The 117,500-nt window shown below is 46.5% G+C and overlaps 6 protein-coding genes across 6 annotated transcripts in view; 4 read left to right on the forward strand and 2 right to left on the reverse strand.

Annotated features, from left to right (window-relative positions):
* Positions 1 to 4,148: 4,148 nt before the first annotated feature.
* Positions 4,149 to 12,801, reverse strand: LOC310788398 (sperm-associated antigen 17-like; the record flags this gene model as incomplete). The annotated part of the gene is made up of 3 exons (XM_083649956.1): positions 4,149 to 4,308; positions 6,058 to 6,178; positions 6,300 to 12,801. 3 exons carry the CDS (start codon positions 12,799 to 12,801, stop codon positions 4,149 to 4,151), a joined length of 6,783 nt encoding a protein of 2,260 aa, XP_083506082.1.
* Positions 12,802 to 47,688: 34,887 nt separating this feature from the next.
* Positions 47,689 to 90,370, forward strand: notch3 (notch receptor 3). The gene is made up of 33 exons (XM_083649719.1): positions 47,689 to 47,827; positions 49,114 to 49,186; positions 67,561 to 67,703; positions 67,810 to 68,145; positions 69,394 to 69,516; positions 69,610 to 69,843; positions 69,935 to 70,090; positions 70,475 to 70,660; positions 72,295 to 72,408; positions 73,769 to 73,882; positions 75,086 to 75,319; positions 75,544 to 75,654; positions 75,773 to 75,965; positions 78,148 to 78,293; positions 78,848 to 79,081; positions 79,991 to 80,143; positions 80,259 to 80,487; positions 81,174 to 81,375; positions 81,569 to 81,725; positions 81,872 to 82,056; positions 82,161 to 82,293; positions 82,408 to 82,665; positions 82,831 to 82,943; positions 83,065 to 83,591; positions 83,735 to 84,061; positions 84,161 to 84,312; positions 84,433 to 84,655; positions 84,821 to 84,911; positions 85,093 to 85,261; positions 85,413 to 85,717; positions 85,859 to 86,006; positions 86,120 to 86,217; positions 86,332 to 90,370. The coding sequence occupies exons 1-33, from the start codon at positions 47,767 to 47,769 to the stop codon at positions 87,802 to 87,804; spliced, it is 7,401 nt and encodes a 2,466-aa protein (XP_083505845.1). The 5' UTR covers positions 47,689 to 47,766; the 3' UTR covers positions 87,805 to 90,370.
* A 661-nt stretch (positions 90,371 to 91,031) lies between these two features.
* LOC310788400 (microfibril-associated glycoprotein 4-like) lies at positions 91,032 to 92,788 on the forward strand (the record flags this gene model as incomplete). The annotated part of the gene is made up of 5 exons (XM_083649958.1): positions 91,032 to 91,037; positions 91,251 to 91,448; positions 91,738 to 91,834; positions 92,091 to 92,258; positions 92,538 to 92,788. The coding sequence occupies 5 exons, from the start codon at positions 91,032 to 91,034 to the stop codon at positions 92,786 to 92,788; spliced, it is 720 nt and encodes a 239-aa protein (XP_083506084.1).
* An 8,361-nt stretch (positions 92,789 to 101,149) lies between these two features.
* Positions 101,150 to 105,627, forward strand: soul5 (heme-binding protein soul5; the record flags this gene model as incomplete). Its single annotated transcript, XM_083649959.1, has 5 exons — positions 101,150 to 101,175; positions 101,963 to 102,044; positions 103,165 to 103,285; positions 103,374 to 103,513; positions 105,607 to 105,627. The coding sequence occupies 5 exons, from the start codon at positions 101,150 to 101,152 to the stop codon at positions 105,625 to 105,627; spliced, it is 390 nt and encodes a 129-aa protein (XP_083506085.1).
* Positions 105,628 to 105,927: 300 nt separating this feature from the next.
* nr5a5 (nuclear receptor subfamily 5, group A, member 5) lies at positions 105,928 to 111,537 on the forward strand (the record flags this gene model as incomplete). The annotated part of the gene is made up of 7 exons (XM_083649905.1): positions 105,928 to 106,027; positions 108,023 to 108,138; positions 108,517 to 108,658; positions 109,674 to 110,419; positions 110,667 to 110,786; positions 110,940 to 111,087; positions 111,290 to 111,537. The coding sequence occupies 7 exons, from the start codon at positions 105,928 to 105,930 to the stop codon at positions 111,535 to 111,537; spliced, it is 1,620 nt and encodes a 539-aa protein (XP_083506031.1).
* Positions 111,538 to 114,466: 2,929 nt separating this feature from the next.
* camsap3 (calmodulin regulated spectrin-associated protein family, member 3) overlaps positions 114,467 to 117,500 on the reverse strand; it is a gene marked incomplete at its 5' end in the record, with an annotated part of 38,650 nt that continues 35,616 nt past the window's right edge. Inside the window, 7 exons of the mRNA XM_083648783.1 lie at positions 114,467 to 114,790; positions 114,898 to 115,016; positions 115,112 to 115,230; positions 115,679 to 115,772; positions 116,071 to 116,363; positions 116,485 to 116,609; positions 116,706 to 117,500. The exon at positions 116,706 to 117,500 is cut by the window's right edge and continues 1,321 nt beyond it. Coding sequence (XP_083504909.1) covers positions 114,491 to 114,790; positions 114,898 to 115,016; positions 115,112 to 115,230; positions 115,679 to 115,772; positions 116,071 to 116,363; positions 116,485 to 116,609; positions 116,706 to 117,500 — 1,845 coding nt within the window. The 3' untranslated portion in view covers positions 114,467 to 114,490. The remainder of the gene's footprint in view (positions 114,791 to 114,897; positions 115,017 to 115,111; positions 115,231 to 115,678; positions 115,773 to 116,070; positions 116,364 to 116,484; positions 116,610 to 116,705) is intronic.

Below are 117,500 nucleotides of genomic sequence, written 5' to 3' on the forward strand. Positions count from 1 at the left end.
ACGCATAACAATAGTACGGTACCAAAATAATCTGTTATTGTTCATTATTGTCACTGTTTGTTCACTGTTTTTGTAATACATTATAAAGCGCTATACTCAGACACTTTACAAGAGCTAAGGGAAAAATAAAATAAATATATAAAACGCGTAGTACAATAATGATGATAATAAATGAAGATAATAAAATAATGACATGAGTAAGCATTTTTGAGAGAAATGGGAGGTTTGAAATGGGTTTTAATAGACTTGTGAAACTGTGATGTGGCCCCAGGTTAACCCCTGACATCTTTAGTGCGGTGAGAACCTTCAGGTTTCAAGCTGATGCGTTCGAGTGTCTGTTTGACTCTGTCCAGCGCCGCCATTATCAGCGTGCGTGGTTGCTCAGGCGTTGGCTCATCAGATTCAGCAATGGTCAGGTCGTGCTATCTGGGCTGCCATGGTCCAGCGGTCCTGCCCATTCTCATGTGCGAGTCCTTCGCGGGGCCGAGAGTTTCCATGCAGTCACAAACTACGAGGGAGAAGTCGCTGTGTGTCACTGTGGGAAAATGCTGCTCCCGCTTCCTCTGCTTATTTGGACCAATCTGGTTATAAATGGACGTTCACACAGGCAGGCAGTGCTGCAGAGCCCTCCAGTCACATCAGCCTCTTTTATAGTCCCTATCTCAAGAGGCCAGAGCTCCGAGGGAGAGGTGCTGGGGGCCATGCATTTTTCCATTCAAGAGAGCGAAAACAACACTGGCATGTTTGGAGTGGACGTTTAACCCCAGACGTTTACAATAGTAGTTTAGACTGATTTGACTGAAACATTTAGTCCCCAGAGACCTCGTCCCATTTCTGACTTATGTGTTTTTCAGAAATTCCTTCTTTTTCTCCCTTTTTCATTCTCAGGCTTATCTTTCTCTCTGTTTATGAGCGAGATAAAGGAAACAAGAAAGGCTATATGCTGATAGAAAGATAAGGAACAAGAGAATCAGATACGGCTTACAATTTGTGAGTGTTTGGTCCACATGTTCTAGCTGTTGTTGGCTACAGGCGCCCGGTCTCAAAGTTCAGCTCCGTAGTTTGTTCTTGCGCAAGCGTTCTTGTGCAGGCCACATTCCTTGACCCACTAGATCACCATAGGCATATTCCATATCATTAGATTACAGGCCTGCTGAAGCCAGGGCACCCACAGTGGAGCTTCATTGTTGTGCCTGGTGTCAGATCCAGGCCCAGGCCTCTGCCGCTGGCCCGGGTTCAGCCTGGACTCACAGCTGCATGGGCAGAGTCCTGCAGAACCCTGGGCCTGAGCTGAGCCCTGACAGGTGGTGCGTTAAAACCGCCCTCAAACCCATCTCCTGGGCTTAGCGCTGATCCCCTCACGCAGACGCCTGTGGGACGGCACTTTCCTTGGCATGCCGTTAAACCCAAGGCCGATGTGTGGCCAAAGCCCGGGCCACGATCACATCAGCCCTCCAGAGGGACGCCGCAGGCAAGAAAAAGAAGATTCCACACGAGGAGATGGACTGAAGGGCAGGATGAAATATGGAGAGGGGAAACTGAAGCTGGAAAGAGGAGGTACGGACAAGCTTTGATCTGAGGATCATCCTCACTCCCCTCTTCCCGTCTCATCTTTTTGGAGGACTGACAGCCACCCTCCCTCAGTAGCCTGCTATGATCTCTTTCATTGAGAAATCCCGATCCTCGCGTGCTCGACTCTTTTTTCTCTGCACTTGTACTTCTTCTACTCTTGTCCGCTGTCAAATTTGTTCCAACTCGGACTTGAAAACAAGACGGCACCAGTAAAGCCTTGGAATGTATTTAGAAAAAGAGGAAAGTACAATGCCCTAGTCTTCCTTTGTAGTTTTTTTTGTGTGTGTTCCTAGAATCCCTCCATTAGACATAGTAGCAGCAGCTGTCACTGGCTCCATCTCCCTGGCCTGGCCCAGAACAGCATTACGCTTTTAATGAGTGATTAGTGTCAGATATCTGGCCGTTGCTGCCTGGACCCCAACTGTGGGAAATAGGCATGCTGGTTGCACCTGATCCAGGGCTCAGTTTAGAGTTACCTCCAATCTGAAGACGAACACAGGGATCTAGCAAAGACTAAACCTGACTAAGAAGAACAACTCGACAAAACATTTTTTTCTTTTCCTTTTTTCATTAAGGTAAGCACAGTTATTCTGCCTCTCAGATGGAGCCTCTCCAACCGTGGCTGGGCCAAGGGGGCACAGAGCACAAGTTTCCCCAGGTCCATTCCAGAACAAAATGTCCACATCCTATAATCAATATGACAGTTTGGCCGGCCCTCTCTGTGAGCCTGAGGAGGCATGCTGACATGCATTGTGTGCATGTGTTAGGGTCAGGTGAGGTCGCTGAGTGCTGAATAGAGCTTGGCTGTCTCTGAGCCAGGTTGAATTCCTTGGCCCAGTTCTACACATTCATAGTTGACGTTCGTGCTGTACAAAAAGTTTGGACTCTTAACGTCACATGGAATGGAACATGCCACACAATAACTTAATATGTTTTGTTTCGTTGTTTGGGGCAAACCAAGTGGGGTAAGCCTCTGACAAGTTCATCAACATTCCTATAATTTGTCTGTAAAGCGTAGATCTCATTCCCCATTAAACAAAGGACTTTTCTGTGAAGGAAAACAGTTCAAAGTTTGGAGATCATTGTCTCAAAGCACAATGGCACAAAAACTCTGGTTCCAGTTATCTACAATATCAAATTTACTGGATTTGGCTCGCTCTCTTTGCATATTTCTCAAGGATTTGTGAACTCAATCTTCCAGCCTCTCCTCAGCAGTAGGCCCAGGCAGCCAGGGCGTGATGAGGACCATGTGAATTGGCTCGGAGGAGGCATCTCCACCTAATCACCTGCAGCTTGGACAGCTTCATTACGGGAATGTTTAGAGAGGAGTGGGCGGGGGTGATGCAAACAAACAGTAAGCCAGCACACTGAGCTATAAACATTAACGTGTACAGTGAAGTTATCTGCATACAATGCTCACTGGGGTGTTTAACGTGTTTCTTCTTTCCCTCTCTCTCTCTCTCTCCTCCTCTCCCATGCCTTGTCTCTGTCTCTCTTTCTCAGTCCACTGGCACCGCAGCATGTGAATGATGCCCCTCGCCGCAGCTAAGAGCAGTGGGTAGGCGGCAGTCTGTGTGACGGCTGTGGTGTCCTCTCTAAGACAAAGGAGAACTTGGCAGGCTGCGGAGCTGCGGCTGGATCAAACGGGCCTTGTTTATTGGACCTCTCCCTCTCTGCTCGGCTCTCATCGCAGGCTGTGTGGTGAGAGAGTGCAGTCTGAAGTGTCTGAGAGATCGGCTCACCCCTCCAAGACGGGAAGCGCTGCAGACCACACACGGGGCGCCTTCAGCCGCCACAAAGGAGCGCCGCAGCGCAGGCCTGCACACACCGCGCATATGTCCCTGTTCTGCCATTGTCTGGCTGCCTTTATGACTTCTTCTACTCTCTCAGTTTGTATCTGTATTGCTTTAAATCAACCGTAACAAAGCATTTCTTTCTCTCACTCTTGACCCTCTCTTTGTTTTTAGTCCACAGTATCTTACAGTCCGATTCTTTCTCTCTTTTTTAGCCTTTCTTGTACTCAGTCCCCTCACCAACCCCTCTCTCCCTCTGTCCCTACTCACTCTGTGAACAATGTCCTGCTCCTACTCCGTTTTCTCCCCATGGTGCTAGCACTGGAATGCGTGCTTGTTAAAGGTGATATATATTTGCTATCGGGCACAGGGAGAAGGCCTTCATTACAGCTTGATACAGATAGAGGCGAATAGCAGAGGTCAAAGGTCAAACACCAATTCCCAGAGGCATTATTCAATCGCCTTCACTGTGGGATGACATGTGAGATGCTTACATGCGTCTTAACTCTGCCAGTGGTACATCTTACAACAACATGACAGCAGCAGGCAGTGTGTGCCTGTAAGAAAGTATGTTGGTGTTTATAGAGAGCGAGAGTGAGATGTGGGAGAGATTGTGATCAGCTCGGTGTTTGATGGGAGGATGGGGTTTGGAGATCAGGTATAGACAGGTCGCTGTCTTATCCTTGTATCTGAAGTTTCGTTCCCAGAGGCCCGCTGGCTCTCGAGGCAGATGCATGTATATATACAGTATGAGATTAGTGATTGCAGTTATGACTACAGGGGTTAATGCGATGGATGCCCCCGAGAGGTGAGGGTGTCTTTCCCATCAAAGCCCCTTCCCTCCGAATGTTCTGTGCCCTTGACTGACAGACCGTTCTTATTCTCCCACATCCTCCTATCTCTGCCCTTGATTCCCACGGTAGCAGCAGGGCCGAATCGGCCGCTGGGAAAATTCCAAAACACAGGGCCATTCTAAGGGTCCAGGGTTCTTGTGGTGTGTACAAATCACACAGTGATTCACACAGTTAAAAACAAGCCGTGGAGTCTAATAACGGCATGGCTTCGATGCCATCGACTACTAGGGGCCGATGGCATCACAATTGCTTGAGTGACATCATCATCACGGATGACATCATCACCAATGACGTCATAATTGCTCTGTGTCATCAGTGTGACATCATCCACGACTTGGCCCCTTTCTTTCGTGGGAACATATGAAATCATCGGCGACCTGGCCACTGGGGAGCTTCTAAGTCTCCCAATGTGAAGTTAATACCCAGAATACCTTCCGCCCCGAAGAAGACGAGCAGCTCCCGTTGGGAACAGAGGAATCGCCATGACCACTCTTCAAACATGTCTCATTGCATTTTTATCTTTGTTGTAAGGATGTTGGTTGTCATGGTTATTAGGCAAGTAAAACAACTTGATTAAGTTTAGGGTTAGGAGTTAGTCATGATTAAATAAGAAAAATGTTCACCCGAAGTTGTGGTTTGGGCTTGTGGCTGATCAGTAAGATGTTTGCCTTCCAATCTGAGCATCGGGGTTTGAAGGCCACATACATTTTTAACTAACCCCCCAGATTTCTGGCAAAACGGCATTCTGCCTCATTTGAAAAAACAAGGAGGCAGAAGCGTGTCTCCTCTTGTCCCACTATACTCTTTGGCTGTATTCAGACCCGAATTATAAACCGGAAACCGGAGTGCGTTATAAATATAGTCACGTTATAAACAAGTAACCAATGCTGGTGGTCCGTATGGAAACAGTGTTGCTCGAAATGGTTAAAAGTTATATCAGTTTGGTCATTCAGTGGCGTTTTACTGCCATGTAAAGTAACTAACGGTAGCCGCTAGCATTAGCCACAGTAGCCGACTACCCATAATGCATTACGTTATCCCAGCACCCGAACGGCTCACGCCACATGCATAAAATGAAGCTGATAAAATATACAATTGATTCACATTGAAGTACACCACGCGCAAATACCATCGTGACGTAACGATGTACCAAATCGTCCATTCATTTGAAAAAAAGTGTTTTGGGGGTTAGTTACACTTTAAGTTAGGTTCAAAAGATTGGTTATTAGGGTTAGGCAATTTGGTTAGGGTTAGGGTTTGGTCATGGTTAAATAAGAAAACCCTAACCCTAACCAAGTTGTTCTTGCATAAAGCATAACCATAACCATAACAACATCCTTAAAACAAAAATAAAAATGCAATGAAACATGTTTGAAGAGTTGTCATGGCGATTCCTCTGTTCCCGATGGGAGCTCCGCCTTCCTCCTGGCACAAGGTATTCCATCACATTGGTAGACTTAGAAGCTCCCCTGGCCACGGTCTTTCGGCGGCCTCGACACGTGGGGACATAGAACTGTACTTTGGAGACCTGGCCACTTGGAGCAGTGAGTGGGGAAGGACAGGGAGGGGACAGGGGGCAGAGAAACACTGATGGTCTTTGGAACCCCACCTTGAGCACCTGGGGACTCACTGTATTGTCCGGTGGGTCTGTCGTCCGCATCAACTGTAAGAGAGCTGGACTCAGTTGTCTAGCTAGCACTGCTGTGAAGGAGCCATGTTTCACTATCTCAGTCTCAAAGGCTTCTCCCCTGTTATCTCTCCAGAGTCTGGGTGGTGCTTGGGGTCTTTCCGTTTTTTAGAATAATTGGCATCTTTAGAATCTTTAACATGTTTTTAACAGCTCAACAGCAACATGGTCGATGTGTGTGTAGAAGTGATGCCCATCTTTCCTCACATCCACTTTCATCAGATTGGAACCTTCTACATAGCTGACATTCTCCACAGTGATGTGACCTCCGTCTGAGGGGCAAAGATACTGGAGCACACCTGACACCTTGATCAGTTTACCGTCCATGCTGTAGCCTATAAAACCATTGAAGCTTTTTGCGGGTTAGCCGGCTGGTCCCCGCAGGTACCTGACCTGGTGCATGACTCTGCGTGGGATTGGGATGTTCTTCTATGTGTGCTGGGGTGGTGAAAAAAGGGGGTTGTCTCTCGGGCTGCACCACTCCCCGTCTCACTGGTGGGGTGGACAGGTGACGCACCCTGGAGCCTTTCCTGTTGTGTGTATTGCTATGGTCCTTCAACCAAATGTCATAGAACTTCTCAGGAACGATGGTAGCAGTGACAGGGAGATAGAGGATGTCAGTCTCAGTGAGGATGATAATGTCCTGGGAGATGCAGTTTGGCTCTAGCGTTCCCTCTTGGACTACAGACATGGTAAACACCTGAACATGCAGCTCAACCTGCAAACCTGCTGGCACAGGCCTGGGGTTGTAGATGACTCGGAGGCCTGAGGCAGGAGGAGGCTGCTTCACACTGAACCTGCAGGTGTCAATGCCCACGTTCTTCATCACCACGGTGATGGCGTATGAGGCACCCTCCCTGAGCGTCCCAAAGTCAATGCTGGACATGAGGAGCTGGAAACCCCTGGCTATGGATTTGGGAGCAATCAGAGAACTTGTTCGACACTTTCTCCTCAACGGCTCCTCCACTGACAGGAACTGTTGATTGGGTTCGCTGCAGGTTTTGGATGTGAGGATGGAGGCTGGTAGAGTGACTTTAGACCTCCTGGGGTTTCCAAGCACATCCAGCAGGACTGACTTACACTGGCCAGATGAGCCTCTCAGACTGCTGTCAACTGCAGTCTGAGGCGTGGGGTTGGTGGGTCTCCCTACAGGCATCATCACATCACTTCCTGCTGAATGACTTGCTGCATGAGAGGGCGTTGGGTTCAGGGGTCTCTGGGTGTTCTCTTGTGGGGTGTCTTCTAGGAAGGCCTCTGCATCAGCTGTCTTGGGGATTGGAGGGAGATCCATGGACAGACTCTGCATGTCTGGTGTTTGGTGCTGGAGCAGACTCTGGTATAACAGTGCGTTTTCTTGATGGAAATAAGGAACAACGATCCTCTTCCTCAGAGCCTCTTTATGAGCCTCCTCCTCACACAGCTCCTCTCTGTGTTGTACAATTCTCTTGGTCCACTGTGACTCTTTTACATTACTAAAAGTGTCATCAGCTCCTCTGGGTGTATCTCCTGAAGCATCTGGCTGCTCAACTGGGGCTCCCACCACTTGGCTGTACAGACTGGCTAAGTCCCCTGAAGCCCTCTTGTCAGTGTGATCTGGGTGCTCTGCCTCTGGAGACAGAGCAAGTTTGAGCTGGTCACTAGCATAGACTCTCTCCTCGTCAGTGCGAGGGTCTTTAACCTTCATCTCTTCTGATAGCTGCTGCCTCTGCAAAAAACTCTCCATGTATTCCTTCAGTCGTGTGTCTAGAGTGTTCCTGCACTGTGTGGTGATGGGTCGGTGCTGCCTCAGTTCTCTGAGTTCCAGGGCCTCAGGACAGCTGTGGACAGGCTGACACTTAGCTGGGGAACCAACAGACCTCTCTCTCAGAGTCAGACCCTGTCCAAAGTCACAGCCAAATGGAGGACCTGCTGTCTTCTTCTCTACTCTAGGGAAGTCGTGCCAACTGCGGTTCCTGAGGTTGATGGGGATGATGTTGGGGTTCTGTTTCCTTAGCAACCATTGGGACCACACACTCAGATGGCTGGGCTTTAGGATGGTAATGCCAAACTCACCTTGTGTGTCTGGCAGCGGCTCCTTCAGCAGTGCTATGGTAGGGTCAGAGGAGGCTTGGTAGAGCAGCTCCTCTACAGTCTGAGAGCTCAGGAGTTCAGTACCTGAACCATCCCCATGCGCCAGAAAGATCCTGGGACAGTGTTGTCTATGTTTTACGTGAACCCTGCCCATTTTTTCATCTTCCTCTTCTAGATCCTCCTCTTGTTCCCAGTTACTCCCAGCAGGACTGGAGATCAATAATGATACCAGCCCATCTTCCATCACCTGGAAGTGGTTCCCGTCAGGGTCGGTAACATCACAGGCCACCTTGTCTGTAGGACTCATGATGTAGCTTCCTGGTTGGCTGCTGGGGCTGCTGCTGTCTGGGCTGGGAATCATCGAGGGGTCAGACGAGTACACACACCTCCCATCAGCTTGGATCTGCAGAACGCCCACACTGGAGGGGAACACCTGATAAGCTCCATGGCCGTTTCCCGTGACAACAGTGCCATCTGCAAGGAAAACATGAGCACTGTGTTGCTCTGGATACATCACCACTGTGGCACAGCCCTCCTTCTCCACCAACAGCACCTGCTCTTTGGCACGCGCACTAGCCTTACCGCTCTCACATGCCCTCCCCTTACCATTCTCACCCACAGTCTCTTCGGCAAACGCACTCTGCTCAGCGTTCTTGCACACACTACTGTAAGCACACTCCCTTTCCTTGCTGTTCTCACATGCACTCAGCTTTGTCCACGTATGTCTGGTGCCCACCTCGCCACATGCATTCCCAGCACTGTCCATGTCATACTCCTCTCCATTTACACACACACTCGTGGTGTGTGGACTGGAAAACACACTCTCACACACACTTGAAGGGATGCACACACTCTCAGGCCACCCCCCTCTGTGTAGAAGTGTATGTGGTGCCATGTGTGGTGGTGTGTCCTGGTAGAGGCTGGTGATCCTGGTTCCATCTGCATGTTCTATGGTCAGAGATCCATCCGTGTTCTGGACAGAAACCACCCGGTCCTCCCGGGTCAGCATCACAGCGTGGGTGAAGGGGTCGGTAGCATGGTAGGCGAGCAGAGGGGCAATAGGAATGTGTTCGTGTGTGTTGCCCACAGTGGAGATGCGAGCTCCAGAGGGTGTTGTGGTTAACCAGCATCCAGGGGTGGGGACACACTCTGGCTCAGCATCCTCCTTGTCGCTCTCCCCGATCTTGTCATCCTCCATATCGCTCTCCCCGTTCTTGCCATCCTCGTTGTTCTCCCCGTTCTCGTCATCCTGAGCTTCTTTATGTTCTGGTGGGGGGGTGTTTTCTTCCTCAACCACCCACACTGGACCAGAATCCTGGCTGAAACTGACTGAGCCATCTGCAAACAGCACCTCTGTGGACCCATCTCTCATGTATCGGACCACAGCTCCCTGGCTCGTGACAATGCGGGACAGCTCTCTGGAGAGGGAGGGCTCTTGGAGCTCCGCTGCAGTCCCCCTACCATGCAGTGGGAAGCTCTGTCTCACCAACATACTCTGCTCCTCTGAGGAGACACCATGTGAATCTTCTGCGAGGAATTGCACCAGTAGGCCATTGGGGACAGACAGGTTGAGGCTGTTGAATGTACAGGTTGGCAACACTGGCTGGACTTCACACACATTGGACTTGGACTTTTGAGGCCTGGTTTGGCTGGCTGGGCTCTGGGTCTTGGATGGAGATGATACCCGAACTGGTCCCTTGGAGCAGTTGGTGGGGGAGGACACAGGGAGCGGGACAGGGGGCTGAGAAACACCGATGGTCTGTGGAACCCCTCCCTCCAACACCTGGGGACTCATTGTATATTGTCCGGTGGGTCCATAGCAACTGTAAGAGAGATGGACTCCATTGTCCAGGACTGCTGTGAAGGAGCCATGTTTCACTATCTCAGTCTCCACAGGGTTCCCCCCTGTTGTCTCTCCAGAGTCTGGGCAATGCCTGGGGTCCTTCAGTTCTTTAGAATTGGCATCTTTAGAATCTTTAACATCTTTAGTTTGGTCTTTGGTTTCTTTGTCTGGAGGCTGAGGAGGACTTTTCAACAGCTCAACAACATGGTTGATGTGTGTGTAGAAGTAATGCCCGTCTTTCCTCACACACACTTTCATCAGACTGGAACCTTCAACATAGTTAACATTCTCCACAGTGATGTGACCTCCGTCTGAGGGGCAAAGATACTGGAGTGCACCTGATACCTGGATCAGTTTACCATCCATGTTGTAGCCTATGAAACCATTGAAGGGCTCCTCTGGCAGCTGCAGTTCCTTGGTGTCTTCCATAGGGGGCGTAATGGGCTCTGGGGGGCTCTTGGACAAGCTGCCTGCCATCTTCCCTCTGCTCTTCTTGCTAGTAGATGAGACTTTACCATCTTTCTTGTTGTCCTTCTTGCCAGCAGTTGAGACTTTACCATCTTTCTTCTTGCCCTTAGTGGAGGCCTTAGTGGAGGCCACTGACCCAACCTGACTCTGCTGCTTGCCTCCTCGTGTGTTGTCTTTCTTAGATTTCTTGGACATCTCTTCTTCCTTCAGCCGGTCCTGCTCCAGCTTCCATGCTTTAAGGGAGTCTTTTCTAATAAATGGCTCTGGAGTGTTTGCTCCAGAATTTGGTGCTCTGTGATCTTTTAGTGACTCAGCAGGACTGGGATTTCTGATCTGCTTTGCCTTTCTCTTTGTTTCCTCCTCTCTTGTCCATTCAGAGATGGCATCTGCCACATGCTCCAGGTACTTCCTGAACGGGACGTTAGTGTGGAGGGTCATATTCCAGCACTCCTTGCTCTGGCGCTGAGGACTCATGGGATTGTGGCAAATGATGTAGAGGATCTTTTCATGGCTTCCTCTGAAAGTGTCCAGGCAGCGGTAGGCCTCTGAGGCTGACTGGAGTACCTGTGGGAAGATGTCAGCACTGTGGTGTTCAGTGTAGTGCCAGTCAGACAGAGATCTCACCCTACAACTCTTGATGGCAGATAAGTCCAGCTGACCACACATCCTCCAATTGGTCTGTGCTTTGCAACAAGGGTCTTCAGTGAGAAATGTCTGACCTTTGGTCTGCTTGCTACATGGCTGTTGTTTGACGTAGGACAGTGGATCGTCCGAGGGGATGAGGAGAGGTGTCTGTTGCTGTGCTAGTAGTTCCAGTGTTCCCAGGTCCAGACCGGTCAGCGGAATGCTCTCCAACACACTCTGACGTAACAGATGCACCACCTCAGGCTGTGACACACCATCGTCTGTGCAGTAGTGGAGCAGCTGATGTTTTTTTGCCATCTCGCTGGGGCCACTGTCTCTCTGCAGAACTGCAGACTGGATCAGATCCCACACTGGAGACAGCTTCATCATGGACAACTCCACTTCTGGTGGGTCAAATCCTTGACGCGCAGTTATCTGCCTCAGTCGTAGTGCCCTCTCATTGTGGTGTCTGAAAACCAGGGTACGATCAGCCTTCTGCTGCGCCTCCTCTGCAAACTCCTCCACCAGCCTCTTCTTGTCTTGTTCATTCTGTACCAGAGTCAGGACACTGCTCAGCATGTGGCTCCTTTCCTGTTCTGTGTGGACAAGAGGCAGGAAGCTCTGGAGCATGTATTTCACCTGCTCATGGTCCATCCACAGACCAGCATTGGTGCTGGGCTCCTCAGCCGCTTGGGACAACGAAGAGAGGGACTGCTCTGTGGATATCACCACCTGCTCCAACATACAGTGCAAGATGAGGGGCACAGAGCAGGCCTCAGGGGGAACCAGGTCCAATAGGTTGCCATAGTAACGCATGTCCACATATGTAGAGAGAGGAGGCAGCTCAGGCTCCTGGCTGGAGTCTGGTGGAGTCTGCTCAACCTCCTCTGCAGGTGCCACCTTAACAACAGTGGGTACATTGGTGAGCTTGGTGTTGTCCTGGTAGTGCTGGTGCTGCCTACGCCAGTCCAGACAGTCATAGATGAGACAGGCCACGCGCTCGAAGATATGGCTTCCCAACAACAGCACAGCCTCAGGGTCCTCCCGTTTGTGGGGGGGAAGAGGGGGATCTGGGACGATGTAGCTGAGTCGAGCCACATCGTGGAGCTTGGAGACAGGTGGCGCGCTGTCCAGCACCAGCCCCAGACCTGACCAGAAGAGTTCCAGCCTCTTGGACTTTTCAGTCAGCTTATGTGATTTGACTGGAGATCCTCTGTGTCTGTGCAATTTGATTACATTGGCAACATGAACACCGACAGCCTCAAGCGCACTGAGCAGCTGGGGCTGAAGGAAGCCCAGCAACAGGATGTAGAGCTGTGGACCATCGTCTGGCTCGTCATCTATTAATATATTTGGCGAAATGTCCCCCCTGCGTTTAAGCTTGCTCTTTTTCTCCGTAGGAGATTCCCCAACTGCAGCGGATTTCTTGGCCTTGTCCGAAGCCTTGGCCCCTCCTTTGTCTTTTGCCTTCCCCTCCTCAGCCTGTTCGACTGTCCTCCTGTTCTGATTATTGGCTTTGATCTCTAGCAGCTCGAACTTTAGTATGTTTGCCATTAGGTCACAGGGAATCTCCTCCCCTGCATCCAGCAGCACTTTGGCAGGTTCCATCACCTCATAGAAGGTGGGTAACTCCTTTGGCTTCTTGTTTTTGGGGTTCCCCATATCATGGATCTTAGCCAGGGTGCTGTCCCAGGTCAGCAGGGCGAAGAGTTTGCGTAGCGGTTGCTCTACAGCCAGACCCAGAGCCTTAGTCAGCTCTTCATCCTCTGGACTGCTCCCAACCACCATTGACACACAGGACCTCCAGGAGTCCTCTTCAAACACTGCTGCGGGGAGACCAGTCTCCCAAGTCTTGTTGGCAGGCGCAGCTGGCACCTTGGCTGCTGGCATGGATGATGTGTGGGGATGCAGAGGCATCTATAAGGGGGTCTGGTGATGTCATCAGTGATGTCACTCGAGTAATTGTGATGTGTCTGTGATGTCATCAGTGAGTGATGTCATGAGTGATCTCACGCACGTGATCTCACTGTGTTCACGCATGACTTCTGTGTTCAAGCATGACAGTGATCCATCGTGACATCACTGATGACATCACTCACTGATGACATCATCACCGATGACATCACAATTGCAATGTTGTTACCAAGCCATCTAGTCTTCTTCTTCTTGTGCTGTTTTACGGTTGGCATCCTTTATGTTGCTTACATGCTCACTGTAATTTCATATGTCAGCCACAAAAAGGAGGGAAAAAAAATCACCTTTTGGGAGACAATTGCTTCATGGCGATCACTATTTAGCAGCTAACGTTAATCACTTGTTTGCAGTTATCACCTTTTGGCAGAACACCGAACATTGTAATCAGTGAAGCAGTATGGATTCTGGACATGTATTGGAAATATCTGAGCCTTCGCTTGTTCCACAACACTATTTGTCTGCTTGACCGAAGCGCCAACCAGTCAATCATGGGAACCCAGAGTTTATTTCGGGACATAAATAGACTCTGGGACAGCCGTACCTTTTTTGAGGCTTCCTGTACAGCGCGAATCTTCCGCCCGGGCCTTCCGCCTCCGCACAGTACCGCTCTGTTGTTGTACTGGTGAATATAAGAGTTCTGGTCCCGAACACTAGTGAATATATATATATATAATATATATATATATATATATATATATATATAGTGAACGCTAGTGAATATATAAGAATTTTGACGTTAAGCATTCAAAATAAAAGCGATGCAATGTATGTTTTTAAAAGGCACCGCTGTGCGGAAGTGGAAGTCCCGGTTGGAAGGTACAGGAACCCTAAAAAAAAGGTACAGCTGTCCCAGAGTCTATTTACGTGCCGAAATAGACTCTGGGTTCCCAGATTGCTAACCAGTCAACCACCTGAGTTACTGAGGTAGGCTAACAGCTGCTAAGCTAATGTCAGATCACCCTATCACAGTCCGTCCATTTACTTCTCACAAAAAGTGCTCCAGGCAGCGCTTTTTCCATGCAGAAACCGTGACGTTATGTGTGAACAGCCCCGACATCACAGTTGCTCGAGTGATATCACTGATGACATCTTTTTTTCTTGGGGACAGACGGACATACATACGGACAGACCCTCTTACAGGCGCCTCGGCCCCTAGTGGCCACGCCGTAAAAAAAGACCCAATACTACACTAATTTAGTGTCACTAAATGTCTTGTATTGGTTTGCAGTGTAAAGAGCAGTTCAGGGCGACCTTGCTGCTGTTCATGTTATGGAGAAATTACAACATGGGGAGGAAGTTCTCACAGAAGAAAACGGTTTTCATGCATGCTTAACCAAGGCCACCGAGCGCTCTTATCTCTCTCTCATCGATCCCAACTGTGGAGTGTAGCTTTTCCCACACAGAGTCCCCTCACTCAGCAGCATAAACAAACACACACACACACACACACACACAGCCTGCCATCTACATGTGGAGCAGCAGGCCTAGATGGGCCGCACTGCCCCCCGAACTGAGAGCTCAGTCCCTGAAACACCAGAGCTACTGGAGCCTGTTTGATGCCATATCCAACGAGCGGACCAAGCTGTGTGGCCAGGAAATAGAAAGTCCCATCAGGGTTATAAAAGGAGCGGGGAGGATTTTCGGGAGGTGGTAGTGAGTGACTGAATTGTGGAACAGAGTGGGGATTGTGGAGGGAAGGTGGTGCAGGCTGCCAGCCGTTGGTCCACACAGAGAGCATGTGTTTGTGTCATCAGGGGGATCGTATGCCCTGGCTGCCTGACTCGACTGAAGTGGCGAGACACTTTAAGAGCTCTTGCTGCTTCAAACAAGCCAGCCTTCAGAGCACAACAGTGCCCATCAGGACAGAGAGGTGAAAAAGGTTTCGCCTTGTTAAAGCCAGAGTATAGATCTCGAACGAGCACCACATGTCTGACTCTGCAGAGAAGACCAAACATCCAAATAATCCAAAATCCAGAGAGTGTAACAACGGAACCCACCACCTGTTCAAATGTTTCTCTCAACCCAGTCAAGGTCACACCAGTCTCCTCCATGTATCCTGTTAATTAAAATCTGACCGCTCTTGGCTCGAGAACTGGTTTTAACCTCAGCTTACACATTTCAGTAGCTACCATTTCCTAAATGTTTCATTGCAATGGAACATTATTCTTTTGTCATACTTTTTATTTGTATCATAGTGTAGAAGGCCTGTTTTCATCCCACACAGCACGTGTCAAACTCAGAAGAATACTATTTGTGCAATACAATTGTATGCCCGCATGACTAAAAATAGCTATTGTTAAATGTTGAATAACTTTTGAACCGCTAATCCTATCAACATGATTTAAAAACTCCCGTACAGTAAATCAGAAATTCTCCGTTTTTGAGTGGTATCTCATTTGGGCATTCAGAAGTTTCATAGTGAATGGTTATTCCATCATGTTGTGCATTGATTCATCAAGGAAACCTGTCATTCTTCGTCTGAACCAAACGGCGGTGGTCGTAGGGGAGACTAGGGGCTATAATTGTAATAATAATAATTTCCCCTCATAACTCACAGATAATCTCAAATACAGCAGTCATCAAGCATCAACATCCCACTTCGTCCACATCATGTCTGAGTAACCTGAAGCTTTTTTCTTTTCTTTTTTTTACCAACCAATATACATTTTGAATTTGAAACGTTGCTTGTAGGCTACACAAACTGAAAATATTATGTTACAATAGTTGTAGGTGTCTGTTTGCCATTATTTTTCCTATAATTCTGCTTTCAAAGCTAGTTATTAATTATTAAGTTATTACTAAATCCAATAACAATCGAATCAGAGGCAATTATGTTTTATGATAACAAGTAGGTTAGATACATTTATATGGTGTTAACTGGCCCTTTGAGGACAACCATAATGCTGATGTGACTGATGTCGCTATCACCCTCTAAATTCAGCTAACCACTCAACGCTCCTTTGTCCAAAACATGACCTGATGGAAAATGTATTTCAAGGGGGCTGTGCTGAAAAGGAAATCCAGGCATTCGTCATTTGGCCCATTCACTGATGTCAGAAAAGGGACTTTTTTTGACTTCAAGTAAATGAGAGGATTCATGGAGACTTGCCACACTTTTCCTTTGATGTCTCCTTCCTCAGTGTCCGATCTGATCACTATTTACACAGTACCCTGCATTCATTCATTTAGCCTTGATTTCAGCAACCACAGGGGTGGCGGTACAGTATATACTTGCGGTGTGAGGAATGTGGTGTGTGTTTTTTCAGGGAATTGTAAAGGATCCAGGGACCCAGCTCGGCGGCGTTGCTACGCAGTGTTCCTTTCGGGCCTGCTGTGTTTGAACAGTGAGTCTGACTGTCTTGTCCAGGTCGCTCTCCTACAGAGGGGAGTATTAAAGTGGAGGCAGAAACCAGCACGCTCTAAGGAATAAGATCTTAACCACAGACTCGGGTTTCAGAGGGACTTCAAACAGTCTGGGACTGGAGGCCAGCTTGCGTAAAAACCACTAAACCAGCGGACCCCATGTGAAGCAGAGAAATTCCCTAATACATTAAGGCGTGGGCTGCCCACTTCCCTTATTTGTGACCCCCTCGCTCCTAGGCCTCAGGCCCCACTGTGATTGCATTGACCCTCTTCCTCCTCGTGCCCCCAGAGGCTGCTCTGAGAGTCGCGGGGCTTCGCCGCTTCCTCCTATGTTTGTCCAACAGGAGCTGGGAGAGGAGCGGGGAATTGGAACAAGCTGTCGAAACAGCACTTCCATGGGAGCGCAGGTCAAGGAGACCCCCAAGATCTTGGTGCCCTTTCTCATACATGTGTTGGGAAATCCAGCTGTGAATCCCAGTGCTAAGCAGGAAGGAGTCTGTGCAACAACAGAAAGATGTGACAACAGCGAGGGGACCAGGGACAGTGTCACGTTACTGACCTGACCACAGGACCTGTCAAAATAAATGGTGAGTTGATGGGGTGATTGGTGGTAGTACAAATTGTATCATACAGTATTTACTGCAGTAGTTAATTCTGACGAGGCATGAAGTCCACACTCGCTACTGTTGTAGTAGTACGGCTATAAATCAAGTATAAATCAATCGCCATCCACTCGCTCGAGTCACCGAGCAATTCCCAGTAATTATGTCCCATAACGGAGCCAATAGTGTAATTAAGGGTTAGTACAGAGCAGAGTGCGGACCACATCTGGGATCCCCCAGGGTCTCCTTGTCTCAACATGCTCACCAGAGTGTGAGAACCTCAGCCCCGAAGCACACCTAAACACACAGGGCCGCTCCGGCTATGGCATTACACCCGGCTCCAATATGAAACGCTTTATATCAAATGATGATATTCAGCTTGAATCCACTTTGCCAAAAGGCATTTCATTGGCACTCCAAATAGGATTTCTCATGCCTGGCTATATCGGGAGTTAGCCATGGCGCTGTGAGAAGCCTCCGTGACTTGGGATCTCATGACACACAGTGCACTCATCACTCTCGTCTTTGAGTAATACAACGCGAATGAATCAAGCAACAGGTGATTGATTCTAGGTCTGTTTTTCTCCTCAAAGCTCAAAGCAACAGGTGCCGTCCCCAGTCTAAACAACCCCGGCAGGGACCTTCAGTTTCCAGTGTGAGAACCGCATTGAAGGGCCCAGCACGCAGGAGCCCTCCACAGCCCGCCCGACACGCTGATGTCACTTTAGGTATCAGTAGAGGGCCACTTCTCCTATAAACGTCCATCAGTAAAACGGCTAGTCTATTTTTACTGCTGTGGCCTGCAGTGACTATCTCTATGTCTATCCTGTAATCTAACCTCCATCCTACCTGCCACAGGTGTTCTGCTATGGGGAGGAACTGCCAGAATCTAGGAAAGTGTGTTAGGGGACATCCTCACAGGTTCTGCATATGACCTACACGTACCCCCCCCCCCCCCCCCTCCATCCTCCTGGTCCAGCTTTGATGGTCGAGGGTTTGAAGGGAAGTGACAGCTGCTCTTAAATTAGAGAGTAGGAGACGACACGACAGGGCTCAGGAATGTCTGGATTGTCTTTCTCTTCCGTAAAGCCTTGGGAAGATGGCTGCAGCTAAGTAGAAGGTTTGTCAGCAAGCTGGATAATCCATAATATGCATCACACATTCCTGACCTAATATTCTTTCTAAACATTCCTTCAGTATTGCCAGCTGGCTTATAGAGACCGGGGGAGGGGGGGGGGGTGCATACTGTGCTTATGCCGCAGACGCCAATTTGAGGATTAATATAACTGACCAGGGCACCACATAGAAGTTCAACAGAGAGGTGAATTGAACATGTCAGTTATTTGAGACAGGCCCGACGGTGTGCGCTACTGTTGTAGCCTCTGCCCTGGGCCCGACGGTCAGGCGAGGTGAGACCTCCTCCGTCCTGCATTATCACACTTCCTTCATTAGTTGCCGGGGAGACAGTGACCAGGTCACTGGGGTCAGCGGGGCCAGAGGACAGGGCTGTAATAAAAATCAACCAGACAATAAAGTCAGCCTCAATAACGGTGTAGTGGCCATTCAGGAGAGATTAGCACTACACAGCCTTCAGGGATCCACCCAGGAACACGAGCTTTACCTAGAGCCACAGGGCAGCACGCAAACCCAGGGCAAAGCAAGCAGAGAGGGGGCGGAGCGGCGCAGCAGTGAGGGGCTCAACTGGAGGAGAAGGAACGCGACACCAAGGCCTTGAGAGAGGAAGCGGGATGGAGAGAGCGGGGGCGAGAGAGGGAGTGGGATAGTGAACGAAGGAAGCGAGATTAAAGGAGTAGTGATGGCTGGACAGCTGTTTGAACAAGATGGAGGGCGAGAGAGGTAGGGAGGGAGCCAGAGAGAGAGAGAGAGAGAGAGAGAGAGAGAGGGCTGAAAGGAAAGACTAAGGTTCATGGCCAGCAGAGACACAAGCGTCCAGATTGCGGAGTGAGAGGGTGGAGCCGTCATGCCGATTTCCTCCTCCCCCTGCCGCAGACCGGTTTGTTGTTTTTCTTCAATATATTTTAATAAAAGTGGAATTACTGCACCCCCCCCCCCCCCCACCCCCCCGCCCCTGGGTGGTGTGGAATGTCTGCTGCTGTCACCCGCCCCTTCCACCCACTACCAATAAAGCTTTCAGAAGAAGGCCGCTTCCAGCTCCAATCGTACACTTGACCCGTGCGACCCTGATATGTGGGGGGAAAAATGATAATTCATCACAGTTAGCTGGACTTACAATTCTCACGATCCGTGTTTCGACTCTTCATCCGAAAAGAAAAGCAATGAGATGAAAATTGCCCCAACATGCAAACATTAATTTGGTGTCTTTTTTCCCACAGTGCGACAGGTTGAGCAGCCCCTACTATCACAACAGGAAATCTAACAGAGCAGTTTGCGCCTGAGTCTGCACTAATGGTGCATTTAGAATGAGTCGAGAAAGAGAGCGCTCAACCTTCCAAAGTTTCCTTTTTTGAAGCAGGTTAGCAGCAGGCCCCTCAGGCACCGGGCACTTGAGCCGTATCAACCCCCTGACCACTTCCCTCCAGTCCCACCACCCCTCCTTATTCCATTACCGCCTTCCTTATCACTCAAGTGTGCCTGCAGGCCAGCCGTAGCCCGAGGCAGGAATGTGATGTGCACCTTTGAATCGGCGTCCGGCGAGCCTTTTCTCCACTCCATGCTTGCTTTCGCTCGCTAAGGCGGCCGCACCGAGCGGCATCGGCCATTTTATAATGAGTTGGGACTGCTGCTGCTGCTGCGGCGTACTTGGTGCGTGATAATATCTTTAACTGGATCTGGTCCTGCTCCTGCCTTCCACAAGCCATCCAGTCTGATGAGGAGGACGGTGGTAATATGCACATGTAATCTCTCAGCGCTTCAGCGGGCTCGGACAAAAGAGCCGGAGGGCCTCCATGACGGATTTTGCGATCAGAGACAGCTTGGCCGACAGAACAAACAGGCCTGTTGATTTTGGCAGAGAGACAGCCTCAGATTGGATTGCCTTGGCAAGAGGCACGCCAGTCACTCATAGATAGCCCCGCCCATTGACAAAGCCATATTATAAAATAGCCATCCTGATCACCAGACCTCACATTCTGTGTCTCTCCATGGATCAGTCTTAACTCCAATCCTTCCGCTTCAATTTCAGTGGGTGGGAGTTTTGCCTTGACAGACAAACTCCTTCAGCCAATCAGCGTCGCCAAATCCAATCTAGTCGGAAAAATATATTTTCCACCAAGAAACTCTGTTGGGGCATACTCTTGTTCTCGTTTAATTGTTATTTTTTATTTTTTTATTAATATTTTCCCCCCTGATTTTTTTATCGCATTTTTATCCCCCATTAGTGCTAATTTAATTTATTTATCCTGGTTGCTACTCCACCCTCTGCCGATCTGGGGAGAGCCAAAACTGGCTCCATGCTTCCTCCGAGACATGGGCAGTTAGCCAGCCGCTTCTTTTTACCTGACAGGGGAAGCTTGTAGGACATAACACGTGGGAGGTTCACGCTATTCCAACCAGTTCCCCTCCCTCCGAACAGGCGCCCTTAATGACCAGAGGAGGAACCATAGTTTAATTGTTGTTATTGAGTCTATTTCTGCAATAACTGAACTTATGGCTATGCTTACTCTACTAACTAATGTTACAGCTCATTGCTTGGGGAGACGCCATACTGTTTTGCCAGCGCAGTCCCTGATTGGACCAGTCACGTCATCAACTACGACGCAGTCTCTGATTGGCCCGGTTGCATTGTAATTTCAAGAAATCGATGTGGGCGATTGGAAGTCCAGACTGATCCTTGGAGCAAAACAGAATGTGAGGTCATGTGATCAGGATGGTTTTAACCAGGCTAATAAAAAACATACCCTCCCGCAAAAAAAAAAAGAAATACGTCGACCTGGCACAAAAAAGCAACATATCAAACAGAGCAAAGCAAACATATCCAGCGCTTGACTTCCTTCACCCAAGGCAGAAGATCTATTCTGTACTATGACATCTGTGTGTGTGTGTGTGTGTGTGTGTGTGTGTGTGTGCGTGCGTGCGTGCGTGCGTGCGTGCACGCGCGTGCGTGTGTGTGTGCGTGCACGTGAAGGAGGGGGCCGGCTGTGGGGTAGGCAGCAGGTATAGGGTATAGGGTAATTATCCTGTTCTTTATCGCTCTATAGTTGTAATTATACCTTAGTGGTGTGCTGGCATTGTTGCTCACTGGCTGTTGTTTTGATTGCACACTGGCAGGTTGAGTGTTTTTTCTTTTCTTAAGGAAGCTCCTGGCTCAGGAGGGCTCTGCTGGGACAGGCAGAGGCACAGGTGGGGCTGTGGGTGCAGCCTCGCTCCCCTCTGTGCGGAGGTGTGGGAACCGCTCAGCCGCCACTAGTGCATGAGCAACAAGACCCCTGAGGGAGTGTGTGTGGCGTAATCTCTCCAGTCTTCTCTTTCTCCCGCTGACAGAAACACACACATTTATTCAGATGACTAAGTGCGCTTACGCACACGTTTTTTTTTTCTTCCTATCAGCACGCATTTGCAAACAGCAATTTTCAATTGAAAGCACACGCTGAAATCACACAGGCATATTTGTATTGTAAATACAGACATGGCCAGGTAATAAACACCTTGGCTCGGTTCAATTGTTGGACCCAAGCGATTGAAATTCGCCAAAGCCACTTGCATAAGGAATCACGTCATTAGCTTAGCATCTGGACAAACTGCCTGACATTAATTATAAGCTGGGTCTGTTTTGTCCATAGATATTCCAACAGGTGATTTAACCTGTTAATGCAATACATTGCTAATTGGCAGTTCACCATGTTTAAGATTTTTCAAAAACAACAAACAAGACACATGATCACACAACTTTTAAGTTGGTGTCACATTGTTCAAGAAAACAATTTTAGCATCATTTTAGGAACTTTTGAGAGGAAAAGTGATAATTATGACAAAACTCCATTGGCCTTTTCTATATTTCAAGCACACACAGAAGGAACGGAGGGAAATGGACCAGAGCACTTGTTGACTATATACAGTATGTATACTGTATACTATACAGTAGGCTACTCTATTTATGACTTACTATGTGTATGCACACACACACACACACACACACACACACACACACACACACACACACACACACACACACACACACACACACACACACACACACACACACACACACACATTATGTATAGATATAGATAGATAGATAGATAGATAGATCGATAGATAGATAGATAGATAGATAGATAGATAGATAGATAAGTATATATGTATATACAACACAAACATGTACCATTGAACTTTGTAATAATTCCCTCAGCGTGTCCTCCTGGATATAACATGATGCTCCAGTTGGAGGAAAGTGAAATATGAAAGAATATCATAATCTATTTAAGTCAGGGGGGTCATTAAGGCTTGTTTTCATCCTATCCGATTACATTGTGATCCTCGGCTGTGGGAAGGGAACTGAAATATGGCATGAAAACAACTAAAACTCAGCCACCCACTGAGAGCAAAATGACATAATTGCTAGTCAAGTGCATGGGCAAAGATGGAATGCTTCCCTAAATGAGTAGCATTTGCAAAACCAAGTGCTGCAGAAAACTACATACAAACCCTTTCACACGTTTTCCACCAGTGCATACTGTACACAATTGCACATAATTGACTGTGATGTGTGACATGGACATCTCTGTGAAGGAATGCAAAGGGATGACAATAGTTTGGCTGTTCTAATACAGATTTGATAGTGCTGCATTGGATCGGTGGGGCTGTTGAGGGCAGTGGGCTGGCAGCTGTTGCTGCTGTGCGGGGGCCCTCAGGTCTCGGCCTACCCCTAATGGCCAGACCAGCTGTCGGAGTTCTGTCTGTAGGGGCGCGGGGACTGCAGGAGGCGGGGAGGGCATGAGAACTTCCACCCCCCTGTCCTGCGGGGCGGGTCCCCGCCTTCCACCCCCCTGTCCTGGGGGGCAGGTCCACACCCCCCTGTCCTGCGGGGCGGGTCCCCGCCTTGTCTGCGCTCCTCTGAAAGGGGGTGATTGATGGCGCAGGGTTGACACCATGCTTCCACAACAATTGACTCAGGAGGGACAGAGGATGAACAGAGAGCTCGGGACCCCTCCACGTCTTTCTCCTCGGGGTTTTCAGAGGCAAATAGGGGATCAATTGCAGTTGTAATTCACAAGTTTTTCTCAAATTGTTTTTTTTGGGGGGACATTTTTAGTGGAGCATATGCACTCGAAAATTCCCCTCACTATATATACCAAACTTTTTTTTGTCTGAGATTATTCGTCAGATTATGCAGATTTGGACATGGTTTTAGCAAATGGCTTAAATGACCCTCCGCCTTCCCTTTAGATAAGCCCTCTTGTCGCGGCAGGCCTCTGGTGCCCTCTTCCTCACTCCAGTTCAATGAGGTCTGACAGCAGAGCGGAGAGGTGTGGAGCTCCACAGTGTCTCTGCGAGGTGGACGGCGCCCCAGCCAAAAGCGTGTCCATGTTGGGTCATCAGTGGGTATCAGCCCAGGGCCTCGGCACCACGGCCTGCTAACACAGACCTGACCTTTTGCACTAAACCCCAGGATCCTCCCCTGGATCCCTTTCAGCAAGTCGCCGGCACCTCCATCCTCCTCTGAGATTTACAGCCCCACGGAGGGAGAGAGGAGGTGGAGGAGGGGGGACGGGGGACAGAGTGAGGGGGGGTGGAGGGGGCACTGTCCGGCAGCTGTTCACAGTGGTCTTAAGTAGCTATTTCACACGGAAACAGAGCCATAGCATTCTGAATTCCTCCAGCTGGCCAGTCTCCAGCTCCGTCTGAAATACATTCCGACACAGAGATGTCCATTGCACTCTCTGCCCTCCAGTCTCACTGTCCTGTTCGATGCTCTGCCCTCCAGTCTCACTGTCCTGTTCCATGCTCTGCCCTCCAGGCTCACTGTCCTGTTCCATGCAAATGTCTCTGAGATATCCACTGTCCACGCCTCGGCAGATCCATATCTCAAGGAAAAGGACAATCCTTCTTCCATTTACGGTCGATCACCACATACTGTAGCCTACTATGCGGAAAACTTAAATTGATGGAGTACCGTAGGGATGACGTATTTTTGTAGGCTTGCCCAGAAGTCCCATGCACTTCCTGGTTCGTAGGTGTAGAAGGCAATGGGATTTTTGGTTGGGAATTTGGGTTAAATGCATGAAATAAGGTCTGTGGTTAACAAAAGTTTATGAAATGGTGAAGTTTGTGTCCAGCAAGATAATCTTCACAAACAAAAGAGGACCGGACCACTTTTATGACTTTTGGAGCATAAATGCGTTTCGTTTTTTGTTTTTTTACACGATTTTCAGAAAACACTTCCAAAGTCATAAAAGTGGTACTCATTTGTGAAGATTATCTTGCTGAACACAAACTTCGCTGTTTCATAAGAGTTTTCTGAAAATCGCGTTGGAAAAAAACACATTTAGCTTGAAAAGTTATAAAAGTGGTCCTCGTTAGTGAAGATTATCCTGCTGAATACAAATTTCCACTCCCATAAACTTGTGTTAACCATAGACCTTATTTCGTGCATTTAACCCATTCTAAATCCCATAGCCTCTTCCCCTTATGAACCAACATGGTGGCGATTTCTGCGTAAGCCTACAAAAACTTAATTGATCATTCAGCGATCTATTCAATGTATGTTTGACTATGCCTCTCCTGCCTGGTACACTGGGCTTCAGGTGATACATAACAAAACGGTCAGATTTATTAAAGAAAGATCTGATGTTGGTCAGGGGAACTCTCCAGCTTTGGTCTACTGAAGGTGGAAGATCTAATTGAATTCCATAGACTAAATCATGTTCAGAAAATTGTCAATTACAGAAATGCCCCCTATCAATTAAATTATCTCATATTTTGAGTGCTCACCAATACAACACACCAGAGGCACTTCTTTCAATTTTCTTGTCCCTTCCGTGTCGGAACTTTGACCTTCCACTTCAGTGCCATTAGAGACTGGAATGCTCTCCCAGAGAACCTCAAGAGAGACCAAAATCGCTTTAAAACGGATAAAATAAATCTCTCCATTTGTGCTCTCAAAATTAAATATACTTTTTAATTTACAAGTTGAATACAACAATCCACTCCAATCTCCAATAACCTAAACCCATCCCTTCATCAAAAGGATTATATGTTTAGTCTGTCTTGTTAATTTCTTGTTATATTTTTCAAAACTTCTGATATCTTGTCTTGTCTAGTGTCTTCCTGACTGTAAACTTTTATATGGATGCCATTGGAAATAAGCAGTCCTTTACCAGCTTAATGGGCTGTCCAGGCATTCATCTATTGTGATCCCTGTGCTTTTTATCATGTATCTTGATGTTTGCTCTCTGTCTTAATTTGTTATGAATGCCCAATAAATAAATAAAAAATCATGAATGACAGTAATCCAGATTGTATCCAGTCCCACACATCACAGAGGTTCTGTGTAGTGTCCCACTCACAATGTCCTACTATCTCCAGGGTCAGTGATGTAGGAAGAGAGAGGAGACAGTTTGAAAATGTGTTGTTGAGAAAATAAAACATTCACAAAGGTAAAATATATATATGTCTTCCTCCCCTCTCTCTCTCTCTCCCTCCTCCCCCTCCCTCTCTCTCTCTCCCTCACTCCTCCCCCTCGCCCTCTCTCTCTCTCTCTCTCTCGCTGTCTTCCTCAGAGGAAGACGTGTGTACACATACAGGACTTAATAGCCGTTTAGAGAGCTTGTGTGAAAGTCAAACACTTTTTCCCACAATTGGAAGAAAGATCCATCATTCACACGTGTTTACTTTAGGCAAAAAGCCTCGTCTCCACCTCAGTGTGTGTGTGTGTGTGTGTGTGTGTGTGTGTGTGTGTGTGCGTGTGCGTGTGCGTGTGTGCGTGTGCGTGTGTGTGTGCCACACAGAGAGAGAGTGGGTGTGGGGGTAGAGAAAGGGTGAAACAGGATACAGAAAGTATGAGTAAGGTCAAGGATTCAGACTCCAGGACGACCCGCTATTCTTTTAGGTGTGCAGAGAAAAAGAAATTCATTCATTCTCCCTCTTCAAATGTTTATTTGTCTGTCTGTATGGAACGTAATTGTATGTTTTTTTATGCTGCCCTCTTGGCCAGGTTCCTCTTGAAAAATATATTTTAAATCTCAATGAGTCTTTTACCTGGTTAAATAAAGGTTTAATTTTTTTAAATCGTTAATTTTTAGATGGGCAAACAATGTGAGCGAGCTCTGATTTATAGACATGTCCTGTATTATTTACAGTCCATCATGGTCCTGTAGCTACATGAGGCCATATAAAAAAGAAAGTTCCATCATGTAAATTTTTTTTAAAAATACATAATTATAAGAAAGATGTGTAGAAATACATGGTTTATTCAAAACTGGCGTGATCTAACGGCCTAATTAGAGGGGGGAAAGATTCAAACGACAACAAAGGCTGGGTTTCCCAAAAGCTTCTTTGCGCTAAGAAGCTAATTCAACCCTTCTTAAGGCCCCCTTAAGAAGCAAACGCGTTTCCCAATTGCTTCTTTACGAAGGCATGCGTTTCCCAAAAGCTTCTTAGCGCTAAGAAGCTTCTTTGACCCTTCTTAAGGCTCCCGTAAGAAGCCAACGAAGCCAACGCGTTTCCCGATTGCTTCTTAGCCTAAAATTATCTTCCAATTATCCTCTGTTAAGAAGGCTGCGTTTCCCAAAAGCTTCTTAGCGCTAAGATGATCTTTCGTTAAGAAGGTTTTGTAAGAAGGGTCTGGAGCCTTCTTAACACCTTCTTAATGACAAAACACTGGCAGATCCAGCCGCGTCAGGCAAAAGGAGATACTTGTGTCCACTGTTCCTCTTGTGTTTTTCCCTTTTTCCTTTCTTTCATGTACCCTTTAGTGTTTAAAATTAGGGAACACTTGAAAATCTTCCCTGTATGTATGGTTACTTGTGTTTTAAATGTTTTACCGTAGGCTATATTCCTCTAATCAGAATGGATTCCTTTTATAATGTTGTGGATTTATATAGCACCTTTCACAGAACCCAAGGTCGCTTAAATTCTGTAGTGTTTCTCTGTTTTGTTGTATGCTGTGTATATAAAGCAATTTGAACTGCAGTCCATGTCTGAAATAAATAATGTTTAATAAAGTTTAACATGACCATGATTAGGTGTTAACAGAGTGTTTCTCAACCACTGAGTCGTGGCCCACTGCTGGGCTCAGAGTGCCATCAAGTGAGCCGCTCCAGTTAAGATGCTTCTTAAGAGCCTTCTATTTTTTTTATTTTTCTCGACTGTTAAGAAGGCGTTTGGGAAACACTTCTTTGGAGCCTTCTTAACTCCTTAAGAAGCTTCTTAACTCCTTAAGAAGCTTCTTAACTCTTAAGAAGCTTCTTTGTTGGGAAACTCAGCCATAGACAATTTTAAAAATAGCAAACTAACATCCAACAACCACAACATAAAAATGTAGAGAGAGAGAGAGAAGAAAACTACATAGGTTTTTCTTTGCTGGTTCCACCAGATGTATTTTCTCTAAATATTGAAACAAGCATGAAATTGGAGATGATGAATAAACAACAGCGTGCGCAATGCTGGGAAAAGCAGAGGTGTTCTATCCTGATTAAAGATCCCAACTTCCCAGAACAGAAACAGAAAGTGGATGTCTTATCTTTCTTGGATAAGTGTGTTTTGTGTGTGTGTGTGTGTGTGGGGGGGGGGGGGGGTCATGTCACAGGCAGACATCAAGAGTGCGCCTGCTATCTCTCTTCGCAACTCGATCGCCCACTACACTTGAAGCAGAACTGCTCCCTGACAATGGGGCGGCCAGGTAGTGCCTACCAACACAAGGGCCGTAGGTTCGATCCCTCACGTGCACATTAACTCCGGCTTGGTCGGGTGTCCATATAGGCACAGTTGGCCACGTCTGCGGGTGGGAAGCCGGATGTCCTGGTCGCTGCACTAGTGCCTCCTCTGGTCAGAAGAAATGCAGAAAAAAGCGTGATCAAAAATTATGCTAGATGTGCTGTGATTGGCCTCGGCGTCTGTCAGTAGGGGAGCTCAGCTGCTGATTGGCCGTGACAGGTTTTGTAGAGGGGCTTCTAATCCTCTCCACACTCTCCCTGGGTGCACTGAGGGCTTTTCCCACATAAATCAGTCTGGCCTGGGTGGTAAAGTCATCACGTCCACTGTGTCCACACACGCACACACACACTGCCTGTTAGCGCCCCATCACACGGAGCACGCTAGCTCTGAAAGGCCAGAGAGCATGAAAGGAGAGAACGGGCTGCTGACCACATCACATGCCGCCCGCGCCTGCAGGCCACTCGGCTCCACACTGTATTGTCCCTCCATCCTGCGAAGGAGACAGCGCTTAGGCCAAATGTGCTAACTAGACCCAGCAGAATGACGTTAGCTAAGAGGAGAGCTGTAGCTCCACGGACACGACAATCCCTGCTGCAGTCTGTCACAAGCCTTTTTTTAATCCAGCTTATTTTTTACTTTTTCATTTTTTCCCTGTTTTCTCCCCAATTGTACTTGGCCAATTCCCGCTGCTGTCCCGGGTGGTTATTGCACCACCCACTCTGCCGAGCTGGGGAAAGTTGTAGACTAGCACATGCTTCCTCCGATACACGTGCAGTTCACCTGACAGCGAGGCATTTCACCGGCAGGACGTAACACGTGGGAGGATCACGATATTTCCCCCAGTTTCCCCTCCCCACTGAACAGGCACCCGGACTGACCAGAGGAGGCGCTAGTGCATTGACCTGGACACATACCCTTAATCCGGCTTCCCACCCGCAGACACGGCCAATTGGACGCCACACCAAGCCAGAGGTAACACTGGGACACAAATCTGCGACTCTCGTGTTGTATTCACGAGTTTCCTGGTGAGACAGTGGACGCTTCCATGACACCCTCCCTCCCTGTTTCCAGCTGCCGGTTGCCTGTTTCCGCCCAGGACCGTTCATAGCGAAAGAGACTGAAAATAATCATAATCATTGTTGTGACTTTGTACCTACCTATGTCTTGTAATGGAGCCCCCCAGCACAATAATTTCACACGTGCATAATTGTACAACGGAGTGACAATATCTTGAATCTTGAAAGAGAGAGACCGCTAAAGCTCCGTTCATGACCAAATAATAAGAGTTCCGGTTTGGACGTTTAGCCTTCAAAACAAAAGCTGCCGTTATACAACCACATACTATTTTTTTTTAGCAATTTCGGCTAAAATAAGACCATACGGGAGGTACGGTGGTGCAGTGGTAAGCACTATCGCCTCACAGCTCGAAGGTCGTGGGTTCGATTCCCACCTGGGCCGATGTGAACGCTGAAGGAATGCGTGCCCGTCCGCATGTCCTCGAGTGCCCACCACCCGGGTGGGGTCGGCAAAATGGCCTTTCTGTGTGGAGTTTGCATGTTCTCCCCGTGCCTCCCGGGGGTCTCCTTCATATAGGAACCCCCTTCACAAAAACATGCAACATCCTGGTTGCTTATATGGTTCCTCCTCTGATCGTTAAGGGCGCCTGTTCAGAGGGAGGGGAACTGGTTGGAATAGCGTGAACCTCCCACGTGCTATGTCCTACCGGTGAAGCTTCCTCGGGCAGGTGAAAAGATGCGGCTGACTTGACTGCCCATGTCTCGGAGGATGCATGGAATCAGTCTCGGCCCTCCCCAGATCGGCAGAGGATGGAGTAGCAACCAGGATTGAGTAATTCAAACGAGCACTAAAACGGGGGATAAAAATGGGATAAAAAATCGGGAAAAAAACATTTAAAAAAAATAAAAAAAATAAGACCATACAGTACGAGTGAATTGACATTCACCTCGTTTTTGTAAAATATCGCCACTATTAGGGATGTTCATTTTGAAAAATTTCCAAAATCGATAATCGGTGAGAATTAACGATCAATTATCGATTATCGATTTTATTAATACCTATGGCAGAAAATACGAAAGACAACGTGTTCTCCTCAATGAACTCTTTATTTCAATGTGTTTCCTGTCCAACACTGCTGTCCCCGGCGCATGCCGGTGTGAATTTCCCATGTTTAAAACAGTTTTGTTGGCACAAAGGCCCGTGCCCAGCCAGAAAACTAGAGACTATATGAAGCTCCACCTCACGTTAGTCGGCTGTGCAATGGAGTGGGGCGAGGAGTAACGAATTCCACCCAAACCTAGTCCAATTTTTTTTTTTTTTTTTTAATAATTAAAAAATCGATCCAAATGCCACAGGATCGATTCCAATCCTTAACGATCGATTATCGATTTTCGATAATTGATGAACATCCCTAGCCACTATGCAACCACACAACGTTAATATTTTTAGCCATTTCGGATAAAATAAGCCAAACGTTCCCACTCTTTGACAGCGGCGCGCACGTCCTTACTAGTGAAAAAAATGTAAACAGGAAGTCGACAACCGGCAACCGCTGAGAATCATGGGAAACGTAAGTCCAGGAATAAGGTGAATAGGCAGGGAATCTACCGCTGCACTACCCGGATGCCTGGCTTCTGCGCAGACGCAACTTGGAGAAATCTTGGTCGGTGTCTCTGTTATGTTGGCCTAAGTGACCCCTGCAGTGTATTAACACACTCCCCTACCGGGTGAGTGCGAGGGGGGGCCAGGGTTAAGAAGGACAGTGATAGCACGGGTATGCCATTTTGCCTCTTACCCATGGGTGGTCTTCACTAAGTGGCTTATTTGGCCCGGCTTTCACTCTTGAGGCTGCAAACGTACAGTATCATTCAGATGTGCGCTGGTTAAAAGCAGAGCTTTTCTGTCAGCAATGCCACAACACAATGCACAATATAGCATAATATGTCAGTGATACTCAACTTGCGGCCCGGGGGCCAGATGCGGCCCGTGACAGGGTGCAGAGTGGCCCCCCGACCATTTTCTAATAATTTCACGTTAGTTTTCATTGTGAATTAGAATCAAATTCACAATAAAAACTAACATGAAATAAAGTTTGACTGAGCTCCAGCCTCCAGCTAAATTGTTAAATACCGCCGTCTGCTCGCTACCCAGGCACTTATGTATGTACTTAACCTAACTAACTTAACCTAACTAACTATCCGGTGTGCACAACATTGTCAGACTAAACTCCAGCTGACACCCCAAAAACCTACAATCCGTTACAGAAAAATGTCTATTGTTTGTTTATTAACTGGCCCCTGGCCTCCTATCATTTCACAAAAGTGGCCCCCGGGCAAAGCAAGTTGAGTATCCCTGGTATATGTTATTCCAAGGTATCAAATACAGAATGGGAACAGTAGAGTGTCGTTAGTACAGCTGGATATACAAAAAGAAAGAGTTGGTGATGAGAAATTAAGCTACTACATTGATTGGATGTGTATCCCGATAGGCCTGTACTGTATTAATTAAATGTAGACCACAATTTCATCCGATTTTCATCCAATAACTAGGAGCCCTGCTGACAACCCAGGAAATAAAGGTTCAAAGAGAGCGCTGCTATCTTCCCAACAGTGAGCAGAGTTGTAAATCCATGGCTGCTGTCACCTTCTTGTTTGTCTGATTGGAGATTCCCCCTGAGTGCTGCGCGAGAACTCTGTCACCAGGCCTTCCACTCTCACACTCTCTCTCTAATACAAACAAAACCCTGTCTCTCATTTATTCTGTGTTTGACAGGAAGGAAGAAAGAGAGAGAGAGAGAGAGAGAGAGAGAGAGAGAGAGAGAGAGAGAGAGAGAGAGAGAGAGAGAGAGAGAGAGAGACAAGAGAGAGAGCGACAAGAGAGATACAAAGAATCTATTACATTTAAAGGGAATATGCCAACATTTTGGGAGATTCGCCTATTTGCCATATTGCCGACAGTTAATGGAGGATATGGATGCCTTTATCGTCACTGTGCAAAGAGCATAGGCGAAGTTTGAACTTTAAGGTTGGGGGTGGAGAAAAAATCTAGAGGAAAATTAATAATTAGGATACCAGCATGTGCATTCTCATATCCCGACTAATATGCCCAAATGAAAATGGCAGTTTCCAGTAACTTTGGATAATTATTTCATCGCGTGGTGAGTACACGAGTCACAACATGTACATGTGAGTGTTTCTGGCGCTGTTGCAATGTGTATTTTGGGCGACTGAACGCGAGTAGGCAGCTGTACCGTTCACTACCATTGTAGCGCTAGCAAAGTGGCAGCGAGGGCTGTACCTCTCTTTGTAGGGAACGCACAGCGATGATAAAGGCATCCATATTATCCATTTACTGTCGGCAATATGGCAAATAGGCAAATCTCCCAAAATGTTGGCGTATCCCTTTAACGTCCTCTGTTGACTGTAGCACCAAAAATGCCCCACAAAGCACCCAGAGGCTGTTTGACCCCCTAGTATCATTCACGCAAGATGTTCTCTTTCATTTCTGAGGCAATCGGGGAGAGGTCATATTTCCAGATTGAAGGGAGCAGCCACTTCTACTAATGAGATCAGAGAGGAAGAGGACCAACTGGAATCTTCTGATTGCCTCTCTGTTTCCTGGAGTCAAGAGGCCCTGATTGTAATTCTCTCAAACAAAGCTGTGGCGAGTGAAGAAGAGAGCCAGGCTTGTGGATCTCTCAACACCGCTCTTTCAAAATGTGCTGCAGCCAACTCCGGTTACACAGAGAGAAATCAAGAATTCATTCACAGCAGAATGTAGCATTGCTGAAATACCTGGCTCCACTCACAAGGAATATGAATTGAAGAACAACATATTCAAAATTCAGTCTGAGGAGATATTAAAAATCCTCTATTCCTCCGCACATCTGTTTCCTTGTACCTAATTGCATTATTACACAGTAACCGCATTGAGTCTGCATTCAGGTGGTCTTCAAGGAATTAAATGCAGATTAGTGAGGAAGATATTCATATCTACAATTCTGACGATGATGTAATATTTAATGCACGCTCTTCTGACATAAAGGCGCAGTTCACCCCAAAATCACAAATATATATTTTTTCCTCTTACCTGTAAGTGCCCTTTATCCATCTAGATCGTTTTGGTGTGAGTTGCAGTGTTTTGGAGATATCAGCGTCTGTCTTCTCTTGAATACAATGGAGCTGCATGGCACTCCCCGTGCTCCCCTGGAGTTTCCTCCATATACTGTGTATAACCCCCCACTAAAAACATGCAGAAGATCATCATCTGACCATGGAGGACGAGCCAGGATGGGTCAAACACGGAAGACAAATTTCACAGCGCCTCTGCATTGATGTGTGTCTGTGAAAAAATAAAGAGAGGGTTTGTCCGTCCGATATTCTATATGAATATTACTTAAGTCAATTACTCCATCATCTTGACATACAGGAAAAAATGTGTCTACTCACTACTCAGTGTCCCTTTTAAGTATTTAGAAGAAAATCTACCCATTCTGTGTGTGTGTTTTGTGTCAAATATGTGTATGTGTATTCGTGTGATAGAAAATCTAAAGATTTCTGGGCTAAAGCCCCAATGTTTCAAGATCCTAACAACGCCTAAACCACTGACAGAGATGGGAAGTAACGAAGTACAAATACTTTGTTACTAACTTACTGTACTTAATTAGGATTTTCAGATGTCTGTACTTTACTGAATATTTATATTCAGTAAATTATATTTAAGAACTTTTTACTTTTACTCCCTACATCTTAAAGCAGCTACGAGCAACTTTTTCGATTGTTATTAAACAGTATAAATTGAATATCAATGCATCACATCTTACCTCTAATAGTCGACGAGACCAACGCAGAGTAGTCTCGCTTGAACCCCGAGTGAATCGGCCAGTGTAGTCTGTCTGTGGCCAAGGAAGATCAGGAAGTGAAATGAAACGGTTTGCAGCAGCCACTTCGGCCATAACCACAAAATAACTTCCAAAAAACCTGTTAGAATATAACGAGGGATGTTCGCGAGAGTATGCGTGGCGTTCACATTGTTTATGCTATGTTGCTAGGCAGCGCAAACGGGGTAGGCAGGCAGCTGCATTTCACTTCCGGGTTTCACTTCCGCGTTTCACTTCCGGGTAGCCGGGCCGGCGGTAAGGAGAGAGAGAGAGAGCCCCCTGTTGACGCGAGTTTAGACAGACACAGACTTAATAATCATCCAAGGGAGCAATCTCCGATTCACACGGCTTTGGTCTCAGCTACTATTATAGGTAAGATGTGATGCATCAATATTGTAATTATACTGTTTAATAACAATCGAAAAAGTTGCTCGTAGCTGCTTTAACACAAATATCTGGCATGATCTGGTGCCGTGCAGGGAGAGAAAAAAATTACAATATTTTGCATATTGTTGTACGCCCTTCACATCCACTCCGGTTGAGTGTGCTAAAGGATGGCTTTACCGATAATCTACCCACTTTGTATCATTATAATCTCGGTAATATAGTTAATGCTGCATTCGTTTATAACTGGGAAGTGGTAAATTGCCAGTTGCGCAAAAATAAAATAAAATCCCACGTTAATTGGAAGTTCCTACTGGCAAACTTGGGTATGATTTCTCAACCCCCAGTTGCTCCCAGCGCGTCATTTGACGTAATTTCAGCATGGCGCCCACGATTATAAGCAATATTTTTTACACCTTTTTCTTTTCTTTTCTTTTCTTTTCTTTTCTTTTCTTTTCTTTTCTTTTCTTTTCAGCAATAGCAAGCTTTCAGACCAATCAGCATACCAATACAATAGTCGGTTAAACCCATACAACTCAACGTTAATGTTATTATTAGCTGTTAGCTTAGACAGCTAACGGTTTAGCTTCCATGGTTTTGCGACTTGAAGCCTGAAGCTCGAAGGCGTAGGTCGGAGATGATGCATTTGCCACTTAATTGCCACCTGTCAGCTCAGTGGTCAGCTCCTACCATAAACAAATGCAGCATATTATAAGCACATGGGCATGTGTTTACCTTCCCTGTTTTCCTCAGAGCTCCCATTTCCTCCTCTGGTTGTGACGCGTTTTACGTCACAATGCGTCATGGTCATAACATAAATAAATGTGGATCTGCTCGAGATGCGGAATCTGCTCCAATGGCGGCTGTTGTTTATTTTTTATTTTTTAAGTAGGCTATGCGCACATCCACGGAGAATGCATCGAGAGCCTTAACAGCCTTAATGACTTGCAGCTGGTGGGAGCTGAGTTTCTACAGGTAGAGATCATTCTGAGGAAAACAGAGAGGAGGTAAACACTGACCATGTGTTTATATTCCCGAGATTAGAATGATACAGTGGGGTTATTATTATAAAGCCATCCTTGCATGAATTGGCATGAGTTTTGTCACCCCCCCCCCCCCCCCCCCAAAAAAAAGAATTGTGTGCCCAACTGCCCATGGTTTATTGTGCGTGCAATCATTGATGGAGGCTACATTTTCTACATGGATGTTGGTCCAGTGTGGCCTGCCTAAATTTGGCTCTGTCTAAAAGAAGCTGACTGACTAACTGACTGACTGACTGAATCTTCAGCTGGTTAGATGTACCCATGGGGGGGTGAATGGGGAGAAAGGGAGGGAGGGAACATGTATCCAGTCAGTAAAGTGGGCAGTAACTGTGGATTATTGATTATTGCACAAATTGCGGTATTTAGCAGTTATTGCACATTGAGCGTTCTTGCACAATCAGATATACCGTACATGATCAAAGTCGGTTTTGATTTGTGGATGGATGCAGTGAAGTCCAAGGCTCTAATTGACTGACTCAGGGTGTCTGGTGCTCTGAGGGAGGAGTTAAAAGAGTTGGATGGCCACAGGCAGGAATGACTTCCTGTGCGCTCTGTGGTGCATCTGGGTGGGATAAGTCTTGCACTAAACGTGTTCCTGTGTTCAACCAGCACGTCATGGAGTGGGTGGGAGACGTCCATGATTGAACGTAACTTGGACAACATCCTTCTCTCTGACACTGCTGTCAGAGAACCCAGCTCCAGGCCCACGACGTCCCTGGCCTTGCGGATCAGTTTGTTGCGTCTGTTGGCGTCCGCTGCCCTCATCACTCACTGATGACATCACTCACTGATGACATCTCTGATGACATCACATTTGTGACATCACTTGGAAGACTGAATAACTCACAATATATTTTTGCCAGGCTGCCAGATGAGGAATGACACAGAGTCTAATAAGGCATGGCCGATGATGTCATAAATCACTGATGATGTCACAGACAGTGATGAGGCCATGAATCACTAGATGTACAGTTCTAGATTGCTCGGCCTGGTGGCCACTACTAGAGTGATAATAGTCATAAATCACTGATGATATCACAGATGATGCCAACAGTGATGTCACTCGAGCGATTGTGATCTCATCAGTGAGTGATGTCACTCGAACAATTTGTCCCTAAATAAAGCCTTCCATTTGAGATGCATCATACAGCTCAAGGAGAATGGCTGCTCGAGCAAAGCATGACGATTGGCCGCTCCAAGATGCCGCCGAGGCAGGAGACCTGGACAAACTGAGAACCCTGCTGCAGGAAGACCGCTTCAGAAGGCGGATCAATGAGAGGAGGTTTGGGTGGAAAACCCCTCTGGGGCATGCAGCCAGCTGGGGTCACACTGCCTGTGTGGCCTACCTGATCAACCAGGGAGCCCAGGTAAACCTAGTTGATGGCTGCACGCCTCTCTACTGGGCCATGTTCTACGGTCACCTGGACTGTGTCCGGATCCTCCTGGAAGCTGGAGCTGACCCCAACAGAACCCCCCCGGCTTCTTACCTGCTGGAGGTGGTGCTGGGGCGCGTGTGCAACGCAGCCTTCGTCCAGCTGCTCCTGGACCATGGCGCCGACGCGGCTCTGTTGACCTGGGAGCAGGCACAGCTGGAGGTGAGTGCGGATCCCGAAGCTCTCAGGGTCTTTCTGGAGGCCAAGAGATGTCCTCGCAGTCTGGCCCATGTGTGTCGGATCCAGATCCGACAAGCGCTGGGCACACATCGCCTGAACCAAGTCCACTCCCTACCACTAACACAAGTGATGAAGGACTTCGTGCTCTACCAAAACTGACTTGAAGGACTGCCAGTTTATTTATTTTCATTTCCTAGATTTAGTTCTTCAGTGACTGTGTTTCAAACAAATCCAAAACCAGAGATTAAATACCATCAGCATACATACAGCATATACACCAATCCTATAATTGGAGACCTGTGTGTCCGTGTGTGCTCGGTTCATTGTCTCCACAGTCACCACCCTAGAGTTGAGCGCGGGGAGCACGCAAAAATTCTAGTTATTATTAACTCTTTCCCCGCCATTGACGTGTTTTCACGTCATTTATGAGACAACTCTTCCCTGCCATTGACGTGATTCCAACGTCAATCCGTGTTTTCACCGATGGCTCCCTTACTCACCTTATGAAATGCTACAGCACATAGAAGTGACGGTGATTGTCCACCAAAACCACGAAGCAGAGAAAAGGAACAATCTCCCATCAGAAAAAGCTCCATAAAAAAGCTCCAGCATGCTGCTCAAACCACTGGTCCTGGAAGCTTTGACCGAGCCAACGCACTGATAACACGGACTCGTGACAGTCAATCAAACCTGAAGTATTTTTCTCACCAGGTGCTGGCAAATGTACACAAGTCACTTCTCCTCTCAGGTAGTTTAGTAAGTTCATCATTATAGTTCGTCACACTAAATTTCAGCCGTTAGATGAGCTCCAGACCTCCAGACACCCAACAAGCAGTCGCCCCCCAGCAAAACGAGAGCGTGACCCCGCCTCCCCTCTCCTGAGAGTGGACTGAATCTCAACGCGAGACTCATCAGTCATTCCTTCTGAGTCTTGGATGCGCGGCCTCTATATCCACTGCAACGTCGGCAAATGGCTGCACGCGATATACACGTTATCAATCACAATAAAACTGTACCCACCTCCGAGACAATGTTGTTATCCAAGATGTGGGTGCCCTGGCACCAGGGGCGGTTCTAGGCCGTTTTTGGGTGGGCTTTAGCCCACCCAAAAATAGTCTCAGCCCACCCAAAAAAATAGAGGCAAAAAAAACTTTTTTTTTTTTTTTTTTTTTTGAATCCCTCTCCTGGTCATTAGTAGCAGTTTCTGACTACACTCAATGCGCTGTGTGCATGTTTCCCCCCCCCCTCTATGTTCTTAGGGTGGGCTGAGACAAAAATTTAGGGGGGTTCAGCCCACCCGAAAAGTTTCTAGAACCGCGGCTGCGCAGGCGCTCCCTCCTCCATCTATCTGCCTAATCCCACATCACTTCACACAGGTCACACACACAGTACAGCAGCAAAGTGGTCCTCCACAGTCCACACAATCGTTCTCCCCACTCATGATCAATGAAACTGAGGTGAGCATTGAGCAGTCAGAGTCGTTAGTAGTTACTTAATTAGCGCATATTGATATGCAAATTAGCACGTAACGTTGTCGTAGGCTAAACAAAAGAACTTGTCGCTGTGCCTGCCAGACAAACAGGTGGACTGGAGGAAGGTAGGTAGGCTACCATGGCACCAGCCAGCCATGTCATGCTAGCTCGCAGTAAGCGGGTGTAAATGGATGTGATGTTTTTTGAGAAACATATGGGCATAAGTGACAAACATTTTCAAACGGGTCCCTTGTTATCTGAATGAAATTAAGCCCTTCAGAATCGCAAGTGGCTGCTTTACACAGCCTGTCTGATGTGATGATGACGATAGCTTAACATGCGTGCATGGCATCACTTATGTCTTGCTGTGATGTTAGTTCAGTATCTCAATAAAAGTTCTTACAGGCTTGTTATTTCCCTCTAAGGCAGGGATGTCAGAGATACGGCCCGCGGGCCGGATCCGGCCCACGGGCAGGTTTCATCCGGCCCGCGAGATGTTTTGGAATATTAAAAAAAATATATATATATATTATTATTATTATTAAATTCGCACCCCATTATCATGAACTACGTGTGGCTAATAAGTAAGCTAAGAGTTCATTCATAAGTGAATTAACCTGCACTACAAGGAAGTATGTCAGTATAGGTCATCAGGTGTAAACAAAGCCGCCATGATGCCACGCTGGAATTGAATCGCGCATTCAGCTACCTACCAAAAAACAAAAGAATCAACAAGATCAGGCGCAGACTGCATAATCGGGCACGTCGGGCAAATGCCCGGTGGCCTGGCCTGGCCTGGCCGGGCCTGCGAAAAAAAAAAAAAATTGTGCCCGCAGTCAGGCCACTCACTGAACAGCAGGCCAGGCGCCGCCTACTGGTTTACTAGTGGTTTTATTACTTTATTCAGGATTAAAGTGGGTGCATCTCATTGTAAAATTGGACTTGGCCCAAATTGGGCTTCAAACGGCCCAAATTGGGCTTCAAACGGCCCAAATCGGGCTTTAAACGACCCAAATTGGGCTTCAAACGGCCCACATCTGGCTTCAAACGGCCCAAATTGAGCTTTAAACTGCCCAAATTTTTCTGACGCCGGCACGCGCATCGGCCCGTATCGGCCTGGCCTGCTTGGTATCTAATGCCCGGCCTGAATTATGATCCCAGTCCGCCCCTGAACAAGATGCTGTCGAAAAAGAGAAAGGTTGACACGGAATGCAGGCAGTTTCAAGAGAAATGGAAAGAGCAGTATTTCTTTTGTGAAGTAAATGGGTAAATGAGTCGAATTGATTTTAGTAAAAACAAAATCCGGCCCCCATGAGGTCTCAGTTGAACAAATCCGGCCCTCTACCTAATATGAGTCTGACACCCCTGCTCTAAGGGAGTGCAAGGCAGATATTTAAACAGCCTTGTTTGTGTACAGTACGAGTGGCATGGGAGTAATAAAAAGGGATTAAGGACCAGGACCCCTGGTGGTCAGTAAGATGGGCTGGTTGAGCCAATGTTAAAATGATCTTTATTTATTATTTATTTTTGCTTTAAAACTATTTTTTAATTTTCTGCTTAAAGTTCATGAAAAAAGTGCCATTCTTGTTTTTTCACACAATAATTTCATAATACCATTTGTAATGCCACCATTGTAGTGCTACATTTTCTCAGATTTATTGGTGTCATTCTAGTCACACAATTTAATAGTCAGTGTTTCCCATACACTGATCTATTTGTGGTGGTACACCCTACATAGATTTTGACCCCCACAAATACTGCCACATATTAATTTCAACTAGTTGACTGCAAACTCCTGCTTTAGTGCTTACAGTATATTATTATCTTGTCAGAATATTATTCCAGCCAATAAGTTAGGAAGTTCCCTTTTGATTTAATTTTACTTTTGTTTTGCCTACAAAGCAAAATGTTACTTTACTTGAAACTCCCCTGAAGTGATTTTGGTATTATTTATGCAAGCATAATTCTACCATATAGTAACCTGTATGCAGAATATATATAGTATATATAGGGAAACAATTATTTTTTCATTGCTGTAAAACCACAGAACGGTAAAGAAGATATTGATGTGTGTAGTTCTTCATAGATCTAGTCTCTTCATTTTGATCTCAAAGTGCGCCAGTTTGATCAATTTTTACTTGAAACTGTACAAAATTTTCTTCCGGGGGGGCATGCCCCCGGACCCCCCTAGGGGTTCTGTGGTCCATGACCTTTGGGTGGGCTGAGCCCACCCAAAGCTCTGATGCTAAAACCGCCCCTGCCTGGCACTCCCAAATAGTGCCTAGTTTCCAATACCGAGCCCTTTATTCACATGCCAGAACCGATGCTCAAAATTGTAAACTGCAGTACACCCTCCCAACCACTGAGCACCGAACCGATACATCCGGCGCTGTGGAGCACCTAAAAACTTCAGCACTGGCATGTGAAAAATGGCTAGGTATTGGAAATTACGTACTATTTGGGAGTACCAGGGCACCCACATCTTGGATAACAATATTGTCTCGGAGGTGGGTACAGTTTTATTGTGATTGATAACGTGTATATCGCGTGCAGCCATTTAGCCGACGTTGCAGTGGATATAGAGGCCGCGCATCCGAGACTCGGAAGGAAGAATGACTGATGAGTCTCGCGTTAAGGCTAATTTTTTTACGGATGAAGCTAGAATGAAACTTTTGTTCTTCTTTTGGGATATTCTGTGTTTACATAGTCATAGAAGAAAATAGTATGTAGGTCTTGGAAGAAAGTGAAAATTATCAAAAACCCTGGCAGTGGCTGGTGACTTTGAAACTCTGGCGGGCATTGAGTTAATATGATGTGAGGTTCAGTTAGCTTTGCACAGAAACAGCCGGTAGAAATACTTTTTACCACGTGCGCAGCAGCGCGTGGTCAAGAGACGGCTTTTTGGGGTGAGTCATTCATTCTGTCAGGAACGGATAACGGCGGTGATGTCATCAGTGATGATGTCATGCCAAATATTTTGGATTCATCCTTGTCAGGTATTTTGACTCTTTTGTAAGAGGACCAAGTCTTCATTAAGAAGGTCCTCATGTTTTTCTCTGAAACGGATTCTGTTGAGAAGTTCTGCGTATGTTCCATTCCATCGTTGCCTTGGCGATGGTTTTGTTCCAGTGTTACACAGCTGAACATCTGCCAGAGATTGAAGATATTGAAAACATCGTTAAACCTGCCAAACTTGGACTGTTGAAAGATGTAGTTTCCTCGAATGGGCTTGAGTTGCATGAGGTCACCTGGTTGCTACGTACATGTGGTCCTGGGTCGAAGTTGCCCTCGTTACTTTTATACAGTACTTGATTACATTTAAGCTTTTACTTGAGTAAACAATTTGAATCAGTACTTCTACTTTTACCAGTCTTTTTTTAATCCAAGTAACTGTACTTCTACTTCAGTAAACAATGTGTGTACATTTCCCATCTCTGACCACTGGTGATACCTGTACTTCTGTTGCCAAAGCATTGTCATAACTAGGGCCACTCTGTAGGGTGTGCATACCTCCAGCAACCTTTCTACAAAGGTGTGTGCTGTCATGAATCCATTTGGAAGTTAGGTGTCTTTTTGTGATTGGCCACGCCCATTACCATGACATGCCCCCTTTTGGCCAGTGGCTGAGGCCTTGTGTCTTTAAGGATGAGGGATGAAGTGTCTGGACAACAGTGGATACTGCAGCGACAACTCTGTGTCTCTGAGCACACTGAAATCCTGTCCTGGGAAATCCTCCAACTGGAGCTGGACTCAAAATAACGGCTGGCAGAATGTGCTTAGAGTGCGTCTCTAACCACAGGGGGTGAAGACATATTTCATGGCCAGATGAAACGCAAACCCACACCTTACTGCACCTACTTGTAATTACACACAAACATTACACCTCTTTCCTTGTCTCTATCCAGAGATGGGGAAAAGTACACACATTCTTTACTTAAGTAGAAGTACAATTACTTGTCTAATTAAAGACTCTGGTAAAAGTAGAAGTACTGATTCAACTTGTTTAATCAAGTCATCATAGAGCCGCCTGTCGCCATGCCCTGCTCAAACAGCCATTCCTTCAGATCTGTCTCTGTACCACACTGACTTGTATGCTGTGTCTCAAACAGAAGGCATTATCAGTGTTGGAAGGTGGGAAATTTTAAATTATTGAAGGTCAAAAATATCATTTTTGGAGGGAAATTATTGTACGCGAGTAGCGGCTTCTACTTCTTATGGCTTTCCGGCAGACTGGATGCCTTGCGTCTTCCACCACTTATATAGCCTTAAGGTCCTTACACACCGGGAGCGTTATTTTCGTGCGATTAATTCGCACGAATACATATTTTTTGAACCTATATCAGTCAATGCAACCGTGCCTACCAACGGCGTTACAAGAGAGAGAGACATACATCATTTTTGACTGTTGTGCATTATATCTAAAGTAACTAGCCTGTTTTGAAAATGGAAGGAGTAGAAAGTATAGCTATTTCTGTTCAAATGTACGGAGTGAAAGTAAAAAGTTTGTCCGAAAAATAAATACTCAGTAAAGTACAGATACCTGAAAATCCTACATACTGTAAGTACAGTAACAAAGTATTTGTACTTAGTTACTTCCCACCTCTGTGCAAATTCTGCATCGTGCTGTCATAACCGGGTGAGATTATAAAGAGCATTTTCAAATGGTTGCAGTAAGATCCAAGTGCCGACGAAGAATACAGAACGAAGTAGTTGTGTCACTGCACACAATGCTGAATCTGGCTATTGAAAACGCTGTGTTGCCCAACTTTTGTACACACGGTGCCAAGTGAAGCAGGTGTCCGTGAGGCCTAACAAGCTCCTTTCACTGACCCCTATAGATGACGTCACGTGCACTAACGAACTTCACTCCAAACCAGCCTGCTACATTCATGGCCTTACCCATGCTTGTAATTTATTCAGGGACAGGACCAGAAATGGTGGGATGGAGAGGGGGAGACGGTGGTGTGTGTGTGTGTGTGTGTGTGTGTGTGTGTGTGTGTGTGTGTGTGTGTGTGTATGTGTGTGTGTGTGTGTGTGGGGGGGGGGGGTTCACTTGAATATTAGTGTGTATTAGTGTGCTGCCCTCCCCTGCGGAGAGAAACTGTGTCATAATGCCGGACTCCTTTTATCATTCAAATCAAGGCTATTGTCTCTGTAAGCGAGCGGCTCCGCTCTGTGCCGCAGAACAACCGAGCCACTATTACGGAAAATGAGTCCAGCACCCATAGGCTGAGGAGGTGCCGGCTGAAAGAGTCGCACTGCAACTCTACTAGCAGTGCTAGGAATGCCTGCGCCCCACTCCCACCATGTCAACATGATCCACTCTTATCACAAATGCATAAAGTGTAAACACAAACAAACAAGTTAGGATGTGCAAACACACTCCGGCCTAGATGACATAAGGTCTGCTGCCAGAACACAGAAACTATTTCCACCTCATATGTAAACATTTTACTTGTAATAATTGTCTGGAGAAATATTAATATTTCATAAATTCCGTTTGTGTCAATGGATTAACAATTATTTCACAGTACATCTTGATATTAAAAAGAAAGCCTGTTTAGGTCATCTTACTTATTCTACTCAATATTAATGCTAGAATACAAAACAACCAACCAAATAAACATCAAAATTATTAGGGATACAGAATACAATAGATCCAGGAATCATTACTTCATCATGTTAAACAGGCCCTCTGGGGCCCGGGAGATAACTGACAAAATAGCTTTGGGGAGGGGGGGGGGGGCTAATATTCTTTAGGTAAACTATATTGATCTTTGTTTATCATTTCTATCGAGCAAGTGAACGTAAGCAGGTGTCCCTTCTTCCTCAAAGTACGTGTCTACTTTCTTGAAAATGGTTGCATCCCAGAAAATAAACACTAATGGCCCGTTAAAACTGGGAGCGAAGGAGATTGAGTGATGTCACAGCCGAGTTGTCGACGTTCCATTGAAATAGTCGGGAAACCAGCCAGGGTTAGCTCTAGCCAGGCTAGCCATTGTTAGCAATAACAGTTGATAACAATGCATTTTGCGCATACAAACATTGCAGCAACATGTCCACACTCAGAAGTTAGACATTGCTGTGTGTACAGCTGATTTAATGAGACACAAAAAAGACAGAAGTGCTAATAAATAGTAGGCTATTTACTACGATTTTAACTACTGTTGATGCACGGAGCAGCCATCTTGGATTTTTTTAGGTCGGGGCTGCTGAGGCTCCTCCGAGTTTGGGAGAGAAAATACGAGCACTGGTGACGTCACTGTCGGCGCTCATGACCTTTGAACATTCCCATTTCCCCGTTTTAAAGGAACGGGCCATAACTGCACTGAACAATAGGCCTACTGGACAAGGATTTATCAGCCTAAAAGAAACACTTTCAAACAAATAGTTGAGTAAACATTTCCTGTGCTATGACACATGTAACTCCCAGTATTGGAATATGTGTAATGCCGATTATACAGAATCAGCAGTTGTAACATGACAGTGTTGATATTGCAACAGCCACTATTTACCAAGTGTTTGAATTGTGGCCTTACTAAGCTTTCCATCTGATAGGGGAATTATCATGTTTAACACAGATGTAATAAACAATGCTGACTTCCTCGATCAAGCATGTTCATTTTGTTTCATTCTGGCAACTTTGTTGTCACTTTATTCAAATATTAACCATTAGCTCAAAGTTTATTTTGGATTGTTTATTTGGGGTTACTGTATTTAATTCATGTTGTCAGGTCTTCTAAGTCTATTTTGTTATAATAAATTGAGCTTTTCATAGCCTATGCTATAGCTGGGGTTCCACCGTTCTCACTCCCAACAAGTCAAATACTGGTGTTCGATCAGGGCTCCTTGGCGTAACTTTTTATTGCACCCTTTTTCATAATTTTTCAATGTGCATGGTAGCCCAATAGACTTCTATAGAACTCACAAAGTCTGAAATTGACACCACAGGAGTATCACAATTAATAAAACGGTGCCCAGTGAGGGAGTTCTGGTCGGGGGTGGGGGGGAGCGTGGCCGTAAAAAAAATTACGAAGGTGTGTCCCGTCAGGTGGTGTCGAAAAATGGTGAAAAAGGGCTATGCAGTGCGTTAAAAAGTGACACCAAGGGGAGTCCTGACCAAACTTCAGTAGGCTATTGTGTTGCCCCAACCAACCCATGTGTAACCCCCTTTAAAACTTTCCAATTTGTACCACGTACACTGCGCAGCGCAGCGCGTGGTCAAGACATCGTTCTTTGGGGTGAGTCATTCATTCACTCATTCATTCACTCAGTCAGTAGTCAGTCATGTCACTGAAAGAACACTTATTTTGGGGGCGTTGGGTAAGATTCCCTCTCGTTTCCCAACGGGGTCATGTGTTTCAAACGTGCTGCTTAAATGTTCACCCCCGCCCGCTTGAAAAGCTGTGTGAATTACAACGAGCACATCTACACACACGGACCGCAACTCAGGACCACTTCAAACCAAGGGCTGAAAGAAAATCACTATTAATCAGCCAGAAATGAGCCAAATGGCAACCTGGACAATGTATCGGCCAGATCAACATGGCTGGGAAGGATTCTGGGTGAATTAGCAGACGTTATTGTGGCATGTTTGGTCGTATTTTGGCTTGAGTTGACTGTGGGGAAGTGGATATTGGATACTCATGTTAGCATGAGCCAGCAAATAGCCTACAGTCTGAGCTGGCCGCAACCAAACTGAACAGTCAAACAATATTCCATAACAGTAGTAACGTTGGGCATATTTACGACGGTTACATTATCCACACAAGACGGGAACATTATTGCTGCAGCTTCTTGGTGCCAATTGATTATCTAGCTATATTAGCCGCGATTAGCATCAAGCTAACGTTAAATAAATGACTGGGTGATAACTACATCCATTACCTCCGCGTTAGCAAGCAGCTAACATTATCTAGCCAGTCAAAACCACATAATACAAGGTCTCTTCATGAACCGAAAACACAGCCCCGACTCTAGTTTCCCCCTGACGCCGGTCACATTGCTACTTTTTGGCCAGATGGGCTTCACTAGATAAATATTATTTTTCTGTGGACTTTTTACTGGACTCTGTGTTGTTGGTTGCGGACACTCATTAGTTAGCTAGCAAACGTAACGTTCTTCTTCGTTGGTGTATCTTCTTCTTCTTTTTCTTTTGGTTTTAATGGTTGGAAAACAACTTTCGGGTGCATCACCGCCACCCACTGATCTGGAGTGTGGACTAAAATCTATCCTCTCTGTGATTCGATGCACACCAACAATTAATTATCGCACAATAAACACAATAATCAAAATTAAATAATAAGGAACCAAATAACTACTATAATCAATTTCCTCAGATTCTATTTATTAATCTAGTTGATATTAAATACTCCAGAAGGAGTATCGAACACTCATCCCCTGAAGGTTTTCTTAGAGTTTTGTTGGTTTATTTCCGGCCGGAGCCATTATGAGAGGCAGGCTCGTGAACGTGCACGTCACATCCGCCAAATTTCCCGGGAAATCTCTACCCGTGAGGAGCAGAATTCTTCAGCGATAGCTTTGGAATGGGTGAACGCAGAGAGACGCGGCTGGGCTAAATTTTTAAGTCACGGAATGGAGCATTCACTCATTGGTCATTTAAAAAAAACACTTTGAACATTTACTTTCCCCCCAAACTTACGGATTGGACCTTTAATTTTACTTTTTTTTGGCTGATCCCATACATGACACACACACACGCACGCACGCACGCACGCACACACACACACACACACACACACACACACACACACACACACACACACACACACACACACACACACACACACACACACACACTATTATAGGGTACTTGAATATTGGGGGATGTATCCTTTATCTCACCCTGTTGTATCTTTGCTTTCGTCATAACACTATATAGGCTACATACAAGAAGTAACACAAATAAAATGGAATAACACCACATCCGTGGTCCTGGGCTGAATTTGCCCTTGTTTATACTCAGAAGCAAGAATACTGTAGCTATAGTAAGTGTGTGTGTGTGTGTGTGTGTGTGTGTGTGTGTGTGTGTGTGTGTGTGTGTGTGTGTGTGTGTGTGTGTGTGTGTGTGTGTGTGTGTGTGTGTGTGTGTGTGTGTGTGTGTGTGTGTGCGTGCGTGCGTGCGTGCGTGCGTGCGTGCGTGCGCGTGTGTGTGTGTGTGAGAGAGAGAGAGAGAGAGGGAGGGAGAGGGCACTGTACTGGTAGCATCCCCAAAAGACCATTCAAAAGACCCCCAGGAGGAGGGAAGCACTGCGCGGAGTGCGGACTATTTGTCCCTTGTGTGGAGTAGAGAGAGAGGGGGAGAGAGACATAGAGAGCGAGAGAGAGAGAGAGAAAGGAGGCGGAGTGATACCACCTCGGACCAGCGGGTGAGTCTGAGCGAAGGAAAAGTTTTTCAAAAGTTTCAGGAGGTTTGCGGAGACGCACAGCAGCCGTGGGCGAGCTGCAGAGGATAATACGCGATTGGGATTTAACGATACGCTTTCCGGCTGCTGTTTTTTTGGCTTGGAGTTAGCTATAAACATACTTTATGAAAGATTCCCATCGATCTTGGAACTTTTATCTCTACGTGAACTTTTAAAGGATGTATTTCTGCTAATAACAACTTGAAACGTTGGAAACTTTTCCACCGAAATGGAAGGGAATATTCCATGGATAATCTTTTCATGTTTATTGTTTATTCATAATTGTGAAGGTAAGTCCATTAATCAATTAACTTTCATAGCATACAAGTAGCCTACGTTGTTGTGTTTTATACAGACTCGACATGTCTGGACAGATGCCCATCAAATTGCCCGGCTTGTAGCCATCCTATAGATTACCGGTGCGCATGTCGACACGCTTGCATAGAAAACGCATGCTTTTATATTTTTTAATTCTATTGTGATTACTCTAACGGCTAAGCAGTTTGAGGTAGTGATTTCATTGGATAGTCTACAGAAATGAACAGACCCTTAAAAAGAACCAATTTGAACCGCGTCAGATAGACAATATAGAAGTTTGCATGCATGCAACATCAGTCAATCACAATATTGCATTTAACTTTTGCAGTTTTGCACTGACTAAAACCTATGTGACCATAGTGGGCTGTATGGGGAGGTAGTAGGCTGTCTTGCAGTCTTCTCGCCAGATTGCATCTGATCTGTCTTTTTGCCTCTGTGGGTGGACTTCTCAAAGGCTGATAGCACCGTGAGAGCGCTGCTGCTCTGTTCACAAAACCATGCGCAGAAGTTCAGTCTACATCAGCAGCACTTCAGAGTTTAAAGAGTAGCCTACTCGAGTCCCAAAGTGGGCTATCCCCAACCGATGGGTTTCTAAACGACTTCACATTTTGGCCAAATAATTCTCTTCTGTCCCTGTCCCGAAATGAGATGTGGGGGAAGGGTGAGAATTTGTGTAACCTAATCAAGGGGGTGATGAGCCAGAGTTTGCCCCCCCTCTCCTTTTCTGAACAAAGACCTTTAAACAATTGAAGATATTTTCAGAGAAGTGGATGGGGTAATAGTGCCAGAATATGACAACTAAGGGCCTTGTATAGCCTACAATACCCAAGTGTTTGTGGGTATAGTTATGTAGATATTAGATTTATAGTTTTTAGGCGACATATGAGGAGGCCAAAAAGGCCTTTTCAGATCTACCCATGGGTCGATGCTGTCTGCCAAAGACATGATTGAAATCTGTATATGAGTAGTATCACTATAACATTCCACATGGATTTAAAGTAGGCCTATCATCTGTGGCAATCCATAGTGAGTAATCAATAGTGAGACATTATACTATAATATATAGCATGGTATTTGTTATATCCTTTGATATCTCTATATTTGTGATAGCAGCTATTTAGTATCAAGCATCTTTTGACAGCAGGACAATCATATAGGTAGGATGTTGGTATGATATATATATATATATATCATATCATTTGGCAATTAAATTCGAGTTCTGTGGTTCTCCCTAATTGATTTCTCCCAATTTCCACAGGATTCCGTTGTGTGGATAAACACAGACCTTGTGAAAACGGAGGGACATGCATAGATTCATCTTCTCGATGCATGTAAGTGGGCTTTCTTTCAGGAAGGCCTCAGCGGTGATTTCTCCCACCTTGCCTTGATTCTTCATAGACTCCATGTTTGATTGAAAGACCTGAAGTGCTGCAGGCCTTGTCTGTGAATTGATTTGCACAGGCTATTTTAGTCAGTCATTTCTTCAGAGCTGTGTGTAAGATATATGGGCTTCCAGAGAGATACTCATGCTGTGACAATGCAACCAAACAGGCCTATACTTTGACCATATTGCCTGCTAATTTACAGCATTCAGTCAGAACAGAAGTGGTGAAAGATGGGAGTAATGGATTGGGCCTCCTCCACAGACGAGCATCAGCTAGCCTCAACATGTTGGGCTGCCACTCTCATCTCTTGCACCTGTTGAAGAGCTCTGTCAGACACACATTAGCTACAGTGTGGCAGCTTGTGATTGCATGACGAAAGCTTTCCTTCTACGTTCAACTCCCCCCCCCCCCCCCCTATTTTGTGATCTGAAGTTCCTGAACATTTCCAAGGGTTAATATTGGTGTTGGTTGTACAGTGTATTTTTACTAGCACATATAGAACAGTACCTACATTTCAAGGCATTTTTTTAAATAATTCACTCACTGTCTTTTTTAATTATCTTAGTTTCCTGCTTGTGCTTTCTCTCTCTCTCTCTCTCGCTTGCTCTCTCTCTCTCACGCACAGACACACAAACAAACACACACACACACACACACACACACACCCTTTCAAAGTGATAAGGTCTTTGTTTTTCAAATTGGTGGTGGAGAGAGAGGGGGGGGTGTTGTGTGGCAAACCATTACAATGGTTAATAGCCTACAGTGGCTTGCCTGGGGGGGTCATTTGTCCTTTCTAAAACCCCTCAGCTAAGGAAACATGCATGAGTGTTTCAGATAGAGGAGACAGTCGTTGATGGATCAGGTTGTTTGCCAGCTGCTTCCCTCCAAAAAAGTACATTCATTATTCTATTGGAGTGTGCCAGCTCTTCGCCCTGCTGCAGAGGTCAAAGTTGAGCCAATACTTTGAATGCAGTTCATTGTCGCAAGCAATATTTATGTAAATCCTACTTTCTTTGTTCTTTATATTTTGATGTGACATGGTAGCCTAACTGTAACTTTGCGAGGCAGCTGGATTTGCGAGATCACGCAAGAAATCTTGTTGCGCTCCAAGCTATTGGTTAACTCCGTCCTACCAGTGGGCCCGCTGGGCCGGACCAATCAGCGTCCCGAGGCAGCTAGGGATTTAGGTCTGACGACAGCAAGAAGCAAGCCCGTGATAGACAGTGATAGACAGCTGGTTCGTCCAATCACCTGCCAGACGAGTTCCAGATGGTTCTGTGTAACAAACCATCAGGCAGCATCAGGTTAGCCTAACTGCACAGTGTTGTAAAATATCAACAACTACACTGCCAATGTGTAACTCGACTGCATGTGTGACTAGTAACTACCACCAGCTATTCCCTATATTCTTTCAATCATTAGCTGGAGTGTCATTAAGTGAGTAAATGTATAATTTCATGGCTTGCAGACAGATTCTCTGAGTCTATTTCCTTAATCTAACTGCGGTTTTCTGAGCAAATAATTTAGTTTCAGCGCCGCACAAAAACCACACTTTCCTCCCTATAGTCGTCATTATCCTAGTGAAAAATAAAACAAATACCAGTCTTGAACTTGAACCTAATAGTGTAGACACATCATCTCCGGATTTATCTTGGTCATGTCACGGGTGTATTGTTTGCTTCTGGGAGAGACGGTGTGTGTTCCTGGTTGTTACATGTATGTTAGGGGGTGTGGGAGCTCTGCATGTGTAATCATCACTCTGCTGGTTCCATGCCAAGAACAAGAAGCACTAATATTAAAGTGCAAGGGGAAAGGACTTCCAATGGGAAGGGGACACCGAATGTCAGAGCGCACACACAGTGTGCGGGCAGAGCCGTGGCAGGGCAGGGCAGTGGAGCGGAGCGTGCACGCCACGGCCACACGAGAGTGGTCGGACCAGTCCTAGACAGAGGTGAGCGGTGGAGCCGCCCCGCCCCTTCCCCTGGGAACCTCCAGAAACAGGAGATCCAGCGCAGCAGAAAAGATCCTTTCTTCCACCAGATACCTGGCTGTAACCTGGCACCACCAGGACAGGGCGTAGAGGGCCACAGAAGAAAGGCCACGGCGAAGCGAGGCTGATACGGAGCAGAAAGAGAGAAAGAAAACGCAGATATAGATACAGGTATTGGCATTGGGAGGGAATTTGGAGAAGTAGTGGAATACTTTAGATTTCACTTGAAATCACTGTTGATACTGTTCAGTGTATATAGAGCGTTCCTCTGTCCCGGCTCTAAAGTTGCGCAACCAGGGCGCTGCTTTATTTTTCTTGCCGCAAGTGGATTCTCAAGTGACGGTAATATTATGTGTATGGCAGTTGTCATTGTCTCTGTCCCAGATACCAAATGTATGTCTGGTTGGCAAAGATGAAATTAATACTACACTATACCTTTTAGCATGCCAAGCTTCACAAAGTTCTCTCTTTGTCTGCATCTTGCTTGGCCCGTCTAGTCTCCTTATGGGTACGTGACTGTGCGTACGGGCCCCCCCTCTCCTCAGGTAACTGAGTAAAGGTCTCAGGCCAGAGTAGCTGATCGGGGATTACAGGAGTAATCCTCAGTAACCTGTCGCACTGAGCAAACCCTCTCACCGAGGCAGGACGGCCCAGTGCGATGGGGATGACTGACAGGTGCAACAACGGCAGGTGAACAGGCAGATGCATTTCACCGCCTTCTGGCATCTGCACTTGATACTGGCACTGCAACCACACAATTACCCAAGCTCACTCAAAGTGTGAACGCAACACGGCTCCAGGCTGGGACACTCTTGAATAGAGATTTCAACCACATTCTCTGACTCACGGTTCTCCTCAAAAGTGTTTCTCAACTTTTAACGTGGCGTTCTTCTTCTTTGGTCCCCGAGTGCGTTTTCCCAGCCCGTTGTTACAAGATTGTCAAAGCCTAGTGGCAGAGTCTGGTACTTGACAGTGATGGGGTTGAGTGTCACTGAGAGTGCGGCCCTCTAAGGTGAGCAGTCAGGAAGTCCAGTTGAAGAGCCGTGGGCCCCTTGGCTCCGCCCCCTGTGTGTGTGGAATGTGCCGCCCTGGAGAGGAGGGCCGCGGTGGCGAGGGCCCGGAGGGGAGATAATTAGGCAGATTGAGAGGGTGTCATTCAGAGAGGATCCAGCTGGAAGGATCTGGCCGGGGGTGGGGAAGGGCTAGAGGGGGGGGGGGGCAGGAGAGAGGGAAGGAGGCGGGTGGGTGGGTGGGTGTTGCGTGGAGGACAGCTGGTGGATGTTGTGATGGTAATCCAGTGGAGTCAGATCTTGACAAAGGGGAAGCATAGGGCCAAGCCAGGTGCTGCCATTGAGCAGTCTGCCGGCCCCATGCTGCGAGAGACAAGCTCGTGGAGGAGTGGAGCCGGTAGCTCTCTTGTCCCGCCGGCACATGTTCCCTCTCTCAGTGCGGCCGCGAGCAGCAAACATGGCCGCTCTTTGTCTCCGGCTCCGGCCGGCTCATCCTCTAGCCTCTGTCTCTCACAGATCACCACCGGCTGTTTCCTCTCACGTCCTCCTCTGTGCTGCTGCTGCTGCTGCTGCGTGGAAATGAATGCGAGCGGGTTCTGGTCTGTGTGAGGCCTGTGGATGATGGATACAGTGGCTCTCTGTATGTTATTAATGCCTTGGCCTTCACCTCAGTAGCCCGAGTTAGCGTATAAATGGTGAGTGTTGTGTTTTAATGACCCGATGGTAACTCACTCCCAGCCTCTTAGGACATGATGAAAGAGGACGGCTCTGAGTTTGATAGGGAGCAGAGACACTTCAGCCAGTGTCGAGTGTTGTCTCTCTCTCTCAATGACAGGTTTGTGTCTGTGTGTCTGCCTCTGTCAGTTCACTGCTGGAAAATACCAAAAACCTGTGATTGTGAGGCAATTTGGGGAGGAAACATTTATGTGTGTTTCTCCTATTTACCCCCCCCCCCCCCCCCCCCCCCTCAATGCTGGAGATGAGGAAGAATCCAGTTATCTTAAAATGGACTCTTTCATTAAAGGGTGATGAAAAATGTGCCCCAGTGCTTCGTTTGCTCTGAAACTCAATTGACTTTGAAGGGGACACACAGGCATTCCGAGGGGCGTATTTACTGACGGAAAGAGACAGCGGTTATATTGTTGTCTTGGTTCAGAGCACCTCCGCGCCAGTGTTTTCTTTGGCATCTTTTACGGTGGATTAGAAAGGAATGCTTAGTAAAGATTCCTCCTGTCCCTCTGCTGCTTTCAGGTTATTGTCCACACCTCCCATCCATTCACCCTGGCAGCCCCCTCAGGAATGTCTCGGACAATACCGCCGGCCGGCCCTCATTGAAGACGGGATGTTTGGAATGACTTGTTTGATTTGCAATTAGTTCCTCTGCCATTTTGCGAGGCAACATATAGCCCATATCACTCATGCTCGCCTGACAGGCAGATGGAGCCATCCGTCATGTCGGCGTCCAGCGGGAAAACTGATGCATCCCAGACGTTGTAGGTTCAGAGGGGGGCATATCTATGAAGAGATGAGCAATATCTGACAAGAGGGGGTTAAACCACCATAGGGAGGTGGAGGGCAGAGGGGGGGGGGGTTTGTTGTCTCCCTCTTCTCTCTGGGTCATGATGACTGGAGGAGACTGGGAGCTGTGGTTCCCAGGCCCCCATCACAGGAAGTGGTGCCTTCTCTGACCTCCCTGCTACGCACATCCTGTCTATCTGCTTAAGGAGCTTACTGCAGTAGTACAGCAGTCATACTCAATATTCTCATCATTTGGTCCACTTTAATATGTCCTCCTCCCTTTTGCTACTGTGATACCGCTGCCTTGATCATTTATAACTTTAGCATTCATATTTCATCATAGGCCTGTGTGGAAAGGCATGTGCACCTGTGCACTTACACAGTGTGCACACGCGCACACACACACACACACACACACACACACACACACACACACACACACCCTTATCCAAGAAAGATAAGACATCCCCTTTGTTTTTCGAATCCCGTTAGCTAATTAATGTCAGGTTTTTCCATGATTGTGTAGCCGGCAGAGGAAGGCTTAGGCCCTACTATGATTTGTGTATTACAGTATTAGTATTATTAGACTTTTTGGAGCCTGTGTGTGTCTGAACCACATGCTTATGTAGGGATAAGCCCACCTTTGAAGTCTCATCCCGCCTGTTTGTCCTCATCTGGGAGACGGCGACTTCTGAAGAGACATGCAGGCCGGCTTAATTGGAATAACTGAGGTGGGCCCACAGCCCAGTCCCATCTCCCCGGTCTCTCCCTCCCTGTAGAAGAGGATGGGATGGGTCCATCTGTAGCTGCTGCAGGAATAACAAGTGCCTTTTTTCCCCCATGATGTGTTCTTTCCACAATCATATTGATTTTAACCAGGCAACATTTTCTCAGCATTGACCCTAATCTTACCTCAGATTCAGAGGAGGCACTGAGATGGAAAATACCTCGTTGTCCCATATTGTGGTTATTTGTTTTGGTGTTTTTCAAATGTTTGAGGAAATATGACAGGGCCGCACCCTCCATGTTAAACATCTCCAGAACTTTATGGGTGACAGTGGTTGAGATAATGGACATTCTCTGGCAGATCCCCCAGCATTCTCTCCTGAGCTTATCACTATGGAACGTTGCCAGTGCCATATAAACAAACCTCATTCTGTCAGGACTATGGACATGTGTGCGAGTTTGTACAGGCCTCAGTCACTCTGTGACATTCTCTGTCAACATGATTCAACTGTGAGTGTGGTTTTTGCAGTTGGATGTAGTTCCAGTTCTACTCACTCCACAGTAGAGATTGTGCCTAAAAAAACAAGCCCGACCCCACCCGTCCCATTGGCTGCATTTATGGGCCCGACCCCGACCCGAACCTGAAATATTCTTAGTAAGTTGGTTGTTTATCTCTAAACTATATCCATGTTGTCTGTTCATTCTTATGAATACATTTTAAGGTTACAGTGTTATAACATTCTGATTATCACACCAAATATTACCCCAATTATATATAAAAAAGGTTTTATATCTGACCACGAGCCCGGCCTGGCCCGACCCGGGTCCGAGGAATAAAAGGGAAATTCTGGCCCGGCTTCTCTGCCTGAACCGGCCGGTTAGGGCAGAGAATCTACCCTCTACTCCACATGCATCGTGCAGCTTAAATTCACTGTGAATTGAACGACAAAATAATATGGGCTGCGAGAAGGAACTTAATACAGTATCTGCTGTTACATTCAAGTATTATTAAGGTTACCATGGGGGAGGGGGGGGGGGTGCTTTGTAGTGGATCTTTCATGTGGGTGGGGGGGCTCTTCTTTTAAATTTAAATGTCAACGTTTTGCAGAGGTCTGGTTCAGTTTAGGTGGTGGGGTGGGGTTTTTGTGGTGGAGTTCAGTGAAGAATGCTTTGAAAGACCTCGGCCCTCGGATTCATGCAATGTGGTTATGGGCAAATGCAGTGCAATTCCAAAAATGTTAGGGAGTATTTCCCCCTGAATCTGTTGACATTTTAGGCACATTTGTGCAGATATTAACTGAAAAGTGTGAAACCTATGAGCTCTTGTCTGGCCACTTTTACTGGAGTATTTTACTTAAATGTGTGCTTAGCAAGCAGACTTTTTTCCCATCATCTAGGTGCAACAATTCGGTGTAGTCCCCCATAGTCAAGAGATTTATATTCTGGAGAGTGATCACTCTCTAGATCACTATGCATTTTGGGCTGCTGGCGGCAAAGAGGGCACACCAACGGCCTTCCTGGCGTTCTAGTCAGATTCATATTTTGCTTTTCTTTAAGAGAAGGTTAATTGTCTTGATGTTCACATGTTTAATATTCATGCATTGCGGTGGGGGTAGGGGGTGCACTAGAAACCTCCCTCTGGAGATTTGAATACCTCCATTGTCTGCCTCAGCAGCACCATTGTTGAATTAAACTCTGGACTTTAAACTGTGAAACGTGCATCCTTTTAGAAGTGATCATACTCAATTACCAGACTGAATTGGTCCCACACTGGGCTCAGTGCTACCTGCATGTAGGGGGGGGGGGGGGGGGGTCCGTCTGCTGAAGTGACTGTCCTCATGGAACCCTGTCCCCTGTCTCCCAATGCTCTCTCTCTCTCTCTCTCTCTCTCTCTCTCTCTACCTCTCTCTCTCTCTCCACTCACACACCATGGGTTACTGTTGCCAGGCTACAGGCCTGTTGGTCCGTGTAAACCCAGGGCCTGAAAGACTGGCTGTTTGGGTCACTGCCCCCCCCCCCCCCCCACCTTCACACAAAGGGGTTCTGACTACTTTAGCTCTTTTATTTGGGCCACAAAACACTCCCCAACCCCCAATCTGGCTCTTTGCTGAGAAAGGGGAGAGCCAGCCAAGCTGAGGAGAGCAGAGCAGAAGAGAGGCTGTGCTGAGGAGGGCAGGGGAGGGGGTTGGAGATGGGCTCTTGTTGGCAGTGTGGTGTCAGTATGGACTCAAAGGAGTGGAGCTGGTTCCTGCTTGCTTGTGGAGGCGGAGGGTTGGTGCGGGGGGGGGGGGGGGGGTAGCAGACGGGGCTGTGCTGTGAGCAAGACAGTCTGCCTCAGAAGACACGTTTCCATTCAGTTTTTGCACAAATGCTCCTCTTTCAGTCTGGTCGCTGGCTACATGATTGGCTACCGGAGCGCGGCATCAGGTTCTGTTTCTCCAATCGTTGAATATTTTCAACGTCTTCGGCGGAGGGCCGCTCATTTTTTTATTTATTTATTTTTTGTGGAACCCACTGCGACGGCCACCACCGGAGCACTACCACCACACTACCATTAACCATTCATAATGTTACTCTGACGTCACACGAGCAAAGGAGGCAGGAAGGGACCCGGAACCTGGGGGTAACCCGCCATTCAAAACAATGAGCGCGGATGTGAATTTTGTAAATAAAAAAGACACGTACGTGGTCTGAGCTTTGGTTTTTAGCCCGAATATTACAAAAGACCCCATTGATTCATAACAGGTCTAAAGTCGTGTTATAGTAGTCGGGCGCACTTAGTGACAAACAAGACAACAGTAAAACGGACAGGTTTTTGTATTGAGTTTGGCATCAGGGAGCGTAACCCATAAGAGAGCTAGCCCCGTACCCCCATCATTGCGTAGCAACACCGGAAGTAAGTCTCTCTAGAGTAACATTACAAATTAACAATGAATGGAGTGTCAGGGGGGCAATCCAGCAAGTCAGAGTCAGTGTGAATTCAGTGTTAAAGTCGAGCTGAAATGAAAAATGACTTTTTAACTATTCGCAGGGCCTGAAATTCATTTAGCTAAATGGGGGGAATTCCCCCTTATGTTCTTCATATAGGGGGGATTTATAGATTTGGAGGGGATTTTTTCAGCTGATATGATAACGATAAATATCTGCTTCTGCAACTAAATGGGCTGTCAGCCCGCACTTTAAATTTAGCTCCCGGTTAGCACCATAACGTTAGCCGGTTGCTTTTGGAGCCACCGACCGAAACAAACCCTGGACGTTTCATTTCGGGTAAAGCATGAGTTTTTATATGGATTACGCCAGCTCTGAGAGAATGAAGTGCTTTGAATGTGGAGATGTTTGGTGACAACAAGCGGTTTGCTTGCCAAGCTGGGAGGCTAGCACCGCTGCCTGAGCTAACGTTCGCTAGCCACAACAGCTAACGTTAACACTAAACAAGTCCACTGCCTCCTCCCCAGGTTTGGTTTAATGTAACTTTCCCCCTCCTTGGGGGACATGTATTGCAAATCAGCAGAAGCGAGAGAGGAGTCGAGAGAGAGGAGACTGTCCCCTTGTTGTGTGACGAGCCAGCAAGCAGAAGTCTGCCGCGTAATGCATCTGACCAGTCGTCTGTATTCAGCATCAGCTTAACATGGCCAACGAATGTGGGATAGTCCCGCTTAATAAATTCAAAATCGGCGAGAATTGCAGAAAATCGGCGCGATACCCGGAATCCCACACCGAATTTCAGGCCCTGATTTTAGATCACGTCCCTGGTCAGAGTGCACCTATTTCACAATGTATGCCAAAACATTCACAAAAACGTAAACAATGTTTTCTTCATTCATAACTAAATCTACAGTGTGCTTACAATGACATGTACTATCAAATTTCAACCAATAATATCATGACATGACAGCTGTCAATCAATCTTCATGGCTAGAAGAAAAGCAGGCAACATGGCTGCGTACATGGGGCAGACTTTGCTAGCCCATAAATGTTAACTTAGCCTATAGAACAATTATAGACCGGCGTCAGCAAAGCATGCGCGCGCAGGCCGATGCTGTATGCCTCATGTGTTACTACATGTAGGATCGCACCAGAGTTGTGGGCGGAACACTTACTATGCAGCATTCAAGTGCAAGGATTGGCCAGGCAGGCGCCCATGCAAACTGTTCTGAGTAGCACACCAAGGTAATAATAATAATAATAATAATAATAATACATTTATCTTATATAGCGCTTTTCTAAATACTCAAAGTCGCTTTACAGAAAACACAGAAATAAATACTTTAATTTAGAAACATTCATGAAAGGTGGAGACAGTAGGTAGAGTGGAGTGAGGTTAGGAGGAGAAGGCGAGGTTGAAGAGGTGGGTCTTGAGGGCCTGTTTGAAGGATGATATGGACTGAGATTGACGGATGTGGCTGGGGAGAGTGTTCCAGAGGGTGGGTGCGGCAACTGAGAAGGCCCTGTCGCCCCAGGTCCGGAGCTTGGTCCTGGGGATCGTCAAGCAGTTGGTGTCTCCGGACCTGAGGCTGCGGGTAGGGACGTGGCGGGGGAGGAGATCAGAGAGGTAGGGGGGGGGGCAGGTTGTTGAGGGTTTGTACGTGATGAGTAGAATTTTGTAGTTAATCCGGTATTTGACTGGGAGCCAGTGGAGGTTATGGAGGACGGGAGTGATGTGGTCTCGGCGGCGGGTGGAGGTGAGGAGGCGGGCAGCGGAGTTCTGGACGTATTGGAGTTTGTTGATGATTTTGTATTGCCATCTCACCTCAATCTGATAGCCTCCTCTAGCTAGCCTCTCTAGCTCCCTAGCTCAACCACCGATACGGCTATGAACTACCCCATGCTTCCTCCTTCCTCCACCCACCTCTTCCGGTCCCCCCAAGCAACCACAGGACGACACAAACACAGGTGATTGGCACACACAGCCTGAGGCGTTCAAGACCCCGTCACCAACATCGGACATAACTAGCCTACTGACACAGTCCGTTGCATTGATAACAACCTGCGCCATGGACTGCGTGTGCATGCTTGTCACGTCACCGTTGTTTGCAAACATATAAGGGGTCTATAAGTATGTAACATAAAAAAACTAATTAACAGTAATGCCTTCTTTTAATGTAGATGCAAAGGTTATGTAAGTGGCTCGTTAACTCACATTCCAGGAATATCGCTTACCACGGCTCGTGGCTCACTTCAAGGCCGGCGGCCGGCTCTCTCCCTCAGCTAAGAGGAGGCTGTCCGCCCGGGGGAGACCGCCAGCTGGTTCTCTGTGCTGGGGCTGGGCGCAGTGAGCCAGCCAGCGAGCACGCAGTCCACGCGGCTGTATTTACATTATATTGTGTTTGTAACATAGACTGTTATTGAACCGTGACCGGTTTCAGATTTGTCGGGTAAAATACATTATTTAGCGGACTGCTTTCTCCCTCTGCTCGGGGGCATTTGCCTGGGTCCAGACCGCAGACACTCTCATAAGTCTCACATTAGTCAGTACCTCGTCCCAGACACGCCCATTTTTCAATGATCAAATCAAACTCCTCCACAGACTTTGTCCCGCCTCTCTACCCTGTTTCACTCAGAAATACGTCACGATAAGGAAGTCACATACTGTGCAATTGGTGTTTCAGCTCGACTTTTAAGCGAATAAGTAGGTTGTGTGTGTGTGTGTGTGTGTGTGGGGGGGGGGGGGGGGTGGGCTCATACTTGGAGAGCTTTCCAATGGTACTTGCCATAGGAGAAGTAATAATTATTATGTCATGTAATCTGCTGGTGGCCGTATTTGTTCTTGCGCTGATGAGTAAATATTACTTCCAACATCACAGGAGAAATGCACGTTCTACGACACTCGCCACATATCTGGGAAACGAGACGCACAAAACAGCTGACAAGAGTCACCATGCAAAAAGCATTTGAGGGACGGAGAGCCTTTCGGTACAACACTTTAGGATCCAGAACATTTGATCTGCTCTGCTGGAGGCTTATTGGGCCATTTGGGCCAGCAGAACACGTCCCAGCAGACGGGACATTCTGCCAGCTGTGCACAACACAGAGTCCAGCTCAGTCAACGTCCTATGAGGCTGCTGGGGACGGGGGCTTTAGGTGTGACGCCAGCGAGAAGCGAGCCCGTGATAGACGGTGATAGACAGATGGTTCATCCAATCACCTGCCAGTTTTTTTTAAGTGCCTGCCCTTTTGAAACTGTTTCCCGAGCACATTCCCAGATGATTATGTCTGGCAGCGTCAGGCGATACTTCCAAATGTGCTGAGATGGAAACACGGTTAGAGAGACACTCTTGTCAGAGCTTTCCAGACCTTCAAACATTTCTTCGAAGCAAGGATTGGCTCTGTACTCGCATGTACAGGTGGAATTCTTGTCCCGGTTCAGAAGATGCTAGATGTAGGTCAGGTTCTGTTATGTGCTGCTGTTGTTCACTCTTCATTTGTCTGGGAAATGGCCCTCAGGCGCTGAGGGAGCGGGAAGCCCTCTGAGATAGGAGGTCTCCTCTATACTTGGTGCTTTGTGGACCATGACTGTGTGTATGAACCGTGTCAGAGATTACAGCCTCTTTCTTCACAGGTGAGCCGCCCTCTGACCTCTGGCAGAGTAGCTGCTATTGTGTAGGAGAGGATGAGCTCAGATTACCTGCCACAATGACCCACAGAGCAGGAAAACTGGCATTGTGTTACACAAGGATAGGTGCCTGGATTCACTCACATAAATCAAAATGTGTTTTTTCTTCTGCTGCAGAACAGCCAGTGTTGTAGTCAAGTCAATCTCGAGTGCAAGTCGAGCGTTCGAGTCCAAGTCCGAGTCACCAAAGAAGAGTCAGAGTCAAGTCCCCATTACCTCAGTCTCTGAGTCCGGACTTATGAATGTGAATCTGCATTTAGGTGGAACACACGCGCCTGCCTCCCCGTGCACACAATTCTATAATGTCACTGTATTAATATAGCTATCAATATCTTATGCCAAATTATAAGTCGTCTTTATCCATTTCCGAGTCTCCCAACTTCTGAGTCCAAATGCATGAATGCTCGATTCCAAGTCCGAGTCATCAGTGCTCAAGTCCAAGTCCTGAAAATAAGTCCAGCAGGACTCGACTACAACACTGAGAACAGCACACTTGATGCAGAAATCACAGCAGAATATCACACTATGGACTACAAATCAGACTGATCATTTATAATGTCAAAAATGTTCTTCATGATGTGTTTGTCAGTATTTGCCTCTCATTCTCCCTTGTTTTGTAATTTCCTCAGTGGACCCCTCCTCTTTTATGGGTTCTTCCACAGAAGCTGAGGCTGGTTGTAAGTGTTTCTCTTCCCTCTGTGTTTGGGCGTGTCGTGATTGCTGCATGTTTGCTTTGCTTTGCTTTGTTGCAGTGGTACCTTTTACTTAATGCTCCACAAAGTGTGTAAAGACTAAAGAGTAACTCTTAATGCATGTGTTTGTGAAGGATGTCCATATCTCGTGTGTGTGTGTGTGTGTGTGTGTGTGTGTGTGTGAGTGTGTGTGTGTGTTTGTTTTAGGGGTGTGCCGTATCGTCGAAAATTCATATCGTGGTAATGCCAATATTCTGACTTGTTGACGTAATGACGTCACGTCACATGTACGTTACTCTGCGTAACCGTACTTAGCGTAACTTTAGTTTCGACAACAGGCATGGAGGAGCTCATTACAAAAAGGGGAGGGACTTGAGTAGTGTGGAAGTGGTTTGGTTACAAAAGAGCATGTGCAACAACACCCCACAGTCATATCTGAAGGCGTATTTCACTATTTGAGGGCAAACTGAACATTACGTTTATGCTGCTGACATATAAAACTAGAACGCTGTAACATCTTGTTGCAATTGTATGTTCTTAAGATTAATAATACAATATTTGTCAGTATTTTGTCATATCGTAAACGTCAAGAATATCGCTACCGCAGAAATACCCTGAAATATTGTGATATTATTTTAGGACCATATCGCCCACCCTCAGTGTGTGTGTGTGTGTGTGTCTGGTCCCATGTGCAGAATAGCACAGTTGTTCTCTAGCTTAACGTCTGGCAGAGCAGGCGAGTGCCAGACAGCCAGCGTTGCACTGACAGATGTGGACAGATGCGTGGTGTCGGGGCTGCAGCTGGCCCGAGCCCTCAGATGTGTTGTGACGTGAAGAGATTACCCACTCTGGCCGTGCCTCCGCCGCGCCCGCACACCTCCCCCCTCATCTGGCTCGCGCTCTTCCTCAAAGGTCAGAGGTCGACGCTGGCTGAATGTGACTCAGGGGCCCAGTTGCACAACAACAGCTCGCACCTGCCGTCTCCACGTCCGCCACAGCAAAGTAAGGCCCGGGCCCCGGGCAAAAAGTTCAGTTCCTGCCCTGCCTGGTCCCAGAGTCGCTGGAATCCACGAGGTTGTAAAGAGCCCGATAAGGAGGCTCTCAGGTGCACCGGGGACAAAGTGAGCGCGTCTCACACAGTCTCTCTCCGCTGATAGCACTCGGACTTGTGTGTTATGGGAGTAGCATGTTGGCAATGGCTCAGGTCTAGACAAAAGAATGTGTGTTTTGGCTTCTCAACTCAGTGTGCATTTGTAAGGGAGGACAAATAATTTCTCCAGCATTCCTGCAATGGCCGTTCTCACACACCCACACACTTCCTTCTCGCAGTTGAATCGCACCTTTTTCATACACCTGAATTCTTTTATCTAATATGGGCACATTTATTACTCCTGTGTGTCAAGGAAGCCTTTTTACGATCCCTGTTTTAGATTAACTAGTGCAGATTAATGTGCGCTACTATACTGGTCTCATTCACTTCAACTCCAGTGTTTCCCCTGCTGCTGAAATATGGCCGCCGCTACTGAATTACATTGTTTATAAATCCCCCCCTTTAGAAACTACCGTTCTATTATTTTTGCGCTGTGGACGCTTCATATCCAGGTCAATTCACACACTTGTGAGTAAAGCATATAAACAAGAAACTTTGCACTTCCCTGATAATGTCAGTACAACGCATAGGTGTAGGAAGCATGGGGGACATTGTAAGAGTACTATACAGGGTTCCCACGGTCATGGAAAACCTGGAAAAGCCATGGAACTTAAAATCTTGTTTTCCAGGCCTGGAAATGTCATGGTATTGGTACAATCGTTGAAAGTTTTGGAAAAGTAACGGAATTTTGTTGTGTGTAATGAAATTAATTGTTACAGTAATTTTCCACGGATAACCTTCCACATAATGTAACATAACGGCAAAATTTATTTTCTGTAGCTGTTGACGTAACGTGATGTGTGCTTCTTGCTAAAATCCAATACCACGTTTTTTTTTATCCGATTAATCATTTTATGGAAAATACATATTTTTCAATAGATTCCATGATATTCTATTATGGATCCTTGAAAAGTCATGGAAAACTTTGAAAATTGTATCCATGAAATGTGTGGGAACCATGACTATAGGAATACTATAGAAATAGGCTACTAGGAATGTTATTGGAGTATTATAGGAAGGAATACTATAGGAATGTTATAGGATTACTGTAGGAATTAGGAATACTGTAGGAATATTATAGGTCAGGATTACTAGACCCTATATCATGGGTGGGCAACCTTTTAGTTATGAATTTTCAAATTTGCTTGTCAATCAGTGTGCCACACCAGGATTAATGACTTGCACATCAAAATTTAAATCTCCAATGGATCTGTAATGTTACTCCATTCAAAATCAGGACATTGGAATTAAAGCAGTATACAAGATACATAGCACGGCCTTTCTCTGTCTTCCGTGCTGGCATTTTTCGTCTGCTGCCATGGAATGCAACCAATCAGAGGCAGAGTAGAGTGGGTCACTACCGTAAATATCTTAAATAACATGTCGCGCAACTGCAAATGGCTGTGTGTTTTATGGTAATTTGGCAGGGGCACTTCAACATTTCGACAAAAAAAAACAATTGCTACCGTGCACTGCCGTGCCACTGGTTACCCCTTTGCGTGCCATAGGTGGCACCCGTGCCATAGGTTGCTGGCCCCTGCTCTATATTCTACTACACACTTCCCACTAGACAGAACAGGACTAGGCAGGGCAAGAGAGGAAAAAAAGTGCACCGTGCTTCACCACCGACCACTGCTACAACTCCATCCTAGGGGAAACACTGATACTCAGACAGTTACGCACACGCACATGGACACACACACACACACACACACACACACACACACACACACACACACACACACACACACACACACACACACACACACAACACACACACACACACACACACACACACACACACACACACACACACCTCTTCCTAGAAGGAGCTGTGAGTGATTCTCTGCCCATGGAGAGTTGTGATGGTCTTTGGAGGAGAACAACAGGCTGTAAAGATCGTAGCTCTTTGGCTTTCTTCAGCGGTCAAATGCCCACAGCACAGAATGGCCCCAGAAGAGTTGGACTGTCAGTCTGCGTTGTATTTTTTTAGCCCTCCAAGCAACTTTCTTCCTCGGTCCCACCAAAGCCCTCTTTGTGCCACGACTGTGTGTTTCAATTTTTTTAGGGACACCCTAGATTCCAGACATAGTTAATTTGCCTCTAAATAAACCCAGCCAAGCCATGACAAATAGCCACGGGGGGACCACGGGTGGGGGGGGGGACGTGATTGGTAGGCTTGCTCGTTGGTCTGTGAGGTTGCCACGGCAACGCGGATCGGGGATTGAGAGTGAGCGCAGTGTTTTCAGAGCAGGAGACGAGGGATTACAGGAAATATGACATGACATTCTCTCTGGACCAGACCACTCCCTCCTCCTCTTCCTCCTCCTCCTCTCCACCGACTGACCCCACCCTCCAAAGACATTCTCTCTCTCCAACAGACTGCCCCCCCTCCCTCCCCACGAGCTCTCCGCAGCCTGACTGACATTATCATCACAATCAGACTGGGGACCTCTGACATCTGACCTCTCAGCGTGTGAGGGGGTGGGGTGTGTGTGTGTGTGTGTATGGGGGCGGGGGGGTGCAGGGGAGCCTACGTTATAAGCGGGGCTTCAGGAGATGGAAGAGACTAGTAGCTGAGCCAACTCTTTCTCAACATGGGTGTTGCAGTGCTGCTTCCTGTTTTATACAGAGACTGTATAAAAGAGATGGCTGGAGTGAGTGTGACGTCACCCATTGGTTTGTGGACTTCTGTTTTGAAGCCTCTAGTTTGCCATTTTGGCTGCTGCCATCTTGGTTCTTGCGCGGCTAGTCCAGGGGTTTCCCACAGAGCCGCAGCCCCACCTGCTATTGGTCCATATGATCTGTCAATCGTGCCCAAAACTAGTCTTTTTTTATTGTCTATTTTACTCTAAACGGGTGAGTTATATAAAATTCACCTCCGTCCAGTTGTCATGAAATGTGAAATTAGCTATATAGACCAAAACCATTTTTGAACCAGGCTGTAAACGTGTATTTTTGCTGTAAACTCAGGCATTTTAACATGGGGATTGACTCAATCCAGACTCAAGTGGCCATTCAAGGAACTGCATTTCCGCATTGGCCTCAATTTGACCAAATGAGACTGACTCCTCGCTTTTACAATCCAGCCGAGCCTCAGTGCCACAGCGCTGCTCGTGTACCGTATCCTTTACTGTGGGAAAATAACCTCTTGCCCTAGTGATGCACTGTTGACATTCTAGGAGTTATGCTTGGTTACTTGAATAATTGTCATATACAGACAAAACGATTATTTTTGGAGACATTTGCCTGTCTTTTTTTTCTTCTCCTTTCTGGACTTGGTTTCCATGTGTGTGCTGCACATTCTTGCGGGTATGCCTGTGTGTCTGGCTCCTCAACGCTGGGCCCTGTGGCTGCTCCATTTCACCATTGTCTTTGTAAGCCCGAAGAAAAGGCCAAAGAAATCGGAGTGGCCTATTCTGAAGCAGCGCAGCCAGCAAGAACACAGGGCCATCTCACAGTGCTGAGATCCGGACCAGTGCGTCCAGTTTAGCCGCCTACCTGGAGCAACCTCAGGCCCCCCACGGAAATATAGCCCCCAAAAACATAACAGCAATAAAATATGAGCGCAAAGTGTAAGTGTGCCGCTCCTGTAACAGAGTGCAGAGGAGAAGTCATTGTTGATTGAGCCCAGGGGTTCTGCCGCAGTGAAAGAGAAGACAGAGCCCGAGGGCGGGCCGAAACCCAGCCATCACTGCCCTGTCATCAGCATCAAACGGCCTGTTTGAAGAGGAGGCCTGTCCCCAGGCAGGGGCTCCCAGTGTGGGTGTAGGGTTACCAGCTCTTAACAGCCCCCGGTCCAAACCATGTCTGAGGTCCCCCTAGGGACCCCTGGAGAGAGCTATAGGAAACCCTGTTTGTTTGTGTTTACTGGGGCACTTTTTAGGTCACACTCATTGTTTCATCTCAAGATAAAGTGTTCGATCAGAGAACAGCAGAAAGTGACTACGACTCGAATATCACATGTCCCATGGGACTAATAATGTGCGCTGTTTGTAGCTCCCATCCTCCTCACAGGGCTACTAATTCAGGCGTTGTTGGCAACTGTACGCTTTCCACGCTGCTGTTTCTGGGTGTGTTGCTTTTAATATATGTCGACAGAAACAAGAGCCGAGAGCGGAAAAAACGGTAATAGTGGAGGAATGTTAGCTGACATGGAGAAAGTGAGGCTTTCCAGCTGGAAGTGACTCAAGCAGAGGGGGGAAAACGGAGTGCTTGTGAAACCTGAAAGACAAAGAGGGGATGGCCTCCATCTGTCTCCACATAATAAAGTGTGCGTGTGTGACTGACGTGTGCATGCGTGTTGTCATTCCATGTGCAAAACGATTGCATTTATTAGTATTTGTGAGGGAACCGAGGTGAATACGAACCCACCCAGTCCATTCCAGGGCCCAGAGGCCTTGCTCCTGCCAGGCTGTGAGTCAGGCTGCGGGCCTTGCCAAGGTGTCCCGGGGCCCTGGTTGCCAAAACCCCCCGAACATTAAAGAACATGGTGGGAATGCGGCTACATTGGTTTTTTGGAGTTTCACAACGCTATCCCAAATGCCTCAGCCTGTCAGAGTGTGGTCTGTGCTAACCTGCAGTCCAAATGGTTACAGTGCTGTGTTTTGATTCTGTCCAGATGCCGACCCGGTTTCATCGGTCCTCTCTGTCAGCACCTGGATCCCTGTCATCGGTCTCCGTGTCTCAACGGAGCAGCGTGCAAGAGCCAGGTGTCCAACGGCATCCCGCAGTACACCTGTGTGTGCCAGAGAGGCTTCAGAGGTACAGCGATGTGAATCCATCCACATGTGAAAGAACTGCTGTGTGAAGAGAGAGGGTAACGGTGTCCCCCATTTTAACTAAATACAATTCATCATTAAATCTCCAGGCCAAGACTGCTCCCTCATTGATGCCTGTGCCACAAGTCCCTGTGCCAATGGCGCCCGCTGTGCCAATTGGAATAACCACTACAACTGCTCCTGCCCACCTGGCTTCCAGGGAAAGAACTGCCGCAATGACATTGACGAGTGCCGCAAGCCTGGCGTGTGCCTCAACCGTGGCCTTTGCCTGAACACCCTCGGGTCCTTCCGCTGCCAATGCCAACCTGGGTACAGCGGGCGCACATGCGAGGTGTCCGTCCTGCCCTGCGCCCCGTCCCAGTGCCTCAACGGGGGGACCTGTCGTCAGACCAGCGACCATTCCTATGAGTGCGCTTGCCTGCCAGGTAGACTAGCGCTTATCAACTTGAATTAGACACACACACACACACACACACACACACACACACACACACACACACACACACAAACACAAACACAAACACAAACACCCTTAATGCTAGGGATGGGGTTCGAGACCCCGGACCCAGTTCTAAATTTCTCAAAACTCTGAAATCAATAAGGTCCGAGCTTATCGATACTGCTGTCGAGACTGCCGGGTCCTATAACGTATTGTAATAACTGGTGCACAAACATACATCGATTGTCTAATCACGTTTTTTTTTTAACTCAAATGAAGTTCCTGCCACTAAACTAAACAAATAAGAATTTGAATGCCTTACTCCCTTGTTCGCTTCGTTTCTCATTGGTCAATTGGTTGCTTGCTAGGATGGCTGAACGGTGCAGACTAATGCGGTATATATATTATTTATTGTCTTATAAAAGCAAGCACTTCTGTTAAGAATTTATTGTCGTCTCGTCTTTCCAAACAAATAATAGAAAAGTATTGATAGTGGTATCGATAAAGAGTCGGATCGTTAAGCAGTCTCGAAAATAAAAAAGCATCAATATAAATCAAATTTAACAATCCCCATCCCTACACTTTACGCAACCAGTGAGTGTGCGGCCCCCACAGTTTCCCATCACCTAAACACCAATGTTACAGATGTCAGGGTTTTCCCAGGCTGATGACGTAGCTGTCAGTGCTGCTGCTGGGATTTACTCCCCTGTCCCAGGTCAGCTTCCTGTATGCTATTAATAGCTGCTAATGGGAGACGGGATGGTGGGAGCGTTAAAGAGGCAGCCCTCCACGCTGCTGCTCTCTTCACTACAGGAGGAATTTACTTTATGGGCCTTCTGGTTTCCCTCTGGGGAGCGGACAGGAAATGTCTCTTGCCAGAGAGGAAGTCATTGAAACTGTGAGAGATGATAAAACAAGCAAACACTGCGGGGAGCTCTGATGCAGAGGGGGGGGGGGGGTGCATCACGCCTGGTGCTGGCATGGTGTGGGAACCTCCACGAGAAGATGTAAACACTCAGACACCCACTGACCCTTGTTACTGCCCACGGCCTGCCCCACACCTCCACTACTGTGGGAAATGCAGCTGGAGGTTATGCGTAGTCATGCTTAGTGGGTGGAAGTGGGGTCGCTAGATGTTTAGTAAACTGTCAGAGTGTGTGACTGAGTGTGTCCATGTCAGGACTGTATAGTGTGTACCGTCCATAACTCCTTTCTCTCACTCCATGTTTCTCAGGGTTTGAGGGACACAACTGTGAGAACAATGTGGATGACTGTCCAGGCCACAAGTGCATGAATGGAGGGATATGTGTGGATGGAGTTAATACCTACAACTGCCAATGCCCTCCAGAATGGACAGGTACGGTGTTATTTTTGTATATTTGAAATGGAAACGTTATGTGTTACTTTGGTGAGTATGTGTGTGTGACCATATGTCACCTACCCCCACCAGGGCAATACTGTGCTGAAGATGTCAACGAGTGTCTCATGCAACCAAATGCCTGCCATAACGGCGGTACCTGCTTCAACACCATCGGCAGCCACACCTGTGTCTGCGTTAACGGTTGGACCGGGGACGACTGCAGCGAGAACATCGACGACTGCGCCATCGCCGTCTGCTTCAACGGTGCCACCTGCCACGACCGCGTGGCGTCCTTCTTCTGCGAGTGCCCCGTGGGAAAGACAGGTGGGCGGGGTTTAACAAACGTCTCTGTGCCTCTCCTCGTACCCGACGCTAACCTCGTGCGTAACTGACAGTCGTTATTCCGCCTCCTTAGGCCTGCTGTGCCACCTGGATGACGCCTGCGTGAGTAACCCGTGCAACGAGGGCGCGGTGTGCGACACCAACCCCCTCAATGGCCGTGCCATTTGCACCTGTCCCGCCGGCTTCGTAGGAGGTGCCTGCAACCAGGATATGGATGAATGTTCGATCGGTAAGTCTCCGATGGGTTTATTTGTTTGTTTATTTGTGCTATTGTGTTAGCTTCAGACCATTCAAATTCGGACAGAGGAAGATCTCATCTTCCAAAGAAAAAAAACGCCTCAGACCGCAATTAAGTTTGATGGTATTCGACCAATCACAACACTCTGAAACATAACTGAGGCAAGTGATTGGATATACCCACCTTATTTTTACCGGATATCCCATCTTATTTTGACTGGATATCCTGCCTCATTTTCTGATCAACTTTGAGACCTGCCGAAATACAGACGGTAGTTGTCAGGAGCCCACGCGTTGAGAGACTAGTGGTCATGTGCTCTCTCCTCTCTGTGAGGGTGTGTTTCAATAAACTGAACCTCCATCCTTCTACCCCAAGGCGCCAACCCATGTGAGCACTTTGGGAAGTGTGTGAACACGGAGGGTTCCTTCCAGTGTCAGTGTGGCCGGGGATATGCGGGGCCTCGCTGTGAGATCGACATCAACGAATGCCTGTCCATGCCATGTCAGAACGACGCCACCTGCCTGGACCGCATCGGAGAGTTCACCTGCATCTGCATGCCAGGTATTTTTCACCAGGTGTTCTCACTGCGGCCACTGGAACAATACAGAACATCTCAGTTCAGCCCATTATCAGTTGTGAGAGAAGGCTCCAAACCATCTGCAGAGCTGAAGAGCTGATTGTTTAAACTTGACCTTCTGAGGGAGCAGTATCTCTAACCCCTGCCAGTGTAGACCGTTATGTAATACATTCCCATTGATGTCGTGGGGTACGGGCGCACTCCTTTGCTCTCAGTGCACAGTACAGCCAGACAGGGTATTAGTTCAGGACCGAGTGATGGTCTGGACACTTGCTGACAAAAAAATCAGAGGGAAACTCTCACGCACAGTCCTACATGCATCCTGGGGTTTCGGGGACTATACAAATTAGAGCTGGGAGTTGGGTCTATAGGACTGGATGGGAGAGAGGGTGAGCGGCGAGGGGGAGGAGTGTGCTGTGAATACTAATGAGCTGTGGAGTGGTGGGAATGGAGCGGAACAATAGGGCCCCTCTGTGCTCCACTTTGCACCCCTCATACACACAGAGAGGGAGAGAGGCCTTTTCCCAGAGCCTCTCTCTCCCCCCCCCCCCCCACCCTCCCTCCCCCCTCCATTTCCACAGACAGGCCCTTCCTCGCCACCCTCCTCATCATCGGCCAGCCTGGCAAAGCTCATGTGGAGCGGCTGATTATTTCTGATTCCACGCTAGCCGCTCCCCCAGGAGCAGCGCTCTGCTCCGCACTCTGTTTCACCTCAATGGAGGAGCCCTCGGTAGTGTGCGACTGCAGAATGTATAACATGCATCTGGTGAATGGGACGCTGACCCAGGGAGCGGTAATGCTCTGTGGACAGTAGGGTGTCCATAGGTCAGTGCAGTGGGAGCACTGGTTGTATGTAGGGATAATGTCCCGTCCTGTGGTTCAACAGAGACGATTGATTCAAAACCCTCTGAGGCCTCCCGTGTCATGGAGAGAAGATTCCCACAGCACCATCCCCCATACACACACACACACACACACACACACACATACACCGTGTCTCTCATTGGCACAAACTGACACCCTCATACATACAAGCTGAACATAGAGCTTAAAGTTATAATCCATAAGATTTCAGTTTTGTTCTCTTGGGTGACACCTATGGCGATGAGTGGTAATTGCAGGTGAGATCCAAACTGTGTTGCATAGTGACATTAGTCAGTTTGTTTGGCCATAACCACCCGTAATGCCGGCAGAGACCAGAAAAAAGTAGCCTGTTACTCTATTTCACACAAGAGTTGTCGGGAACCTACAGTAACCTACAGAGTGAGTCTATTGTGTTAGCTCCGCCCACCCTGTGAACCTACAGTAACCTGCAGAGTGAGTCTATTGTGTTAGCTCCGCCCACCCTGTGAACCTACAGTAACCTGCAGAGTGAGTCTATTGTGTTAGCTCCGCCCACCCTGTGTCACCACAGACACCAAGTTCATGAATGCTGCAAGACTGAAAATGCAAAGGCTTCCATCAATGGGCCATACGCTCAATCACCATTGTGTTAACTCACTATCAGATAGATAGTGACTTAACAGACATTTATTTCGATGAAAAAAGATTATAATGAATCTTTAATGAATCTGCTAGCATTGTAGACGTCTGAACTCTGTGGCTTTCTCTCCCGCAGGCTACATGGGGACTTATTGCGAGGTCGATGTGGACGACTGCGAGAGCAACCCGTGTGTGAACGATGGCATCTGCCGGGACATGGTGAACGGCTTCACGTGCACCTGCCAGCCAGGTACGGCCCTGATCCCACTGGCCTCATTCCCATTCCCTGCATGTCTTCCCAGACCGGTGCACATTTCCAACTCGGTGACGGCAGCAGTGAGAACAGAGAGGCCGCGTTTAAATGTCCCCCTGAAGCAGCCGGCCTTGCTACTTCTGCCGCTGGTGTTTAGAGCCACCACTCGTAAAAAAAAAAAAAAAAAAAAAAAAAAAGCCAGGCCCCAAAGGCTGCCTATCCTCTTGCCCTAACAAAGACACTATTGTGACCCTGGCTCCCCTCCTCTCTGGTGGAATGTGGAAGGGACAGCAGTCTCCCTCTCCCTCCCCTGGTGGTGGGGGTGAACAGCAGTCCTGCTAATGAGATTCTTTTCCAGGTCCGCAATTTACATCTGGGACAGACATCCCCCCTCCACCCCCCAACATCCCCCCTCCACCCCCCAACTAGCTATTGAGCCTGTGGAGCTGATGCAGGAAGGGGAGGGGCTTTCCCCAAAAGAGAAAACAATCCCACCGTCTCCTCTTAACACCCCCCGGCCCAAAGCACCGACACGCAGCCCATCCTCAACAGAGCACATTCTACCAATGCACCAATTCACCCCTGTCTGTCTGGGCACTGTGCCCACTGATTTCAAGCCCTCTCTCTCAGTTTCTCAAGCTTTTTCAAGCAAATAGATTTTACTTTGCTGAAATAGTTCTACAACAATTAGCAATACTGTACAGATATTGTTGCTGTTGTTATTATTATCATTATTATTATTATTATTATTATTGTTGTTGTTGTTGTTATTGATATTATTATTATTATTACTGGTATTATTATTGTTATTATTATTATTTATGATTATTATGTTGCTAAATAACCCACAGGCCATATACCAAGGATCTATTCAGTAACCACAGTCAAGCTGATGTATGAAATTCATCACATTCCTCTACACATTCCACATTGTTCCATATTAACCCTGGAGAGTCCTGACATTCCAGGGTCCAGCACATAGTGCAGACACTGAAATTACCCGTAACGTGAAGTGAGTCATGAAGCTGCATTCACTGCATTTCAATTGCCCAGATAATCCACACCACCCGATAGCCGTATCATAACCATTATAACTCTTTCTTCAAAAGCATTATCACGGTCGCACGGTTTCAGTTGCATTTTGTACCGGTCATCTCAGCATTCGTCCAAGTGCACAAGATGACACGTCCTTAACCAGTCGAGACGCTCTCCAACCCAACCTTGGCCAGACGTCACTAACCTAGCCAGAGACCTCTGCCCCCTCCCGAGAAGAGACAGAGCTGCCCTCTGACCTGAGTGTGGACCCTACCACTGGACCCTTTCTCTGACCCCTCACCTCTGTGTTTGCCTGTCCCAGGGTTTACTGGCACCATGTGTCAGATCGACATCGATGAGTGTGCCAGCACACCATGCCAGAACGGAGCCAAATGCTATGATCGGCCCAATGGGTACGAGTGCCGCTGTGCTGAAGGTAAGCGCTTCTATACTCAACAGTTGTCAGTGGTCAATATCTGTAGTGCTCTGCCTCTGCCCACCTGTAGGGGGGTGTTTTGTCTTTGTGAAATGTTAAAACATTTTGGGGGGGTCAACTGGTTCTCTGGATGTCTGCTGGCCAGGCAGACTGACTTGAGGCCCCTAATCCCCCACTTTTCCACATCGGCCCTCAGGATCATAGGGTCACTGAGGGCCAGCAGCTGCCGGCAAGGGAGCCCTGGTCATCACCCCGACATCTGTTCATCTGTACCCCAATATTCAACCCCCCCCCCCCCCCCCCCCACACACACACACACACACACACACACACACACACCAGCTTATCCTACATCTTCACATTCCCTCACCTCCATGTATGAGAATATGCCCAGATCCAATGAGCTACAGCAAGGCTTGTTTGTCAGAAAAGTTTGCTGGTTGTATAAATTCCCTGCATGTATACGTAGATATTTAACGTGTTTGGGCCTGTGTCTATGGGGGAGCTTGCTTCATTGTTTCAGTGGCCAGCTGCTTGCTATTCCCTGTGTTTGTGGGCCCCCTCTGTTGAGTGAAGTGGCCCTGTTTGACGTGGCGCGGCCTATTGTCCCCTCCGCCGGCCAGAACAAAAGCAGGACTGGGAGGCCCGTGTAGGGCCCTTCTCTACTGCTTTGCCCAGCTCAGCACTGCACTACGCACATACTGCACCAACCAACACTTACTTGTCTCACACACACGCACGCGCACGAGCTCACGCACGCACACACACACACACACACACACACACACACACACACACACACACACACACACACACACACACACACACACACACACACACACACACACACACACCGTTGGCATGGAGACCGCAGGGACCAGACCCCAAACCTGTAGAAGCTTTTCCCACTCAAGAAAGAGTGGGGAAATAGACAGAGGAAGTTGAAAGAGATAAAGAAGGAAGTGGGCAAAAGGAGGAAAACGAAAAGAATCTGATAGATTTAAGGGGTGAATGAAAATAAAGCGGATTAGGATGAAAACAAAAAGGTTTGAAAAAGACAATTGTTTGTAGCAGACCGTTTGTGATGGAGCGGGGGAAAAGCCAATACCACAGGTTCTCAAAAGCTTGAAGCTTTACTGTATTAACTGAACCGACACTGTAAATGTTGCAACATCAAATCTTACCTCTGTATTCTCTCTGTAGGTTATGAAGGTACTCTTTGCGAGAGCAATATCAACAACTGCCAGCCTGACCCATGCCATCATGGTACTTGCGTAGATGGCATCGCCAGCTACACCTGCAACTGTGACGCAGGCTACACCGGCTACCGCTGTGAGAACCAGCTCAACGAGTGCCACAGCAACCCCTGCCACAATGGTGGCAAGTGTGTGGACCTAGTTAACAAGTACATCTGCCAGTGCCAACATGGAACCTCAGGTAAAACACCTCAAATATTCAGTATACCGTTGGACCTTCTTCTTTTAGTTTTTGAATGGGAACATTTGGAATGGAAGACTTAAAATGTAGCCAACGCTGAACTGGCATCGCTACATTTTGTTGTCAGTTGGAACTCCCTCGGACTGCGTATTTTCTGCCAGGATTATTATAGGTCTGTAATATTGCTCCAGCCAGATTTTAATGAGTGCTCCCTGTCCACACAGGCACCAACTGCGAGATCAACTTTGACGATTGTGCCAGCAACCCATGTGACTATGGCGTCTGCAAAGATGGCATCAACCGCTATGACTGTGTTTGCAAACCTGGCTTCACTGGTAAGCGAAGCCCTTTTGAAGAGGACAATTCACACGCACATTTGGAGACAAACTCATCTCAGTGCACGTGTTTGACAAGAAGAGCGCATTGACTAGAGCCGATGTCTTGTCTCGCCAGGTCCCAAGTGCAACGTGGAGATAGACGAGTGTGCGTCCGGCCCCTGTAGGAATGGGGGGACGTGTGTGGACGAGGAGAATGGATTCCACTGCCAGTGTCCCGAGGGCTTTAAACCCCCATACTGTTACTCCCAGGTGGACGAGTGCGGCAGCAGCCCCTGTGTGCATGGTGCATGCAGGGATGACATCAATGGGTATGAGCTGATACCGATACTAGTACCCTTAAAGTGATACCGATACTAGTACCCTTAAAGTGATACAGATACCAGTACCCTTAAAGTGATACCGATAGCAGTACCCTTAAAGTGATACCGATACTAGTACCCTTAAAGTGATACCGATACTAGTACCCTTAAAGTGATACCAATACCAGTACCCTTAAAGTGATACAGATACCAGTACCCTTAAAGTGATACAGATACCAGTACCCTTAAAGTGATACAGATACCAGTACCCTTAAAGTGATACAGATACCAGTACCCTTAAAGTGATACAGATACCAGTACCCTTAAAGTGATACAGATACCAGTACCCTTAAAGTGATACAGATACCAGTACCCTTAAAGTGATACAGATACCAGTACCCTTAAAGTGATACAGATACCAGTACCCTTAAAGTGATACCGATACCAGTACCCTTAAAGTGATACAGATACCAGTACCCTTAAAGTGATACAGATACTAGTACCCTTAAAGTGATACAGATACCAGTACCCTTAAAGTGATACAGATACTAGTACCCTTAAAGTGATACAGATACCAGTACCCTTAAAGTGATACAGATACCAGTACCCTTAAAGTGATACAGATACCAGTACCCTTAAAGTGATACCGATACCAGTACCCTTAAAGTGATACAGATACCAGTACCCTTAAAGTGATACAGATACTAGTACCCTTAAAGTGATACAGATACCAGTACCCTTAAAGTGATACAGATACCAGTACCCTTAAAGTGATACAGATACCAGTACCCTTAAAGTGATACAGATACCAGTACCCTTAAAGTGATACCGATACCAGTACCCTTAAAGTGATACAGATACCAGTACCCTTAAAGTGATACAGATACCAGTACCCTTAAAGTGATACAGATACCAGTACCCTTAAAGTGATACCGATACTAGTACCCTTAAAGTGATACCGATACTAGTACCCTTAAAGTGATACAGATACCAGTACCCTTAAAGTGATACAGATACCAGTACCCTTAAAGTGATACAGATACCAGTACCCTTAAAGTGATACAGATACCAGTACCCTTAAAGTGATACCGATACTAGTACCCTTAAAGTGATACCGATACTAGTACCCTTAAAGTGATACCAATACCAGTACCCTTAAAGTGATACAGATACCAGTACCCTTAAAGTGATACCGATACTAGTACCCTTAAAGTGATACCGATACTAGTACCCTTAAAGTGATACCAATACCAGTACCCTTAAAGTGATACAGATACCAGTACCCTTAAAGTGATACAGATACCAGTACCCTTAAAGTGATACCGATACTAGTACCCTTAAAGTGATACAGATACCAGTACCCTTAAAGTGATACCGATACCAGTACCCTTAAAGTGATACAGATACCAGTACCCTTAAAGTGATACAGATACCAGTACCCTTAAAGTGATACAGATACCAGTACCCTTAAAGTGATACAGATACCAGTACCCTTAAAGTGATACAGATACCAGTACCCTTAAAGTGATACAGATACCAGTACCCTTAAAGTGATACAGATACCAGTACCCTTAAAGTGATACAGATACCAGTACCCTTAAAGTGATACAGATACCAGTACCCTTAAAGTGATACAGATACCAGTACCCTTAAAGTGATACAGATACCAGTACCCTTAAAGGGATACCAATAGCAATAGAGTGCTTCATTCAATATTTTTTCCCTCCATACTTTTGAATGTTTTGGTGGCATCTCGCCGCCCTGAACTGCCAACTCTGTCACATACACCGCGCTAAACTTCTCCACCACAGACTGTAGGGGTTGTAGCTGCTGCGGTAGTCAGCCAATTCACACATTACATGAAATCGAAGAACCCTTGGGGTGATTGGCTGCGAGCAAAACCATACAATTAGTTTTTCCCCCTTAGATCTGTCGAATGCAGGTATCGTTTGACTGGAGAAGTTGCGATACTACTTTGTACTGGGTTATTTAGGTCGATCCCTTAAAGGTATTGAGTAGCGATACCCGGCCCTCATGGCTGTACTGTGTCGAAGGGAAACATGGCATGAAACAACCTGCCTTGCTGATAATCCACATATTTTATTTTACACAGAGTCATTCTACATCAGACAGCTTGTCACATTTACAACTTTGTCCATTGGGATTACTGACTGACCTGTCCTCTCCACAGGTACCGTTGTGACTGTGAGCCTGGATGGGTGGGCAAGAACTGCGACCTGGACAGGAACGACTGTTTGCCCAGTCCCTGCCAGAACGCCGGCACATGCATCGACCAGCTTAATGGCTTCACATGCAAGTGTCGCCAGGGCTTCAGAGGTGAGAGGGCACCACAGTAGCATCTACACCTACATGTAGGCATCTCACAGCATCTCACAGCTATGTCTGCTGCCTGTATCAGCACAATGGCTGTGTGAAAATAAACTTGGGCCAAAACATGTAAACACCGAAATAATTAGACTAACAAACAGACTAAACTACTTACGCCTGAGGTTGAAAAGCACATAACAACATTTAGCACTCAATTTTTGGCTACAGTCTTGTGCAAGGAAAATATATAACATATTTCACATGACAGCTGTGTTGTGGATTTCATATTTGAAGTTTCATTTAGATTGTCAAGAAACCGCTCATTTGCACCACAGCAGGAGGAAAACAATTACATGTGTCATTTGAAGCCCTCTATCTGATGCACTGATCAACTCGTCTGTAATAGGTTCCCACCAAGTTGGCCGACATCCTCATACCTCCCCTAGTGGAGTACTTGAGAACTGCAGTGCAGAGACATTCACTCGTGAACAAGACCCTGTCATTTTGAAGCTGGATACCACAATATGTTTTAATCTATTTATTGCCCCCCCTCCCTTTGACAGGCAATCTATGCCAGGTGAACATCAATGAGTGTTCCTCCAGCCCCTGTCTGAACATGGCCACCTGTGTGGACGGTGTGGCTAGCTTCACCTGCCTGTGCGAGCTTCCTTACAGTGGGCCCACCTGTGCTGAAGTGCTCACCCCCTGCTCCCCTAACCCCTGTGATAACCACGCCCTCTGCACCAACACACCGGACTACCTGGGCTACCAGTGTAACTGCCAGCCAGGGTGGCACGGTGAGCACAAACTTCCTTTTGTCTCAGCAGCTTACTCATCCTTGTCTTATGGTAACTCTATAGTGAGGTAGTGCGTCAGGCACATGGTCGCAAGTTAGTCCTGAAGCCTTTCTGGAAGAAGGCCTTTCTGTAAGAAAGCCACGCCCCCAAACTCATTTGATTGGTGGCCGCAACTGCTTCTTCCTAAAAATGTGCGGCAAGTAAAAAAAAATGTGGTTAAGATTAGGGTTAGGGAATGAAAAAAGTGCAGCCCAGGGTGTGCTCGGTCCTGTGGCTGTGGCCATGTGGATAAGGTACTTGCCTTCCAGTCTCTGAGGACTGGGGTTCGATTCCCGGTCAAACCGAACACATGTTTATAAAACATTAGAAGTACAACAATTTGGTTAGGGTTAGGGTTTGGTTATGGCCGTGGTTAGATAAGAAAACCCTAACCCCAGAGCCGTGTCGGAAGACATCTCCATTCACTCCAATGGACCAGTTCCAGGAAGTAAGGTCCTGGATTAAGCAGCGCTGTCGAGTTGCAGCAAAATGGACAGTTTGTGTTGTACTCTGAAAGTTTTTTTTTCCTTGAATCAAATTGTACATTATTAGCTTTATTTTAGCATGCAAAAGTAGCGCGAGACCCATTCCTGGCTGTTCATTGGCTAATTAGTCTCGCATTTTGGTCCTCCGCTGACGCCACTCTCTCTCTAGAGGACACTACCTAACCCTAATCTTAACCACATCTTTTTCACTTGCCATACGTAGTTTGGGCAACCAATCAAATGAGTTCGGGGGCGTGGCTTACTTACAGAAAGGTCTTCTTCCAGAAAGGCTTCAGGGCTAACTTGTCCCATGTGCACCTGTCAGAGAGCTTACACAAAGAAACGTAAGATTTTGAATTGTACCTTACATATCTTGTTTCTCCAGGTCAACTGTGTAACATCGATGTGAATGAATGCATCTCAAACCCCTGTAAGAACCGAGGGACCTGCACAAACACCCCTGGCGCCTTTGTGTGCTCCTGTAGAGGTGGATACACTGGGCTGACCTGTGAGACGGACATCAATGACTGCGCCCCTAGTGAGTGGCCACTGAGACTACAACGCATTGATTTGCTGCCACTGCCATGCACTACAGGTGGCACACCCAATATCAGGTCTATATCCACATATTTCACCGGTCTCTGTGTCTTCAGACCCGTGCCTGAGTGGAGGCTCCTGTACAGACGACGTGAACAACTTCCACTGTAGCTGCCTGCCGGGCTTCACGGGGCCCCGCTGTGCTGTGGAGGTCAACGAATGCCAGAGTTCCCCCTGCAAGAACGGAGGCACCTGCACAGACTACGTGAACTCCTACACCTGCACCTGCAGACCCGGCTTCACGGGCATCCACTGCGAAACCAACATCCCCGACTGCACTGAAAGGTGTGTGTGGTATTATTTATTTATTTTTTATTTTTTAGTTTTATGTTAATTAATTTCCTTGTTTTTTCAGTTCAATTTTAAATGTCCAAGAAATCCAGTATTAAAAAGACACGTTTTTCAAGTTCAATAAATGCATGGTGTTGCCAAAGTCAATGAGTAATCGCGTCAAATATTTTTTTTTTGCCATTAACAAGCAGCCCGTGTGTGTTTGTGTGTGTGTGTGTGTGTGTGTGTGCGCGTGCGTGTGTGCGTGTGTATGGTCGGTCTATGGACGGTAAGGGTGTCACAATACACTCAGTTCACGATACGATACGATACACGATATTGGGTTCACGATAACGATACGATACGATATTTTAACTTTCTTTTTTTGCGATCGATTTCTAAGTTGAGGGGGCATCCTCCACGCTAATTTGAGTAATTTCACAATTTTCATCCTCTGTGTCTGTAACGTCCCTCGTCTGTTCAAACAAAGCAATGAAAAGGAGAGCGAGCATGCAATCAGATGCAGATCAGTGCCACCATGTTCAGCTTCTTTTTCTTGCGATATGAGATTTAATCTCAACGATACATATTGTCACGTTTTGATATTGCGATATATCGTCGGACGATATATTGTGACATCCCTAATGGACGGTGCATGAATCATTTGAACCCAATCCATAATTGACCCTATATGTCCACAGCTCTTGTTTCAACGGAGGCACGTGCACAGATAAAATCAACGGCTACTCCTGCACCTGTCGCTCGGGATTCACCGGCTCCCACTGCCAGTACGAGGTGAACGAGTGTGACTCGCAGCCCTGCCTCAATGGAGGCATCTGCCAGGATGCACTGGAGTCCTTCCGCTGCTCCTGCCCCAAGGGCTACGCTGGCAACCGCTGCCAGGTACACACACACACACACACACACACACACACACACACACACACACACACACACACACACACACACACACACACACACACACACACACACACACACACACACAGATCGACAGCTATTTCCTGTTAAAGCCTTACAACTTCATATGTTTATGTACTCAGAATAATAAATGCTGACCATTCTCCCATCTGCCCAGACGCCAGTGGACTGGTGCCGACGCTCCTCTCCCTGCCAAAATGGAGGCCGCTGTCGTCAAAAGGACTCCTCCTACAGCTGTGACTGTAGCGGCGTCTGGTCTGGCCGCTACTGTGACATCCCCAGGGTCTCCTGTGAGACAGCTGCTCGACAGAGAGGTACGTCTGCGCTCTCGCTCTCGCTACACATTCTGTTGATGTCTGACCATGTGTGTTTTTGCATGTGAGCACAGTTGAACTCTCTGTCTGCACTGCCACAACCGAGCCACTACAAACTAATGGACCTTCCACCTGCTTCTAACCAGGTCTCCAGACAGATGAGCTGTGCCACCACGGCGGTCACTGTGTCAACACCGGGAATGCCCACTATTGCAAATGTCCTGCCGACTACACTGGGAGCTATTGTGAAAGCCAGGTGGACCACTGTGAAGACAAACCCTGTCGCAATGGCGCCACCTGCAGGGGATATGTGGGAGGGTACCAGTGTGATGTGAGTCCAACGCATTGTTCAATACTGTCACTCTCATGTCTCAGCAAGACCATTAGATAGTGTTCCTCCAGGTCATCTAATTGTCACCTGTTATGTCATCGTAGTGTATGCCAGGCTACACTGGAGAGAACTGCGAGATGGAAATCAATGAGTGCCAGTCGCATCCTTGCCAGAACGGAGGCACCTGCATTGACCTGGTGGGCCATTACATCTGCTCCTGCCCTCCTGGCACACTGGGTACGTCAACACATGTTCAGCAGAAACCTATGGTGATTGCTGAAGAGCTTCTACTTTTTGAGGGTCAAATATATTGGATGGGTGGTTGTATTTAATTCATCTTCTTCCCCAAAGGTGTACTGTGTGAAATCAATGAAGACGACTGTGCTCCACCACTGAGGCTGCGCGGCGCTCCTCCTAAGTGCCTGAACAACGGTACCTGTGTGGACAGAGTGGGTGGCTACCGCTGCAACTGTCCCCCTGGCTTCACCGGAGAGAGGTGCGAGGGAGACATCAACGAGTGTCTCTCCAGCCCCTGCAGTCCCTCCAACAGTCTTGACTGCATCCAGTTGCCCAACGACTACCAGTGTGTCTGCAAGCCTGGCTTCACTGGTAAGACTACAGACCAGAGGCTCTCCTGACCTCTGGATGTGCACTCTGTGTGTTTGTGTTGTTGTTTTTTTCGCTCTCTCTGGTGACGTTGCTTCGATTCTACCCCAAGGGGAAGTGGCAGCGTAGGGTAAGTGAATAATGCTCTCTCCTCGCCTTTGTCGTTAGGTCGGAGGTGCCAGAGCCGCTTCAGTGTGTGCGAGTCTCAGCCCTGTCAGTATGGAGGGGCCTGTTCTGTGTCCAGCAGCTCGGCACTGGGATACACCTGCACCTGTCAGCTTGTAAGTGCACGTTGACATTCAGGGTTTAGATGCCAAATTATTATATTTTAGTTTGTGTGTTTCAGCGTTGTTTGCGTGTTAAGTGTTCCCAATACCGAGTATGGACGATGTGTATCTTCAGGGCTATGCTGGGCCTAACTGTGAAAGGAGCATGTCATGCCGGGAGCTGGGCTGCTACAACGGAGGCAACTGTGCACTGACCACACGCGGAGCCCGCTGCAGCTGCCAGCCGGGCTACGCCGGGCCCCAGTGTCAGTACCGCAGCAATGAAGGTTGCTCCTCCAAGCCCTGCCGCAACGGAGGCCTGTGCACCGAAGAGACCAGCTACCCATTCTTCCATTGCCAGTGTCTGGGGAGTTGGAAGGGGAAACGGTGTGAGCAGAGCAGCAGAGCGTCGCCGACCCCACCTTCCTGCCCTCTGGCAGAGTGCCATGACAAAGCCAATGACAGCGTGTGTGACAAGGAATGCAACACGCCCGTCTGCCGCCACGACGGCGGCGACTGCTCTCTGTCCGTGAACCCCTGGGCTCATTGCGCGGACCCCCGCTGCTGGCGCGTCTTCAACAACAGCCAGTGCGATGAGTCCTGCAACAACGCGGACTGCCTCTATGACAACTTTGACTGCCGGAGCAAGGAGAAAGTCTGCAAGTGAGTAATCTAGCCTTGTGTTGCGAAAGTGTTTCTTTCATGTTGTTTCTTGCACAGCTTAAAGGGTTTCTGTCGGTCTGTATCCTGGTTGCCTGTATATCTGAGAAACCTTGTGCTGATCACTCTACGTGTGTCTTCTCCAGTCCAATCTATGAGGTCTACTGTATCGACCACTATGCTGATGGCCGCTGTGACCAGGGCTGTAACACAGAGGAGTGTGGCTGGGACGGTTTGGACTGCGCAGCGAAGGTTCCGGAAGTCCTTGCAGATGGTGTCTTAGTCTTAGTGGTCCTGCTTCCTCCAGAGGAGCTTCTCCGCACCAGCACGGCTTTCCTGCAGAAGTTAAGTGCCATCCTGCGGACCACACTGCGCTTCCGCCTGGACCAGAATGGCGAGGCCATGATCCGCCCCTACACCCGCCGAGAGGCACGCCTCAAACGAGAGCTCCAGCCTCAACAGGAGGTCATCGGGTCAGTCAGACATACCAAGGATGTAAAAATCCAGGTCTTACCTGTAGTTTGTATTTGACACTAAACATTGGCCTGTCTCTGCTGTTCCTGTTCCTGTAGGTCCATAGTGTACCTGGAAATAGACAACCGTCTGTGTGCTAAGGGCTCTAAAGATTGTTTTGATACAGCTGACAGTGCTGCGCTCTACCTAGGAGGCCTGGCAGCTCAGGAGATGCTCCACAGCTTCCCTTACCACATCAAAGAAGCCCGTGGTGAGTTGGGTTACCTTCAGAAGAAGAATACAATGTATTGAATACATTTTACTAGTTACAACTATACCAACCTTCATAGAGGCAGGTATGTAATTATTTTTGTTTTTCTTCTCTCCACAGGTGAGAAGTTTCCTGAAAACAATGTGCCTATGTGGATCAAGCTGATGTTGGTGGGCGTAGCTTCTCTGTTCCTCTTTGTCATCCTGGTGGCGGGCATGTTGATTGCCCGTAGAAAGAGGGAACACAGCACCCTGTGGTTCCCTGAGGGCTTCTTCCTCAAGAAGGAACCAAGCAGTAACAAGAACCGCAGGGAACCCGTGGGCCAGGATGCTCTGGGCATGAAGTGAGTTATTTTTGTGAAAATGCACACACTAATGATATTGTTGGGAGTGAATTCATTTGGGAATACTGTTTCAGATGCAAATAAAGCATTGAATGCAAATATTTCATTAAGTTGACGTTTTGACACCTTGTGTTGGCATTGTCTAACTTATATTTCTGTAAACAGACACATGCCAAAAACTGTGGAGGAATCTCTCCTAGGAGACCACAGTGATCAGTGGATGGACATGGACTGTCCAGAGGCAAAAAGAATCAAGGTCAGTTACACACCTACTTTACATTTAAACGTGTCCAAATGAGTTTGTATTTACATTATATTTCAAAGAGGTTTGGCTACCCAATTTGTCAAGTGTCAGCTGAGCTGTTTTATTTACAACAGCATGTGAGCCTGCATTTTAAATGAGTTAAAATGTGAATCTTGTCATTATGTGGGCACAGATGGAAGAGCCCAGTATGTTGTCAGACAGTGAAGATGCAGTGGACAGCAGGCAGTGGACACAGCATCACCTGGCAGCTGCAGACATCCGTGTGCCTCCCACCATGGCCCTCACCCCACCTCAAGGAGAATATGAGAGCGATTGCATGGACGTCAATGTCCGAGGCCCAGGTTGGTGGCAAAATAACCTGACAAACCTTCAGATAGAAATTGTAATTTGCACATCCACACATTTTTATTCTTTCTCACTATTATGTTGAGTGTTTGGCTGCTGTGCATTGGCACATTTAACTGATCCGCACCCGTTACGACCTCCTGCCAGATGGTTTTACTCCCCTGATGCTGGCATCGTTCTGTGGAGGCGGCTTGGAGCCTGAGATCGCTGAGGAGGAGGAGTCGGAGGAGTGTTCAGCCAACATCATCTCTGACCTCATCTACCAGGGCGCCTCCCTGGCTGCCCAGACCGACCGCACCGGAGAGACAGCGCTCCACTTGGCCGCTCGCTACGCCCGCGCGGACGCTGCCAAGAGGCTGCTGGACGCCGGGGCAGACGCCAATGCTCAGGACAACACAGGACGTAGTCCACTACACGCCGCGGTGGCTGCAGATGCACAGGGTGTCTTCCAGGTATACACGCACGCACGACGTATGTCATATACATACAACATATGTCGGCCACAACGGGCATAGAGATGTTTACGATATTTCTGTCACATGCAGACCTCATCACCTTTAACATTAACTTACAATCTGTTCCCCACGTCCTAGATTCTGATCCGAACCCGGGCTACCGATCTGGACTCTCGCATGTACGACGGCTCCACCGCGCTGATCCTGGCTGCACGGCTGGCAGTGGAGGGCATGGTGGAGGAGCTCATCACTTGCCATGCTGACGTCAACGCTGTTGATGAATTAGGTAAGTGTGTGTCGCTTCTCACTCAATGGGTCTCTGGGGCAGCTGCTGCTGTTCTGTGTTTATACTCACTTGTGATAGCGCTGGTGTGTAACCTCCGTGCTTGACTCTTTTAGGGAAATCTGCCTTGCACTGGGCCGCTGCCGTTAACAATGTGGACGCCACTATTGCCTTGCTGAAGAACGGTGCAAATAAAGATATGCAGGACCTCAAGGTATGCTACCGGCTTACCCTCTCTATTTCAACCACACCTTTTGGAATGCTCTTCGGTGATGCTTTTTATCTAACGCCATCTCTCTTTGTTTTTTTGCATTGTTTTTCTTCACAGGAGGAGACGCCTCTCTTCCTTGCCGCCCGTGAGGGCAGCTGTGAGGCTGTGAAGGTGTTGCTGGCTCACTTTGCAAACAGAGAGATCACCGACCACATGGACAGGTTGCCAAGGGACATTGCTCAGGAGCGTATGCACCATGACATAGTCCAGCTCCTAGATGAATACAACACAGTAAGGAGTCCCCAGGGCCACGGAGGAGCTGGACACCACCTCGCCGGGGGACACACCCTGTCTCCTCTCATGTGCCCGCCCAGCGCCTTCCTGCCCAGTCTGAAGAACACTCCCCAGGGCAAGAAGAACCGTCGGCCTGGGGTCAAGGGTTCTAGCCTGGGAAGCCAACATGCTGCCAGTCTAAAGGAGTCAGTCAAGGCCCGCAATAAGAAGCTGACCTTGGACATGCAGAGTGCCCTACTGGAGAGCTCAGTCACCCTGTCCCCAGTCGATTCACTGGACTCCCCCCGTGGTGGAGCTAGCAATGCTGGCTATATCACCAACCCCACTTCCCCTGTGGCCATGCCCTCACCAGGGCTCTACCACTCCTCCATGTCTGTCCCAAATACTCCCATGGTACATAGCAGCATGCTGGAGGGAGGGGGCCCCTTTGCTGTGTCTCTAGCCCAGCTCAATGACCTGGGAGATGGAGGAATGTCCTTGCAGGGACGCGTCGCCATGGCTGCAGCGGTCAACCACGGCTATGTGCTCAGTTCAGGCCAGATGGGGCTCAACATGGGCATGGTCAGTCCTGTCAGCGTGCCCTTTGACTGGCACAGCCGCATGGCCTCCTCTCAGTGCAGTCAGCAGGTGGTGAACCTGGTGCAGAGTAGCCAGGGAGGCATGCACCCCCAGAGCCCCGCCATGCAGCAGCTGATGCACCAGCAGCAGATGTACCGTAACGCCATGCTGCAGCCCACACCCGTCACCTCCACACCCACCATCAGCCCAGTCAAGCTGCCTTCCATCGCCGAGCAGCAGCAGCAGCTCATCAACCACTCCATGAGCAGCCAGCAGAGCCTGGCCCGCATGGGCACCTCCACCCCACCTACACCCCAGACCTCACAGCCCCCACCGGCATTCTTCCAGCAGCAGCAGCAGCAAGTGCCTCAGCAGCCTCCTCAGCCCCAGCCTGTCGCTCAGCCACCACAGGCCGCCACGCCAGCAGCCCAGCCCGCTCAGGCTCCACCCTCCCAGGCTAGCGGCAGCACCGCGGGCCTGGAGGATTACCCTACCCCTCCCTCTCAGCACAGCTACTCCTCTGCACTAGATGCCACCCCCAAGCATTACCTCCACCTGCCCAGTGAGCACCCTTACCTGACCCCCTCTCCGGAGTCGCCCGAGCCCTGGTCCAGCCCCTCTCCTCACTGCGTGTCTGATTGGTCAGACTCCACGCCCAGTCCAGCAGTCGCTGGACCCGCCCAGACCCAAATCCCCCATGTCCCAGAGGCCAACGGCAAGATGCAGGTGTTTGCATGAAGAGCCCAAGGCCTCTGCTCAAAACGGGACCCGGGGTGAAAGAATATGTGGACTGGCTCCTGGGCCTGTCTGTGCTTTTATGTGTCAGCCTGTTTCCAAGATTTTCATTGGATTTGGATTGACTGTTATCAAGAGGACTGTCTGCTAGTGATTTGCAGAAAAAGAGTAAAGGGAAACGTGTGTTGTCTGCAAAAAGAGCAGACAATTTAATGAAGTAAGACTTATTCTGTCACAGATGGACTTGTTTTTTATTATTAAAAAAAGTATATGAAGAAAACCAAGTCTTTCATTTCAAAGACTTAGGGATGCTCTCCTGAAAACTAACAAACATTTAAAAAGTAGAAAAGAGGAAAAAGTTAAATGTTGAAGGGAATTCCTTTATTTTTATTTATTGTTTTTTATTTTTATGTATCTCCGAACTGCCTTTTCAGGTGTTTTCTCCCTCTTTCTGTCCTGGCCTGTCACACGATGCGCCCCCTGCCTCACATTTTTACATGGACCGCCCACATTTCTATTTCGCCAGTGTGGCACGTGATGGTACAAAGTAATTAGATTCTTATTATTCTCAGTTTACATCACTATTGGCACTTCAGCTGGGTTAACAGACAGAAAGAGGAAGTCTCACCTCTCTTGACTGATATTTATTTAGGCCAACAACAAGTTGGTAAAAATGAAAAATTGGCTCTGGCAAATATATATATATAATATACTGTATATTCTCAGTTGGGGATATATTCCGATTTGATTGAACTTACATTCCATAGAAGTATTATGAATAAGAATGTAGATGGGTGTCTCTGAAGCACTTCAAGGGGCAAGCCTCAGAGGCCAATAGTCAGATACATAATCTAACAACTATGAGTATTTACAGTATGTGGGGGCATTTTATCCACAATAGTTTGCCCAGTGGTCATTCAGAAAATTAAGCTGAGAAAGTGATCTGTTAAAATAGCAGTGACTGATTGATTATAGCCCCCTCCCAATTGTAGTGCTCCTGTCTCTACAGGAGTCTACCTCCAGTTCTAATGCCAGATAACTTCAGTCTTGGAGCTTGTTCTCATTCACTTTAAGGGATTATTTAGAACAGAGCATTGTCTTGTCTATAAAATCAGCCTCTCACTGCCCCGTTTTAGTCGTTTTAATTATATTGTTTGTTCCATTTGTTTTATACTCTGTATATTTGTTGAAACCATGGATACGTTGTTTTTGTTAACATCACCTCAATGTGCTAAGCTATGTTTATCGGCTGCTATTTCATATCACTCCCCTCCTGCGAAACATTCCTGCATGTTGCCTGCCTTGGGTAGCCTGGCGCTATACTGTACCGTTGGCTAACAACAACCCTCTCAGCTCCCGAATCAGCAGCATCCACCATCAGATTATCGAGCGTGACCAGAAGACAGACTGATAGCGGTTTCATTGTTTGAGCCCCGGCCATGTCCACGAGTGGACTAAAGGGGGAAACGTTCCCCGGAGGATCTACGGTAGTTAAGGTGTCGTAGGTTCTCGTCTGTGGTGCGGTGGTGGTCAGAGTGAGGGTGTGGCTGCTGGGCTGTGACTGTAATGCCCTGTCACTCCTCAGGGAGGCGTTATACGGCATGCAGTGGGCAGTTCCCCCTGCATCTATGGTAGCTTCCAGCCTCGGAGCCATGGAGTTGGCATCTTCAGATGACTTGTTAGAAGACATTGAAGGAGAGAACACTACTATGTAGTGCTGCACCCTTTCACTTTTTTACAATACTCTGGGATGACACTCCCAGTGATCCAGCTGACCCTCCTGTGTTGTCTGACCAGCCCCCGCCCCCTCCATGTGATCTGAGACTGTAGGATAGTGGCTCATCCTCTCCTTAACATACTGTGGACATTTCACTAGAAAATCATTTGATAATAGTAGAATTTTGAGAAAATAACATTTTCATTTGTACCTTGCTGTATATTGTGTGGCATCATGGACAGAAAGAAAAACAGGCCGCCACTCCTAGCTACTGCCCTTGTGGTGACTTAACATCCTCCTGCCCTGAGTTGTGTCATAGACGCAACATTGGTTCAACCTGCTCGGTATAGAATCAGTTACTGTTCTGTCAGACCTGGGAAACTTGTCAGTTTGTTGTTCAGCTTGCAGTTCAGAGGTCATTTACAAGGAAACCGCATTTGTTTTTGTTTTGTTTTTTCTTCAATTTACCATCTGGTCTTTTCATTTCTCTCCCAGGTCGCACCGGCACTACTAAGTGTTTTTGTACATTTCAAATTCCCAATTTCTGCCTGTAAATATGTTTGTCTTGGGTAGAATTATTTGTTTGAGAATGTTTCTAAAATGATTGTTATGTACTAAAAAGGACAAAAATAAAATGTACTTCCTTTTAGCATTATTTGAAGCTGAGGATGTGACTGATATTTTATTGGTCTTGTATTATTAGAACAGTCATAGATATTTTCTATCATTATTATTAATTTCTATACTTGTTTAAAAGTAGTTTAAAATCATTGTACATAAAACCCTTCCACAATTTTTCTTTCTACAGTCAAAAGTTGTAAAATAAGTTACTTATAATAAAAACTGTAGGGAACTACATTTTTGTGTCCTGGTGTTTTATGGGTTATTTTTTCTACTTGATTTTGTTCTGATTAAGAAAAAGAAAAGAAAATCCAATTCATGGAAGTTCGGTCATACCTGAAGTTGATTTCTCAACAGTTCAAAAATGTGAATTCATCTAGTTTAAAATGTTACCCTTTTCAGCAATAAGCACAGTACAAAAATAAAATAGATGTTTTATAAGCTAATGCTCTTCAATTTGCTGTGGATGTGATTATTTTGCACCATGAGATTTCTTTGACTAGGTGTCAGTGTTATCAAATAATAATAACTTTAAATGGTATCCTTCAAAAAACTGCCAATTGGCATTGTTACAATAAACATATCTACTCATATTACTACTTCCAAATCTCACATAATGTGAAGCAAGCCGTTACAAAAACAAAGTGTTGACCCATGTTTCATCAGGCCACTGATAAGTGGTTGCCAATGATTTCCTGTCCTTTAGGCCTATCCAATAAAACAGTCATATGGGTACTGATATATGGCTTTATGGTAGGAAATATGAGCTCCAAAAGATACTGAGGTTAAAATACAATATTCATTCCAGTCACACATAATCACTGAATGAGGAAGGGTTGAGAGATCTCTGGACGGGACATCTTGTTTTTCAAACTCCTGCTTAATGAGGGCAATGATGGTGAGTTTGCTGTGACTGGTGCTAAATAATTTTTGTAATTAAAGGAAAAATAAAACACACACACACACACACACACACACACACATACACATCATGAGTGTATATATATATATATATATATATATATATATATATATATATATATATATATATATAATATATATAATAATTATTTCAGAAGCTCACACAGTACGTTTTATATTTTGATTACAGGATTTTCTTGTCTTACTCCTGCTGACCCCAGTGGCGGTCAGCTCCCCGGTCTTTCTACCAGTTGACTGTCATGATCTGTACCACAGAGGCTTTGGTCAAAGTGGAGTGTACAGCATCTATCCAGCAGGACCGGTTTCCCCGGTCCAGGTCTACTGTGACATGGGCTGTGTGGATGAACCTGATGTTGGTAAATGGACGGTAGATATGGCTATTAGTTATTATAAATATTGTAATTTTTTTAATTGACCAGCAACTTTAATTCAACTCACTACCACTGATGCTGAATCTGCTTGGTGGCGCCTACATTTCCCCCTGCAGGAAGACCCATAAAACACCATAATTTTGTATTTTTTGGTTAACTATTTATTTAAAGCTATAGCTGCTTGGAAGAACAATCTGTTGAGAGATCTGATTTTGTCAGATTAGGTGAGGGGAACCAACATATCCTCATCTACAATATGCAAATAATAACCCATTCCATCCAAAGATCATTCAGAGAAGAAAGGATGGCAACATTAACTTTTACCGTGGATGGGACCAGTACAGGACTGGTTTTGGTCAAGCATCTGGAGAATACTGGTTGGGTAAGTCATTCAGATGCATTTTGGAGTAGTTGCAGATTCGCTCTGATGATTTTAGTCTTGTTGGTTTTTCATGGATCCTACTGCACATTTGTTACCACTGGTGTGAAGAATGTTATAAGTAGGGGACAAGTAATTCGAGTTTTTGCCTCACAGACAGCAAGGCAGAAGATTTAAACATGTGATTCATGTAATAAACTTGAAATTACCATTAGTTAGTCTTTAGTTTGTGTATTTCATATTTCATGTTCTGTCTAAGGTCTGGAGAATATCCACCTCCTCACTCAAAGGAAGAGCTATGTGCTGAGGGTGGAGATGGAGGACTTTGAGGGGGCCAAGGCCTACGTTGAATACTCCTCCTTCTCTGTCGGTCCTGAGCAGGACGGCTACACGCTTGCTTTAAGTGGCTTCAAAGATGGAGGAGCCGATGAGTTTCAAGGGTTGGAGAGCATATTTATTCTCCATTTGTTGACGTAATAATTATCAGTCAAAATGTCACTGCAAATTGCAACCCATTCATTATGTTTAGATTTGAGGCATTTAGCTAATGAACTTATGAATAGTTTACAAAAAGTGCAATGGTAGGTTCAATACTGTGTAGGCTATCACAAAAAGCAGCAGCATCTTAGTACCATTACAACATTCCTGACAATTATGTAAATAAAGTGCCAGGAAATATAGGCTCATTCTTTCATTTTCTTTTCAGGCAATTCAATGAGCGAAGATAACGGTAAAAAGTTCTCTACATTTGACAAAGACCAGGACACTCATGCTACTGTACACTGTGCTAAAAGCTACCTGGGAGCATGGTGGTATGGAGAATGCCATAGTGTCAACCCCAATGCTATGTACCTATGGGGCAGCTCAAAATATGGGATTGGCATCAACTGGGTGTCTTGGAAAGGATACGAATATTCACTGAAAGCCATTGCAATGAAGATAAAGCCCACACAGTAATGTGTCAAATGATGTACACACCTGTTTATTTAGTCAAAAGGGTGAATCAAATGCAGCAGCACTACTACTACTGCTACTACTACCATCATTATTGTACTTTGATTACACCAAATGTTATTTTCTTGAATTATTAAAGAATAATTAACTTTTTTCTGATTGTTTTTTTTTATATATTGCTTTCCTAAATGAAGAACATAATTCATATATTCTATAATTCATATACTGCTTATAGGTAAGACAAAATGCTATAATATTTCACATTTCTCTCATCAGAAGATGCAGTGTTTACTGCAAACCTTGTTCTATATGAAGATACTGATAAGTGTTTTGTTCAATGCAGCATGTTTTACTTTACAGAAGGCAGTAAACAGCGGACAGATCTGTGGACAAATTATTAGTTTCATTTTGTTTTCTGACTGCTGCTCCTTCATTCTCAGGCACTCAATAGTTTAAGTTCAAGTTCAAGTTCAAGTTTATTCGTATGTCCCAGAAGGGCACTTTGGGTTGCAGCAAAACATAAAAATATAGAAAACATGCTACAAATCATCTTTCTGTGGAGTGATAGAAAAATGAACACACGCACATTCAAGAAACAGTGCATAAATAATGTGCATTGATTTTTATAGCTTTAGTTAGCGTATGTCACTGATAGCATGTTAGCGTATGTCACTGATAGCATCCCATGGTCCTTCTAAGTTTTTTAAATCTCATGTTTGATGCCAATGAATAAAAGCATGTTCAGTGTAAACTTCAATGGTCAGTCTCTCTCAACCAGCCGCATCTATCTTCTAGCCACCAGAGTCACTCACTGTTGTTGTGCCTTCTCCTCTTTCCAAACCCAAGTGGACTGAAGGACCGCAGTCTGCATAACCTGTCAAATCAAATATTTAAGTTTCTCCCACCCTCCTCTGCAGCAAGCGCAGCACCCAAAGAGTAGCATTGAACACACTCTCATGTTTCAAGATCATCTTGTAGAAAGTGTCCAGAGAGGCAGGCGACCGGTCGGATCTGCATGCTTCAGTGCGGTCATGGAGGAGGAGGCTCCTCGGCTCCGATCACTTTCAGGGTTTGCTGTATAATGAAATGAGAATGATCAGTAACGCTTTAGAATACAGCCCGCAACTTACAGGGTATAAGTACAGTGTCGCAAAAGGGTACAAAATCTATACTTATGGGGTAAGTACAGGGTAACAAAATCTGTACTTACAGGGTAGCAAAAGGGTACAAAATCTATACTTATGGGGTAAGTACAGGGTAACACAATCTGTACTTACAGGGTACAACATCAGTACTTACATGGTAAGTACAGGGTACAAAATCTTACAGGAGGGTACCACATCTGTACTTATAGGGTAAGTACAAGGTAAGTACAGGGTAACACAATCTAGAATACAGCCCATGTCCCTGTAGTTACCATGTAGTTTATTATTATGGACTATTGAGGCTTATGTCAGTAGAAAAAAAGCAGGAAGAGAAAGTATTCTGGTCCTCTCCTACCATCCAGTAAATTAATAATGTATCAAAACAGACATGAGGGATAGTTTTTTGTTTGTTTGTTTTTGTTTGTTTGTTTGTTTGTTTGTTTGTTTGCCTGTTTGTTTGTTTTTACCGATGGTGTGTTCCCAGTTTGGTAAATGAAAGTTATGACATTAAATTGGTGCTCACTCAAACAAACATTTAGATTAACTATAATGCTGTATGAGGCATTTACTGGATGTCAAATTATTGCCTATCCTGCCCCTAGGAGGCACCACTGAGGCCAATGCCAGAGAGTGAGAAAGGTCTTTGTTCAAAGATTACATAGGTTAGATTAATATTGGCTCTAATCCACTGTGTGTGTCTTGGGAATGCTGCTGATTGCAGGAGGCTTGAATCAAAGCTACTATTGGTACAGGTCCATCATTTACACTTGAACCCTGCTTCAGGTTTGTATAATAGTGTCGATGTAGCCAAGAAGAAATGTCATTCTCAAGTTTCACATCGTAGCCTAATAATAAAATTATGATAATAATGAGACTGAAATTTCCAACTGAAATTTTTAAAGCTGATCAAATGATGAAATGAATGTTGTTGAATTGTAATGAGAAGCAGAAAATAGGATGCTTCAGTGTGGTTTATGGTCAATTCTGTTATTGTGAGTGTACTGCAATGTGTTGTGAGTTGTAAAAGAGATCTTTGATCTCAATGGGACAAACCTGGTTAAATAAAGGCTAAATAAAATAAAAAATGTGCTTACATACTAGTAATAATTAGTCAATAATGATTAATAACTAGTAGCCTAATTAGTAGCCTCTTTATGGGGGGGAATTGCCTCTTAGAAGAATAAAGCTAGGTTACTTTAACACTTCTGCATAAAATAATATAACATTGTTGCATGATATGACTTTCAAGAAACTATATTACAATGCATAATACGTTTGTATACCCTGTCCCTCATTTCATCATTTGTAGCTACCTAAAATAGCATCCATATGACTGACAAAGAGAACTGGAGTAAAATTTTAGAATGATAGTTAATAGATCCTCAAGTCTCAATAGGAATATTCTATGCCTATTAAAAGGTACTTTGAGATCACGATAAACTCACTATAAAGTGCCACACACTATAAATCCCTACTATAGCCTACTACTACATGATTTAGAAAGATTTTAGTACAGGTACTGTCTGGCTACTGTACTGGTTGTCCCATAGGCAACACATAGGTGACTGTAGTCTACCAACCTGTAGAGCAGTGGTTCTCAAAGTGGGGTCCGGGGACCCCGAGTGGTCCTTGAGGGGGTTCCAGGGGGTCCCCAGCAAAAAAAAGCTATTTATTTTCACTAGAATTCCAACCATATTATATAACAGAATGTATGACTATTTTGGTCATGGGTTTCATACACTTTCTGTAATAAAACATCTAAAAGTGTGACGACCCTCCCACTCTCCTGGCCTTGCAGGAGCCTGGTGTTAGGGTTGCACCTGGGCCCTGTGTACTCATTGGGCTTAAGAAGACATTCAGACCATTCAGTCTCTCTATCCTTGCCAACGTACCTTTTGTTCTCTTTGCTTGTTTAAAGTTTGTGTTTAGTTAGTTTCCCTTAGTTTTAGTTAATAAATAATTGTTTTAACTTAAAATAACTAAAACAAGTTACACAAACTACATCAAAAAAACAAACAGAACAAAATGTGCATAGGTGAGGAGGGAGAGAGACTGAATGGTCTGAAGATCAATGAGTGCACCAGTCCCAATCTACTAGTCCCAATCAGACCCAATCAGCCTAATGACCAGGCTCCTGCAAGACAGGGCCAGGAGAGTGGGAGGGTTGTCACAAAAGCTAAACAGATGGGGGACCCTGGGACAAAATCTTCTCAAATGGGGATCCGTGGTCTAATTTGTGTCAGTTTAGGGGTCCTTGACATGAAAAATAAAAAAAACGATTGAGAACCACTGCTGTAGAGCAGCAGTGCATCCCCCACAGCAGCAGATATTGTGGATTACTATATAGCCTGCAAACCACCAGTGGATTGAAAACCTGATGCTACTGGATCATTCGTTGAGGCTCACCCTCTCTTTATGTCTATGGGCTAAGTCACAAACACAACACGACCGTGAATGCGACATGCAACTGTAGGGATTACCTAAATGGATCAAGTCACATAGGCCTACTCAGTGCATGGGAGTTGTAGTTCTCTATAGTTGTCCACGGATCCGAAAAATCGTGTTGTAAAATTTTGGCTTTAATCTCAGAATTCTGACTTTTTATTCTCAAAATTCTGACAGTAAACTCAGAATTATGACTTTTTCCCTCCGAATTCTGACTTTTTCCCTCTTTTTTCAGAATTCTAACATCTAATCACAAGTGACCCTAATCCTCTTCGGTAGTTTTAAATTGTGTGTGGTGTAATAAATAAATAAATAAATCAGGCGACCGTTTTTGAATTCCAGGCGACCCCACCTGGGGTCACGACCCCAAGGTTGGGAACCACTGAGCTAAGGGGTGGATTGTGCTGAGAAAGGAAGCTACCAATGATGTTTAGCTTAACAATGATGTTGATTGGTACTGCCAATCAACATCATCATTGCTAAGTAAACTAACCAAAATGGCTATATGGTTCCAAAAATCAGAACTATCCCTTTAAATGTAATTTCCGGAGAAATGATATGTTCAAGACCAAACAGGCATGTTTGCAGGGAACAAAAGCTTTTAGTGAGTTGTCCCTCCACGGCTCTCTTGTCTATTGTAGCTGTGAGAGTGATTGGGAGTGACCTTGTCTCCTGGCTGAATGTGTCTCCCTGGAGGGTCACTGCGACTGGAACAGGAACATTCTTTTGCAGGTTAAAGCAGGTATCATGTGGCCTGTGCTAAACACTGGCATACAAAGCAAGAATTCTCCAGTGACATTAATGTTAACTAACAGCAGCATTTCTTTGGGGGCGGTGCCTTTGTTTCTGTCTGTGGATATGCGAAAAGCCAGTGTGGACAAACTCACACACAGTACAATGTAGTGGTAACTAATATTGCATGGGAACTGGGCGTTCTCCTCATCTTCATCATGAGAGAGAAAAGACATGCCCATGTATGGACGCTCTAACATTACAGGTATTATGCAATTGAGGATGTGTAAACATTGAAAAATAAGCACAATTGGTAATTTGGATCTGCTGTTGTATGGATCTGGATGGTTATTTATATTCTATTGAATCGCGAGTCCCAGTGGTTCAGTGGTCTAAGATGCATTATGATAATAACAGTGATTTCCTGGTTTGGAATCCAGCCTGCCTGCACACCCCAACCCACCCACCCACCCCCCTTCTCTCTCTCTCTCTCTCTCTCTCTCTCTCTCTCTCTCTCTCTCTCTCTCTCTCTCTCTTTCTCTTTCTCTCTCTCTCTCTCTCTCTCTCTCTCTCTCTCTTCTCTTTCTCTTTCTCTCTCTCTCTCTCTCTCTCTCTACTCCAGTCTTTTCCGTCTCTCGCCACTTCCCACTTCCTCACTGTAGTAGAGTCTAATAGTAATAGGTTTTAAATTGGGAGGTCAAACGGGGTTGTGAAGGAGTTATCACTGAGGGCTGGATGCAATTACCTAAAGTAAATAATGTTACTGTTGTAGAATGGAATTTAACAGCCAAAAGGTAAACAGTGAACCACTTGAAGAAAACCATTGAGATCAAAAGATGGAGCCAGGAGTCAGAAGTCGCCTTAAATGATGTATTAACATATATCTTGGCCAAGAGATGCACTCTTGTATCTTCACGAATGGATACACAGGCTTATGAACAGAAAGTCAAAGATACTTATAGGACACACATCAGATTACATCTGTCTTGACGTACATTTGAAGGTTACTTTGCAGACAACCTATCTGTTCTTCTGGCCCTGTAAGGGCACAGTGACAGGGCACCATGTGAGATAGAGAGGAGCTGCAAATGGAAGCTACAGGTTATCTGATATGGCATCTGTCTGTCTGTCTGTCTGTCTGTCTGTCTGTCTGTCTGTCTGTCTGTCTGTCTGTCTGTCTGTCTGTCTATGTATGTACAACAACTATGTGTAACTTACATGAAAAATGTATATGAATACATTAACTAGTGATTGTCCAAATAAAGGCTAATGTGTTTTAAATGTCCCCTATCAGTTATCATAATCCTATGCGTTCTTGCTGTGATGTTAAGATCAATTTTAAGCATGAATGGAGAGCCTGCATTGCAGACTGCCAGATTAGATATGGTTCAACACCTGTGTTTCTCGGCTCCACCCCTCATCTGATGCATACGCATTCACTGACCTTCCTTTAATCATATTAAAAGCCCAAGCTGAGAAAGCTTATAGATTTAGCCAACAGACTGTTTGAACGGCACAAGCACCAGAAAACAATCAGCTCAGGTTTGAGCACTCAAGACCTCAGTCCATAGCAAGGAGATCGTTTAGGACCCATTCCCATTGGATTGAAGTCACTGAGTTAAAGTTATGAGATGTGGAGGAGGTGGAGAGCTGTCCTTTCATTCAGAGTGTGTTGCAGGGAGATGCTGTGACAGACTGATAAAGCATAGCCTACCCCGTACACACTGAGGGGCTAAAATAAATTAACTCCCAAACTAATCTCCTTCTATTCTTGATCTTCTTAACATCTATCTATATATTATTTATTATTTTAAAAGGGAGCTAGGGCTCTGTCTGTCTGTCTGTCTGTCTGTCTGTCTGTCTGTCTGTCTGTCTGTCTGTCCCACTGATGACATCATCAGTGATGTCATAAATTCATTCACACACAGACACACACACACACACACACACACACACACACAGACACACACACACACACACACCCGTCCCGCACATACACACACACACACACACACACACACACACACACACACACACACACACACACACACACACACACACACACACACACACACACACACACACACACACACACACACACACACACACACACGCAGTGATGTCAGAGGCATTGTGATATCATCAGTGATGTCATAAGAGGTTGTGATTTCATCAGTGATGTCATAAAAGCACCTTGGGTCCCACTGATGATGTCATCAGTGATGTCATAATAAATCAAGTCCCAGGCGCAGACACTGAAAGAAGTGGGAGTCTGGCTTGCTGTATGTTGCCAGCTCCAGGACAGGTGATCCAGCATCCCTGAAGTATGCCATCAAGGAGCAGCCAGGGCAGCCAGGGCAAGGCCAATCCTGATTGAGTGAGAAATGTTGAACATGTGTGACATTTGACATACGTGTCATGTGTGACACATGCAGTCAAACGTGCAAAACTGTTATTCCTAATTCTGCCCAGTTTCAGCTCCTGTTGCTTTGTATTGGTTAGTTGACCTGCTTTGTGGTAAAGAGTTGGGGAGTGGCCAGTGCTCCTTTCCTAACTCCAGCTGGGATAAATAGTCTCTGCACCGGGCTATGAAGTCCCATTTGTGAATGCGTGGAACCCAACACTCTTTGTTACTATGTAAGTACTATTATTATACTATTTATACTATTCCACTTTCCAGATTCTCTTGGTTGAAAAACATTGAATATAACCTCCAACCGCTAGTGCTATGCTGTTAAGCCTAAACTCTGTGTGTGTGTGTGTGTGTGTGTGTGTGTGTGTGTGTGTGTGTGTGTGTGTGTGTGTGTGTGTGTGTGTGTGTGTGTGTGTGTGTGTGTGTGTGTGTGTCAGGATTTACATTTCAGGCCTTGTTGGCTTTCTGCTGGTGCTGACAGCTGATGCCAGAATTGGGTACGGAACTTGATTTCAATCAGGACTGCCTGTTTGCATCACACTGCTGCATTTGACCAAAATTACAGAGTAACTAAATCATTGTTTTGTCATTGCATGTTAAAGATGGCCGTGGGAAAGATTGGGGGGAGGGATAGTCACAAGAGCTGCATTGATAAAATTGCTAATAAGAAATGTCTACTAGCCTATGAAGTGTATCCATGTGGATGTGTTTAGCAGCCCTAGTGGCTGCCTGGTGCAATTGATTATTAAATATCAGTATCTTATACCCCTATATCAGTTTATCAATAATGAACTCAGTTCAAACGTGCATTGCTTTATTTATTTTTTACAACCAAATTCTTCGACAGTTCAAAAGGATAGAACAGAAGACAAGTGATTACAAACCCCTAAAATAAAAACAAAACAAAACAACTCAATTCGACCGCTAATTTCAACTAGAGAATCCATAAGAAACCAAAACGCAAATGAACAAACAACTAATACAATACAAAGGAAAAGAAAAACAGAAAGAAATGGAGCACCACCCCCCACCCACACCCCAGAGACTCTATTAATGACACACACACACACACACACACACACACACACACACACACACACACACACACACACACACACACACACACACACATGACACACACACACACACACACACACACACACACACACACACACACACACACACACATGACACACACACACACACACACACACACACACACACACACACACACACACACACACACACATGACACACACACACACACACACACACACACACACACACACACACACACACACACACACACACACACACACACACACACAAACCCAGAGGCTACAATGGGCTACACAAAATCACTTCACTTCAAAAGACAGCTAATGGGGAAGGGATTCACCTCAAGAGGTCTCTTTGTGAGTTATAGCTGCATCTCGCCAACTGTTCACAGTAGACTCACTCACTGCTCACTAGCTCCATTCATTCTGGCAGTTGACATGTTGTTAACAATTATATACACCGCAGCGCACTGATCATGACGCTCCATACAATTTTTTTCTGATCTGCACTTAATTTTTTAACTTTGTTTAGCCTATCTCGTTTTCATTTGGTTGTCAGTTATTAATTAGTATGCCAGTTGAACTTAACGGAGCTATGTGAGTAGTGACCTCTTGAGGTGACTCCCTTCCCCATTAGTTGTCTTTTGAAGTGAAGTGATTTTGTGTAGCCTCTCCTTTTCCCTGTATATGTGTGTGTGTGTGTGTGTGTGTGTGTGTGTGTGTGTGTGTGTGTGTGTGTGTGTTTGTGTGTGTGTGTGTGTGTGTGTGTGTGTGTGTGTGTGTGTGTGTGTGTGTGTGTGTGTGTGTGTGTGTGTGAGAGAGAGAGAGAGAGAGAGAGAGTACAATGAGAGAGAGTACAATGAGAGAGAGTACAATGAGAGAGAGTACAATGAGAGAGAGTACAATGCCCTTGTAAGCTTGGCGATTAGCTCCATCAAATCATTTAAGGCAGGTAGATTCACTGGAACTTACTGGTTACTGATACTCAGTATTGGCCAGTTACTCAGGGAATGTAATTAGTTATTGATTACTGATTACTCCTTAAAAAAGTAATACAATTGCTTTACTGGTTACTTGGTCTCAAATTAGTTACGATACTAGTTACTTGCGCTTTCCCCCCTCAGAAAAAATGATGTACAACCTCTTTAGCCTGCTCCTTTTAGAACTGAATCCACTTTATTGAAACCATAATTAACCTTACAGGAGGAGTCAACAATCAGCCAAACAGCATACTTTATATTTATTACTTTTTGGAAATTGTAATCCCTTATATTTCTAGTTACTCAGAAAGTAATAAAATTACAGTAATGCATTACTTTACTTTACGGCCCAACACTGCTGATACTAAGCATATTGAATCCATTTTCCCAATCTAATTTCACAGAGACTCCAGTGAGTCATCATTCTGCACTGAAACAAAGCAATGCCTGCTGTATGATCCGGTTTGTGGAAATGAGGACTTTGAGGTGAGTGTGACTCAGAGTAACGGTGTGGAATGTTGAGGTGAGTGTAGGTGAGTGTGACTCAGAGTAACGGTGTGGAATGTTGAGGTGAGTGTAGGTGAGTGTGACTCAGAGTAACGGTGTGGAATGTTGAGGTGAGTGTAGGTGAGTGTGACTCAGAGTAACAGTGTGGAATGTTGAGGTGAGTGTAGGTGAGTGTGACTCAGAGTAACAGTGTGGAATGTTGAGGTGAGTGTAGGTGAGTGAGTGTGACTCAGAGTAACGGTGTGGAATGTTGAGGTGAGTGTAGGTGAGTGTGACTCAGAGTAACAGTGTGGAATGTTGAGGTGAGTGTAGGTGAGTGTGACTCAGAGTAACAGTGTGGAATGTTGAGGTGAGTGTAGGTGAGTGTGACTCAGAGTAACAGTGTGGAATGTTGAGGTGAGTGTAGGTGAGTGTGACTCAGAGTAACGGTGTGGGATGTTGAGGTGAGTGTAGGTGAGTGTGACTCAGAGTAACAGTGTGGAATGTTGAGGTGAGTGTAGGTGAGTGTGACTCAGAGTAACAGTGTGGAATGTTGAGGTGAGTGTAGGTGAGTGTGACTCAGAGTAACGGTGTGGAATGTTGAGGTGAGTGTAGGTGAGTGTGACTCAGAGTAACGGTGTGGAATGTTGAGGTGAGTGTAGGTGAGTGTGACTCAGAGTAACAGTGTGGAATGTTGAGGTGAGTGTAGGTGAGTGTGACTCAGAGTAACAGTAAGGAATGTTGAGGTGAGTGTAGGTGAGTGTGACTCAGAGTAACAGTGTAGAATGTTGAGGTGAGTGTAGGTGAGTGTGACTCAGAGTAACGGTGTAGAATGTTGAGGTGAGTGTAGGTGAGTGTGACTCAGAGTAACAGTGTGGAATGTTGAGGTGAGTGTAGGTGAGTGTGACTCAGAGTAACGGTGTGGAATATTGAGGTGAGTGTAGGTGAGTGTGACTCAGAGTAACGGTGTGGAATATTGAGGTGAGTGTAGGTGAGTGTGACTCAGAGTAACAGTGTGGGATGTTGAGGTGAGTGTAGGTGAGTGTGACTCAGAGTAACAGTAAGGAATGTTCACTGTGTGGAAGCCCATCACGGCAAGCTGTTTGTTCCTGTCACACAGGTGCGTCACTACGGCTCACTGAAATGGGTGTCATCAGAGCAGAAGTCCTACTTCATGGAGTCGGCAATATATCCAGCCTTCAAAAGGCTGTATGAATACATCACCGGTGCAAATAAGAACGGTGCGTGCGTGCGTACGTATGTATTGGGTATTGTAGGTCAGAACAACCTTGGGTGTTTTCTTATGTTGATTTGTATTTTCCCCTACAGGTGAAAATATTGAGATGACGGCTCCTGTGCTTATCAAAATAGAGAAGAGCAAAAGCTTCTGGAATCCCAGCGTCTACACATTGAGCTTCGTGCTCCCCGCTGAACATCAGCAGAATCCCCCCACACCTACTGATGACAAGGTAAGCTTCTCAGAGAGGAGAGGTGGCAGAGACTGGACCACTTTACCCGGCATTTTGCCATCTTTACCAGGATCATTTGATGAATTTAGCCTCCCTCAAGGCCCGCCAGATGATGACACATTGCCCACTTGCAGGTGCACATCCATGACATGCCAGATATGAAGGTGTATGTAAGGAGCTATGGAGGATGGATTATGTCCTTCGTGGAACATAGCCATGCTCAAATCCTAAAATGGCAGCTTGAGACAGCTGGAGCTCAGTACAATCAAGGCTACCACTACACTGTGGGATACGACAGGTCAGACAAACGGCGTCCCAAAATAATTTTAAATAGTTACTGATGATATGCTGCAATAATTTACAGAATTTAATATATATTGACACACAAGTGTGTGTGTGTGTGTGTGTGTGTGTGTGTGTGTGTGTGTGTGTGTGTGTGTGTGTGTGTGTGTGTGTGTTACAGTCCAATGAAGATACACGACAGGCACAATGAGGTGTGGTATGTAGTGAAGGGTGAGCCGGTGTGCCCTGCCAATGCAGTTACAGAGCCGGTTCCTTCTGCCTGAACATCATGAGCGACCCCATGCAACTGGGAAATTCTCATATTATGGAGACCATAGACAGATGTGTTATAGTTGGACATGGTTTCAAGTTGTACTACGTGGCACATAAATTGCTTGCCAGTGAGAACATATACTGTATTGTTAGGATTCAAATGAATTAACTATTTGAATTGAATATACCATGTACTAGTTTTGTTATTGTTCAAAAAATAAATGACTATAGAGGAAGATGTTTACTTGTCAGACGTTTTCATTGCCATACAAGATAATATGGTGTGTGTTCACTAGCTGCCTGGTGTCTCAAGGACCAAGAAAGATTATTTAGGACTACACTACCAGTCAGTTTAGGCACATCACATTTTTACTATTTTACACATTTTACAATAATAGCAGAGACATCAAAACTATGAAATAACACAAATGGAATTATGCAGTGACCAATTCTTATATTTATATGATCTTATATTATAGATTCTTTAAAATAGCTGCTCTTTGGCTTGAAGGAAAGGCAAATGCTTTGGAAAGAAATTCATACCTCAACTTGACTATTTGCATTTGTTTAAGAAAAAAATGTCAAGCATTTAAGCGTAAGCCTTTGTCGGAATGGCTTTAAGATCATGAAAAACATAGTTCATTCAATCAGGTGGGTCCAAACCTTAGCCTGATAGTGAATATTAGTATATTATTATATTATTATATTTGATGATGGGACCATTCTTAGCTCTCAGACACTCTCTTACTTGTTTAGAGTTATGGAAAGCCTCTTTGAACCTTTCTATAAATTACAAGACAAAATTAATGGGCTCACTGAAGTTCAGAATTTTTCTACTTTTAGTATACCACTAGATGGCACTATCAAGAAACCCAAAACGTCTCAGGTTACACTGCTACACCAGACCATACAACATACATATAGTTGTTCAATTGATGTTGAGTTCTTTCAGTTCATGGACATTTTCCTTCTGAGAGTGAGAGCGAAGACAGAGAAGTTAGCCTTTGTATGCAATGCAGGGACCAAAAGGGAATTAAATAGCAGACAGACAATATCATTGATGAATATTATAATCCATTTACAGGCTAATAAGCAGGTGATCAGGTCATAACCAAACACCCTTGAACTGTTGTATCTCTTTGACGTCATTGTGCCACGAGAGCCATTGACTGGCACAGCCTTATCGTCTGTCTCATCACAGCATTGGCTGGCAATACTGAACTGCTGTGTTGGATTCTGATAAGACTGCTGTTATCATAGTGAATAAAACCATGCTTTCTGATAACTGTGTGATTTTCCTTAGATGCATCCTATATAGTGACAACAAATGATTTGACTTGGGTTTGAAGAACTGATGCTTTGAACATCTGATGCCTTACTTCCAGGGTGTATTTCGGGTGCATAAATTGTGCTGGGGGAAGAATGCAACCAGTTACAATACAACACAGGAGTTCATGTGTGCAATCTGAATGAGTGTAGTTGTGGTAGGGATGGACTGCGCTCTTCAGTGTGCTCTTATCTTATCAGCTGTGCTCCAGGATGGCGGCTTGTTACTGTAGTGATTTCACAGACTGTCCCTCCACACAACATTCCACCAGGTGGCTATAATCTGACTGTCTCCCAGGATGGGCTGGCTGGCTGACCGACCGGGTAGGAGTGCCAGTCAGGAGAGGTTTTATGACACTCGCCATGGATCAAAGTCCAGGTTGTGGGCCTCAGACAAGCATCAGTCCACCGGGGCTGCCTGGCCTGCCTTGCTCTGTCTCTCACCCCCGTCTCTGTCTGGGCTCCTGCTGCTCCCCATGCCACTATGAGGACCAGCCTGGACTGACTCTGGTCCTCATGTGCCACCAGCCAGAATGGACTTACCCGGTTATCACCCAGAGCGGCCCCAGCCTCTGGCCCACCACCCTGCCAACTACCCCCAGGAGCTGTTGACTTTAGAGGGATCATCAACATGTGAGTACTGCGGGAGTTTACTGTGGCTGGCTAAAAACCAGTGAGTCAGTCAGAAATGATTGCTTGAAACTGAACAATATATCAGATATCATGATTGCAAGTTGGAATATTCAACACTGTCTATACATATCAGATATATCAGATCAGATTTTAATGTCTACTGTGTGGTTCACTAAGTGGTACTAAGTGGTTCATCATTGTGCTATCCACCCTCCCCCTGATCTGGGAGAATTATGTAAGGGTCATATCTGAGGTTAAGGAAATCACGCTGATAAGCTGATAAGATATTGTCTGTAACAGAGGTCCTCTACTGCTCACTATTCTCTCAGAAGCAATAAGCTTCCTGACATGACCCATTTACATTGTGCTCCATTCTCCTCAACCACCTGGTCTTCAAATGCATGTTACAGTTACATAGTTACCATAACACAGTACTGTAACTCACATCTGAAACAGTTACAGAGTTACCATATCACAGTACTGTAACTCACATCTGAAACAGTTACAGAGTTACCATAACACAGTACTGTAACTCACATCTGAAACAGTTACAGAGTTACCATATTACAGTACTGTAACTCACATCTGAAACAGTTACAGAGTTACCATAACATAGTACTGTAACTCACATCTGAAACAGTTACAGAGTTACCATAACACAGTACTGTAACTCACATCTGAAACAGTTACAGGGTTACCATAACACAGTACTGTAACTCACATCTGAAACAGTTACAGAGTTAAAAAATTTGTAGTTTTATGCACATCCAACCATGAGGCCAGGTGCTGGATAAAGAGGTACAAACTAAAGAAAGAAGGGAATATCCGCACACTGGAAACAGCTCAAAATATTTAATGAGGACTTAGGAACGTTTCGACCCACTTAGTGGGTCTTCATCAGGCAAATGATTGGAAAAACAGACAGCAGAATGCATAAATAGATAATAGAGCTGATGACAAGGCATTCGCATCAGCTGCGAACCTTCAATTAAGACGGCTATAGCATGGCCAATGGCAGGTGACTATGCCTTACAAGGAGCATACCTGTAAGGAAGTTTGTTGAGTTTCGCTGGATCCTAGGTAAGAGCTCGCTACGAGTGATCGGTCAGAACCACAGAGATGTCTTTCAGGCTTTTATTGGAATATCAGGCAGAAGTATCAGGCAGATAGCAAGGCAAGCAACATACAGGGAGAGGTAGTAGAGAGAGAGAGCAGAGATAGATAGCTAAGAGATAGTAGAGAGAACATCGGTCCACTTTCCATACTTCTGTCTTGATGGCCGGTGAACACCCTGACGCCGCAAGCAAACCCACCAGCGACGCGGCTGCCTATCCAGCCAAGAGGTTCTGCCCATACTGTGATAGCCACGAGCACTCGCTCATATACAATTAGTTAAAGGAGTTTATATATATATATATATATATATATATATATATATATATATATATATATATATATATATATATATATATATATATAGAGAGAGAGAGAGAGAGAGAGAGAGAGAGAGAGATGTGAGAGAGCAGGGTTTGATCGTAGGCCAGCAGCGGCACATAGTGCTTTCAGGGGCATTTTCAGGGGCTGTCTCACACAGTACTTTAACTTCCAACAAGAACCAATGCTTGTCCCACGGGGCACGCACAGCAAGAAGGTCCTGGGTTCGATTCCCGCCTGGGACGCTCTGGGCGCTGAGGGTGCATCCCCATTCCCATGTCCTCAGTGCCTATACAGTACGTCCCAGGTGGGGTCGTCAAAGAGGGCCTTTCTGTGTGGAGTTTGCATGTTCTCCCTGTGCTCCCCTAGGGCTTCCTCCAGATAGGAACCCCCCCCCCCCCCCCACCACACACACACACACACACACAAAAAAACATGCCAAAAAAAAGAAAAGAAGAACCAATGCTTGTTAACTTGCCGTGTACTGTCAGGTCATATCATGTCAACTGCCATCATGTAGCTGAGTCATACTGTGCGTTTGATTGTGGTGATGTTCTCCAGCTCAGGAGCTGAAGACAGAGCCGGAGAGTAGACCAGAGCCCGAGGAGAGCTGTCCCATCTGCGGAGACAGGGTGTCGGGCTACCACTATGGGCTGCTCACCTGTGAGAGCTGCAAGGTAAACTGTCAGGCTCAGACTCACAAGATATAGATAGCTCAATGGGAACAATGTGGCTCGACCAGGGATGAGGGTTTGATTCCCCATCGGGCCGTCCATGCTAGAGATGGTACTAAGGTGCATTTATAGAATCCACCAAATATCATGTGCACGTTAGTGCACGTTAGTGTCTCTAATTATGGTGAGGCATCCTTTATTTATACTTTGTATATCTATTTATAATGTGTCATTTTAGATTGCGTTTTGATTTGCAATGAACAAGGATGTGTACATTCTCTCACTGTGTCTCATTGTGTGTGTGTGTGTGTGTGTGTGTGTGTGTGTGTGTGTGTGTGTGTGTGTGTGTGTGTCTCTCTCTCTCTCTCTCTCTCCCTGCAGGGGTTCTTCAAACGCTCAGTGCAGAATAACAAGTATTACACCTGTGCAGAAACACAGAGCTGCCCCATGAACCCTTCCCAGAGGAAACGCTGTCCTTACTGCCGCTTCCAGAAGTGCTTGGCAGTAGGCATGAAGAGAGAAGGTACATCAAATTATGCTATCTCTCTCTCTCTCTCTCTCTCACACACACACACACACACACACACACACACACACACACACACACACACACACACGCACGCATGCACGCACACACACACACACACAGACACACGCACGCACGCACGTGCGCACACACACACATGCACACACACACACACACACACACACACACACACACACACACACACACACACACACACACACACACACATACACACACACCGACACATGTAGAAGATGTTGGAGGAGGAGGACTCAGGAGAGCTATGTGATTTTGGTTGGGTCGAGGATAGATGATATAAAGCAGTCAAGGCGACCTTCTCTTTCTACCATGCCAAATGGCTGAAGGTAATGAAACACCACTAGGAACAAGATAATTTGGTTTCCGGTGTTACCCTTGTTGCTCCTAGCTACACGGGTTGGCCAAAACAATCACTGACTTCTATGTTTCAGATAAGGTTTTCAGCAGCAGATCTGCCTGTAGATATACTCTGCTTCATTGCAACATGCCCTGCATATGACTTATCTGAGAAGTCGTAAACCAGTGCTAACTGGCTGTAATGACCCAGACTAAACATGCTGACTTTAGACCTCATCTTCCTAGTGTAGTGGCCATACAGTCAGCCTTGTTCCTTTGGAACGACCACAATTTTTTTTGTTTAGTAACTCAAAGTAGCCTAGGCCTAAATCTTATCTGGCAAAGATTAGAATCTTGCTGGTAAAACCCTGATCATTTGAAAGTTGTTTCATGTTGGGTTGGGGGGCACGGTGGTGCAGTGGTAGCGCTGTCGCCTCACAGAAAGAAGGTCCTGGGTTCCCCCCCCCCCGGGCCCACCGCCCAGGTGGGCTCGTCAAAAGGGCCTTTCTGTGTGGAGTTTGCATGTTCTCCCCCTGCTCCCCTGGGGTTGAACCCTCCATAAATTCATAATAATTCAAAAGAAAGTTTCATGTTGGATTGAGTGTCCGGTGCACTAACAATCTGACTCTGTCACCAGCGGTAAGAGCAGACCGTATGAGAGGTGGCAGGAACAAGTTTGGCCCTCTCTACCGTTGGGACAGGCAGATGAAACAGCAGAAGGTTCATTTCCAGACAAACACCGCTCCCTACAGGATAAAGATGGAAACTACACAATCACACCGGCCCACAGCTCCAAATGATCTTCACCTCATGATCAGTCACACAAATGTCCCACTCTCTTCTGACCCTTTTCACCAATCCCAAGTTTATCCCTCTGGCCAGTCGGGTGGCCCTATGCCTCTGGACTGCACTCTGAACACAGACAGGGGGCTCACCCCTCCATCCCAACCTTACCCCGGACTGTACCACCGCACCTTCACTGGATACCCCCCGGAAAAAAGAGCAGTGCCCTACAGCTGTGGCCCGGGCCCAGCAAACCTCTCGGTGCACCCAACACCCAGCCATTTATTCTCACCACTAAGCACACCAGCAACAACCCCCTACTCAACGCCAAGCTCAACCCCTTCTCTGACCCCAGCTACAACCCCAACCCCCACCCCGCTGGCTGCTCCCACACCCAGCTTTGTGGACCAGCTCCTGGAGGGGGAACAGGACGAAAGCCAACTGTGTGCCAAGGTCCTGGCCAGCCTGCAGAGGGAGCAGGCCAACCGGGGCCAGCACGACCGCCTCAACACCTTCAGCATCATGTGCAAAATGGCTGACCAGACTCTGTTTGGGCTTGTGGAGTGTGCGCGGAACAGTGCCCTCTTCAAAGAGCTCAAGGTAAAGACAACATGGAAATAGCAACGCCACCTCAAGCGTAGAAACTTGGTGGGATTGTGGGAAGTGGAAGCTAAACCTTTTCAAAGTAATATGAATCTTGATCTACATTAATAGTGTCAGAAATAGGCATATGTAGGTTACGTTTATTATTAATATTGTTGATTGTCTGCCTTGTGGTGGCCACTGACTGGACTTCATAGCTCTCTGGCTGTAGGATGTAGTAGATCCACTTGTGCTCTCCCTGTAGGTGGATGACCAGATGGTGCTGCTGCAGAGCTGCTGGAGCGAGCTGCTGGTCCTGGACCACCTCTGTAGACAGGTGACTCACGGCAAAGAGGGCTGCATCTATCTGGTCACTGGACAACAGGTAAGGCGTGATACAGTATTATTAGAACATATCCTGAATATATTTGATCATATAAAGTCTGTAGCGTAATTTTGTATCTATATTGTGTTGCATATATACGGTACCTATAAAAACTGTAATTCTGAACAATACCTTTCTGTCATTCGGGTGCAGATTGAGGTGTCGACCATCCTTTCGCAGGCAGGAGTGACACTGAGCAGCTTGGTGTCAAGGACGCAGGACCTGGTGTCCAAACTGAAGGCACTCCAGCTGGACAGACATGAGTTTGTCTGTCTCAAATACTTGGTGCTATTCAACCCCGGTGAGCTTTTCCTTTAGAAACGGTTTATGTTGCATGGCTAGTCTGTATAGAATGCCACAGATCAGTGGTTACACCTTCTACAGCTTTTTGATTATCTCTGAGACCCCGTAACCCTATGAGGTATTTGTAATCGCTGTGCGATTATTGTGCGTGCAGCTTGTGTGTTGCTAGTGAACGTGTATGCATCTCCTCGTCCCTCTAGATGTGAAGTCGGTGCAGAGCCGCAGGCAGGTGGAGCAGACCCAGGAGAGGGTGAACAGGGGCCTGTTGGAGCACACCCAGCAGAGTCATCCAGGGCACTCGGACAAGTTCGGCCAGCTGCTGCTCCGGCTGCCCGAGGTGCGCAGCATCAGCTTGCAGGTGGAGGAGTATCTGTACCAGCGCCACCTACTGGGAGACTTGCCCTGCAACTCGCTTCTCACCGAGATGCTGCACACCAAGCACAGCTGAGAGAACATGCGGCCCCCCACTGCGCCTCAGTGAGAGACAAGAGTGTGAATGTTTGAACCTCCTCCTCTGCCTTTCTGACCTGACTGTCCTCTGTACCTGCCTCAGTCACAGGGGTGAGGGGGGGGAAATCCGATCCTGGATCAACACTGGAGGGGGACCTTTTCTTATCTGTGCCATGCTTCATCCCAACTAGCCGTTATTAACAGTATTAACAAATCCATGCAGTAAAGGTTTTCATGTCAGTATTCCATTGGATGGATTTAAGATCTAAACACTGCCATAATTACTATCCATTCTTACACTTAAAATGTGAAGCAGAAAGTTCCCAAACTGTTGGGATTCAAGTGGGAAACAAAAATGTATCTCTGAAATATAAAATAAAATATGTTTTTAAATGTGCCTAGCATGTGTGTACATGAAGCTCCTAATTGCAAACAACTTCAGAATGCATTGACATTATAGCATGTGAATGTCATTGGCTTCTATGCTTCTATACAGATTTAGCCTACTAGTGGTGGCTAGTGGTGCAACCTGATAACATCACTTGCACAAGAATGTAACATTTAAGTGACGCAAGAAATAAGGAAAGTAAAAAGTAAAAATGGGCAAAGAAATTTCACATGGACATGAACACAAAAAAATCATAGATGATTATGATTTAAAAGGATTTTTTAAATTTTATTTTATTTGTCTGGTCCAGTTGCCAGGGAGAGATTGGTAGTCAATCAATTTATGAAATGAACATAGATACTGTGCTGGCACAGATGATAACAGAGGAAGAAAACAACAACATGACACATCTATGAAATGAATGAGTGAATCACCACCTTAACCAAAAAAGACATAAATAATATAATCTGAAACTAAACATCAAATGCACCATCTAATCCATACCAAATAAATACACCTCTGGGTGACATAGGAACTTCTAGGGGAGAATTGCACATAATCAAGATATAGTGTTCAACTACCACATACTACTCTTTACAAACACATATAAACATCCAATAATTCCATTTACGCGTGTCCACGCACACTTTCAATCATCTTAACCATGTTTTTTTCTCCTTTGCTCTAGACAATTTATTTTTCTCACATCTGTATTGGAATCTCATTCGACCATGGGACATTTGGGGGAGGCAGTCTGATGTGAAACAAGACAGAGTAGCAGCTGCACCATGTCAGCTGCTGTAGTGCTAAAGAAGGCAAGGGGAGAGGAGCAGGCCAGGTGCCCACAGATGAAAGAAGGCATGGGGAGAGGAGCAGGCCAGGTGCCCACAGATTGTGTGCTTATATCGGCCTGATCACCAGTAATTGTCAAGTTTGTTCCTGATAGAAGGGACATACTGGTAAAAACAAAAAAAAAGTTTGGCCTTTTACATCCCCCCAGTTATGCATGAAGCAACCTCTAGGGGCTGTGTGGGGTAGATTGGTGCTGCTACAGTGAAGTCCTGAATAATCCTTCATCAAGAATCAAGCATGGTATAAAAAGGACACCGCTTCCTCATCTACTACAGGATTTATTCATCCCTAGACTGAAGGATTCAGCAAGTTTCAGCTGTTTGACAATTTCTATTCATTCTCATTCGCTCGCTCTCCTCTCAAACATACATACACACCTCACTAAATGCTTAAGCAGCAGGCTAGCTTATTCGTAGCTTACAAAGGTCAACTTACTTTATACAAATCATTGTCAAAAATCAAAGGAATCGGCAATAAATCGCATTCAATATTATATTAAATCAGCATTGATTATCGTCTTCACACAGAGCTGTATCCAGGTAATGATAAACGCAATAAAGCCCTCCTTCATGTTCCAGTATTGTTTCTCAAGATTAGCTCCGATAACATTTCCATTCATCACATGTTGAAAATGTAAAGTAAAGCAAGTAAGAGGGGAAAAAAGTCAAGACGAATTTCATTCTTCTTTCAGCTCTCAAAGGCTGAAGCGATTTGTCCAGCAAACACATGTCAAAGTTAGTAGAAAAGAAAAACATCCAGATGTCTACAGCTGAAGGACAGTGGGAGCACTCTGACTGCAGGGGGCACGGCCGGGCACTTTCTGGGTGTGCAAGTCCACTCAACTGACAGACAACCACAGCAGAGGCCAGTCAGTGCCAGTGTTGCCCCCCAGTGGAACCACCCACTACTACGGTATTTTCCGGGTCCTGAACGACCAAAGAAGACACCCCTGAATGGAATGAGTGGTTTGTGTGTGTGTGTGTGCCCTACATTCATAAAAGAGCAGTGTTACCTGCCATTTATTTTTCAGCTGAAATCTCCTATCTGAACTGAGAGCTGAGCCGCTTCTCTCAGCCGACGGGAGGGAGAGACAGAGTGTGAGAGCGAGAGAGAGAGAGAGAGAGACAGAGTGTGAGAGCGAGAGAGAGAGAGTGTGTGTGAGAGAGAGAGAGCTCTGGAAGAAGAAGAAGAAGAGGCAGCAAAAAGAAAAGCAAGTAGTAGATGGAGAGGGGCGGGAACTACTCTGGCCCAAAATACTGTTCTGCGGGCAAAGGCAGTGCGGTTGTCCCCCTCTTACTCTCACCATAAGAGCCACACTAATGACTCCGGGGACAGGGTAAGGCAAGGCAGGAGGAGGAGGCGGGGTTTAAGGGAAGAGAGAATTCTTCATCCAGACAGATATCAGTTCGATTACATTATTTTACAATCTAGATAGATCTGGCTGAGCCAATCATAAGCTCCTGAGAGACCACACTGGTGAGAGGGCTGAATGAGTGACAGATGGTCCTCTGTGTCTTGGCATGTAGAGTTAATTGGGTTTTTTCTCAGGGTCCAACAGGCCTATCCCACTCTTATACCATCCACTACTATTCAACTGGTTAATGAAAGTGCCACACTGGCCAAATGTAGGGGGGGGGGGGGGGGGGGTAGGTGTCCAGTTGGGGTTGCTTCCCTGACTCACATAGTGTCTCCACCCGCCTCGGGGATGTCCCTATTTGGGGGTGCCAAGCTTCTTGGGAGTTCCCGGGCGCTTCTGCCAAAAGTGACCGGGGATGGTGAAGGCGTCGACACTCATGGACATGGTTTTGGACGGGATGGCAGTGAATTGCTTGCGGTCAGAGCTGTACTTGTAAATGGACTCTACCATTTCGGGGGGGATGACGCGGGGGCCGAAGCCAGTGAGCCGCACCATCTCGTCGGTCTCAGGGTTCATGGTGTACACAGCCCGGAACTGGCAGCTGGAGTCTCTGAACAGGATGAGGAAGTGGTTGGCCGTGCTCTTCTCCATGTCCTGTAGAAGGGAGTACAGGTGCTGTAAGTGGGATTTATAAACAAGCGGGCAATCACAGTGACTTGTAGCCTAGACGAGGTGGACTCTGTAACAGCACAGTGGCTCACCTCGACAATCTTGTTTTTCTGTGGTTCATTGACCTTGCCGGCCAGGCAGCAGCGAGAGATAGCATTATGGATGATGAACTTGTTGGACTTAAAGCTAGGCTCCTTGTACAGCTTTGGACCTGAAAGACAAATCATTTCCAGATGTTAAATAACCAGCAAAACATTGCTTGGTGTATTCATACTTTAGTCTCATAGTATGGAACAAATAACTGACCAGTGTATTCTGGGATTGAGGCAGGAGAGGAGATAGTGGAGCCATTCTCCCAGTCCTTTTCTCCGTTCTGACCGCCCATTCGTCCTGGAGACATCAGTCTGGAGGGAGAGTGTGAGCGGCTAGAGGGATGGAAACGGTGGAGACTTTGAGTCATAGCTTCTTTCACCAACTCAAACTTTGTGTTCCGCGATAATAATGTTCACAAATGAGGACCACTTTTATGATTTTCGAAGCGTAAATGCGGTTTTTCTAATGTGATTTTCAGAAAACGCTTCAAAAGTCATAAAAGTGGTCCTCATTTGTGAAGATGATCTTGCTGAACACAGAGTTTGCGGTTTCATAAACGGTTGTTAACCACAGACCTTATTTCATTGCATTTAACCAAAATTCCCATACAAAAATCCCATTGACGAACCAGGAAGTGAGGAACTTCTGGGTAAGCCTACAAAAATACATCCTCCCTGCGGTACTCTATATGCAATGTACTGGAATAGACGGGAGTGAACCAGAATGGGGCGGGAGAGATGTCAACTTTGGCTCCATATACAGTCATCCTGGGCAGCTTACCTGGGAGACTTCCTGACCGTCAAGCCTCCAGAGTCATTGGCCATGGATGACAGGTTCATGGTGGAGTGGGAGTACACCTTGTTGAGCTTGGTGCCTGGAGGGAGGAGAAGAGGGATGAGAGAGAGACAGATTAACTGGACAGAATAAATTGCTGGCTGGGTGTTTGGGGTGAATAGGCTCTTTTCATAGCAACCTTTTGTGGTTGTAAAGCAGGAAGTAAAGCAGGTGCAACCAATAACATTAAAGAGGGCCCCGACACTGGAACACCTAAACGGGATGGAACCATAATTAATATTGGTTACACACCTGCTTTACTTCCTGCTTTTACCACCTCAAAACGGTTGCTGTGAAATGGGTCCATAGCAGTGTGTGTAAACAGTGGAACCATTTACCCATGAAGCCCTTGGCGGGGCTGCGGGAGAGGACCGAGTCATCCCGGAACATAGTCTTGGGTCTCTGCTTCTTGACTCCGCGGACCGTGGTGGGTTTCTGCCGTAGGACCTTGTCCAGGTCTTCCATGATCTTCAGCTGGTGTCTCCGTTCATACTCCTGCCTGGTGAAGTCTCCTCTGCGTTGGGGGGTGCCCTCCACTGGGGGGGTGCGAGATGCTGGGGGGGTTCCTGGGGTCTGGGGTCTGTCCTCGCTTTTGTCTCCCCAGCCTTCAATGATCATCCACTGGGGCTTGCTAAAGTTACAGGGAGGTGAATGTGTACAGATTTTCAGTCTGTGACAGTGACATTGAGCTGATGAAAATATAGAGATTCATAGTGACAAATGGCAAACATATTAAAAAAAAAAGGTCTCACTGGGATTCTCTTTCTTTTTCCTGCTCCAGTTTGCGACGCTTCATCTCCTCTGCTCTCTTCTGCTGTTTCTCCAGAAATGCCGCTTTCCGTTGAGCCATCTCATCCTCTGGTCGCACCTTGTCATCCTGCTAACAAACGCCACACAAAGACATCGAGGCATAACTATACTGATCTTAGAAATTAACACATTAGATAGCAGCAATAATACTCAAGTCACCCACCTTGAAAAAGAATCCGACTCCTCCCTTCGTCTCCGGCTCTGTCATGTCACTCATGGAGTCAGAGAAGATCTCGGGCCCGTGGTATTCCTCGTCCTCGTCTCCTCTCAGAGCCGACAGGGAGATCTCGACCAGGCTGCTGCGTTTGCCATTAAACATGGCGGCAGGGACGTCACTGTCGAAGGAGCACTCTGACGGGGCTCCAGAGCTGCTGCCCCCACCAGTGGGCCGATCCTTCCGGGCCAGAGCTGCCTGCAAGGAGGGCCCGGCCTCCAGGTCCATGCTAAATATACTGTGATCGTCATTGGAGCCTACGTCTGACAGGGCGTCCTCTGCAGGGGGACGTGTGGTGGGGATCGGTGTGGGTATGGGCGTGATGCTAGGCACAGGGGTAGTTGCCGATGAGCGCAGCTCATCAAGGTTGTCAGAGGAGCCAATGGAGAAGGAGGAAGAAGTCTGGACCTGGCACTGCCAGGGACTCACACGGCGCAGGTGAGGGATACGGTCAACATTCTGAGGTGGGGTGAGGACCCGTGACAGGGCTGGGGCTTTGACGTCCAGGGAACGAGTGGAGTGGTGGTGTTTGGGGCTTTTAGGGGGCACAGACTGGGCTCTGCGGTGGACCACTTGGGGGGATTTGGGGGGAGTGGTGTAGTTTGAGATTCTACGGGATGGCGACGGAGAGGAGGAGGCAGAATTGAGGTCTCGGGTAGATTCTCGGGACAGGCGTCCAGGGGCCGGGGTGGAGGTTTTTGGGCTGGGTGGGATGACCCAGGACTTGCTGGGAGCTGAAGGTTT

Source organism: Poromitra crassiceps, assembly GCF_964638095.1.
Source record: "Poromitra crassiceps genome assembly, chromosome: 13".
NCBI lineage: Eukaryota > Metazoa > Chordata > Actinopteri > Beryciformes > Melamphaidae > Poromitra > Poromitra crassiceps.

Bases quoted from the DNA above. Each gene is read 5' to 3' on its own strand.
- notch3 (XM_083649719.1), top strand. From the start codon at position 47,767: ATGGAAGGGAATATTCCATGGATAATCTTTTCATGTTTATTGTTTATT. The intron at 75,320-75,543 runs GTAAAACACCTC...CTGTCCACACAG, and splicing joins GTGCCAACATGGAACCTCAG to GCACCAACTGCGAGATCAAC. The intron at 82,666-82,830 runs GTAAGACTACAG...CTTTGTCGTTAG, and splicing joins CTGCAAGCCTGGCTTCACTG to GTCGGAGGTGCCAGAGCCGC.